The sequence below is a fragment of the Schistocerca serialis genome, chromosome 5 (genome assembly GCF_023864345.2).
Source record: "Schistocerca serialis cubense isolate TAMUIC-IGC-003099 chromosome 5, iqSchSeri2.2, whole genome shotgun sequence".
NCBI classification, from domain to species: Eukaryota; Metazoa; Arthropoda; class Insecta; order Orthoptera; family Acrididae; genus Schistocerca; species Schistocerca serialis.
Genome location: NC_064642.1, coordinates 410,778,575 through 410,909,781, shown reverse-complemented (window position 1 = coordinate 410,909,781; position 131,207 = coordinate 410,778,575). Strand labels below are relative to the sequence as shown.

General features: G+C 40.2%; 1 protein-coding gene across 2 annotated transcripts; it reads left to right on the top strand.

The window, feature by feature from the left end:
* The first annotated feature begins 43,029 nt into the window (after window positions 1–43,029).
* LOC126481034 (syntaxin-12-like) lies at window positions 43,030–102,802 on the top strand. 2 transcript variants are annotated; one of them, XM_050104512.1, is made up of 9 exons: window positions 43,031–43,238; window positions 43,404–43,539; window positions 43,621–43,690; window positions 44,023–44,122; window positions 64,122–64,272; window positions 75,511–75,635; window positions 75,716–75,871; window positions 86,091–86,191; window positions 100,679–102,802. In XM_050104512.1, the coding sequence occupies exons 2-8, from the start codon at window positions 43,425–43,427 to the stop codon at window positions 86,181–86,183; spliced, it is 810 nt and encodes a 269-aa protein (XP_049960469.1). In that variant the 5' UTR covers window positions 43,031–43,238; window positions 43,404–43,424; the 3' UTR covers window positions 86,184–86,191; window positions 100,679–102,802. The 2 variants fall into 2 exon arrangements, with proteins under 2 accessions (XP_049960470.1, XP_049960469.1); XM_050104513.1 differs by lacking the exon at window positions 86,091–86,191 and having other exon boundaries at window positions 43,030–43,238.
* Window positions 102,803–131,207: the final 28,405 nt, after the last annotated feature.

Here is a 131,207-nt window from a genome sequence, read left to right as displayed (position 1 = left end):
TTCAATGTTGATTCACTGAAAGAGTGTAATAGGAAGAATGACCAGGAAGTCTTGCTCGGTTCTTTCAATTTGACATCTGTAATTAATTTTCCTACTCGGGTAGTAAAGGACAGCAGCACATTGATAGATAACACTTTTATAGACCAAGATAGGTTTAAAGACGTAAATTCTTGTCCTGTTGAGAGTGGGCTTTCTGATCATGATGCTCAGCTAGTTACAGTATATGACATAGCTCCATTGAGTAATTCAAAACTACCCTCCAAAGTTGTGTGTTCAATTAATGACTCAACAATTAGAAATTTCGGAGAAAATCTTCAGCTGTTAGACTGGGATGAGGTGTATAAGGAACCCAATGCTATTTTAAAATATAACTTATTTCATGATACACGTGTAAGAGAATTTGAAAACTGTTTACCCAAGAAAGTAGTTAAATCTAATTATAAGAAACCTTACAAAAACCTTGGCTTAGTAAAGGAATAAAATTATCTTGTAACCAAAAAAGGGAACTGTATCGAACAACAAGAAAGAGTAATGACCCAGAAACAGCCAAATATTGTAAAAACTACTGTGCTACATTAAGAAAGGTTATTAAAAAGTCCAGAAGCATGTGTATCATGTCTGAGATTAATACCTCTGATAACAAAATCAAAACAATTTGGAATATTATTACAAGGGAGACAGGGCAACCAAGAGTACAGGATGATGGCATCACCATCAAAGCGAATGGAAACTTGATAAACAACAAGACGGAAGTCGAAAACTTTTTGAATAATCATTTTTTAAATGTTGTAGAGAAAATAGGATCTAAATGTTCATTAGAAGAAGCAATGCAGTTAATGGAAGAGGCCTTACCCACACCATTTGATACAACTGAAATTCCATCCACCTCTCCTGAAATTAGGAAGATAATAAACTCTCTCAAGAATAAAAGCTCAAATGGAATTGATGGCATTTCCAGCAGAATAATAAAAGCTTGTTCTCAAGAATTAAGTGGTATTCTTAGCCACATATGTAATAGCTCTCTGAAGCAGGGTATTTTCCCAGATAGACTGAAGTATGCCATTGTTAAACCACTGCACAAAACAGGGGATACGTCAGATGTCAACAACTACCGCCCAATCTCTCTTCTGACTGTTTTATCCAAAATTCTTGAAAAAGTAATGTATTGTAGAGTAGCTTCACACATTTGTAAAAATAAAGTTTTAACAAAATGTCAGTTTGGTTCCCAGAAGGATTTTTCAACGGAAAATGCCATATATACTTTCACTAATGAAATACTAAATGCTCTGAGTAACCGGAAGTCACCCATGGAGATTTTTTGTGATCTATCAAAGGCTTTTGACTGTGTAAATCATGGAATACTTCTAGATAAGCTCAAGTACTGTGGTATGAATGGGACAGTGCTCAAATGGTTTAAATCATACCAAAGTGGAAGAATGCAGAAAGTTGAAATAAAAAGTTCACATAATATGCAAAAAACTGGTGATTTCTCAAACTGGGGAACAATCGTGAATGGGGTGCCACATGGTTCGGTCTTGGGTCCTCTGCTGTTCATAATCTATATTAATGACTTGCCATTCTATATTCACGAAGATGCAAAGCTGGTACTTTTTGCCGATGATACAAGTATAGCTATCACACCCAACAGACTGGTGAAATTGTAAACAACGTTTTTCAGAAAATCATTAAGTGGTTCTCTGCGAATGGGCTCTCATTAAACTTTCACAAAACACAGTATATACAGTTCCACACAGTAAATGGAATGACACCATTAATAAATATAGACTTCGATAAGAAATCAGTAGCTAAGGTAGAATATTAAAAATGTCTAGGTGTATGAGAGGTTGAACTAGAAAAAACACACTGAGGATCTGCTGAAACGTTTGAGTTCAGCCACTTATGCTAATAGAGTCATTGCAAATTTTGGTGATATACATCTGAGTAAATTAGCTTACCACACCTGTTTTCATTCTCTGCTTTCGTATGGCATCATATTCTGGGGTAACTCATCATTGAGTAAAAGAGTGTTCAGTGCACAAAAGTGTGTAATCAGAATAATTGCTGGAGCTCATCCAAGATCATACTGCAGACACTTATTTAAAGAGCTAGGGATCTTCACTGTAGCCTCACAATATATATATTCACTTATGAAATTTGTTATTAACAATCCAAACGAATTCAAAAGTAATAGCAGTGTACATGGCTACAACACTAGGAGAAAGGATAATCTTCACTACTCAAGGTTAAATCTAACTTTGGCTCAGAAGGGGGTAAATTATGTTGGCACAAAAGTCTTTGGTCACTTACCTAATAGCATCAAAAGTCTGACAGATAGCCATATAGCATTTAAAAGGAAATTAAAAGAATTTCTTAATGGCAACTCCTTCTACTCATTAGCTGAATTTTTGGATATAGTAAGTGGGTAATATCCCCAACCCCCACAAAAAAATTAAAAATATTGAGTGTCATGTAATATTTTGTGTAATGTAATATCTTGTATAGACACGTTTTATTAACCTGACACGTTCCACTTCATTGCGAAGTGTCGTATTCATGATCTATGGAACAAGTACTAATCTAATCTAATGTAATCTACTATCCCAAACAAGAGTAAAAACGTAGGAGTCATACATTAATGACCAAATGGTAGCAGATGTGTGGGGATTTCCGTACAAACTTGCAACGAACAAGTTTCCATCACCCACTGTATTATCAACTCTGAGACGATTGATAGCACAATGATGACAGAACAAGGGACATCAGTGCACTGTCTACTCAGAACTCTATTACCGGATGATATGACGATGGCAGAGACAGAATACCATCAGCATCTTCGCTCTAAATTACTAGAACAGCATACGAATAACAGTGTTGTGATTCCACTGCGCAGTAGGAAGTGAGGATGGAAAGAAGGAAGCTAAAGAAGATGAAAACACCAGGGCCTGAGATAATTATGGAAGAATTGTTGCATCAACTAATCGACCAAATTGTACCATGTACATAGTCTTATCAAACGAACGTCTTTTGCAGGGACAGGTGCCTAAAATCTGGAAAATCTCGAATACAATTATATTAAAAGAGGGAGAAGACAAAGCTCAAGAGAACTGAAATCTTACAGGACCCAGTAAATCACGCAATAGACACTGTGAACACTTCAGACGACTATTATGTTGTAGGCATGGTGACTGATGTAGCTAGGGCGTTTGATAATTTATGGTGTCCTGCCTCATTCAAAAGAACGAAACAGGTGGGCTGTCCAGGTGTGTATATAACAGCTTACGAGATTATTGCACAAACAGTTAGGTGCAATTAGAATGTCCTGGATAGGAAATTGTTGCCCAGAAGGCAATGTTTGTGGTCCACAGTTCTGGGATTTTGATGTAGGACCATTACTAAACCAGCTTCAGAGTATAACAAACACTAGAGGCTGCATCGTCTATGAAGACGATCTGCTAATTGTAGCATCAGTCAATTCACTGCTAAAATAGAGGAAAACAGTAGTATAGTTCTTGAAATACCAAGTAATTGGTATGTAAGATAGCAGCACATAAAAAAGTTTATAGGCTACTAAAAGGAACATTATCAAGAACAAGCAACCCTGCAGTCAGAATAAATTACCAATCTTACCAACCTGTGAAAAAAGGAAGTATACAGGTACGTTGGTAAATAAATTGACGATAAGCAAAACTTTCATGCACTTATAGAAATCGTCTGCCAGAGCACATTAAAATCCTGAATAACATATCAGCAATTGGCCGAAGAAGTTTTCAGCTGCCATTAGGTGCCACAAAAACGTACCACAACAAAATCTTAGTTGCTATTGGGGCCTAGAGGTCCAGCGTTTGGGCTTATAGAGCCAGGAGGAATGGGCAGCACAGGCTCTCCATCGAGCACAGACAAGGGCACTCCTTTGCCTGACAGTTCTCTATGAAACAACACCGACTGAGGTGTTGCTGGTGCAGTAAGAGAGGTGCACAATATTGGCTCCAAAAGGGCGAATATGATAAGGCAAGGATACATGGGATCAATAGCCATATCGAATAAGAAAAAGAAAGGTTTGCATTGATAGAGAATGGCAATAAATCCAGGATGTGGCTGAAACAGGGAAGATAACTTACAAGTTCCTTCCTAATGTGAAAGAAAGATCAAGAATATCATACTTTTTTCCAACCTAGGGAGCTATACACTACCATGGACAATGTCCCAGCTTCTTACTGAAAATACAACGTATCACAGACACTTATGAATGTGGAGCAGTAGGCACCCCAGACTATATTATCTGCGAAAGTGTCTTTAGACAAGAAATCAGAGACCAGGGCAAGAACGTCTTTGGTAATGTGGCAGTCTAACATAATACAGAATGAGGAATTGTGTCATAATCTGACCTCGCTAACAGTATGGGAAAGCCAGCGTCACCTCATCCTGCATTCTTGCCACATTTATTCAAGATGGAGGATCCACAAGGTGGAGGTCATAGATGTGGCAACATCGCACTGAGAGCATAATGGGAAAATCAAATTTAGTACGGCAAAGCTAGCATCGCCTCACTATTCATTGTTGCCAAATTTATTCAGGATGGGGTAAACAAAATGGCGGCCATTGAAGTGGCAATGTCACACTGACTTCATGGTAGGAAATTTAAATTTTGGCGGTAAAACAGGTAAATTGGACTACCTCCACTAATATGGCTTCCCCCTCTTCCACCATTACATAATCCAAGATGGCGCCCAGGGAAAAATTGTGGTTAATTTCAAATTTGTTGGCAGGAATATGAAATTTTATGTGTTCACCTTGAGGTTCAGAGACCAACTGACCTAGTTTGCAACAACACCACCACCACCAGAGGGCACTGTTGACCCATCTTGAAATTGGCAGGAAAAATGACTCAGTCTGTGCTGGGCTGCTGTATAGATCAGATGCAAGTCTTTATTATTTTGTATGCAGTGCGAAATATTGTTTATTTAAACATTTTGAGCTGCCACTGATAGAACATTAGACAGTAGCTACATCACGTTTTGGCAATAACTGCTAGATGTGGAGTGGATATTTTTGCTGTTAGTCTAGTACTGGAGAGTTTCTCCAGCCAGTCTATCCAATAGCCCTATATGAGATGGATGGGTGATGGTGGTAATAGGACAGCAAGCTATCACTGAAGTACAGGGGAGTAGCGTCCTGCTGATCTACTAGTGGATAGCTGCTGCTGGGATGAGCATAAGATGGTTAACAATAATATTAGAACAGCAGCCCACTGTCCCACTGCACCTCTTTTTTGTTTGTTATGAGAAATTTGATGTGTGTTGACAAAACAACGTTACAGTTTCGGAATTTTTAAATTGAATTGTCTATGTCAGGGATGGGGCTGCAGTTAGCCCAAGTCAGGCCACAGTTTACCGCGAATGGTGGGAGGAGTGCTTGTGGTGGTCGGAAATGGAGGAATAACTGGGCTTTTGGCGAGTGGCAGCTCTCCGGCTGGCCGCCTCTTCAGGTGCACAATACAAATTCGGTATATGGCGCTGGAGTACACTGGAGGTGACTAGAGGTGGCTGGTCAGTTTTCTTTTTCGTTTTGAGACACCATGTGCGGGTAAGATAATGACCATTACATTTGTAAAAGGACATTTCCCATGTTTCTGTTGACCAGGATGTGACTTGCACCTCGTAAATAGGTAAGTGTGTGTTTTGTTTTCAAACGATGTTCCTACATGAGTCCTGTATGTTTGGGCAGGATAATAGATGTGCAGTGGGATGACTCCTTTGCATCAACCCTTCGAAGACCTGGGCAAAAATCATAGGTCATACTAACCCCTCCTTCTGGCTTCACGATTTTTACCTTACCATTTATGGTCACCTTATCCAGCTCACTCCTACCCTAAAATACCTTGGACTCACCCTCGACTTTCACCTGACTCCCCATCTCCTTATGATACAACACATACCAAAAGACTCCACCACCTGAATCTCCTGTCCAGCCAGACATGGGGACTGCATCCTCCCACCATCATTCACACCTACAAATCCTTGATCTGTCCCATTCTCTGCTATGCCAGCGTCGCCTGGATTTCCACGCCACCCAGATTCTATAACTCCCTCCAAATCCTTGAACGCCATGCACTTTGCCTCACTTTCTGTGTCTGCCTCCCCTCCCCCTACATGGATCCTATATGATCTCATCCCCTTCCCACGTTTTCTCCTTTTTCTTCAACACATCCAAACTCCATAGATCGTACATAGACTCGATCCCCCTCACCCCCTGGTGTCTTCTATCCTCTCTACCCCTGCTTGTTGCCATGCCTTTACCGTTGTCTCACCCTGTCTCCATCTCCGTACCGTCCATCTCATTTACCATTGCAACTCACAGCGCCTACCCCTCCTGGATGATGAGCTTCACCCTGATATTTACCCCTCCTATCAACCTTAACCCCACCTTCCCCTCTCCTCAGGGCTCCCTTTCCCCTACTTTTCCCTTTCCCTGAGCGGTTTTTCCTTCCTCCTACGCTCCTTACCTTTCCAGCGAACTCCTTTCGCGTCTCTGCACTGCCTCCTAGCCTGCTTTCCCTCTCCAATCCTGTCTGTCTCCTGCCCCTCAGCCCACCATATTGGAACTGGAAGAAGAATGAGGATTTTGCTACTGCAGTGCAGTGTGTTTCCAAACTACATACAGGTACTACAGTCTGAAGGAGATCTGCGCCCTTCAGAATGCGGTCATGTCTGTCACCCAAACATTCTCTCAATCCTCTTTATTTTGTATCATCAAACAGATAAAAACTATGATCTATAAAAGCTTCGCTAACATCATCTGGTGCCGAGCAGAGTGGTCATGTGGTTAGGAGAGCCTTGTTACGAATTGCACGGCCACTGCCACCGGAGGTTCGAGTCCTTCCTCGGGCATGAGTGTGCGTGTTGTCCTTAGTGTAAATTAGTTTAAGTCGTGTGTAAATCTAGGGACTGATGACCTCAGCAGTTTGGTCCCTTAGGAATTCTCACACATTTGAACATCATCCAGTAGAGAACTCAATAACATATTGCCACCTCTGTCCCTTCTGATATATCGAAAACAATTACCATCTTCATGCTGCATCGAGCCTATGTGATGATCCTATTAAATATACAGATATTGGTCCCTTGGAGCAGGAGGGCAATAATCGATGTCGCTTGCACAGACCAGTGTAAAGTTTCGCTGCCCATATTGTACGAGGTCCATATCCCACAGATTATAAATTGCAAGAGAGGCTCCCTGTGTTACTCTTTCATTAGCAGTTTGATACATTGTTTTTTCTGCTGCAACATATGGAAGCATTGTATGACTACAGTTTTGTAAACTGCAATACATTATGTTTTTTTCTACCATGACCTCCAGTCTTGTGCGAACTTCCACATATCACTGTTACCTCAATAGACTGCTGTCTTTGATGCTTTCGTGGAAAAGAGAACCATCTATCTTTAAACTGACTTCCATCTGCGTTAAAGGATGACAGAAAGTGGATGGAGTGATCGGTCGAGATATTGTTGTAACGATGTACGATTTAATGATAGACTGACGACGTAGTCTAGGTCATTTATCGCGCATTTAACCGTATTTCTCCGTTGTTCTTACGGTGTATATCAGTTGTGTGGTATAACCTGCATTCGACTCAAATACAATAGCGTGTTATATAGGTGATTTAGAACACTATCTTCCTGTGATCGTTAACAGCAGACCTCTCTATACCAAAGTCATCAGAGGACTTCCAATTCATGTAGGATGAAACATGTCCACCGATGGAAATCTGTTTCAGTACCACCCTCTAGAAGAACGAAGATTTATGTGACATACTCCATTCCCCTCTGCATCTTGGACATAAATCGAATCTTCAGGCTCATAACTATGGTGATTCTAAGTTAGTGGCAGGTGTTCGTGAGGTACTGCAATCCCTTTGTATATATCTGGTTGACAGATGTCCTATTTACAGAGTTAGTGGCAGCATAGCGTGTAATTTCACGTATCAAACACTACTGCTATGATTTTGTCTGCTTCCTCATAAGAGGCATTCTCCATCGCTGATGATCATTTTATAGGACTGATGTGAGCGTAGTATAATTTCTGAATTGTGATCGGATTTGAAAAGTGGGTGCCATACATCTATGGTAAGTTATATTGTGCATGTATCACAAAGATTCTATGTGTTTTTCTTTGGTATAGAAGGAAGCAGTTTTATCTTCTTAAAATTTGTCATCATAGTGAGTGGGATAGAAAACTTGCATGTTGCATACATGTCAGATGTTGGACATATATCTCCTGCATGCACTCCACATGAATAATATCTTGGAAACCATCTGGCTTTAGCATCATAGCATGTCAAGTGTAGAAACCTGTAGCCTTATGAGTACATGTGTTTATGTTCTATGATCTTTTTTCTCTTACTAATACCTTCTTGGTACTGACCCCAAACATTAGAACAATACTTTATAATTTACAGAGCAGTTGATTGACATAAAATGCTCCAAGCTCCATCCATCCGGAGCTCCATCACGCATAAACCACACTGTGATGTCACAAGTTACTACAGGATAACATTTATTGCAGTAAGATAACTAGACTTGAAGCCTGGTGAATGTAGAGGAGGCTGCAAATTTGTGTCTTAGCCATGACTCATAGCACATCTGTCATTACTAGCCAGCGTGAGAATGGGGTTCTGTGTCACTTAGAATGACCATATACACTCCTGGAAATGGAAAAAAGAACACATTGACACCGGTGTGTCAGACCCACCGTACTTGCTCCGGACACTGCGAGAGGGCTGTACAAGCAATGATCACACGCACGGCACAGCGGACACACCAGGAACCGCGGTGTTGGCCGTCGAATGGCGCTAGCTGCGCAGCATTTGTGCACCGCCGCCGTCAGTGTCAGCCAGTTTGCCGTGGCATACGGAGCTCCATCGCAGTCTTTAACACTGGTAGCATGCCGCGACAGCGTGGACGTGAACCGTATGTGCAGTTGACGGACTTTGAGCGAGGGCATATAGTGGGCATGCGGGAGGCCGGGTGGACGTACCGCCGAATTGCTCAACACGTGGGGCGTGAGGTCTCCACAGTACATCGATGTTGTCGCCAGTGGTCGGCGGAAGGTGCACGTGCCCGTCGACCTGGGACCGGACCGCAGCGACGCAAGGATGCACGCCAAGACCGTAGGATCCTACGCAGTGCCGTAGGGGACCGCACCGCCACTTCCCAGCAAATTAGGGACACTGTTGCTCCTGGGGTATCGGCGAGGACCATTCGCAACCGTCTCCATGAAGCTGGGCTACGGTCCCACACACCGTTAGGCCGTCTTCCGCTCACGCCCCAACATCGTGCAGCCCGCCTCCAGTGGTGTCGCGACAGGCGTGAATGGAGGGACGAATGGAGACGTGTCGTCTTCAGCGATGAGAGTCGCTTCTGCCTTGGTGCCAATGATGGTCGTATGCGTGTTTGGCGCCGTGCAGGTGAGCGCCACAATCAGGACTGCATACGACCGAGGCACACAGGGCCAACACCCGGCATCATGGTGTGGGGAGCGATCTCCTACACTGGCCGTACACCACTGGTGATCGTCGAGGGGACACTGAATAGTGCACGGTACATCCAAACCGTCATCGAACCCATCGTTCTACCATTCCTAGACCGGCAAGGGAACTTGCTGTTCCAACAGGACAATGCACGTCCGCATGTATCCCGTGCCACCCAACGTGCTCTAGAAGGTGTAAGTCAACTACCCTGGCCAGCAAGATCTCCGGATCTGTCCCCCATTGAGCATGTTTGGGACTGGATGAAGCGTCGTCTCATGCGGTCTGCACGTCCAGCACGAACGCTGGTCCAACTGAGGCGCCAGGTGGAAATGGCATGGCAAGCCGTTCCACAGAACTACATCCAGCATCTCTACGATCGTCTCCATGGGAGAATAGCAGCCTGCATTGCTGCGAAAGGTGGATATACACTGTACTAGTGCCGACATTGTGCATGCTCTGTTGCCTGTGTCTATGTGCCTGTGGTTCTGTCAGTGTGATCATGTGATGTATCTGACCCCAGGAATGTCTCAATAAAGTTTCCCCTTCCTGGGACAATGAATTCACGGTATTCTTATTTCAATTTCCAGGAGTGTATTTATACCCCCTACGAATCTAAATAAAACATATTAAATATTAACTGATTAATTTCAAACTTGGTATACTATTTTTTGCTATTCAGAAGAAGAGCTCCTCCAAATTTCAAAGATGTACATATAATAGATTTGGAGATTCATAACATTACCTAAAACCTGCCAAACTGACACTCAGGGTTAAAAATTCAGTTAGGAACGATTACAGTTTGTCTTTTGTTACGATTTGAAATCATTCACAGAGTTCTCAATGTATCAAATCAATTAGTGTGGATTTTTATTTTCAAAACTTTAATTAATCTTCATTTTGTAGTATAAAAATTCAGAAAAAAATAGTATCTGTTTATTATGTTGTTTGAATAAATGAGAATGAGTGAGAGTGTGTATGTGGGACATACAAAAGAATTCAAGATTATATTATGTACAAAATTACATAACTGGAACGTGGGAAAGATGTAATATACCCACGTGGCTGATGATGTATGTCTAGGGGTGACTGCTTTTGTAACAAGGCAGTCAGAATATCAGTTTAAAGTGCAGTGGTTTTCTAAATTATTTTCAAGATTAATTTTATTTCGTTTTGTTTTATGAAACATTGTGGTAGTATTTGCATTTTGGGATGACGTAAATTACTTTCTGAACAGTGATTGGCTTAGGCGAGTTTTGCCATGAGAATGATCTTGAAGGATCATTCGGATTGGTCCATCACACTGATGAGCCAATCAGAATCAAGTAGTTCCCGTGCACAGCTAGTTAGATATGCTGTGAATGAGGCAGTGTCGCTAGAGTCACTCGCCAGCTTCAGACGTGGAAGGACATGTTAAATGTAATGATTTTCATTATGTGTAAAATGAAGGAATATTGAGTGCCTCGCGCTTAATGCATGTAGTAGGACAGCTATTAGGCGGCATTTTCTTCAACACTGCTTTTTCGCCATCTAGTAAGTATCTACGCTTGCAGAGTGAAGGGGCATCGAGCAGAAGCCATACTGAGGTAGGTGGCCATTTATTTTGAAAAGTACGACGAACGATCTTTTTTTTTTAACCTACGCCACTGCAACACGTTTCTTCTTAACCATCTGTTATATCATCACAACACTCTCATACCTACTATACACCGATAAGGGATGCTATCCTTCACGACTTGAGCGCATCAGTGGGGATCTTGTGCACTTGGATGGGTGCTGTGAGTAGGAATGGTGTGAAAGTCTTCGCTGAACAGCAGTTACGGACTCGGCTTGTTCTATTCCTTCACGAGACGTGGAATGCAGTACATATAGTACCCTCCTACTTCTGGTCAGCTCCAAATTACACTGAAGAGCCAAAGAAACTGATACATCTGCCCAATATCGTGTAAGGCCCCCACGAGCACGCAGAAGGGCCGCAACACGACGTGGCATGGGTTCGACTAATGTCTGAAGTAGTGCTGGAGGGAACTGACACCATGAATCCGGCAGGGCTGTCCATAAATCCGTCAGAGTACGAGGGGCAGAGATCAATGTTCATGTCTGGGGAGTTAGGAGGCCAGCGGAAGAGTTTAAAATTAAGAAGAGTGTTCCTGGAGCCACTCTGTAGAAATTCTGGACCTGTGGAGTGTCTCATTCTCCTGCTGGAATTGCCCAAGTATGTCGGAATGCGCAACGGACATGAATGGATGCAGGTGATCAGACAGGATGCTTACGTACATGTCACCCGTGTAAGGGTTCTCTATTTATGTGACCATTACGGCACTCCAACCCCAGTTCTCGATACCAGTAGTACCGTGCTACTTTTCTGTGAAGTAACAGACATATTTTTGTGACAATATTCACATTTGGTTTTATTAATGTATAGGTACTCCAATGTATCGATATATTACAGTGATATGGTTCCTGTGTGTATTCATTTCTGTGAGACTGTCATAATCTTTGACTTACTTGTAACCGTTAAGGCGCGAATGCGCACAGATCAGTCTTTGTTTCACTTTGGGAGAAGTTAAGTTGTTATTTCGCTTTGTAAAAGAACAGTCAAGTCTTGTGTTTGGTTAAAGTGGAAATTAAATACGTGAAGATTGATACAAAACTGTTTTCTTGATGATGTGACAATTAAGAAGAAGTATATGTAAATTTACAAGAAGTTTAATAAAAATGTAGATCGTGAACACCAAGTCAAAAATTATTTCTACCATTGTCCTGATCTGGGATTGTTTGATCATTAAGAATTTCCTGAAAAACGCATTTGTCAGGTCTTCAAATATTGCTAAAATACAGATCTGGAGCTTCTAGCAGTCAAAGTGAAATCACCCTAGAATCAACAAGATGAGCCATAACGACTTCGACGAAATCTACGTGGGAATCCATTCAAGATAAGTGCCAAATTAATGACTTTTTTACAGTGACCTCATTATTTCCATTCTGACGATACCATTCACAGTTAATAACTTTGTTGTTGCCCGATAAAGTGATCATATGCTGCTTGAGCAACATTATTAATCTGATTTCTAACCTACTTTGCACGTGGTGGTATTGTTAGGGGTCTCACATCAATCCAACTGCACACCTACCACATCATTACAGAACCTCCACCAGCTTGAAGAGTCCCCTGCTGACAGGCGGGGCCCATGGATTCATGAGGCTGTCTTTATATCCATTCACGTCCATCCACTCGATATAATTTCAAACAAGACTCGTCTGGCCTGGCAACATGTTTCTAGTCACCAGCCGTCCAATGTCAGTGTTGATGGGCCCAGGAGAGAGGTAAAGCTTTGTGTCATACAGTCATCAAGGGTACATGAGTGGGCCTTCAGCTATGAAAGCCCATATCGATGATGTTCTGTTGAATGGTTCACAGGCTGACACTTGACGGCCTAGCATTGTAATCTGCAGCAACTTGTGGAAGAGTTGCACTTATCTCACATTGAACGATTCTATTCAGTCGTTGTTGGTCCTGTTCTAGTAGCATCTTTTTCCAGCCACAGATTTGATGTTTTACTAGATTCCTGACATTCAAGGTACACTTGAGAAATGGTTATGGGAAAATACCCACTTCATCGCTACCTCGGACATGCTGTGTGCCATCACTCCTGCGCCGACTATAACACCACGTTCAAAGTCATTTAAATCCCAATATCCTGCCATTGTAGCCGCAGTAACCTATCTAACAACTGCACCAGACATTGTTGTCTTATATAGGCGTTGCCGACAACAGTGCCATATTCTGCCTGTTTACGTACCTCTGTACTTGAATACACATGCCTGTGCCAGTTTCTTCGTTTCTTCAGTGTAAATCAGTGACGGTTTTGCAGGGAGGATTGATCAAAGAAAATGTGGGGAGATCTTTCGATGTCTAACTATATCCTAATAATGCGAGAAGGCTCTGTGACTCTCATCAACATATGGAAAGATCAGCAATCATAATCATTTATTACACACTATGAACGAAGCGCCAGAAATATGTAGATAACTTAACTACATCGGTATAAGATGCTGTCTGGTATACTTTGATATATATGTTCGGGAATTTACAGGGGATGGATGTACTGCACAGTGATCTATCTGCATTCGCAATCTAGTACATGGTGCTCACAAAGTAGTGGAGGAGTGGTTTAGCGATGATACAAAAACTAGGAAGCATACTGCCATGTCACTGGTCGGTGCAGAAATTATGTAAAAGTTGGTAAAGTTGCGAAAATTGATCGCAGTATCAACTGTGATGCTTATTATAGTACAATGTCCCATATCGACAATGTCTTATACATCTTATCCATACACTGGTACATTGTTAATAATCAGTTTTTATAGTTCATAGTTTTTCTCTGCTGGATTGTACAAAGTAATGAGGGCAGAGAGACTGTCCGGACGACAACGTGAATGCATCCTGAGGGACGCAGAACTCCTTTGGACTGGAGTAGCTATATGTAGCATGGAAGCGCACCACACTGCAGTAGCAAAATCCTCATTCTTTTTCCAGCTCCAATATGATGTGGAGTCTTCCTAAGTTTCCTGATAAGAAACACCACCGAAACTGCTTGTACTGACTTTTCTACTACCTCATGTTGCAGGAGAAAACTTCGTTTGATGTTGGCCTTACATATTGCACACGTTTGACTGAACTACAACAACATGTTCTCATTTCCATGGAGTGATCAAAACTCGGTCCTGTCGTATTAACTCAGCTAACCCTGTTTCTCCACTGGATGCAGAAGGTGGTAGATACGGTGCTCTCCAACTTTCACTCAGTTCAGACTTAAATTGGACCAATGACATTGACGAAGCTGGAGAGGGCAGGGGCAGAGACTGAGGAACAGTTACAAGATGCAAAGAGACTGTCTAAAACCACGCTGGAGATCTGCTGTACGGGGTTCTTAGCATATAGGATCGCAAAATGTTACTCCTTTTTAGGTATGAGAGTTCCACAAATATGATTCAACAATGACTATAATCATTAAAAGATATCACCCTCCCAGCTAGCACTCAAGCTTATTTCAAGGTGGATATTGAGTTTAGGTTCAGTTGAAAATTCAAGATTGAAAAATCAACCTGTTACACAGCTTATTTCAAGGTGGATATTGAGTTTAGGTTCAGTTGAAAATTCAAGATTGAAAAATCAACCTGTTACTCAGTTTATATCAAGCTGTAAAAATTTAGCTTGAATTAAAATAATTTCCCCAAGCTTGAAATAAACTGTAATTTCCCTGGAAGGCTGTACAGCAGATGCGCGCGCAGCATAGCTTCCATAGATGTCCACGGGAAGCGCCACAAGCGTTTATAAGCCTTGCACTGACTCTGCTAGGTTTACGGCCATTTTACTTTTGTGACGCGCGTGAATGATTGTTGACTGTTGTGAAGTTTGCTTTATACTGGAAAATAGTTCGGAAAGTGTGTGGCGTCCCCTGCCTTACTGCTACACTGGGTCTGAAGAAGATATATAGTGTATTACAGGTACGTTGGTGCATTTTTCTCTAGTGGTACGTTAATATTACAAATGTTAAATATTATTACGTAACGTAAAGAAATATCATATTCCTTTACGTAGAAAAATTGAGCCTGGATGAAAGTGAAATGGATTACCAGCTAAGAATACATATTACAAGTTGTTCAGCACCAATAAATTAAAACTTTTTTATTTTACCTTTTTAAAATCTCGCCTTTTTATATATATCGCCCTATTACATTTGTTTACTTGTAAGTACTCGCGTGTGTCACACTATAAATGAATAATTGTGAAGTGTGAAAAGTGTCTTTGCGAATACAAATAGTAATGACATGGTGAATGGGAAAAAGTGCTCAAGAACCAGTCACTACGTAGGTGTCAGTCTTTTTTATTTATGTAGCTTTGACTGCTCTTCATCTGCTCTTAATTTTGTTGTTCCTTAGGTGAAATAATATTGCAAGGCCTACAGGTACTTATTAATTTTATTGTTATTTGTAATGTGGCTGAAATCTAAAAAAAGGAGGCAATATTAAAATATGACAAGGAGAACATTTTTTGTTCTTTTACGTTTCAGTTCCACTGAACTGGTTATTTCTTAAATTCATTTCGATTTCATCTTTTATTTCATTTTGATTCAGTTTTAATCACCAAAAAATAATTGTGGATAGAATAAAATGTCTACATTTTTCTAAGCCGTAGTTTCCTTATAAGCTTACAGTACGAGGTGTATATGATTTCAAGTAATTGTTTCTTTATAATTCAGTTTAAATGGCCCTGAAACTGTTAGAAATAGTGATGTGTGGCTTCTTCATGAAGTCATCGCAAAATTAGCCAAATATCATCTTTACTTTAAAAATTTCAAACAAAAAGTTATTTCAAATTACTTTAAAAACTCTTTGGAATGAAGTCACCAGAAGCAGCTGCTTACTCAGTGACGTTTATACTAGTTAATGATTTTTACTGCATCAGTGAGTTTGAAGTTATTTTGCTAATCTGGGGCATAAATTATATTTAGGTTGATCAGTTTAAACATTTTACATTTTTTATGTTTAGGTATGGCTAACATTTTCTTTTACCTTTTACAGGATCATCATACCGGCAGAAGTCAGCGATATTTGATCCTGCTCTGGTCTGTGTACTGGCGCCGGAGGGGCTTCAGAATAATTAAATTTTAAAATAAAACAATTTTAAACACTTTGAAAATAAAAAAAATTGAACATACATGTCTTGATAATTTTTTTCACACCATTTCCATTCTGGTATTTATTTAATTAATTAGGTTCAATAAATTCAGATTAATAATTATGTAGCTTAAAACAAGCTGTAAATATCAGGCTGTATTCCACGTGTGTAGATACAGCTGGAGCCAAACTTGATAATTCAAGCTTGAAATATAGCTTGAACTCTGCCAACTTTGATGTTTGTTTCAAGCTTGAATCCAACTAACAGGCCTGAATATTCCAGCTTTGATCAAGCTTATATACTTGAACTTTACATCTGGAAACAAGTTTGAAACCAGCTTACTGTGCTATCCGGGCTAGGATACAATGCAAGTATGTGGTTGAATGGAGAGACTTGATTCCAAATTGCAGGAAACGTCACACTATAAATCTGAAAAGCCAGTGTCTTGGTTGTAGGATTTTGTACATTTGATACTCGATTTGGTCTTTCTCCAGTACATGCAACAAAACATTGCACAGGACTGTGGAAGCGGTTTCGATTACTGGTTGCCTGCTCCTGTGGATCAATGCATATATATTTAATGAGATCACCATATATGGTTGATGCCAACAAGCAGATGGTATTTGTTTCCCATTATATCGGAAGAGAGAGAGAGATGCAGTAAAATCTTATTGAGTTCTGTTCCAGGTGATGTTAGCGAAGCTTTTATAGTCGGTTGTTTTAATCAGTTGTGTGTTACAAAAAAGTAACCAAAGAGACACTGTGCCATCAACGAAGACTTGGGCACAATTAAACTGTCGTATTCCTAGCTTGGTAATTATAGGTATACGATAAAGGAGACTAGGTCATGTACAGGACGGATATAGTGAGTCATTCGATCTCGATGAATTGTGGGTGTTAGGCTTCTGAATTTCTTTGTGCAATCCTTGTGTACTCTGCATGGTTATAAATTTCCTCCTGTACGTTAGTGCGCTACTTTTCTCATTATGATAGCTCTCTACCTAATCAGTGACAAGCAGAGGACTAGACGGTCTTCTAATTAATGGACCAGTACTGTCAAAGCGTGATAAGATTTTGAGTGAGTTAGCGAGGGTATGTAACTTGGACGGGGGAACTCTCTTACTCGTCAAAATCAGGTCAATTTAAATGATGTACATCGAAGACTGAAAGATTCATGAGAATACGTCCGGTAAGCGATACTGTGATGACTGGCGAAGTTTGTTCTAAGTGGTCTGGATAACTATATATGGTGTATATGTGGAAGCGTGTGGGTAATTTGGAAACGTCTAGTATCTGGCCAGCTGCAGAGAGCTGCACTCTAGCGGGACAGCCAGAAATTGTTGCAATAGTTCCTATTCGTCATGGTAGAGGGTTAGCAGTCAGCTGAGCAACAGGCGCCGTGACAGTGATGTAATTTACGTTCGCGCATTTTCTAAACCTTTTTCGAGGTAACTTGTGGTACTATATTTATCTACATATTTTGTAGTTATCTTTCTTTACGTCTGATAGCTTATAAAGGGAGATGCATAGAAGGTTTTACCAGTCCTTTGTCAACCTTAAATGGATAGTTGCTTAATGTAATCTACCGAAATTTAAAATGGCCATTGTGTAGGTAATGTGGAAGCATACATACAATGGCATTGTGGGAACGTTTTCACAGTACCAACGTCAAATACATTACTTCTAATACGTTTTCCGTTTGTTTCAAGGTGCCACGAAAGCTAACTGACCGGAAACCAAGAGCTATTGTGAATAAGTGGGGTGCTAAAAACATGATTAATGCTATAATAGCCTTAAGGGAAAAGCAGATGGGGTTAAGAAGAGCAGTAATAGCTTTCAGTGTACCTCAAACGACACTTCAAAGGTTTTTGCATAGTGATATGTCACCTGAAGAATGTGTTAATAGCTTTCAGTGTACCTCAAACGACACTTCAAAGGTTTTTGCATAGTGATATGTCACCTGAAGAATGTGTTTCTTTGAGACTTGGACGTAAGCCTGTACCACCTGATGCTATTGAGAAACAGCAGGTACAGTATCTCATTTAAATGGATAATCGCTACTATGGCCTTACCAGATTAGATGTCAAGAGAATGGCATGTCAGATAGCGGAAAGAAATAATATTAATCATCCTTTTACTTCAAATGCTGCAGGGAGAGCTTGGTTTGACCTTTTTCTTAGATGACACAGAAATAAACTCACAATCCACAAACCTATGGGGACCCTCATTCTCTAGAGCAAACTGGTTTAACAACGAGGCTGTAGACAAGTTTTTTGACATTTTGGAAGCTGAGTACACTAAACACTCCTATAGTGCTCATTGTGTGTACAATGTGGACGAGACTGGGCTCTCTGTCGTCCAGAGCAGAATACCACATGTAATTGGACTGAAAGGTAAACGTCAAGTAGGTGCCCTCACATCAGCAGAGCGAGGATCCCTGGTGACTGTCATATGCTGTTTGAGTGCTGGCAGTACTCTCATATCACCAATGATGTTCTTCCCCAGGAAGAACTGGACTGATACTCTACTGAAAGGAGCACCACCTAGAACAATTGGTAAATGCCGTCGTTCAGGCTGGATTCAAACTGAGCTCTTCTCCGAGTGGTTTGACCACTTCATTTCTAAGGCACATCCCTCAAAAGAATCTCCTGTGTGGTTAATTCTTGATGGGCATAACAGTCATGCCAGAAACCTTCAAGTTATAGAACATGCAAGGGAGAACCATGTTACAATCGTGAGCATCCCGCCTCACACCTCTCATTAAAGCTCAGCCACTTGATAAGACCTTTATGGGCACGCTAAAAACCTATTACATTGAGTATGTTCGCCAATGGTTGTGGCACAGCAGCCGGCGCTTAGGACCATATGACATATCTGAGTTGTTTGAGGAAGCCTACCTAAGGTGTCAGACTGGCTCTATTGCTGCAAAAGGATTTTTGGAGACTAAAATTTTCCCATGTGACAGGACTATTTTTGCAGAAATCGACTTTATAGATGCCAAGTCGGCTTTAAATGAGGCCAGAAGTCTGAGAGGAACTTATGAGAATCCAGCATCTCCAGGTGGAAGTAATGACCTCAGACAAGAAGATACTCAGAACGCATTCAGCACTGTGACAACTGATAGCCCAAGTGAAGATGGCCGAAGAGAAAGCAGAAGGTCAATGTTGTTGTCAAATACCTCTAAAGAGGACGGTTTCCAACAGAGGTCGTAAGCCAGGTTCAGCAGCTGTTTTGACATCTTCGCCTTATAAAACTCGCCTTGAAGACTCCTTATTGAAGGGTGAACAGAAGCTTCATAAGGCACCTGCCAAAAGCAGGAAAAAACGTGAAGCAGCTCCTAGAAAACCATGCAAAAAACGGCTTAAATTTTCTGAGGAGTCAGATGAAGAGCCCAATGCACCAATGTCTCTTCAGTCAAGTCAGATTTGGGGAAGAAAAACCTACTGAAGAAGACTGAATCTGTATTTTTTGTGGAGGCGCGCTTTCCAAAGACGTTCCGGGAGAATTGTGGATTAAGTGTGTAGTGTGTGAGGAGTGGAGTCACTCTTTATGTGCCGGAAATGAAGGAGATATTTACATATGCGATTTTTACAAGTGAACTTTGCTTATGAAGCATTTTTCTATTACAGTTGCGTTTAAAAATATTTGTGTAATTTAACTTTAATATAAAATAAAATACTTTCTAACATTTTTAATAGTTTTCGTTTGAAGTAGTCAGTTTCCCACAATTTTAAGGCGTTTCCACATTACCTGCACTTCTTGAAAAATTAATGAGTTGTTGTGCAAGCAGAAATTTTTTTTAATTTTTAAAATATTTAGTTTTTGTGTTTCATAATATTACATTTATTGCTAAAACATTATGAATTAGCTTTGGCTAATTTTTGAAGCTGAAAGAGAAGTAAACATTTCCTTTATACAGCAAAAGCAAACTGGGTTTCCACATTTACACCCCTACCTCTACGTCTCACAAAGTGACTGCAATGAGAAAATTCAGGGCTAATATGAAGATTTATACAGAGAGATAATCAGCAACAGCAGAAGTTCCAACTTTTGTTTCCTCGAGAAATAAGAGGCAACACTCCTCTATGAGCTTTGCGTGCCTATAAATGGATTTACTGACATTTAATAGGTAGACTAAACTTATATCTATATGCAAACTATCGTATGGTGTGTCACGGAAGGTATCCTATAGCAATACTTGTCATTCCCTTTCCTATTCCACTCGCAAATACAGCAAATCCCTATGAGCGCTAATTAACCTATCTTATCTTCGTGATCCTTATGCAAAATGTACGCCGGTGGCAGTAGAATCCTTCTGCGGTCAGCTTCAAATGTCAGTTCTCAATAGTGTTCCTCAAAAAGAACATTGTCTTCCCTCCATGGATTCCCATTCTAGTTTTCGAATTATCAGGCCACTAATTTGCCTCTCTAGAACTGTATTCTGAGGGAAACCTAGGTCTGCAGACTTGTACACATTTGGGAAGAGGTGGTCAGTATACTGGTATTTTGTTATTGCTCACTGTGTCAGACTTTCCAGGATATTTCGAAAAAACATCTCAGAACGTTTCGGTTTGCAGGAGGTATGAGATGGAGCATATTGTTCAACACCCCTGTATTTACTCCAGCGACATTTAAGCGCCCAGTCCTTCTGGGAAGGATAGGATAAATTTTGCGAGTCTGGAATCATTAACAGCTGTCCAGGATGACAAACGGTACAGCAATGCACGCGGACTGAGGTTCGCATCCCGGTGACAGCTGTTCACATACAATCTGGGGATGGAGAAGAGAGTGAAGCAGTCTACTGCCCCCATAGATCGACAGGTCTCAGCAGGATTAGTTTGGGTGCAGTATACCAGAATTCAAAGTGACTTACTTCCACCAGCATGTCAACTGAGAGGCAGAACGCAAATTGTGTTACATGTCTCCAGCTATTTCACAGCAGTTACCACCCATTTCAGTATCAGAGGAAGTGTTTGCCTAGCCTGCAGAAAGCCTCCAGAGACGTCACAGAAGCGTGTGTAACGGTTACATGGCTAGAGAAGTCTGACTGCAGGAAAAACGTTACTCACCATGCAAAGGGGCTCTCATCATCAAATTAATTAATTAGCCTATCGATTTGATATCAATGACATGCAACCGCATGGGTTGATGTTAGGTGAGAGTACCATGGATATGGTTCAAGAGTTGGAGCTTTAATCAAATGTTTCTTCGTTGTGGTGAGATCTTTTACTGGCACCTACGCAGGAGAGGGCAGGACGAGGGGGAGTGTGTGAAGGGGTTGAGGTTGGGGAGGGGGAGTGGGGAGACGGGATGGGGAGAAGAGAGGGAGGAGGGGGAGGGAGGATTGGTAAGGGGGAGGGGGAGGACCAACAGTGCCCTCTACTGGTGGTGGTATTGTAAACTAGATCAGTTGGTCTCCAGACCTCAAGGTGAACATAATGGGAGGAGCTACTGAGTGGTCAATCAGTTGCAATTCAAATTGTTTAAATAAGCAGTGTACCGCACTGTGTACAAAATAAAGATGTCCATCCTATCTGGCAGCATAGTACAGACTGAGTCCTTTTCCTGCCAGTTTCCAGGTGGAGGAGAGGCGGGGAGGGAATGGGAGGGATGGGGTAGGAGTGGTGGAGGTTTGTTAGTGGAGGTACCTCAGTTGACCTGTTTTCCCACCAAAATTTCAATTTTTCACCATGACATCAGTGTGAAATTGCCACATCTATGGCCGCCATCTTGAGTCCGTGATCTTGAATAAATTTGGCAATAATATGGAGTGGGGTGATGCCAGCTTTGCCCTACTACCCTCGCTGACAGCTTAAATATCAGCTTATGAACCGCAAGCCTACATGGCTGAGAGACAAGCAAGAAGACACCATGCATCATGACAACGAGACGCACCATGGTAGAACATCCACGTGCATCAATCCTTCAGAAGCTGTGAGATGACACTTGGAGAGGCCCAGGAAGGATTTACTGAGATCCTGACAGCCATTCCCAATCTGTACACCATGGGTGGCATGCAACACAGCCCCTTAGAATCCTAAACTTTACCTCTATGCACCAGAGGCTAACCATCCAAACAAATGAGAAATTTGGATTACTTCTGATACCAAGTATATTAGAGTAGCATAGTGCTGTATAGTGTGTTGTTGTACAGTGGTGTAGTTCTGAATTATAAATTACAAAATGTGTGATCCAATAATGTGGCTACAGCAGCAGACCAGTAGCACGTGGGTTCTGGATTCCAGATGAACATATATCTGTGTGCCAGATGGCCCAATGGAGTATGTAGACTACTCTTTCTTTTTCAAAAAATATTTTTTTTGTAAATAATTTATGTAGATTTTCCCTTGAACACCATAATGCTTAGTTATTATGTTAAAATATTATGTGCTTTATTCATGGCAATTTATGTGCAGCATTTTGTCTGTTCTTGTATCTAGATAACAGACTAAAAGTAAATAGCATATAGTAAACAAATAAATAATTGCAGCACTAGCTAAGGCTAGTAAGTCTGTGTGCAGTCGATTTAGATGCCATAAATACCACATTCATCTCCCCCCCGCCCCCCCAATTGCGCACTGTCGGCACATAATGTTGGTGTGCATGATGCCAAGGGAGATAGGTCTGTGCTGTGGTGCTGTTGATGGGGTTGGTTGTGGCGCGATTGCAAACTGTGCCAACTAAACCACGTCCCCACATCTGTCTTACGAATGATCAGGAAAATCTGCTGAGGAACTGGAGCTAAGACATCCATCTGACAGTACAAGTGGGCGCAACACTGGCACAACCAAAGGCGCTGAAGGCTGTACAGCTGATGCAGGCTCGTTGTTCGTAACTGGCATAGTTGTGAATGGTTACAAGTGTGACGGCTGTGGCTGTGGAGAAGGGCAGGGGTCAGTCACTATGGCAGAGTCGTCAGAAGGCCTATGTGCCCACCCATCAGACACTATTAGGATCTGCTTGGGGTAGCAAGCTGGGTTGCAGCACCATGGCTCAAAAGTGAAAATTTGTGGCAGGATCACTGTAATCAGGGTAACAAAGTTGGTTTTGGAGCCGTTGGTAGGTGCGATATGCACCTTCAATGATATAATGAACAAGCCGAGACGTCTCAGTGACGACACCGCATTTCCAGATGTGAAGCTTGTTGTAGATGTGATAGAAAACTTTGTCCTTTGTGTGGAATTTGGTTGCGAAGTTAGAATCAGAAACAGAATGGTCAGGGTGAAAAAGATGCAGCAGAGTGCAGTGGCAACGACCGTGTAGGAGTTCTGATGACTAGGCATCATGAGTAGGCATAGTAGATAGGTGCTCACCAACAACGACCAAGCATTTTATCTTAAATGCAAGGCACGAAGTTTCGACATCTGAACCTTGAAAGTGCGAACGAACTGTTCGGCTTCACCGTTCACGTGAGGAGAGAACAGTGCCATTCGAATACGTTGAATTCCATTTTGTAGCCAAAATTGTTGAAATTACGACGAAGAAAACTGCGAACCATTCTCCGAAACAGTTGTTTGTGGCAAACCTTCTAACAAAATAAAGAAGCGACTGCTTTGATACTAGCGATAGTAGTCGCATCCATTGGCATGACAAAAGGATATTTGCGGTATGCATCGACAATCATAAGCCATCTTGTGTTTCAGAAAAGACCAACAAAATCATTACGGATATGTTGTCAAGGCTCTGAGCACTATGGGACTTAACATCTATGGTCATCAGTCCCCTAGAACTACTTAAACCTAACTAACCTAAGGACATGACACAACACCCAGTCATCACGAGGCAAAGAAAATCCTTGACCCCCCAGGAATCGAACCTGGGAACCCGGGCGCGGGAAGCGAGAACGCTACCGCACGACCACGAGCTGCAGAGTGTTGTTAAGGGCTGTCAAGTCTAGGCCAATTGTAAACTTCTTGGCGTGGTGCTGCCTTGTTATCCACACATATGGGCTAGATGCTTAATTCGAACGATTCTCCAATGTGCTCTACGTAACAGTTTACACACTTTGTTGTAAAGATGTGGGAATCAGGACTCCTGTTTGTTTTTAGGAGAATGTTATTAAATTATATCATTCTGAAGAGAAAGACTGTTGCGTTTTTCATGGTATTTGCAGAATAGTGTGTATGAGATTGATTTCAGATTGTGAGGCCAACGCAGCTGAATACGGTACTTGAGCAATTGTAGTGACTGATCGCCTGCGTGATCTGCTGTGAATCAGTGGGAAAAGCTTGGAGTGCTTGTGAATCAGAATGATCAATTTGAAGACAAGAAATTTCTCAAGCATTTAAATCCAGATCATTTCCCACGGGTAAGCGAGACAGGGTGTCTGCATTTGCATGCTGCGCCATAGAGCGATAAGGAATTTCACAGTGATAATTGGAAAGAAGAAGTGACCAACGCTGCAGCTCCTGCACTGCATGATGAAGTGTATCTTTCCCTACGTGAAAGAGTACAGTCAGTGGCTTATGATCAGTCACAAGAAGAAATTTTCGACCATGTAGATGTTGTTGAAATTTTGTAACACCGTAAATTATGGCTAAAGCTTCCTTTTCTAGCAGGGCTCTAGTTGACTGGCTATGTGTTCAAATTCTTAAAGGTGAATGCTATAGGGCGTTCAGTGTTGCCACCCTTGTGAGATAAAACTGTCCCTATTCCATGGGATGATGGTTTTTATGGGTGAAAATGCATAAGATATGGACGACTAAGCAATTTATGTTTCACTTTATGAAAAGGTTGTTCACATTCTCCACTTCAGTTAAAAGGAACATTTTGCTCAGAGGCAATGCAAGGGAGCATTTAGTATGGTAGTTTGTCAAGAACAGCTTGGAGCTCCTATACATTTGTAGGTGGAGGTAATGTCTGAGTAGCCTCCCAATGCTTAGCCGAGGGATCAGCACTGTGGGCGACAAGGACATGTCCCTAATATTCGATTTCAGTATTGATGAATATTTCTGTAAATTACACTTGAGCCCTAAGCCAGGTAAAACTTGGCAAAGAGACTCTATATTTTTGATATGGGGTGTTTGTCCATATGCAGTGATGTCAACTAATTAATTTGGAAAGGATGAAGCTTTCGACAACACTTGTCGAGAAAGCGTGAAATAACGCCGGGAACAGCGGCGCTTCCGAAGGGAAGACGCCGATATTGATACAAGCCGATGTGCATGTTAACCACCATACAGTTTTCTATTTTCTCAGTCAGTGGATGTTGAAAATAAGCATCGGCTAAATCAATTTTTGAAAAGAATCATCCACCTTCTAGCGACCCTTAAGCTCATCAATACGCCAGTCGTTGTTTGAGAGTTAACTGTACCAGTAAAGTAGGCACAAAGCCTAATTTTCCCATTCGCTTTCCTTGTGACCACAAGGGGAGATGCCCACTGACTTACAGAAACGTTTTTCAAAGCTCCACTTTGTTCTAGTCTGAGTTAAAAGCAGCTTCATCACTAATGGCGTGGATTATCGGATGAGCACAGTAAAATTTAGGTTTTGTATTGTTCTTCAGAGTAACATTCGGGCGAAAATTCTTCGCATGACCCAGTGTGCCATCGAACAAATATCAATATTTTTCACTCATCTGATGATTACTGGCATGGGAAAGTTGCATATAATTGCCGTGCACATTGTCTTGGGTAACTAAACCAAATAAATCAAATACAAATGCGCCAAAAATATTGAGACTAGAGCGTAATTGAACTACTGTGAATGTCATTGACATAGTCGTATTTCTGAATCGTACTTGCATAGTGCACGTTGCAAGAATAGGGATACTGTTGCCCATGTCTGCTGTGAAGCGCAGGCGTGATTTTTGTAGTTGATGGTGTTCCAATTGCTCATAAGTATTTTGATTAACCAGTGCGACTGAAGATCTAGCATCTAACTGAAATGGTACAGATTTATTGCAAATCTTCAGAGAGATGTACAGTTTGCAGTTCAGTCTTTGAAGGTGCTTACCTGTCCTAATTTGTGGCAGACTATCTATGTCTGAATCACCAAAGCTTTTACCTGTACATGTTTTAGAGAAGAGCTGGTTGCCCACAAAAGACAAAGTCCTGAGTTTGTGACTCGATCTGGCACACAGTTTTAATATGCCAGGAAGTTTTAAACGTTTCTTGCTTAAAATTCTGTTGATGATGATGTTGTTCAAGGTAGAGCTCAAGGCCAGAGTAGACAATGATGAGTTAGGGACCTAGGCATATGCTTTTCAAAGGAACAACATTCTTGTTTGACTTGAATGGCTAAGGAAAAAATAGAAACACTGTTCTTTAATCTTTCCTTCATGGAACTAAGACTGTTAAGGTAAAACGTGTTACTTGAAGAAATGCATGTTGCAGTACACAAGAAAATTGAAAAGTTAACTGAAGGAGTAATGTGTTCACAAAATTTCTGGTGTCATGTTAACATGGCTCAGTGCTATTACATAAATAATTTTATGAAATAAACTATAGTTTGTCAAGTGTATGGGACCTATAAATTAAAATGAATTAGAAAGGAACGAATTATTTCCTACACAAGCCTAGCTTGGGGGGAATATATCAAATATTTATAAATCTGTAGAACGTCTTGTGAGACCACTAAGCATCTATTTCATACAAGCATAAGCTGCTATAAATGTTTTTGCATTGCCTTGTTTGGATGGAACATATGTCTGACAAAGGTTTTTGTTGATGTACTACAACCATGAAATCCATTTTATATACGTCTTAAAATTATTTATTTTTTATGTTCTCTGATTAGCTTTTGTGCAAAATACACACTTCGTGATATATATAACAAGTTATGATATGTTATGAGTTATATATTACAATATGATGAAAAATTTCATATGGATGAAAATTTCTAAAAAAGGCCACAGTTATTTAAAACAATAATTCATAACCAACTTTTGTTCAGGGACATTTACTGAGTATTTTGCTGTAAGGAACTCATAGCCATCTGCACAATTTCACAGAATAATAATACAATTACTATTTATTCACTTTGTTACTTAAAATTAGTTTGTTTCTCTTAAAATACTTTCAAAACAGTGAAAACACCTGTAAAAATGAACTGATAATATAGCTTTGATGGCCTGGAGTCCCCATCCAAGGAAGTTCAGCCAACAATGTGCAAGTCTTGTCAGTCAATGCCACAGTGGGTGACCTGCATGTCGATGATGATGAAGACAACACAACACCCAGTCTCATATTGGGGAAAATCTTTGACTTGGCTGGGAATCGAAGCTGGTCCCACTGCACTGCTTGGCAGACATATGAGCTGACCACTCAATTAAGAGGGCGGACGAAAGCGCCTGTAATATGAAATCACCAAATCATAACCCACAATATAATGTAAGAACCCTAACATATTTCATCACAGTGTGTATAATCTATTCTGTCAGTGCACAGTGCAGTACATAACAAATGCAGAACTGTATTGTTCAAAATGTTGATAACCGTGATAACATAAGAGTGTACAGTATTGCACCATTATTGTCTTCCATTTTCAAGAACCCGAAGAATATGGAATACTGCTTCAGCAGCTGTAATAATCCTAGCAACTAGGTCTCGTGAGTATCGACTGGGATCTCATGAACCAGGCTATCCACAGGCCCCTTGAAGAAATAATCTATCAGTCTAATGTCTGGTGACTGAGACAGCCAGGGAACAGGATCATCGCAACTGATCTATTGTTGTCTGGACGAAATGCAATGACTATGTAACGAGCCACGGAAGATCATAGGTCCGCTGTAATAACAACTCAGGAAAAACTTCGGAACAACTGCAAAAAAATTTGGTGGTGGAGCTCGGCTTCGACTTGTATGTACAAGATGTGTTACGTAGCATGTAACACCCCTTTTAATTCGTGATCGGTTAAGGACATCAAATCATTGTGTTCGGCAATTGATAGTATACAGAACAGCATGTAATTTTGTAATATTTTTAATCCTGTTGTATCAACCACGAAACTGAAGCAAGTATTTTTTAATGGAGCTAAGCATTTTTAGTGGGAATCGAAAGCTCTTGAAAAGATGAGTACAGCAGTGATATCACGCTTGTTAATGTTGGAGTTGATACTTTTGGAGGGAGATGGCAGTTCTCATGGAATTGACTACTGCTTTGTCAAAAACCGATCCACACTTCACAGAACAGAACGAAATAGAAGGTCACATCAAATGTTAGACCATAGATACTGAGGCCTGGTTGTCAAGGGAAAGCAGGATTCGGATACGATTGTGGATGGGGCCGCAATCAGTTACTATTGGTTGCTTTTTACAATTACGCACATTTATTTTTAAAACAGTAATTCCAGATTCAACAATAAATAATAAAAAAGTACCACACATTATTAATGAAGAGAAAAAAACAATGTAAGTAATAGTGTTTTCAATGTGTTACAATTTATCAAATCACCATAAAATACAGATACAGATAATGTTTAAAAAAAAAAAAACAAGCCACTGTGATCACGGTTGAAGGCCTTACACGCTAAGAATGGCAATAAATTAAGAATGTTTAAAAACTCGCTAAAATTACAACTTACAGGTACTGAAATATTAAAAGGTAAGTGGTCACAAACACAGCAGAAGGTATCAGACGCCAGGAATGGCAGTAAATAAGGTTTTAAGGCTTACTGCTAAAATACAAATCTCGAATTATTTTTTAAAGCAAATGACAACAATCACGGCTGAAGGCCTTACACGCCAGGTACGATAGTTGCATAAAAATTTAGAAACCTGCTGTAAAACAGTAAATAAAAGCAAAGTTTAATTAAAAGAAAGAAGCTACTGACCGTCAAACGGCTGAAATAAGATGATGGTAATCTTGTAACACAACTCTTACAATACTAGATTTATTCCAGAAGGCGACCAGAACTATGAACTAGACATACATATCCTTTAATGTGGGCATTACAAGGTATGGTAATAAATAATACAATAATGAAACACAAGGACCAGTCACAGACAGTGCTCCAGGAATCGACCTCTGAGAAGGTCCGGCAACAAACACTTTCGCGAGTGATGAAATAGGCAGCCAAGAGTTGCTTTCACGTTACAAGATAGTAATTCAGACTAGTGGCAATCTAACGAATGACCAATGATAATCTTGCTGAAGCTACCTGACGTCCGATAAACCAAATGCAACGATGGAACAATACGCCAAAGCCGGAAGCAGTGGTATGCACTACATCCCCAGAATATTATGTTGAGAGCGCCAGGAACGAGAAAGGAACCACTACCAGATTTGCATCCGATTCCACAAACCCGAAAATCTGAACCAACACGTCACAGTACAGAACACCAGACAAACTAACAGTAACTAAAACCTCACTCTATTTGCATTCTAGGCAAAACCGACATGAAACCAACCAGAAACAGCAACCACACGTCATTACTGAAACAATCGCAAAGCGAGCCAAAACCAAGTACCAAATCAGTGACATCAAATTCATTAGGCATACAAACGCATACGGAACTCACTGTGGCAACTCTGACGACGGCTGGCAGAGTGAAACAACTCTCTTCACTGTTTTATTAATTCACAGTTGAGTAACCACACTGTCTAATCACTGAGCCAAGTGCTTTTAACACAGTAGGGTCTTCAAGTACTAAGCAGAATGCAGATCCACCAAACTGCAAAGGACGGCGCGACGATAATCCGTCACAACATCACATACATACTATGGGGTCCACATGGGTGACTGACTCTGCTCTACTTGGATTGAAATTCACTCATCCTAAAGCTTGCTGGATCCGGTTTACGACGAGGTCGTGCACCCTCGTGACCACAGCCCTTCCATCCGGCAGTCCATACGTGCCGCCAGCGAACCCGGCGTGTTCTGGCATCACGTGGACCTGGCTCCTCCTGAGCCCCCAACCGAACTGGTCACTCACACGACCCAGAAAACCAACGAAGTCGCCCAAAAGATAGGGCAACAGTTACTGCATATCGATAACCACCGCTGCTGCCACTAGCAGACAGGCAACGCTTGTAAAACCGGGTGGTACCAGTCAACACGAGAAGAAGACAAACAACCACAACCATGACAACTAAACGATTCTGTCTGACCTCCAACAGAGGGCAGAAACATACAAACAGCACCAACGTGAGTCGCAGCATGGCTCAGATTCATCAAAACATTTCACGGTATGTCTCAAATGACCCGCTTTCACACAGATTGTCAATGGTATGACACTTGATGGAATGGAACAGAACAACCCATCAAGATTTCTCCGGGAGAATGTTTTGACGTTGGCTTTCGTGGGTAGAACTGTTTCAGTGTCTGCTAACATTGGAAGTTAACCTATTGTCCGCGTGCTCACTCATGGTATAGCAGTTCATTTTATTCTTTTGTGTGTTCTTCATCTATAGTTGATCATTTTGGTTTATTTTCAGGAGAAATTTCAAATGTTTCTAGACGACTTGGGTATTTTTTCTATGGAGTGTTCTTCCACAAGAGAGTCTACATCTACATCTACATTCATACTCTGCCAACCACCTTGAAGTGCATTGCAGAGGGTATGTCCCATTGTACCAGTCATTACTGTTCCTTTCCATTCCATTCACGAGTGGAACGTGTGAAGAGTGATTTTTCAAATGCCTCTGCAGGTGTTGCGATCATTCTAATCTTTTCTTGATGACCCCTATGTGAGCCAACCTTATTGGCTTGTAGTATGTTCCTATAGTCATCGTTTAAAGCTGATTCTTTAAGCTTCGTTAATAGACTTTCACGGAATAGTTTACATCTATCTGCAAGAGTCTGCCAGTTCAGTTTCTTCAGGATCACTGTAATACTCTCTCATTGGTCAAACAAACCTGTGACCATTCATGCTGTCCTTTTCTTTATACATCCAATACCCACTACTAGTCCAATTTGGTATGGGTCCCACACACTTGAGCAATATTCTGGAAGTGCCTAGATCCAAAGCTTTCAGAAAGTCATGTCAGAAAAGTGTGAGTTGAGTTTCACATGATCGATTTTTCGGAATCCGTGATGGTTGGTATGGAGGAGATAATTCTGTTCAAGATACCTCATGATGTTTGAGCTCAGATTCCGCAACAAAGCGGCGTCAAAGATATTGTATGGTAGTTTTATAGATCACTACTACTACCCTCCTTGTAGACGGGTGTGATCAATGTTTTCTTCCCATTACTGGACATGATTTAATGTCCCAGAGATCTACAAGAGATTATAGTCAAAAGAGGAGCTAATTCAGCGGCAAATTCTTTGTAGATTCTGACAGGGGTTCCATCAGGCCCTGGGGCTTGTTCAGTTTTAACGATTTGAGCTGTTTTTCAACACTATTGGCACTGATACTAATTGCATTAATCTTTTCAGTGGTATGAGGATTAAATTAGGCCAATTCTCCTGGGTTTTACTTTGTAAAGGGACATTTGAAAATAGAGTTAAGTATTTCACCTTTTGCTTTGCTACCCTTAGCTTTAGTTCCTGTCTTATTCACAAGGAATTGGACACTAACTCTGGTGCCACTAACAGCATTTACGTATGACCAGATTTATATGGGTTTCGTGAAAGATCATTTGCCAATGTGCTACAATAGTCACTGAAGGCTTCAAGCACTGCTCTCTTGATAGCCTAATGTGTGTTATTCAGCGTCTCTCCAGTTATAGTCCTATGCTTTCCTTTAAACCTATAATACAGTAGTCTCTGTTTCTTTAGAAGTTTCCTTTTAGTGACTGTAAACAATGGAGGGTCCCTCCCATTGCGAACTGTTCTACTGTGTACATATCTAAAAAGTGCATGGTGAACTATTCTTTTAAACTTGAGCCAAATTTCACTTACATGCTCCTGCCCTTTCTGAAAGTTTCAAGTTACTTATTGAGATGTTACACAACTGAGCTATTTTATCCAGTTTACTGAGCACAAACACACACACACACACACACACACACACACACACACACACACACACACACACATATATATATATATATATATATATATATATATATATATATAGGGTGGTCCATCTGAAGTTTCAGATGAGATTATCTCGAAAACTATATATCAGGTAAAAATAGTGGGTAAGACAAGTTCATAAGCTCAAAGGGGAACATCAAATGATACTACACTTGACCTCCAGCCCCCACCCCCTTTGGTGGGGCTGGGGGCAACTTTTAAATCTTAAATGGAAGCATCCATTTTTATTGCTGATTCGGATTCTCCATAAAAAAAGTAATCAAAGTTTGGCTGAAACATTTTTTAAACCATTGACAGATGGTGCTGAAATCGAGAAAAAAGTAAAATTGGGGAAGAACTCTGATTTATTTCGCATTATCTATGAAAGACACATCACATCGATAAAAGATGTGCACCAATTCTTTCATTACGCCAAATTAAGCTATTTTTGTACAAAATGTACTGTATCCTATTTTTAGCTTTACCCAGGAACAACGATATGGACATAGTAGAGTGATGTTCCCATGGGGTGCTTCGCTAGTGTGAGTCCCCTTGCCTCTCACATGTTGGGGTGCTTCATTAGAGTGAGTCCCCTTGCCTCTCACATGTTGGGGCGCTTCATTAGTGCGAGTCCACTTACTTCTCACATGTTGGGACGCTTCATTAGTGTGAGTCCCCTTGCCTCTCACAATTTGAAGCGCTTATTTAATGAAATTAGCTATGAAGAAATTGTTCAAAATTATCCCCATTTGCTTCAATGCATAATGCATAATGCAATTCCCCTAACGAGATTTTAATACCATTCCGCCTACCTCCATCAAAAACTGTGGCGGGTAGGAGACATTTTGTACAAAAAGAGCTTAATTTGATGTAATGAAAGAATTGGTGCACATTTTGTATCGATTTGATGCGTCCTTCTTGGATCATTCTAAATAAATCGGAGTTCTTCCCCTATTTTAATTTCTCTCGATTTCAGCGCCATCTGTCAATGGTTTAAAAACTGTTTCAGACAAAACTTTATTACTTTGTTATGGAGAATCCGAAACTGCAATAAAAATGGGGGTTTCCATTTAAGATTTAAAATTTGCCCCATGCCCCACCCAAGGGGACATGGGTTGGGGGTCACGTGTAGTATCATTTGATGTCCTCCTTTGAGCTTACGAACTTGTCTTACCCACTGTTTTTACCTGATGTATAGTTTTCGAGATAACCTCATCCGAAACTTCAGATGGACCACCCTGTATATATATATATTCATGCTGTCTTTGTACTTCAGTAATCATTTTTGCCACAATCATGCCATGGTCAGTGATACCAGTTTCGATGTGGGTATCCTCAAATAGGTCAGGTCTATTTGTTGACATTAGATCCACTACATTTCTATCATGAGTAGGGTTCCAAACTATATGTCATTGGTAGTTTTCAGATATCTGGAATCGAAAAAATGATTTCGGGTTACAGTAAATGAGCAAAGCCAACATCTACGTTGTGTATAATAAGAATATAAATTGTTGAAGCAATTCTCAGTAAACATCAATCATTAAGTGAAAAAATCAGCTCTATTGAAGGAGAAAATTACAGTTTTTGCTGTGTGGGAGAAAAACATAATGGAGTAGGCAAACAGGCACTGAGTATTCCATTGCATGTATTTTTTTATTCGATGTTTTGAAATTTTATTTCACTTTTTGGCATTTTAAGCTACCATCCAAAATTGACTAAGAACATCTGTTGTGAAGTTTATATTGGCCATTAACGATCTACATCGTTGTTAATTCCTTAAAGGCATGTCTACATGATGCCTATTGTTCCTCATGGAATCGCAGACGCTCGGGAATAAAAGGGCATGCACCAAAATTTGTGGAAATAACACATGTATCTACGGGCATTCTCACGTCCACACAATGCCTCATTGCACAAGCATTCTGCTACAAATTCCTTTCTTTGCTTGGGAGCTTGTGTTGCGTTTCATGTGACGAAAAGGCGACAGAAAAAGAAAATGCAAAAGCGACTATGATAAAGAAGTATATTAAGAGTAGAGGTAAGAGAAATACAAAGTGATGATAACGTTTTGTCTGCAAATTTCGGGAGTAGTCTGAGAGATTTTAGATTTTCTGTTCAGGAAACAACAATTATAAGGCTGTCAATAAAATTATGTTAGCTAATAAGTATATACTTGCTTGAATTATTTATTTCTCATTTCAAAACAAAGCATTTCAGTCCGTCAGATTTGTAACTTGTTATGTGGAATAATTGTAATTTATTATTTGATTATTTTATATCTATTTTCACTGTAGGAAATGCCTAAGCTTGTAATTATTAGCATGTTTTATTCCTATAAATACTACAATTTGTATCTATTAGCATCTGTAAGTACTGTTCTTGTGCATAATTATGTTTCTTTTCATATCCATGCCCTTTTCTTGCATACTGGATCAATGGAACACGAATAAATAAATAAAAATAAAAGTTATTATTCTTGAAACTGAGGAATAATAAAGGGAAGTTCTTAGTCATTATGTGAAGATTATTTTATTTTCAATGTATCATATGTATTTAATCATGTAATATGGTATGTAGATTAACATCCTCAGACTCGACAAATTTGGGAATTTAGTAGACGCCAAAATCCACTAGGATGGATGTTGAGTTTTTCAGTTTCGTATTTTTTGCTTCAGCAATGCGATTCATTTCCATTTTCAGCATATTGTTGAGGAGCTAGACATACGCCTTTACGTCTTTTGTTTGGATGTCAGGCTTCTCAGTTGTGCTCTTAAGTCACAATTGCATGAATATTCGCTGGTTGGTTGGTTTGGTGAGAAAGGGACCAAAATACAGGGTCGTTAGTCTCCTTTTCCACATTCAAACAGGTTGCAGATTAAAAGCATTCCCCAAAAGAGTCTGGGAAAGTAAAAAGGCGGAAATCTAACTGGGAACCATACTGAAAGAGAAAATGAATGGAGCAAGACAAAAGGGAAAACGTGCAGTAAAAGGAAAAAATTGGTAGGAGGTATTAAAATTATACAGCAGATGGCCTGGGCTGGATGATCACAAGAATAAAACAAAGGATGACCAAGCCATTTTGGTACACATTAAAATCTCCAGCCTAAATGACAAGGCTAGAGAAACACAGATAGGGAAAAGATGAGCACCGAGGCAAACAAAAAGTGGAAGAGTTAAAATGGAGGCAGGATGAGGGACAAGCAGACAAGGCCAGATGCCCACCTTCAGATTGTGTGATAAAACCCCCTCTCAAGAATAAAACGTAAAGCTAGATCAGGCATTGAGACATTGTCTCCTAACACCATAGGCAGTGGGCCAAAAGGTTGAAAGTCCGCCTTAGGGCTGCTAAAATTGGGCAATACAACAAGATGTGGACGGCAGTCAAGTGGGAACCACAGCAATGCTGAGGTGGATCTTTGTGACAGAGGAGGTGACCATGAGTCAGTCAAGTATGGCTGATGCAGAGCTGGCAAAGGACAATGGACTTCCTACAAATGGCTTGCATGGATGACCTCCACACATTCGTTGTCTCCTTGATAACACATGGTTTATTAATTGTACTGAGTGTGCTCCATTCAGTATCCTAGATCCCAAAAACTTCATGGCATGAGACCAATCAGAGATCAGTCTCCAGTGTGCCGATCTACAGAGTTTGTTTACTGGTAGTCTGTTTGGCCAGCCTATCAGTAAGTTCATTTCCTGGGATTCCAATAGGTCTTGGGATCCAAATGAAGGCCACTGAATATCCATGGTTTTTGAGGGCAGAAATGACTATCCAGGAGTCTTCCAGGATAGTCATTATCAAAGGATGGCGAGGGAATCACTGGTTGAGAGCTTGCAGGCTGCTTGAGGAGTCATTAGAGATGAGAAAGTACTCACCTGTGCAGGGGCGAATATGCTCAAGAGCCAGACAGATTGCTACCAACTCTGCAGTGGAAACACTGCAACTATCCAGCAAGGAGCGCCGTTCAGTATGTCCAGCATGAGCATAGGCGAAGCCAACATGTCCATCGACCACCAAACCACTAGTGTAGACTTTCTGAAACCTGGAACTCGACGAGAATAGAGAAAAATTGGCGGTGGATGATCTCAGGGGGAACTGAGTCTTTTGAGGCATGCATTAGGTCCAGACGAAGCTGCAGCTGAGGCATTTACCATGGGGGTGTATGTGAATGGACCCAGAGAAAAGATGGCACAGTGAAAGACTCAAGTTCAGTGAGAAGGGAACAGACACGGACTGCAGTAGGCATTACCGATCTGGGCCGCTATTGCAGGAGATGGATCACCATGTTAGAGAGAAGGAGAAGGGTGTTGAGGCGAGCTGTGAATATGTGCAGTATAACTGGCAAGCAGTTGTCTCCTAACCTGCAATGGGAGAACCCCTGCCTCCATGAGCAGGTTGTTCATTGGGCTCATTTGGAAGGCTCCCGTCGGAAGTCGAACTCCACAGTGTTGTATAGGATCCAGCATCCGCAACTTGGATGACGATGATGAACCATACACCAGGCTCCCATAGTCAAGACGGGACTGTACCAGGCTTTCGTACAGTGGCAACAGTGTAGGGCACTCCAGTCAGTGTGACTCAGGCATCGAAGAATGTTTAGATGCCACCAGCACTTTCCTTTAAGCTGACCAAGATGGGGAAGCCAAGTTAAATGGGCGTCGAAAACAAGTCCTAAAAAGCGGTAAGTCTGCACTGCGTTTATTAGCTGGTCATCGAGGTAAAGTTCCAGATGTGGGTAAACAGTTCAGTGACGTCACAGTGCATGACACAAGTCTTGCAAGCTGGAAAATGAAAGCTGTGACTGAGGGTCCATGACAGCACATTTCGTATGGCACACTGAAGACGACATTCAGCCACACCAATAGAAGAGGAGCAGAAGGATATACAAAAATTGTCAGCATATAAGAAGGGGGATACTGAGGATCCCATCGCAGCTGTGAGGCCATCAATGGCCACTAAAAAGAGTAGGATGCTCAGTACAGAGCCCTGTGGGATCCCATTCTCTTGGATATGGGGTGAACTGTGTGAAGCAATGACTCAAACTCTGAAGGTGCGTAGCTACAAAAAGCTCCATATAAAAATCGAGAACAGGCTCTGAAGGCCGGATGGAAATTCTCCATCGCTCCAGATGCGATTGAAGATGGTAAGGAGGTGACACTGGTAATCTGCTGACACATGTTTAATCATTGGCAAGGGCACTGAGAAATTTCCAATCACTCAATGGATCATTATATGGCTCAGGATGGTGTGGAGCAAAAGGTGGGTGTTGTCTTTCCACCCACTGTTTGAGGAGGTGAAAGGTGGGTGGTAATCCTCAGATGCAGAGGTATGAGCATAAGCTCAGCTAGATGTTCTGTGATTACGTCCAGGTCGGTATATACAGCTCCATTTGTGGAAATTTTAGATATGCCTGTAGGGTTCTAATATCTGTAAAGACATCTATGCTTGGTCCAGACCTGAGATGGAGAGGTTTGTGTTCCAATGGTGGAGGCGAATCGTTCCCAACACTCCTGCTGTCATCGGTTGATGAGTTGACGGACCGGGGCACAGAATCGTTTCAAGGCAATGAGGTACTCCAGGGACAGGAGCCACTGATGACATTGGAGGCGTCGCCTATGGTCTCTAATGGTGCAGCAATTTCTGGGGACCACCAAGGCACTGTCTTGTGTGGGGGGCAACCTGATGAAAAGGGACTGCCGATTCAGTTGCGGCAAAAATGGTATTAGCGATGGTCTGAATCATTTCATCGATGTTGCCATGCAATGGAGATCCAACGGTGGTAGCGGAGGTGAAAGCATCCCAGGCAGCCTTGCTAAGAGCCGATCTGGGCAAGTGTCCATGGGAGTGACATTGGGGTAGGGACGGGAAGACAGAAAGTGGTCACTAACACACAAGTCGTCATGAGCTCTCCAGTGGATCGAGGGTAAAAGACCAGGACTGCAAATGGAGAGATCAGTGCCATGTGCCACACAGAGACGTCCACACTTTTCACATATGTACCCTTTCTTCACAGTTTTCCTACTTTGAAACTTACTGTATCTTATTGTTTACAGAAATATGATAGGAAACTTTTATCTAACATGTGACGCTCAGGACCGCACATAGCGAAGTTTTATTCAAATAATCTTCAGAAGCAGCATTCCGCATGACTTTTTTCTTTGTCTGTGCCGTCTATAAACTTAGGTGTTCATCCCTTAGAGTCAGCAGATATTATTGCACATAAATCGCTTTACGGCATAACCTGAACACACTACACAAGCAAGCACACATGGGCTTCAGCTGCCTGCCGTCTGCTAAAAAGAGCAAAGATTCCACAGACGGTAGGTAGCAATACGTTTCTCACATGGTCTCCGTTTCCAGTAAATTTATGCATGCACAAATGCACATGTGTAGTTGCGCTGTTGGAAATTGATTTACATGCCCATAGTTGGAAACAAAAAGGGCATCTTACTGACACTCCTAAATTCTGATACTATACTCGTATTTTGTATCACAGATAGTATCTCGTAACTTCACTGTTCTGTGCCAGGCTAAACGAACTGACGTTCTGCATACGTTCTGTTTAGGGTGAACACATCGCCATTTGACGGTGATGTTGTTTGACGGTCCTTGCCGTTGCGTTAACGTCTATTGTGGATCGGTCTTAACATTGCCATGTGAAGCTCTCATGCCAAGCACCTTCGATGTAGTCAGCAGGAAGGCCTACACTAGTAAGATAAAACTTATTTCTCCTTGGCCAACTTTATTCGACATACATACAGATTAGCTACGAATTTTGTAGTAGTAGTAGTAGCTTTATTCATCTGTAGATCTCTTTTTACAAGGATATAGGACATGTCAAAGTCTTTACAAGTTTAGACCAATTTAAAATAAACTAATTAGTATACACATATCTTTACAGACTTCTAGTTAGACATAATCAATAGATTTACTCCTGGGATACAATACTTTTTTTTACAAATAACGTATTAAATAATGTAATGCGACACCGTTCAGTCATATCTCACTATCAGTCACTGCACACACTGTACACATGGTGTATCATAACACTTCACTCACTACAAACAAACACACACACACACACACACACACACACACACATACACACACACTGGTGATATCTGGGACATTTTCTGTACCGCAACTTTCCATTTGCTATCCTGAAAAACTAAGTCAGCATCCCTCGATAATGAGTGAGATGTTGAGCTCAGAAAGAGAAAGGGGTGTTAGTATTGTGCTATGCATAGATTGGGGGTAAGTATTTTTAGAAATGAAAAAAGAAGGAAAAAACATGAAGTGAATGCGTTATGTGGAATGTTGGGTGCTTTATAATCTTTATTGTTATTATTATTATTATTATTATTATTATTATTTATTTGTACAACATTTTTTACCAAACCTCTACTCTGTTGTATCTAAGTAATCCTTCAATGTATAAAATGTATTGCATTACAGGTACTTCTTAGCTGCCTTTTTAAATAAGTGTATTTTTGCAATTTCTTTAATTTCTTTTGGTAATTTAGTGTACAGTTTTATTCCTTGGTAGAAAATGCTGTTTTGAGTTTTATGTTTATTTTTCTTGGTAAATGTAATTTGAGTCTCTCTCTTGTTACATGGTCATGGACAGAGCTGTTTGTGCAGTAATTACCAATGTTATTTTTGAAGTGTATAACTGACTGGTAAATGTATTCACATGGAGCAGTTAAAATCCCCAGTGTTTTGAACAGATCTTTACAGTGAGCTCGACTAGTATTTTTGGTTATTATTCTTATGGCTCTTTTCTGGAGTTTGATTTTCCTGTGAGGGGGGACACGACTTTTGGATTGTTTGGGGGAAGAGACCAAACAGCGAGGTCATCGGTCTCATCGGATTAGGGAAGGACGGGGAAGGAAGTCGGCCGTGCCCTTTCAAAGGAACCATCCCGGCATTTGCCTGGAGCGATTTAGGGAAATCACGGAAAACCTAAATCAGGACGGTCGGACGCGGGTTTGAACCGTCGTCCTCCCGAATGTGAGTCCAGTGTGCTAACCACTGCGCCACCTCCCTCGGTCTCTGGAGTTTGAAAACTGTGTTCATATTCTGTGCATTTGTTCCCCCAAAGAATGCCATAGCTAAGAATTGAGTGTACATATGAATAATATGTAACTAAAAGACACTACATGTTACACTCTGATGATAGGATTCTAAGAACATAACACGCTGATGACATTCTGTTTGAAAGTATCTTTGTATGTTCACACCACTTCAACTGAGAATCGATATTCATTCTTACAAATTTTGCATTTGTTACACAGTCTATAGAGGTGCCATCTACATTTAATTTAACACTGTAATTTTTCCTCTTCGAACTGAAGTTCATTCCATTAGTTTTCCTTATGTTCAATGTCATTTTATTGCTTATTGACCAGTCATAAACTTCCTTGAGAATTTTATTTGCTTTCTCGGCAAGGATTTCTCTTGTTTTCTCAGTGACTATAGTATTGCTGTCATCAGCGAAGAGAATTTTTTCACCATGAGTAACACTAGTGGGAAAGTCATTGATGTATATCAGGAATAGTATTGGTCCTAATATGCTATCTTGTGGAACCCCTATATTAACGCAGTTTGGTCCTTATAAGTGTTTTACCAAATGTTTAGATCTATTTGAAGTATGTGTTACCTCTACTCTTTGTACCCTATCTGCTAGGTATGATCAAAACCAGTCATCAGCAACCGCTCTTATTCCTAATGCTTCTAATTTATTTAATAGAATCTTGTGGTCGACCGTATCAAAGGCCTTAGAAAGATCCAAAAATATGCCTGTGACACACTCATCTTTATGAAGAGCGTCAAGTACAACTTCTGTGAATTCTGCTATGGCTGACTCCGTATTTTTGCCACTTTGGAAACCAAACTGTGATTCACTTAAAAGATTCTATTTATTCAGGTAATTCATTGATCTGTCTTTCATAATGCTTCTATTATTTGTGACAATGCTAACAGCAGGGAAATGGGCTGGTAATTTTCTTTGTCTTCTGCATTACGTTTTTTAAGCAAAGGTACAACTCTTGCCTGTTTTAACTGGTCTGGAAATGTCCCTGATGTGAAGGATTCATTTATTATATTTGTTAAGAGACCTTGTATAATCAGTACAAATTGTTTCAGTACACACATTGGTACTTCATCTAAGCCTACTGACTTTTTATTTTTTAGTTTTTGAAGAGTTTTATTGACTTCATTCTCTGTGGTTGGAAGTAACATCATAGTATTTAGTGCAATACTATTTACAGGTGTTATATTTGTTTTGGGGAATTTTTGCTGTAACTTCTCTGCAATACTTGAAAAATGCTCGTTTACATATTTTACTAAGTGTTGTGGATCATCCTCCTCCCTTAGCAGTATGTTATTCTGCGATTGTTTGCCTCTCCCTGTTTTTCCTTTTTTATAACATCCCAGACAGCTTTGCTTTTATTTTCTGCGTTATATTCTCTGCATAAATGGAACTATATGCTAACTTCTAGCGTTCCAGTAGGCGTTTAAGAAAATATACTGCTGTGCAAGTGGACAGCTTTTGTGGGAACAAACAAACAATCTAAAGCCTGATTCCGGTCCCCTTGCCCTTCAGTGTTAGCACATTTCTTAGATAATGTTGCGGCAACATTAATAAGCATTTGTATTGCTGTACTCGTCTTTTCAGGAAATTCCGAATATCGTTAAAAAAAGTATATCATTCCATTAAAAAAAACGCGCTTTATTCAATATCTCAGCTTATACAGGAGTTAGGACCATTAAACATTTTCCGAAATCCTCGTTCCCACATTTTGAAACATTCACGAAACAAATAGGGTGTTACATCCTACGCGACTCACACTGTACATCTCGCATACGTTGAAAAAAAAAAAAAAAGACATATGTAGTGCATAAACCACAAACTTATTTTATTTATTTAAATTGTATGGCTAGGGCCCCCCAATCCAGGAAACCGTTCGCCAGGTGCCAGTCTTTCAATCTGACGCCACTTCGGTGACCTGGAGTCCATGAAGATGATGAGTACAGCACAGCGCCCAGTCCCTGGGCGGAGAAAGTTCCCCAGCCCAGCCGGGAATCGAACTCAGGCCCAGAGGATTGACAATCCGTCACGCTGACCATCCAGCTAATGGGGGCGGACATAAAGAAAGACAGATTCCTGACTTCTATAAACGAAGGTAGAAACTTAGTGCTCTTTTTCTGTATCTGCTGGCAAACGGCTCTACATCTGAATAGATTGATTAGTATTCAGTTGCACAGAGATGTGTCCATGGACTTTCATTTGTTATAAGAAAAGAACCATATTCGATCACAAGTGGCTTACTTCTGAATAGACTGATGAATATTTAGTTATGTAGATATGAGGCCATGGAGTTTAATTTGCCGCAAAAAAAAAAAAAAAAAAAAAATTCATTTTGTATTAAAATCATCCGTTTTATACACTTCCCTCTGTATTTCTGCTGTTAGGAAAAGAGTGAAAATTTTGTATTCTCAGTGCTGTTATTTTTTATTTTAAAAGTTTCATCTGTTTCCATATTCTGAGGGGACAACATTAGGAAGGGAGATGACTTGGTCACAGCGGTCACTATAAGCAGTATTCACATGGGCTATTGACTGAAAGAGCTAATTTTCGCTATGTAGTTTACATTTATTTTGGAACTGTATTTATGTCTTGTAGGAAATTTTAATGCATCTTTGAGATTAAATGAGAGCTTGGGATCCACTGTGGTTTCAGTCATCCTGCACACGAAAATCAGCACTAAAAAAAAAAAAAAAAAAAAAAAATCTGAAATGATTTTAGGATTTCATTACTATTAGGTAATTCGTAGCGTTTCCTTCGCAGTAGTATGGAAGATAAAAACTTGTCTCGGTTTGTTGCAGATTGCAGAGATGAGTACGTCGAAATTGTGGTCACGAGCGTCAAAACATGAAGTCATATGACATCTTTGCTTGTGATCAATATTCTGGTGCAGGTAAATTAGATCGAGACGAAAATGTGTTTTGCGGAAGTCATTGTGGATTCTGCGTAGAGGGAGCCAAGTCTTGTATTTTATTAGAGTAGGCGGGCGTATATTTTAATTAATTTTGGCGCTGTGAAACTTCTTGGCCATTTGTGACAGGTAACATTCTTCCTCATGACAGTTGAAGCAATGATACTATTGCAGTTGTTAGTTTATGTTTGTCAGGCGTTTTATTAGTGTTGTTTATGTTTTTGAGTGAGTAATATGACGTACAGCTTACATAAGAATGTTGCTGACTATTTGTAACCACTTTAAATTTTGTAGGCGTGGGCCTGTTCTCTTAAGATGGAAAGCAATTACGGGTTTTCATCCTATCATAATGGAGGGCCAACAAGAGAGAAAGATTTCCAAAAGCTGGCACAGACAATTGGCACCAACATACAAAAGATATCAAAAAATGGTTTGTACTAGCTAGACTACTTGACAATTGATTTAGGTAATATATAACGTAATGTTAATGTATATAATGTTTGTTATGTAGTGTCATCCATGCAGAAGATGGTTAACCAACTGGGGACGCCTCAGGATTCTCAGGATTTACGCAACCAGTTGTGAGTATTATCTTGTAGTATCAGGTACATAATGGTAATGTGTAACTCGTTGGCAGAAGCCATAAAATAGTCATCATGCATGTAACTCTCTGTGTGGAGCAGTAATTGCTTGTGCTAAATATAGTATTACTTAGCCCAAAAACTTTTCATATTTTTTTGCTCTATTTGATATCAAACTTCATGAATGAATGATTGAATCATGTATGTGTCCGTAAGCTTTTTTTAAAATGCTTATTCACTGGGTCCAGAAGCATATGCTGTGCTTTGGCTTATAATTTACTGATAGTGTTGACAAGTTCTAAATACAATTGATACTTATTCTCATTTTTCAGACATCAGATACAACATTACACGAGGCACCTTGCTAAAGACACTAGTTCAAATTTAAAGGAACTTGCAGGTTTACCAGCTCCAGCTCTATCATCTGAACAGGTAGATGTTTCTTTTACTAACAGCAAGCAATCTTATTACACATACCCAAATTAATTTGAAGTTGATCTGACGAAGTGATTTAGACTGTAGATAAAAACCATATTTTTCATAGGCTACCTTAAGAGCTGTGTTTTATACAGTTAACAACTATATATATATTTAATAACTCAATTTTGGCAGTAAATGGAGAACAGAAATTAGAAAATTGCTGAATATGGAAGTGTGGCAAATTTCTACATATGGGCTGTTTGAGAATAACATACAATAATCATAAAACATTCAGTGGAGAATAAAAAAAAGAACTTCAGTTTCATCTTCACATAGCAAAATCTCACCAAACATTTCTAAAAAATTAAGTCATGAATCATTCCTATGATAAGCCCTTGACCATTGTGGCGATCTCAGCTGTCCTGTGTGATGATCCTGAGTAAGTGATAGCTACTGTTACCATCCCACCTTACAATTTTTTGATTTTATGTACAGTATATATTCGTAATATGCACCAGTGTACTAAAATATACACTGGAGATTCTGTTGTATAGTACAGTTGTCTCAGTTAACAGCTTTAGTTTTTATGAAGAAAAGTACGTTAAATATGGTGCAAATGTAGACATCCAGCTACACTACAGATCAATGTTTTGCCACAACCTTTGTTTTACATTTATATACATTGACTTCAACTCTCATAAATTTTCTCTTCAAACCTAACCTAGATCTTGGACTATGCTACAGATCAGTTTGTCACAATAGACAAGATTTCAGTGGGCTAATATCACACCCTAGCACATTGAGTGCCATCTACATTACACTTTGTGTAGTGTAACAACCCAGATGACATTGGCGGTTAGTGATACTGCAGTGAAATAAGTAAGTCTGAATATTAATTTGTATAAATGAGGAAAATTATATTTTAGCATTCAAGAATACATAGAACTTGTGGGAAAGACATAAGTTACCAAGACTGCATCACAGAGTTAAGAGAACATTGTCTGAGAGAATGAGATTTCACTCTGCAGTGGGGTGTGTGCTGATATGAAACTTCCTGGCAGATTAAAACTGTGTACCTGACCAAGACTCCAGCTCGGGACCTTTGCCTTTTGCGGGCAAGTGCTCTACCATCTGAGCTACCCAAGCACAACTTGCACCCCGTCCTCACAGTTCTAATTCCACCAGTACCTCGTCTCCTACCTTCCAAACTTCTGGCGAGTTACTGGCGGAATTAAAGCTGTGAGGACAGGGTGTGAGTCATGCTTGGTAGTTCAGATGAAAGAGCACTTGCCCGCGAAAGGCAAAGGTCCTGAGTTTGTCTCGGTCTGGTACACAGTTTTAAACTGCCAGGAAGTTTCATTGTCAGAGAGGTCTATTACACTCTGTGCAGTAAACTTTCTCACTGATACATACATATGAGAAATGTTGTTTGTATATCCCAGACATCACCTTTGGGAAAGTATATTTTGGATGTCACTTTCACAATCAAACCATATTGTTTGACAATATTCTGAAATTTGTCCCTGTTCGAGGGTTGTGATAGATCAGCCAACATATCTTCTGTGCACAAATAATCTACCTTAGTATTCCTTTGCTCTGTGTTCACTTATAAAATTGTGCTTTATATTGATTGTTTGGTTCTGGTACCAGTGACATTTTTGGGTAAGTCTATAGCTTCCTTGACATCACAGAAAATTCTGGCATGCTAAGAGTCTGTATCTCACTTATTAGTTACGATCTGCAACCTTCCTTGCATTACGTGTGATGGAACCACGTACTCTTCTTCTACAGTGTTCAGTGTTACTGTTTTCTGTCTTTAGAATATGTCCTCTCATTAATCTAAAACCATATCCAATTGTGGACTGTGTATTCTTAACTCACTTCCCCAGTCTGTATTACTATGGCTCCTGCGTTTTATATTTCCTCTCTACAGTATCTTTATAGTCAGTGGGACCTTTCAGATATCTAAATATTTTAATTGCTTTCAGTGTTTCTCATTTGGGCTGCAGCATTTGTGCACTTCACATCAGCTTCATTGGCCATCTGATTCATCGCTATGGAAATTAAATGGGATTACAGTTACTCATACTAGTTATCTTCATCATCATCATCTTCTCCTCATCCTCCTCCTCCTCCTCCCCCTTTTTTTCCCCAAATACTTTCTGTGTGTATGATGATTGGTCTGTAAATAACTCTTCTGCCTTGTATTTTTAACGCCCTCCATACCCTCCCAGGTAATGCATGTTAAACTTGGTTTGGAGATGCCTCTTAAAATTGTACATCATTTCATCTTTATTTGTAAATGATCCTCTTAGCCATTGTTTTGATTGCTTCCTCTATCATAGATACTGTGATCTGTCTTGGATTGTTTAATATCATCTTTGTCCAAGATTTTATGGCAACATCTGTTCCAGTAATATCCATGTGAAGAGACATGTATGCATTTAAACAACCACCAAATTTTGCCTTTTTATAGATGAGATTTTCTGACTGTTTCTGGGGGATCACATGTATTTCTTCCTCTTATTTCCCATTTAAGCAAGCTCTCTTCATGTCCATTAAGTGGATTTGTAAATATTCTTTCATTGCTAGGGCTAGAAGCATCTACATGATGCACTTGTCTATTCAGCCATTTTATTGAATATCCCTTGAATGCTAGTCATGCTTTATATTTTGGTGGTGCGCTTTGAGGACTTCTTGTGTTAAATACCTGTTGTGCCTTTAACAGTTTCTTCCATTCTGGCATTTCAGCCCATTCAAAAGTTTCATTTTGAAGAAATAACTCCAGTTCTTTTTCCATAGCTTTTCTCAGTTGTTGAGAATTTAGACCACTACTATCCTCTTAACTGTTGTGGGTTCATCTTGAAAATACTGGACTATGTACATCTTATAACTATAATATATAATAGGTTTAGGTGCTCGAGAAGAATGTCTTTAAATGTTTTCTTCCTCTTTTTCTCTTCTAGAACTTCTTCATAGAATGTATCTGTGTTTTTGGCCATCTTATTCTTCCTCTTCTTCAGTTTGTTTCTTCTCCAGAATTAATATTTCTTAAACTTGGTGAAGTTAATAAAGTGATTATAATCTCTTGGTGGCTCTCTTCTATTTTATTTTTATAATTCTCAGATAATACATCTCTGCTGGTTATTGTCTCCTTATTTGTAGGTTTCATGGGCTGGTAAGCCTTTGAGCCTTTATGATAGCCTACCAAAATATATTTTTTAGACTTCGAGTCTCATTGTTCCTGATGTTGTTTCAGGATTTGTGCCATAGCCTCGCATCTAGAAATTTTAAAGTTCCTTAGATTTTGCTTCTCCCTGTGCACACTTTATATGTACTTCAGCTTTTTGATTGTTTGCTCAAATACATAACAGTTGATACCACCTCTGCCCAAAAACATTTACGTAACCCAGCATCAGATAATATACTTCTTGCTTTTTCAGCAGTAGTCCTACATATTGTGTATAATTTGTAGTTTCTTATAATGTTTCTTTTGTTCTTTTTGATTCAGGTACTGTGTTCTGTAATCAGATCTGACAGTTGTGATCTTCTTTCGTGATTTTCCCTCTTCTATGTTGCAAAACTTCTCAGATATGTCCCTCACTTGATCTTTAGAACTTTTTTTAAAAAATGTTGTATGTTGAGGAATTAATTATAAATGTAAGAAAGTAATGAATTCCTCCTGTAGACTGACACTCCATCCATCCATGCACAAACATCCCATATGTACTATCTGCAAGATGTATGTGATACTGCTTTTATTAGGGTTAAAGGGTAATCCATTCTGTTTCCATTGTATACACATTTCACTGGATTCCTTGCATTTACCACAGTGTTCCATTCCTGTTATCATATCCTTTATTAATGACATACCTTTTCTGTTAGGTGTCCAAGCCTTCCCTGCCATAAGAAACCTTTTCTGCAACACACAGGATGATTTACATCTTCATCTAGGCCTAAATCTTCAGCAGTATGTAATTTGAAAAAACCCTTTCATTTGTCACTGTAGCTACAATTTTTCCATACTGTTTAGCTGTTTGTGCTCTGGTTATATCAAAGGTTACTCTCTTGTCCTTGATTATTTAACTTTTGCATAACAAATTCATTGCAGCATCTTTCACATAGTAAACATTATGCAGTTAGTATTTATTTGTGATTCTCTGTTTACAGTTATACTAAGCTCAATTTTTCCAGCAAAGGTACATAGTGGATGACACACCGAAGCCCCCTCAGCAAAATTATGCAAATTAGCATAGGAAGACAAGATCAAAGTTGACATTATTGGCTGACCCAGTGAAGTGTGTGTACAGAGAGAAAGCTGTGATGTCAAAATAAATTTGCAGTAACTTAAGGAACACATTTGAAGGTGGGGGTCTTACAAGAAAAGTATGATTACTCCTTGAGCTTATAATCTCTGATGGCCGAGCGGTTCTAGGCACTACAGTCTGGAACTGCGCGACCACTACGGTCACAGGTTTGAATCCTGCCTCGGGCATGGATGTGTGTGATGTCCTTAGGTTAGTTAGGTTTAAGTAGTTCTAAGTTCTAGGGGACTGATGACCACAGCAGTTAAGTTCCATAGTACTCAGAGCCATTTGAACCTTTTGCCATTATAATCTCTGAACTAGATAAGTGTAAGAATGTGGAATGTTACGTGGAACAATCCACTGTAGGTATACGCATATGTGTTTTATTAGTAACTGTCAAGCCTTGTGGTCTAGCAATAAGGGAAGTGCCTGGAAGTGAAGAGATCATGGTATTGAATCCCAGTTGAACCATAGATGTTTTAGTTTGCATTTTCACGTAGTCCTCACCTCTCAAGACGTTAGGAGCTGCAAGAAATGACACATGGTACGGATTCCATGTTAAGCTGTAGGTCTGCTTTCTCCAGTTGATAACTGGGTTAGGTTAGGGACACACACATCACCGAAATGGCACCCAACTGAAAGACTTGAACCAGGCCATCTATCCACATAAAATTGTTATAATTATTGGTGGTGGTGGTGGTGGTGGTGGTAGTAGTAGTAGTAGTAGTAGTAGTAGTAGTAGTAGTAGTAGTATCATCATCATCAGCATCAAGACGTAGTTGCCTACAAAGGGTAGAGACTCGTGGCTGTAAGTAATCCCATGACAAATACGGAGGTTGGGGGCGGGGGGGGGGGGGGGGGTCCATCTCCTGGAAAATTTTAATAGTCAGATGCTTTATTTGGGCCTTGAAAGTCTGTTTCAGACAACTATTGACTCTAAATGAAGATGATTTTCCAGGAATGAAAACAATTGTAAACATCAGGTTAAGCAGAAAAGGCTAAAAATTAGTTTAGTAAACATCAAAGGTGCATTACATACATTTCTGTAATTGTCACATACTGCAAAATCAGTATACATATACACCACGAATTATTAATGAAATTAAAAGTGGACCACTTGCATTATTAAATGAGGGGCATGTCTTCAGTGTTAATATTCACAGCCCTTCCTCATCCATTGTTTCTCCTTCTTCATGGATCTGGCTGTTATTGTATAATACAAATTGTATAATAAAATAAAAAAATAATAAAAATTGTATAATGAAAATGGATTTCGTAACATGCTCTTCCTGAAGACAAATAGTTCATTTTACTGGTCATCAAAGCACTTAAAATTGCTGTATTCATACTACACCGACATTCAGTATTGTTTTTCATAATGATACTAAACTATCTCACAGGCAGCACTACTGTGAAGATCAAGCAGTGATGCGAGCATACGTTTGCTCAGTGACTGATATTTTTTAATGCCTGATATATAGCAAAAATTTGCACCAAGCAATATCAACTCTCTTCTTTTACTGTTGGAAAGTCCTCAAACTAGTACCTTGAAAATTCCAATTGTAATTTTTGTTCCACTCTGAACATCGAGAAATAGCTCATTCAAATTGACAGCAGATGAAAAAGATTTACTACTTCTAGATCCAATATCTTAAAACTTTCTTATGAAGTCATCATCTAGTGGAAATCTTTGATATACGAGGTCTCTTAAAAAATTCCAGAACATTTGTAATTTTACGCCGATGGTGTGTTGGAACGAAAGGCAGCTGGCATCTCTGCACACAACTCTATTTAATGTGTAACTTCTGGAAGTTTCAATGTTGTATGTCTGTTTAGTTATTGTTCATTGTTGTATTGAGCAGAACATTGTGCCACACAGTTTGCAAATTTCGAGATGGCAGAGTTAGAGGAGCGGTATATTCATGAAATTTAGTAATACAAGCTTTTCAAACTTAATATGACAAATACAGCTTATAGTGCCTACACCAATGGCAATATCTTCATACACTTTGTAAAATTTATTTATTTATTTATTTAATTATTTTTGAAATTTCAATTACAGCTGACAGCCATAAGTAAGTACTGCAGAAAGTTTGATAAACCTCTCTATCACATCTGTAAATAAGGTATTTAGGGTGCTCTGAAGTTTGAGTTACTGGCTGTTTGTTCTAGAGGAGTCCACTTGATTTGGTAAATAGTGAGAAGAAAAATAAAAATAATATATAGCTTAATAACTGAATCGTTTAGAAGAGGGTGTACTCTAGTCAAGTGAGAGTTATTCATATTTGTTTGAAGCTTCCTCACTGAAAAATTTTCCAGGGGTTTCCACTGTTCAGTTATTCTTTCTATTGATTGGAGCAAAGAAAGCCAAGTCGTACATACATACTTCAGTATATAATGGAGTTTAGTTCTATATATATTTTGGCGAAGTTTAAAAGTAGATTACCTTTTGAACTTTTTGGAAATAGTAGTAAATGCCCATTGCAAATTCTTCAGCATAAAAATATTTGAGGCTTTTTGCACCTGTTTGTGAAGCTAAATGAAGCAACTAGCAGGAACAAGCTTTTATTTTTGTGTGTTGTTGAACTCTCCAAAAAAAAAAGGCAGCAACTCCCTTTATATTTCTTGACATTGTATTTGCATATTTGCATTACCTCATGCAAATGAAATGCAATTTTTTCATGGAATTTCTTTCATAACAACTTGTCACTTAAAGAGAGTAAAACTTCCTTTGCCAGAATTGTGTTGAACATTTTTGCTTGTTTAACATTTTTAATGTCTGTTCTACCATTTATTACAAGAGAAGAAGGGTTGACTTTTAAATGTTCTGCTGCTATATTCTGACAAGCAGATAGATTGCAAAGATGCGCTCTACTTAAGCTGTTTTATTTCTACCATGACTATTTTTTACCAGTCTGAGAATTGGGAAACACTTTTTGAACAGCTGTGAAGTATGATCTGCACAAGAAATTGGCAGGGAATAAATGAACCAAAAAGCGTTTCAGGATCTTCCTCATTAGGTTTTATTTCAAATACTGACAATGATGTATTTGAAGGCTTAAGGGTTTATTGATCCACATGGCCTTAAGACAAAAAATGATGATGGCAGTCATCACAACCAACATGCTTTATAGAAATGTCTCATAACACACTGTACAGAATACATGTTGGACATTTTATCAAACATCGGCATTCTGTACTATCCTGTTCCTAAATTCCTGTTTACTTGCACTTTTTAATTACACTGACAATCACTGTATTAACACCTTGGTATTTTGCAACATTACTATCTGAATTTGCTAAAATTCTTAGGTCTTCTTTTACAGAACTTTTATTTATTGTGATCGTTTTTCACTTTAAATTTTTCATGTTCCTTCTTACTACAATCCATGACTAGTGGTACAGAAGTTTCCACCCTATTACTTTTTTCACTTTGTCTATTTATCATTTGCACTGTTTAATCTCGCAGTATCATTTGTGCCAGGCTTGTTAGAGAAACTATTAACAACTTCCAAAGGAGCAAGAAAACATAGAATTCCTTGCATTTTTGGCAAAATAGCTAAAAAAATCCTTTGTAGCTAACATTGTTTTGAATTCTAAAAAGACAAATAAAGCCACCAATTACAGATTATCACAAAATTACTCCCAGCACAATTTAAAAAATTAGAGAAGATGGCCATTACTAAGGTAGTGTCAGTGTGGTGTGTATTAATAAGTATGGATAAATGGGTGAAATGTGCATCTTGTGATGTCGCCCGGTTATAAAAAACGCAACAGGTTTCAGACAAATGTCGTAAACCTTGGGACATCACTTGGTTCAAAAGCAGGTTTATTACTATCTGAAATCATTCATAGACAGATTTACTGTGTACTCAGGAAGGAAATCAGTAAAATCTATAAAACATTTTAGTAGCATATGATTAGTGAAATGTAAACATTACCTTTTTCATTTTTTTAAACATCAAATTATGAAATGTCTATTTCTGCAATTTTTTAGTAACTTTCCATAACTCTGTGATTAAGGTGATTAATCCATAACAGTTATGATCAATCTGTAACAGTTGGCAGCCATGTCAAGAGCTTTCATACCTGTAATAATATGCGCTGATGCTCTCGAATCTAAAATCCATTCTGGTTCTTTATTACCCATTTTCTCAAAGACATTGATAGATGTAGAATGCCTTCCCTCAGTTAGTAGTACTTTTCTCTTGGGCTATTTGCAACATATATTTTTCCTTTGTACTCAGCCTTTTGCTGTGTAAGGATGCAAAGTGACGCATCCTCTGACACTTGTGGCACTTCACTGGTTTCTTCTTTTTATACTTAAAGTGCTGAAGCTGTCTCCTTTTGCAGAGTATGGCTATCTGATGCACTCTTGACATCGTGCAGAATCATTACTTTTGCGCTGTCTCCTGTAATCGAGCTTTCTAACCCTATACTCGTGAGTGCATATTTTTTGGACAGTCCTGCTAGCAGAAATGTGTCAATTCATTCATCAGGACTGTCTGAGTGTTCCTTAGTCAATTTGATGTAGATATTATTTTTTGATGTACTTGTCCACATTCGAGCACTTATTCAGTTGAGAGGTTATAAGCTCATGGAGTAGTCATACTTTCCTTGTAGGACCTCCATCTTCAAATGTGCTCCTTATTGCATACTTATTTTGCCATCACAGCTTTCTCTGTGTGTTCGTAGATCACTGGGTCAGCCAATAATATCAACTTTGATCTTGTCTTTCCATCCGTATTTGTGTAATTTTGTCTAGTGGGCTTCATTGTATCATTCACTATGTCCCTTAAATCATCCTAGTGTAACTATGCTTGCACATCACTCTCATGTAGCATAGTTCTCCTGACTACCTACAAGTTACTGTATTTGTAGGATTTGTTCCACACTAATTTTTCACAATTATCTTTATTGCTAGTAAGGACAATATTAAATAACACGAACTCCTGTGCAATCCGCTCGTTTCAATAGCCTCCAGTACACATTGCAGTAATTCTTTTCTTATTTATATCAGAATGGTTATTCAGAATGTGTTGTGAGCCTGTAACCTGAACTGTATTGTTCATATACCCAACATGTGGGTACATCTGCCTCAAAAAATCTGAAATGACATACTTGGAATTGTGAGCCAATATAATGTAGTATTGTAATAGCTTCGAAAGGACATTGTGTGAATGAGAGGTATTAGAGCAAACTGTAACTTTGTATATGACGTGTATGAAGAAAAGATATTGAAGTTCTTGGTAACATTATTGCAATATTCCATACTTTAAAACTCTGAGTAGCCTTAAATGGTTTTGGTTTCATGGGCAGGCACATTATTTCATATGAAAGACACTTTCAAAAACCAATGCTTTGTAATGTAAGAGTTAACATTTATATGCCTACAGTTGTTCATTTGTAAACAATGAAACAGGAGTAAAATTCTATAAAATTGCAATTATACTGATAATGTTAAAATTACAAAGAGAAGGAACGATAGCCAGTATTTACCTACATATGGTGCAGTTCCTCATACTGCCAATAGTATCAAAGCAGAAAATTGATAGCCTGGCTTTCAGTTCTTCATCTTTGTTCATTGGGGGAAAAAAGAGGCATTGATTGGTGAAACTTGGAAGAAGGAAGGAAAAGGGGGGGGGGGCAGGGCAGGTCACTCAGATGTGGAGCTGAAAGGGACCAGTGAGGATGAGGAATCAGAGATAAAAGAAATCAAATTAGTACATTAGCAAACACTAATAGAGTTTCAGTTCAGAGATGGTATGATAAAATGGAAAGAGTTGGAAATCCCATGTGGTGTAACAGGCATTCATTTTTCTTGAGTCATGCTTAGTGATTGAGCAATGGATGTCCCCAAGGCAGACAGTTACCCTGTATCCATTCGTGCATTAAGTTCATTTGAGGTTTGTCATTTCTGTGTGTGATATATAAAAGCTGTGCTGTGAACATGTCAGTTGATAAACATGAATGTATTCATGTGTTGTTGTGTCTTTAATATTTACCAATGGTGGGGATGGGGTAAGTGGTAGTGGATGGATGCTTGGGACAGATTTGACAGCATGAATGATTGCAGGGATAGGAACCTGGGAATTTCATGTAGTTTAAGGTGTTTCAGAGTTCTAGAGTAGGACAATGTGACAGGGGATGGCATGTGGGAAATATTGGGGAGAGATGGTCTCATTTTATGGCTTAATTTGAGAAAAATCAGTATGCTAATTAACTGTTAGAGACCGTGGATAGTAAAAGGTGGTGAGGGGTCCAGCTCTTGTTTTAAAGGGCAGCTGTGGTGGTCAAATGTCAGTATTAAGGAATTTGATGCTGGAGCAGATAAAATTACCATGAATGCCTAGTGAGTAGGAGGGGCAGTGTTTGACACATAAGGAATGACAGCTGTTGAATTGGAGAGATTGTTTCTTGTTGCTTGATTTGACAGAGGCTGAGATTGGTACAGGAGACTCTGAGATGGCGGTCAAAATCTCGGAAGTTTGCTTTGGATGTGGAGAAGAAGCAAGTGAATTTAAGTTGAATAGGAGTTAAGCTGTTGTGGGAAATAGACCATTGTACTTCTGCAGGAGCCCAGATCACAAAAATACAATCAGTTAATCTGTACTAAGGCAGTGGACACGACCTATGTTAGTTGAGGGATGTCAGTCATGCAATCCATGGATAACCTGGTGTAAGATGGAGTGGACATTCCTCATTCCCTTTGGAGTCACCCAGATTTGTTTGTCACTCAGATCTCAAAGGTGAAGTTCTTAAGGACAACGAAGTAGTTCGATAGTGACAGTGAGTGAGGTTTCTGGGAGAGTTTCTGATGGGTGTTGGGAGAGGTCATGTTAAAGGGCTAACAGGCTGTGTGCATGTGGGTTGTTAATATAAAGCTAGGAGTGCATGGATAGGGACAAAGAGGAATTGGAGAGGAAGAGGGCTGTTAAGGGATTTGGGTTGTTATGAGAAGTGGTTGGTGTCTTTTATGTGGTGGGGTGTTGGGGGCTATGTGTTATGTGTTTGAGATTGTAGTGTATGAGGACTGAGGTGTGTTTGTTTGGAACTTTGAGGCTTGGTCCAATGAGATAGCCAGGTTTGTATTTTAGTTTCTAAGTAGAAAGTAGGGATGTGTGGGTGAGCAGGTATGAGATGTGCAGTGGAGGCATGCAAGACCTTATTAGATGTGTAGGGCTTATAGAATTTTCTAAATTTCAGTTCGGGTGGAAGGATTAATCATGAGGAACAATTTTGTGTGTCAGTGTGTCCAAAAGGTGATAAAGCCCCTCAGCCACAACTCCCCCCACCCCCCCCCTCCCAACCCCCCTCCCAACCCCCACCCTAATACCACATTAGAGGAGCCTCTTTATTCAGCGATGATGGTGGTGGTGGAGTGTCAGCGAACAGATCCTATACAATTCATGTCTCAGCAGGAGCAAAATTTGTCAGTATTCTAAACACGTTGTGGGTGAAGGTTTGAATTGTAATCAGTTTGAGCACTTCTTGGTTTAATATAAGTTTTACAACATAACAAAGTTACACATACCACAGTTAGCTTTTAGAAATGTACTACTATGCAGTGGTATCAAGAATGGAATTTTTCCTTTTTCATGGAAACTGAGAAGGGTATTATACTTAGGGTTTTCAAGATATAGCAGTTGGTGTGGGCACTGTGAGATGCCTCTTTCCACATAGTCATTAAGTAATTTAAATTCTTTATCATTCCATGATTTGTAACACATATGATTCATGTAGTATATTCCCACGTTAGGTTTATAAGAATTTACTAGATGGTTTCCTTTCCTAATAAAATTGTGAAATTGTGCACTCTTATCTGCCACTTGTGTGTTGTGTTCTTATATGTGAAATATTACATAATTATGGTTTGTCTTACTACATTCTGGAATCATCTAATGTGACTTCTAGGATAGTTCACTATACAAGATCAAGACTGATTAGCTTCCATCCCCATGAGTGATAAAATTAAAGATTTTATCATGAAGATTATTAGAGTATTTTTGTTCCTTTTGAGGACTTTAAATTTCAGTTCCTACATTACTGAGTTCAGTAGTGGTAACTTTTGTGATGAAAACAATGGTGGTGATTATTCTGGAGTACTTATATTGCATTTCATTTGAAATATTAGGCTTCATTGGAACTCAGAAAAGAGTGGGCTCTGATAGTTCATGCAAATAAAATATCGTTTCAGCTAGTCACTATTGTCAGATAGTTTTTACACTGCAGCCTCTTAATTTTTCACTGTGGTTTAATTAGCAGATGTACTGGAAAATGATCATGCTGTGTATTGAGAGATAATTCATCATCAAGATAGGTAATCATTCTCTACTGACCATTGCCCTGAAAAGATTACAATTTTATTATAAAACTGTGGATAACATGAAGAGAATGTGATATAGTCTTCATATGCATGCTAAAAAATGTTCAGCAGACCTTTTACTGAATGGCATCCACTCTACATATCTGCTATATTTTCTTAGAAACAGTGGTAGTTCTGAAACTTATGTATACAACTGTTGTAAATGGGGGCGAAGTGACCATGTTAAGTGTAAGAGATGTGTTATAAAACCAAAGGGAAACATGCTGAATATCAGCTGGGTCGAGTGGGAGATGCATTTTGAAGGCTTGCTGACATAAGACAGGACAGAGTAAAAGGAAATAAAGTGGGAGATACGGGAGAATGTGGAGGATGAAGAGATAAGAAAATAACTAGGAAAGCAGTACAGAAGGTGGCTACAATCTGAAGATTGGGAAATCACCAGCACCTAGAAATGTACTGTTAGAGTTCATGAGGTATATCCCAAGCATTCTGTATGAATATTTAAGCAAGTTAAGCTGAAGAGCCAAAGAAACTGGTGCACCTGCCTAATATCATGTAGTGCACCTGCGAGCATGCAGAAGAACTGCAACATGATGTGGCATGGACTTGACTGTCTGAAGTAGTGCTGGAGGGAATTGACAACAGGAATCTTGTAGGGCTGTCCATAAATACGGCGGTGATCTTTTCTGAACAGTTTGTTGCAAGACATTCCAGATATGCTCAATAATGTTCAGGTCTGGGGAGTTTGGCGTCCAGCAGAAGTATTTAAACCCAGAAGAGTGTTCCTGGAGCCACTCTGTAGCAATTCTGGACATGTGGGGTGTCGCATTGCCCTGTTGGATTGCCCCAAGTCAGTTGGAATGCCCAATGGGCATGAATGGATGCTGGTGATCAGACAGGGTGCTTATGTATGTGTCACGTGGAAGAGTCCTATCTAGATGTATTGGGGGTCCCATATCACTCCAACTCCATATGCCCCACACGATTACAGAGCCTCCTCCAGCTTGAACAGTCCCCTGCTGACATGCAGGGTCTGTGGATTCATGTAGTTGTCTCCAAATCCATACACGTCCATCCATGCAATACAATTTGAAACAAGACTCGTCTGACCAGGCAACATGTTTTCCTGTAATCAATAGCCCAAATTTGGTGTTGATGGGCCCAGGCGAGGTGTAAAGCATTGTTTTGTGCAGTCATCAAGGGTACACGAGTGGACCTTTGGCTCCAAAAGCCCATTTCAATGATGTTTTGTTGAATGGTTTGCATGCTAACACTTGTTGATGGCCCAGCAATCTGCAGCAATTTGCAGAAGGATTGCACTTCTGTCCCCTGGAATGATTCTCTTGGTCCTGTTCTTGCAGTATCTTTTTTCAACCACAGCAATGTCGAAGATCTGATGTTTTACTGGACTCCTGGTTTCATGGTACACTCGTGAAATGGTCATTCAGGAAAATCCGCTCCTCATCGCTACCTCCAAGATGTGGTGTCCCATCGCTTGTGTGGAGACCGTAACACCATGTTCAAACTCGCTTAAATCTTGATAACCTGCCATTATAGCAGCAGTAACCAATCTAACAACTGCGCGAGACACTTGGTGTCTTATATAGGCATTGCTGACCGCAGCACCGTATTATGCCTGTTTACATCTCTCTCTCTTTGAAAATGCGTACCTATACCAGTTTTTTTGGCCCTTCAGTGTATTTTATAAATGTATGTGGTATTGAGGGGGAGGGAATTCAAGCAGAGTGGAACTTACCATATCGAAGCCCCTTATATAAAAGAAAAGTAACAACAAAGTTTGTTGCACCAAATCATGAGTAAATGGAGAAGTTTGTAAATGAAGTGGAAGAACAAAATGGTTTCAGAACAGGCTGGTGGTTTGTAGATAACATCATTACCCGAATACAGATCATGGATAAGTGACTGGAAAGGAATTTAAGCAGTCATTTGCTTCTCACCCATCTTGAGAAAGCACATGACACAATGTCACTAAAGCTGTTGTTCAAAGTTCTGTGGTCAGGGGAACTGCCAAAAATTTATGTAAAAAGCATCATAAACCTCTACAAGTCAGCACAATGTATCAATAAAGTGGGGAAAGAAATTTCTAGAGAGGCCCTCAGAATAACCAAAGGAGTGAAGCAAGGCTGCTGTCTGTCTTCCACTCTCTTATTAAAGATGTGCAGAAGGCACTGGATCTGTGGTGTAGAAAGTGCAAGATTGAATTAGAGAACTACACTTTCTTATACTGATGATCAGGTCATTATAGAGGATGATGATAAAAATACCAGACGTATCTTATTTGCTTAGGAAGTTGTTGGAAGAATATAAAAGTGGGGTTTGAAAATTAGTTTTGGGAAGACAGATGTTTATATTGCGGAGAAAGGGAACTAACTTGGATGATGACGTCTTATTAAATCGTGTAAAGAGTTAAAGTACCTGGGTAACATCATATCACACGGTGGAAGATGTGACAGAGATACCTAACATTGGATGGGTCAGGAAAGAGTGGCTATCCAAAAATTAAATCCAGTAGTTGGGTCCTCAAAAATGAGTTTAAATGTTAAAATGCATTTATACAAACTGTCCAAGGAATCAATACCAAGCTATGGTAGTGAGTCCTGGGAACTCAAAGAAAGAAATAGAGAGACTTAGAGCTTTAGAAGTGGACCACTTCAAAAAAGCATGTAGAATTTCTCAACATGATTATGTAAGAAATGAGGACATAAGAAAAAGGAGACATTCATAGTGTTGTGGCTAGAGTGGAAGACAGACAGCTATGATGGTCTGGACATTTCACAAGAATGGATGAAGACAGATGTCCAAGAGAGTATTTTCATGGCAACCTCCTGAAAGGAGAAGAAGAGGAAGACCATGGAAAGTGTGGCTAAGTGGTATCTGAGGAGCGGTAGAGAGAAGAGGAATAGAAGAGGATGAGGAAGAAAGACGAAATTTTGGTGTTTGAAGAGAGAGAGATATGGGATGTGGTGACAGCTGTAGGACTCCCACAACAAGAATAATTTGCACTATGTTAGGTATCTTGATATCATTGTGAAGGGCTGGAGATCCATTATAGTAGATCTATGTGACTGTGAAGGGTGGATGCCATGAGTGTTAATATGCCCTAACTACTGTATTTGCATCGGGAAAAGGAACACCTATCTCTGTTACACTCCAGGCTGGTGTCTTTAAGTTCTTGGAAAAGACACTAAAGATTTGCTAAATGTTCAGTGGGAGTACATCCTGAAAACGACAATGTCATCCAGATAATTGATGCAGGACGGTACAGTTGCAGTAAGCTGTTCCAAGAAACTTCGGAATATTTTTTTTTTTTTTTTTTTCAGCCCCTGCTATACAGGCAGCCCAGCATGACAGGTGTGTTGGAGAGCAGCCTGCATATTAGGGGCAGGAGACAGTTTTCCAGCCTCCAATGTGTAGGCTACCCAGTACAACAGGCTTATTGTGTTGGAATAGTATCGGGCCTGCTTGGCACGGCAGCCAGCATGCCACGGCAGGAAAGATTTCCAAGCCTTTGACATATAGGCTGTGCTGCCCAAGAGGTAGGTTGTGGGAGTAGTGCCAGCCTGCTTTGCCAAGGTGTTTCCCAGGGGGTACACATGTGCATACGTCCGTCTGTTGAGGAATGTGACGTAAGTGGTGGTATCCAACTGCAGTCAACCACCGTCATTAGCAATCTGCATATTTACAAAAAATTTGACTGTCTTGCTTCCCACAGAAAGAATATTTTGATTCCTGGCAAGGGCACTCATTACATTCATATGTAATGACGCACTGTGGACAAGACTTAACAGTGCATCCTGTTGCAGTAGCACGCTGACTGCATGGCTAACAATGATAACTGCTCCTGGCTTGCCACACTGTATTGGGGTGCTGCAGAAATAGATGGGTACCATTACACTTAATGGCAGAAATAGCCAGATTGTTCAAATCTACCTCTTCACTGTCAAAAGTATCATGCAGCTCTAGGATTTTAAGCACTTTTCTTGGCTAGGATCTGGCAAGTTTAGAAAGTCTGCTCAAATTCTAGCATCCAACACATTTTGCACGATGGAATCTTGTGACATAGCATCACCTGAAGACTGTCAAAAAGTACTGCATCAGGCCACTAAGCTGTGCTGTCCTCTATCAGTGTGACTGGTGCAGTTGCTTCCGCATATGGAAAAACTTGTATCTAACAATACCATAAGAATTTGTGCCTCAAAATAGGCATTAATCTTATCCACTAACCATTCATAGTCAGTCTCCAAATGAGACTCTGAGAAATGCTTGGAATGCAAGTGATACACATTGATATCTGCAGTTTAGAGAAAATTTACTATACAATCTGTACCTGTAACATTGTGCACAACAAAGTGTGCCTTCAGTTGTGCACGGTACTCAGACCATCTTCCTGTTGACTGTCTAATTCTCTGAATTTGTATGCTGACATTGACATTGCTTGTTGAGATACTGTTACTGTACATTGGAGTTGAACCAGTTGAGATACCTGGAGTAACTGTTACCTCTGCTGCCCCTGTAATATCTGAGTTAGTTCTGGTGTCTGGTTAACCATGAGGACCAGTGGCCACAACCACATGTTAAAAGAACCAGACAGTGACCCAATTGCCCTCCACAGTCCCTTCAAAAGTAAGAAGCTCACACACACCATCATATAAGTCCTTGGAAACTGTTCATTGTCAGACAGTATGGCAGGACTGAAACTCTGTGTGGATGAAGAGTACCTCATTGTCAGCTTTTGTATCCTAGGATTTGTCTGCAGTGGGGAAGGAACTGTGAAGCAAACAGGATAACACACATGGAACACATACTGATATTTATTACTCTAGCTAAAACGCTTTCCTCAGTGTTGTGGCAGCAACAAGATGCATTAACTACTTTAGTCATAATGATGCGGCTCATACCACACTAAAGTACAATCTATAATTCTCATTAGCAGTCAAAGTCCAGGAAATCATAACTAGAAACACAGGAAATGGGTAGTACATGAATTGACAAAGCTGGCTCAAGATCTAAAACAAGACTGAGACCAGGCACTTGGTGAATATATATATATATATATATATATATATATATATATATATATATATATATATATATATAGAGAGAGAGAGAGAGAGAGAGAGAGAGAGAGAGAGCTGTGCAGAGATGCCGCTGCACTTGTTTCATGGAGGAATTTCCCTGGCCTCAGCTTTCTGTTGGATGCAGGTGTGCTATTCAGCTGGTGTCTGGTGATACATATGGCACTTGCTAGTGCCAGCTGTTGAATCTCAGTGTGGGTTGCTAGATGTTGTGTGTGTAACAGAGGACAACACCACAGTTAGCAATCATTTCTTTTATTTTTTGTAAGCCTTTTATTCCAAGCAGTCTCATGAAAAGCAGTATTTAACATTTATAAAACTTGGAAGCACTTTATTCTGTTGTTATAGCAAAATTTAATGAAAATTCTCTGATCAATTTTTATAAAAAGCAAATGTAACCATTTGGCGACTGACAACAGACTAAATATCCAGTATGGGTAGCACTGTACAAACACTTATCAAACAATGGAAAATCTAGGATGGAACATAACAATATTATGAAAAGGAAAGTTGCTACTCACCATATAGTGGAGATGCTGAATCGCAGATAGGCACAATAAAAAGATTGTCGCAAATTAGCTTTCAGACAGTATGGCCTTTGTCAAGGCAACTGAAGCCAGCCACAGGTTTGTGTGTGTGTGTGTGTGTGTGTGTGTGTGTGTGTGGCCGAAAGCTAATTTGTGACAATCTTTTTTCTGCGATTCAGCATCTATGCTGTATGGTGAGTAGCACGTTTCCTTTTCATGATATTGTTACTGTACAAATACTTTTCAGCCATGTTTCATAATATCAGAAATTTCCTTTTACTTTTTGTACTCTCCCTGTATTTGTCATGTAGAAAGATTGCAAAATCTATCGAAAAGCTGACAGGTTTACTTGAAATAGTGTTGACCATTTCATTATAATGAGTGAATAAGAACTGTATGAAACTTAAAGAACATGTATTACAACAGTGTCTGATCCTTAATTTTATGAATGTTTGTCTACAGTTTCAAGCATGTTCTTGTTTAGTTTTAATATTTTAACAATTTTATTTCCATACACAATCACTTTCATGTTTTCACAACTGACCAGTTACGATCATCAGTGGTCTCCTTCAGAACTGTGTACATCAAGCAGCATGCTATGCCATCTTATGTATGCATTGTCATATATAGAGGATATAATAATAATAATAATAATAATAATAAAGTGTTCAGACGACAAAGAAAAGAAACATAAAAAATAATCCAGAAAACAACTTCTAGAAATAAAAGAAACTTTCACCAAAAACAGTACTAGAAATTTTGTACCAAACTTTTGAACATGCAATGGCACCAAGCCTTTCTTACAAAGATGAAAATGGTGAAAAATAGGATTAAAGAAGAGGTTCCACAAATACCAGAAAATATTGAGACCACTAAAGAGCAAAAAAATCATGAAGCCCCTCAAAACACTTAAAAGCAACAATCAAGTTGTGGAGACTTCATTACAGCAGATGTATTGAAATGGTCAGAAACAAAGATTAGAGTGACCTACACTTACTTTTTACCAACATTTGGAAAACAGAGTTCCAGAAGAATGGAAATAGCATTAATCCACATGCTACATAAAAAAAGGAGACAGATGAAATGTCAGGAATTACAGGGCAGTGTAACTTCTGCCAGTGGCAGAATAATATTCTCAAAAATTCTCTTTAATAGGATGGAAGAAACTTCAAACACTGGGAGAATATCAGGGCAGTTTTTGAAAGGGAAGATCCTGCACACAACAGATTTTCAACTTAAAAGCAATAATTCAATGCAAAAATGCAAAACTTAAACCAGCAAATCTATAGAAGTATCATTTATTTATTTAAAAAAAATTTAATTTGATGTGCAGAAAAACAGTAAATAAATCATTAGAGAATTTGAATTTAAAGCCAACTTAGCAAACATAATTCATGAAACCCTAACAAATACAATATCTAAAGTTAAGGTTGTGGGAGAAGTATCTCAACCATTTGAAATAAATGAAAACAATGGCATTAGACTAGGGGGTGGTTTATCACCTTCATTGTTTAACTGCACCGCAGAAAAAAAAGATGGGAACTGGAATTTGGAGCCAAAATAAAATAAATAAATAATCACAAAACTGAATCAATAATTCTGTTTCCTCTCCCCCACCCTCTGTTTCCTCTCTTTTTTATCTCTGTTTCCAATTACCTCAATTGACATCTTTATGCCATTATTATTTCAGTAAAAGAATTTCTTCTGTAAGTGCTCTCTAACATTTTGTTGCTGATTTTTCATTTTACACTACAGAGGCAATGGAAGATGCAAAAGGAACGCCTGTCAGATGAATTCACTACAGCTCTTAACAAGTTTCAAGAAACACAGAGAACTGCTGCTCAAAAGGAAAAGGAGCAGGTGCAGAGGGTTCGTGCGAATTCTGGTCTTGCAGATCCATTTGGAGGTAAGCTGTTCAGATGAATGCAATTTAGATTTTGTGGCAGATTTTGTAACAGTTGAAAAATGCATTCTGAAAGAAGTATGTTCCTAACTAAAATAATTTAGTTAAAGGTATCGTGATGACTATATCATCTCAGTGGCAGCTATTAGGCTGGAGTTGAGTCAAACATTGTACTAGTGTTTTTTCTACAGAGGGGGAAGGGGGGGGGGGGGGTGGCCTACAGCATTGTGGGAGAATGTGACAATTCATTGGTGTTGATCAGCACTGGCCTTGGCGTGCCAAAAGTCACGTGTGCAGGCCAAGGGTCGGCCTGTCACTTGGCTGTGCTTGGTCCTTCTTGGAAGTACCTGAAACAGCATGAAATTTCATTTACCATTGCAGTGCAGCATTTTTCGCTCAGCACAACACTCTAAGTTCAGCAGAATAATGCTGTCAGCACTGTTTAACCTTCGCTATTTGTTTGCGATATGAAGGATATTCGCTGGTCCAGTGGCTGTTTGCCCAAAAAGAGGCAGTCTAGCGATCTATGATCACAATCTTTGTAATGAATGGTATTGACAGAAGAGAAGAATGAGCATTCTCAATTTGCATAAGCAGCAGGTATTGCTTATTTTCTGTAAAACAACATTCCACTATTATGCAGAAAAAATTTAAAGTAGTAGTTGACAGTGTACATCGAAAAGCCCTTTCTACCAAACTTGCAGGCCTGAAGCATGTGAAGAAATTGGTGGTACATGTAGTAAAATTTCTGAAGTCGCATGCTTTATTCTATTGTCAGTTGCAACAGTTTTTGACAAACTGAACGAAGAGTATTGCGACTTCATATTTTACTGCAAAGTGTGTTGGTTAAGTCAAGGGGCATGCCTGGAACAAGGTTTTGATTTGCAGCTCACCATTTTGGACTTAAGGAAAAAGGAGTGTAGGAACAAAAATTAGAACATCCAAAGTAAATTGCGGAATCACATTTTAAGTGGACTTGACTGCAGACTGCCCATGGTAAGATGGGGAAGAGTTTAAAAAGAAAATCACATTGTAGAAGGGTCACATCCTGTCAAAGATAGTCCAGTTCCATATGCTCACTGGTGTTAAAGAAAATGTGAGGGTTTAAGAATACCTGGTGGCCTTGAAAGAATCACAAGGATAGTTTTTCAATGATTTTGAGGATATTGTCAATCTTACATCTGTTTCTGAGCCTGTTTGCCATGTCAGTTGAAACTGCCACTGTGCATGCACAGATGTAACTGACTGATCTGCAAGATAATTCCAATTTTAATGACAAATATTTTTACTTTAGAACTGTCCAGGTCGCCTACATTGTTTTCCTCAGGTAGAGTTTCTAAGTCTCTGCAATGAGGCTGAAAAAGTGCTACAATATGTTGATTGTGTGAAAGACCGTTTTTTGCTTATGAAACAAAATCAGTCATGATTACATGGCAACTTGAATGTGAAAGTCTGTAAAATTGTCTGTCTCTACCTGTATGCCAACATTTTGTACCAGATAAAAATTAAATCTTCAGCAAGCCAAAAATAATTAAATAATACTGAACATTTGTTTTGTTTGTGACCTATGTTGTTGAGAAATGTAAAATATAAAACAAAGTACTATGCAGTCCATCTCCACTGTTGTTTAAATGCTACAACTTTGCAGTTTTCCCCTCTTTCCCCTGCTTTTGCTCAGAAATGGTGGGGGAAAATGTGAAATTAGGCTGATCGCCTTAGTACTCATGACCAGCCAAGGCCTACAAATTCTCAAGATAACTTGAGGACCTGAGTGTACAAAATGATGCTGCACAGCAGGTTATGAATTTTTCAGCCCTTGACTGGAATTGCTGTAGGCATCAATAGCTCTGGCTGTTAAGAATACACTGCAAGTGAACGAGGGCCTGAATGAACACAGAAACACTAGGAAGTTGCAGACCAACAACAGCAAGTGAGAGAATACATGGTGAAACAGCACATGAATGAACCTCCTGAAGTACACAGAAGAGAGAACATTGCCGAGAACTTGCATCTGCTGAGAAACATGAACACTAATTGATGAGGAATGGCTACCAAAATCGAGGCATATATGCAATTGAACACAGATACTGAATCCAGGAATTGATAGTCTATATTTGATATATGGGGACACGCTTGCACTTTAGTAAGGCATGAACAGTCCAGGTCAAGTACACAGTTGGGCACACTTACACTGTAGTAGTATTTGAATACAGTACAATAACGCGAATAGGCTGTCCTATTAAGGAAATTCAGTTGGGTAGAAAAATATGTGAACAGTTGAGGAAGAAGGAAACCCTGCTCCAGAAAAACAAGAACAGTGAAACACATGTGAAGAGGGCCCTCATTATCCTTGTGCTTTCTAGGCACCACCACCCTCGGGATAGGGGCTGGCCATAACTGCATCATTTGGGTGGAATGTGACATAACACGGTATCATCAGGGTCAGTGTGGCAGAGGGAAGATGGCCAGGTGACAGACGAGACCAGGTGCTTGCACTGCAGCCAACAAAACATGAGTAGGCATTGAAGTGGGGGGGAATCTTGAGCAGGCACTATACTGAGAGCCCTTGTGACTATTCTTGTCATGCATATTGTGAAACCATTATCCTTGTCAGCCATTGTACACTCCTGGAAATGGAAAAAAGAACACATTGACACCAGTGTGTCAGACCCACCATACTTGCTCCGGACACTGCGAGAGGGCTGTACAAGCAATGATCACACGCACGGCACAGCGGACACACCAGGAACCGCGGTGTTGGCCGTCGAATGGCGCTAGCTGCGCAGCATTTGTGCACCGCCGCCGTCAGTGTCAGCCAGTTTGCCGTGGCATACGGAGCTCCATCGCAGTCTTTAACACTGGTAGCATGCCGCGACAGCGTGGACGTGAACCGTATGTGCAGTTGACGGACTTTGAGCGAGGGCGTATAGTGGGCATGCGGGAGGCCAGGCGGACGTACCGCCGAATTGCTCAACACGTGGGGCGTGAGGTCTCCACAGTACATCGATGTTGTCGCCAGTGGTTGGCGGAAGGTGCACGTGCCCGTCGACCTGGGACCAGACCGCAGCGACGCACGGATGCACGCCAAGACCGTAGGATCCTACGCAGTGCCGTAGGGGACCGCACCGCCACTTCCCAGCAAATTAGGGACACTGTTGCTCCTGGGGTATCGGCGAGGAACATTCGCAACCGTCTCCATGAAGCTGGGCTACGGTCCCGCACACCGTTAGGCCGTCTTCCGCTCACGCCCCAACATCGTGCAGCCCGCCTCCAGTGGCGTCGCGACAGGCGTGAATGGAGGGACGAATGGAGACGTGTCGTCTTCAGCGATGAGAGTTGCTTCTGCCTTGGTGCCAATGATGGTCGTATGCGTGTTTGGCGCCGTGCAGGTGAGCGCCACAATCAGGACTGCATACGACCGAGGCACACAGGGCCAACACCCGGCATCATGGTGTGGGGAGCGATCTCCTACACTGGCCGTACACCATTGGTGATCGTCGAGGGGACACTGAATAGTGCACGGTACATCCAAACCGTCATCGAACCCATCGTTCTACCATTCCCAGACCGGCAAGGGAACTTGCTGTTCCAACAGGACAATGCACGTCCGCATGTATCCTGTGCCACCCAACGTGCTCTAGAAGGTGTAAGTCAACTACCCTGGCCAGCAAGATCTCCGGATCTGTCCCCCATTGAGCATGTTTGGGACTGGATGAAGCGTCGTCTCACGCGGTCTGCACGTCCAGCACGAACGCTGGTCCAACTGAGGCGCCAGGTGGAAATGGCATGGCAAGCCGTTCCACAGGACTACATCCAGCATCTCTACGATCGTCTCCATGGGAGAATAGCAGCCTGCATTGCTGCGAAAGGTGGATATACACTGTACTAGTGCCGACATTGTGCATGCTCTGTTGCCTGTGTCTATGTGCCTGTGGTTCTGTCAGTGTGATCATGTGATGTATCTGACCCCAGGAATGTGTCAATAAAGTTTCCCCTTCCTGGGATAATGAATTCATGGTGTTCTTATTTCAATTTCCAGGAGTGTAGTATGACAGACAAGGGAAGAGCACTATTTCACAAAACCATTATCATCATCGCCATTTGAAATATTCTTGGCCAAGTGCTGTACTGAGATAGTGATTGAGATGCATGCATTGGAATAACAACTGTTTATTTACCATAAACTAACTCAGTACGGCTTTAGAGGATGGAGATCCACACATGAGAAAAACTGAAATATCCTTCTGTGACGATCATGGAGAGTGCCCACTCTGATGAAATCCACAAATGTCAGTAGTGGGGATGTGTTGGGAAGTGCTGTGGATGTGTATTGACGTGGACACACAAGGCTGTGAGCACTTCGGCAATCGAGGAGCAGGTCTAGTAAAGCAGCGCCTTTCGGAGTGGCAGACAAGTGTACAGTGGCCGTGATCCAGGCAAAGTGGGACCTTTTGGAGAGACTGATTGGCATCCAGTGGCTTTAATCCCAGTGAAGGAGCAAGTCAGTTCTGGGTAGCAGCAGCAGGCATTGCGGTCCGGTGCTTAGGCTCGAAGGTGTATGGCAGTTGGCCTGGAGCCTGCTGTTGAACTGCCCGCCAGGGGGTGGAGTGGTGACCCAAATAACAGTCAGCAGAGGAAAACACGTGGACAGTGGTAGCATGGACGCAAATAGGGGCTTGCACTTTTTACTGCAATCTACATGTCGTGTATCGGCAGGGCTAATGCTTCCAGATGCTGTGATTGCTGCAGAAGGCTTGGTGGTAAACACTCAGTGACCTTTCTGTTGAGAAACAACCTCCTGAGGTAAGGCAGGGGCCGTACCTGGCCCATGAAGCATATCTGCAATTGTGGTGGTCGAGTTTGCAGGGGCCAGGCCTTGCATGTACCACATTTTGTTGTCCAAAGATAGTTGTAAGTAGATGTCACATATCAGAGACACCCTTAAAACAGGTAAACTTGAACACAGTTTACAATTCCCACATTATTTGTGAATTCGTAACATTCAACACTTGAGCTTTGTCTGGTGTCTACCAACTACCAGTCCATAGCAAAACCAAAGAAACTTTGTTTCCTCCAGAGTCAGCTCATTTTAGTTCAGTAATTGTTAGTGACAATTACAATAAAAAATTACTTGAGATGTAAAACAACACTCAGATCCAAGCAAATGGTGTTCATCTTTGGTATTTTAAATTGACTAAGAGCTGCAGTAATCATAGACCATAGTGAAACACTGTTAAAAAAGTCTAATGCAACATCTTAAGAGCATGCCATTTCATTTCTAAGGCTGTGATCAAACTGGAACCATGTATTTTGTTTAGTAACACTGTCAGAAATCTCCTTTTTATTTTATGTTGATCTTCAACAGGATTTATAGTATTCTTGAGTTTTTTTAAATCATTTTTTAGACTGCAGAGGAAGAAATTTGGAGACTTTGTTGCAGAGGCAAAAAATATTTATTTCATTTTGGTCAATTTTTTCCTCCTCAATTTAAAAGAAAACACTTATAACAGTATGTAACTACCTGGCAGCCATTTAATTATATATGCTCTGGTTATTGTGTGTTCCTGTTCAAAGAATCTTATTAAACTTACGACTGGCAAAGTTATGTGTAGCTATGAATTCATGTGGACACAGTCTAACCACCCTGCAATTTGAATGAAATTTTAATCTGTTGTTTCCTATACTCGTGAAATGTAATTAGAAATGTTGAATGTATTTGAGATTTGTATTGTTACATTAAAAATTTTAAAGCTAAACTTTATACAACAACGATCATCCCCAAAAGATTTGTGTGATTGAAAATAGGCAGATGTCTAGGTGGGGGACTTTAAAAAAGGTGCTGAATAATATTACAGTTTATCTTTCTGCTATATTTCATGAAGTATCAACAGGCATTTTAATCTGTGAAGCTTCTAGTATCATATCCTCATTCTAGATGGATCAGAGTTCATAAAAGCCCAAAATTTTAATGTAGAAAAACATTTTTTAGGTATATCCACTGAATGTGGTAAGTGTTTTAAGATTTGATGTCCTGTCTAATTCTGTACCTAAGCTGTTATGTAGGGAATGTTAATATGTAACATGTTCTCTGGGTGGCTGCCTAATTTCTCCTCCCCCCCCCCTTTCTTTTCCACCGAGCGAGGTGGCGCAGTGATTAGACACTGGACTCGCATTCGGAAAGACAACAGTTCAATCCCGCGTCCGGCCATCCTGATTTAGGTTTTCCGTGATTTCCCTAAATCACTCCAGGCAAATGCCGGGATGGTTCCTCTGAAAGGGCACGGCCGACTTCCTTCCCCATCCTTCCCTAATCCGATGAGACCGATGACCACGCTGCCTGGTCTCCTTCCCCAAACCAACCAACCTTCTTTTCCATTGAGCAGCCAGTCACAACACCCATGTTGTTCAATAACCATTTATTTATTATTACTTTTTGTATTATTGCAATAATGGAAATTTCTTCATGAATTAATGACATAAAATAAGGGAAATGCAACCACTTAGCTATAGAGGACTGGTACATGGCACACAGAAACATGTAATAGAAAACAGCTAACACTAGCTTTTGAACTCTTGCTCTTTTTCTAGTAAATGTGTGCTTTTGAGTCTCAAGTGTGATTGTATATGTATGTGTGTAAGAGCAGGCGCCCGAAAGCTAGTGTTAGCTGTTGTCAGCTGTTGTCTATTACGTGTTTCTGTGCACCACGCACCAGTCCTCTATAGGTAAGTGGTTGTCTTTCCGTTATTTTATGCATTTATCTTATCAGAATATTGTAATTTTATTTGTAGGTAACAGTGCTTCTTTATGTGTTTGTGTTGATTTGTAAATGAAAGTGAAAGAGAATAGTGAAAGAGAATAGATGAGAGTTAATTTAGTAGGTTTATCCTGTTTAATGCAATTATTTTAAAAAAATGTTTGCCTCATAATTTTTTAGCAAGGGTAGTTGTGACCTAGACATGGAGAACCCTCCTTTACTTGCTGCAATAGCAATATCAAAAATATTTCAATTTATGGCTTCATCGGTTCACAAATAGTCTCCTGTGCTGCATTCTCCTATATTCATGATGCTTTTTCTGTCTGCACTCACTAACTAGTTAGAGGAGTACTTTTCCTTACAACTCCTTATTGCTCCAGTATAGAGCAGCTAAAGACACAGATGCAAGGTGAGTCCTCTGCACATACTCGCCACATTCTGTTCTACACCTGTCACAGATACTTCCTATCTCGTAAAGTGGCAGGACTGTCTGTGAAAGCACCTTTGTCATGTACAATTCATCCTATAAATATGACACCGCCTTTTATGTGGCCATCCTTCTTGCTAAATGATAAAAATCACCTGGTCTCAGTTGCAGGTCACCAATTTAAAATGCACCGTGGAGATCAGTAAGACTGTGGTGGTAACCAGAGGAGACAGAGAAGGGAAAGGACAAATCAATGTGGGAGCACAGCAAATTGAAATTGTGCCAACTTTAAACATTTAAGAAGTGAGATAAAGCAGAATGCAAGGATACAGGTAGAAATTAGCAAAAGGGAACAAGAATGGATTGCATTTTACCAGCATGTTGAGGTGCTTAGTCTTGGGAAGAGAGGTGCTAATGAAGTGTTAGAAAGTGCTTTACAAGACATATTTTACACCCATGTTGAAATAAGCAGTGTAGACCTGGACACAACAAGAAAAGAGAAGAGTAAAATCCAAGTCACTGAAATGAAATTCCTAAGAATTATGTTTGGGAAAACGAGGAGAGACAGAGTGAGAAACTAAGGTGTTGGGAAGGAAACCGGAGTTAAAAACTGAATGGTCCAATTTTTAAGAGTACATTAAAATGGTTTAGATATGTTAAGAGAATGTAAGACAGAGGAATACCAAAACAAATGATGGAAGCCAAGTTTGAGGACAAGAGGGTAATTCAGAACAAGATGGACTGACTCGATCAAGACCAGTTTAAGTAGAATGAATCAGGTGTGGAATTCAACAGTTTTAGAAGAAGAATAGTGGTAAGAGATGTGCACATTGTATCCAAATTTACCGCTGAATGTACCTGAAAAATTATATCATTGTATGAGACATAGTTCAGGAGTTATCTACATCTACATACATACTCTGCAAGCCACTGTGCATTTGATTGTGCATGGTGGAGGGTACAATGTTCTACTACTAATCATTTCTTTTCCTGTTCCAGTCGCAACTAGAGCGAGGGAAAAAAGACTGTTTTTATGTCTCAGTATGAGCTCTGATTTTTTGTATCTTATCTTCATGGTCGTTATGTGCAATTTATGTTGGTGGCATTAGAATTGTTTGACAGTCAGCTTCAAATGCCAGTTCTCTAAATTTTCTCAGTACTGTTTCTTGAAAAGAGTGTCATTTTCCCTCCAGGGATTCTCATTTGAGTTCCTGAAGCATCTTTGTAATACTTACATGTTGTTCAAAGCTACCGGTAACAAATCTAGCAACCTGCCTCTTAATTGCTTCGACTTCTTCTGTCAATCTGATGTGGTGTGCATCCCAAACACTTGAACAGTACTCAAGAACAGGTCGCACCAGAGTCCTGTATGCATTCTCCTTTACAGGTGAACTGCTCTTTCCTAAAGTTCTCCCAATACACCAAAGTCAACCATTCACGTTCCCAACCATTTCTCGCATGCTCATTCCATTTCATATCACTTGGCAATGTTACGTCCAGATATTTAAACAATTTGACTGTGTCAAGATCGACACTAGTAATATTGTATCCGAACATTACAGGTTTGTTCTTGCTACTCATCCACATTAATTTACATTGTTCCATGCTTAGAGCTAGCTACCATTCATCACACAAACTAGAAATTTTGTGTAAGTCATTTTGTCTCTTCCGACAGTCACTCAACTTCAATACTTTACTGTACACCACAGCATCATCGGCAAACAACCAGTGATTGCTGCACACCCTGTCTGCCAAATTATTAACGTATACAGAGAACAATAGTGCTCCTATCACACTTCCCTGGGCTCTCCTGATGATACGTTTGTCTCTGATGAGCTCTCAGCACTGAGGACAACACACAAGAGCTCTATTGCTTAAGAAGACACTCGCATATCTCTGAACTTATTCAATATGCTTGTATCTTTAATGGCCTGCAGTTGAGCACTGTGTCAAATACTTTCCAGAAATCTAGAAATATGGAATCTGCCTGTTGCCCTTCATCCATGGTTCTCAGTACATCATATGAGAAAAGGGTAAGCAGAGTTTCACACAAGTGATACTTTCTAAATCCATGCTGATTCGTGGACGTAAGCTTTTTGCTCTCAAGAAAGTTTAATGTAATTGAACTGAGAATATGTTCAAGGATTCTGCAGCAAACAGAAGTTAGGGATATTGGTCTGTAATTCCTCAGATCCTTTCTTTTACCATTTTGTACTCTGGAGTCACCTATGTTTTTTCCAGTTGCTTGGGACTTGGTGCGGGGTGAGAGACTCATGATAAATGCAAGCTAGGTAAGAGGCCAGTGGCAAGCCTTCACACTCATCTCCCTTTCACTGCCACTGCCTGTAACTCTCTCTTTCCCACTGTCTCCTTTTTCTCCCATTTATTTACAGTATGTTGCACAGTCACTGTCTCCTCTCCCGTACCCACTCTTGTTTTCTCAGAAACTGCTTATGAACAAATGCTGCTTTTATAAACCACCAAAGATTCAACCCAGACCACACCTAATGCAAAACAACCAACCAACCAATTTGCTTAATTTTTCTGGGCTGGAGGAAGTATGTAATGTACTGTAGAATAGCTACAGCATGCCCATTCTTTCAGTAGATATACCAGGTGTACCGGTATGAAATGAGCGTTAAGATACAGATGTGTCGATAGGGAACATTTGTTGTGGATGAGCCTTAATTTTTGTTTGTTTGGTTGGTATGACATCTGTCAAAGATATTTAGTACACATAAAGTCATGGAACAAACATCATCATATGCTTTCATCATGTTAACAATGTCGAATTATGTACCAGAAAGTGATGATTTGTGGAAAGCATTAATTTTTTGTTTTCATTTGGGAAAAAAAAATGCTGCAGAGTCACATTGCATGGTTGTCAAGGCATATGGTGATCATGCTCTATCAGAAGCAACATGCAAAAGATGGTTTCAACAGTTCAGAAATAATGATTTTGACGTAAGAAATGAAGAACATGGAAGACCACCAAAAAAGTTCGAAGACGCCGAATTGCAAGCAATATTGGATGAATATGATACTTTGAGTCGGAAGCAAATGGTAGCAACGCTAAATGTTGCACAACAAACAATTTCTGACCGTTTGAAAGCTATGGGAAAGATCCAAAAGTGTGGAAAATGGGTGCCACATGAATTGAATGAAAGACAGATGGAAAACCGAAAAACCATTTGTCAAATTTTACTTCAAAGACATTAGAGAAAACCAATTTTGCATGGATTGAAAAATGGATGTATTTTAAGAATCCTAAACGGGAAAAATCATGGGTTAATCTGGGACAACCATAAACATAGACTGCAAAACCAGATCGATTCAGCAAGAAGACAAAGCTCTGTGTTTGGTGGGATCAGAAAGGTGTGGTGAATCATGAGCTTCTAAAACCTGGTGCAACTGTGAGAACTAATCACTACAGACCTATGATCAATTTGAACTATTCATTGATCGAAAAAAGACCGGAATGGGCCAGAAGGCATGGAAAAGTAATTTTTTTACACGACAATGCACCTGCACACAAAGCAAAACTGGTTCAGGATGCAGTCAAAACACTTGGCTGGGAGCTGCTGCCCCACCCGCCATATTCACCATACTTTACATTATTATCATCATCATCAAGATCCTTACGTCCCATCACCATATTTCCTAAATCGTATGAATGAAAATTGTCCTTTTAACATATCTTTTGGTTTTGCACTCACCCTGGCCTGAAAGTCTGCTTGTCTGTCCTCTATCCCCCGTCACCGCTCCCTTTTACTCATCACTCCCCTTTTCACTCTGTGCAGTCAGTATGCAGTGAACTGTTGTCTTTACTCAGTCCATTGTTTATATTTCACATGGAATTTGCCAGTTTCACTTAATGGCATGACACTCACTGTTTCCTATTTGTAATTCCAGTTGAAGATGCTGTTGTGGGTGAAGGATTAATTTTTGTTGTTGTTGTTCCAGAATGGGGAACCAAGTGCTTGTGTAAATGATTGGATATGCAGGTAGAGTAATTCAGTGATTAATTATTATTTCTTTTTTTTTTTTTTTTTTCTTCAGAAGGTCGCTTTTCTGGTCAGTTGATAGAATTACAAGATAGTTCGGAAAGGCAACAAGCCCAACTCCAAGAAGAAAGAAATCTGCAGCTTATAGAAGAACAGGAACAGGCCATTCGTCAGCTGGAGGTAAACTGTCTTACTACAACTGTTTGGAATACAAATTTTTCTCTTTGTGACATTGTTTTACAAGTGATTTAATTTTGCAGAGTGATATACTGGATGTAAACCAGATTTTTAAGGATCTTGGAGCTCTTGTACATGATCAAGGGGAAGTTATAGACAGCATTGAAGCAAGTGTTGAAAAGACTGAAATTTCGGTTGGGTCAGGAACAGAACAGCTTCGTCAGGCTGCCACGTATCAGGTAACTGTTGTTAACAGTTGTCTAAATGCTTACCGTAAAATTTTTGATAAGTTACCACTTCTTTGCATGTTGTTTAATGATATTTTATGAATAGAAATGAAATTAATAGATGGTAGTGTGAATACCAGTGTTGTAGATTGTTGCTGTATGCTAAGTAAGCAGTAGCTGTACTGTTCAGTGGTTTCAGTGCAATTTACTTAGTGGATGTTATTTATTAGGTGATGGAGATATGGCTCCACTGTCATGATAAGGCAGTTTCTCGAAATGAAGCGATATATTTTTAAAATAAAAAGTATTTGAGTCGTCTTCATACAAAATAGGCATTTTTAAGCTGTAAAGTGCCTATTTTGAATTTTCTTATATTATTTCAGTTACAGTGCTTGAATGCATAGAAATTATGGCTTGTTATTTCATTTTAACATTATGATTAGTTGTATGGTGACAGAATTATTCTTCTTCAAACAATAATGAAATTTGTTTTAAGAGACAGAAATTTAAATGCCTATTACAGAAACACGTAATCCGAAGTGTATCAAATATGCAACTATTGAGTATATAAAAGAGAATTAAAATGTGACAGACTAAAAGGTTTGAGTGTTCAGGGGAAAATATGAGACAAAAATTGCGGAGTGTATTTTATGGGATTGGACTGTGAAACTGAAGGACATGTATAAATGAACAGCAAGTAATAGTCGGAATGCTATGTAAGAGGTTGCTTGATTGCCAGATACTCTTTTTCATAAATGAAGAAATTGCAATCTGTCTGGGGAGAAAACAGTATTAAACTGGATTGCATCATTGTTATCCAGTTAATCACTCAAATTGCTTCATATTGATGGGCATCTTGTGAATCACCATGTGAATAGTCAATGTATGTGCCACAGGACTAAAAATCACAGTAAACACCTGTTTCCTGTGAAAAATGTGTAGCCATAAATTCATCAACTGAACCATGCCATCCCCGTTTATGTAATAAATTGATTTACAGGGAACAGCTCGTTTCTCCTGGGAAATACCTTCCAAAAACAATGTGTGATTGTCTTGCAGCACTTTCTTGTTCCATTTCACCCTTTCACTTACATTTTTAATCTATTATCAAGGCTTCTTCAAATGTTTGTTGGTCCTTACAGTCTGTGAAAGTAGAAGCTTCGCAATTTTCATGTATTATTGGATGCTTGGTCATCCCTCAACTATGTTACTGTATTTCAGCAATTTCTGTTCTTATAATATCTTAATCAGTAATTTTGTAATCTTCATTTTCAATATTAGCTTCCGACCTACATTCAGTCTGAGTTGTTGAGTCTTGAAATGCCGTGAGGCGTATCCATTCTTTTCTTAATGGAATAGGCATAAATTTATGTCCTAGGTTTATTGCCATATTACAGTTCATATTGAGATACTCCAGCTATTTTGTAAGGCCCTGTTCATTTTAAAGCATGTGTGGCTGAATTTGTCATTTGGCCCAGAGACTCCATGGAATATTAGTGTGAGCATGCATCATTGCTCTAGTTGTTTTCATATGGAGAAGGATTCTCTCTTTCATCTAAGACATTTTGCCATGGATTGTGGGGCATTGCTGGATGTTGAACTATCTCTTGTCTATGAAGATAACCTTTTTGTTGTCAAACTTTTGTTATCACACAAAAGAACATTAACACAGTGTCTAACAGTTTTGCTTCAGCTATAAATGGCCTCAATTTAGAAACAGCCTTGTGATTGCCTCTGATGAAATAAACATGTTGAAATTTGCCGTACAGTCATATTTAAAAAACGAAAAATAATGGTATCCAGACACAAAAAACTTCAAAATCGATCACAAATCTCTGATGAGTGAGCTGTACTGGCTTTGTGGCATTTTCTCTTCTGCTGAAAGGAGGTCTGTTAGTTTTTCCATAAACGTAACCTTCACATAAGTAAAAAATCAGACCAAAATTGTTCAACTACTTTTAGGTAATTTTCTTCTTATGATGATCATTGTAATGTCCAAATCTTTCATGATAAAACTGAAATGACCTGTCTGAATGCATTACTGTGACAAAACAAATGAGAGTTAACGCTTCTTCTTATGGTTAATTTGATGAAGCCTTCAAAGTTATTTTGTGCTCCCCCTAGTACCATGTTTGACCCAGTTTTCAGAATATGGTTTTCTACTGATGTGAATTCAGTATATGATTTTTTTTTTTTATCATGTGCAGCAAGAACAGAATTAAGTCCATTTGAGTTTTTGGAACTTATCATATATTTCCGTGTGTCATTTTCTGCCAACTTTTGTTTATTGCTGCTTTGCTGCTTCATTATCTATAGTTCCTTCACATATTGCTGCAACAGTTGGCCCATCTGCTGTCATAATACTATATACTGGCAAAAATAGTTCATTAGTAACATGGCATGATGCTCCGTTATTTGCAGACAAGTTTTTTCTTTCTTTCTTTCTTTCTTTCTTTCTTCCTTTCTTTCTTTCTTCTTTTCTTTCTTTTTTATCTGTAACATGGTCGACTTGAGAATTATAAATGGTGTATGATTTTTTTGTGGCCTTCCATCTGCAATCCACTTCAGACATCGATCACATGACTTGGCTTGTTGCAGTAATGGCAGACTATTTTCTTCTTCTGCTTGATTTCTGTTGAATATATCTTCCGTTGTTTGGAACCAAAGTGCTTTCTGAGAATTGTATTCTTTTATTTTATTTTATAAAGCCCTTTCATAAGCACACAGCGTTGTTGTCCTATTATAAACTGTTCTGTCACTTTTGGACATTGGCTAAGTGGATCTGAACAAAAAGTGTTCTCCTGGTAAGTTACCCAAAATCCTGCAGATTAAAAATAAATAAAGTGTTTCAAACAATGGAAAGTCCAGGTTGGAGTGTCAACAGTTATGAAGAGGATCGATAGCTACTCACCATTAAGATAGTGAGTTGAGTTGCAGACAGGTCCAGTAAAAAGGCATACCCGCTGAGCTTTCAGCCAAGGCTTTCTTCAGAAAAGCGCGCACACACACACACACACACACACACACACACACACACACACACACAAGTAGCCATACCTCATGCACACATGGCTACTATTTCTGGCTGTTCTGACCAAGTTACTCATAGTATCTTTGTTCATTTCTTATTTCAAATTATTCCACAAAATTTTAGGCTGTGCACTTTCTCTTTAGAAATGCCTTCAAATAATCTCAGCTTTGGGAAATGCTTCCAAAGCAACCTTATATACAAATTTTCCAGGCTGACTTCAGTTTTCTGCAACTGGATCTGCTGTCACTAATTTACCACTGAAATGCCCCTTAACAAAGACTTCCTTTATTACCTCCATTAGATTTTCCTTGAAGGCAGCCAGACTGGTAAGTCTTGTTGTATGCATTTCTGCACTGTCACTGAAAATCTGTTTCATTACAAAAAAAAAGAAGTTGTATTGATTTTGCAAATCATAGACACTAAATACTTTAAACAATAAGTGATTGTACCCAAAACCTGTTGAGACATTGGTGCAGACAACACAAGGCTCATTTGTGAATTGTCTCTTTATTGATACACTCTTTCAGCAAGGCACAAAAAGGAAAAAAAAAGTAGTTGCTGTGCAGTAAAGAGGGGAAAATGCGTAGAGTTTAGAAATATGCTAAAGCTATTAAAGTAAATAAATGTCTTTAGACATCATTAACAGTGATTTGTGTCATACTAAAACACATGTGAAGAATGGAGTAAAATTTGAGGTACCAAATGTCATAATCACTCGAAACTTGACCCAAAAAGAAAAAGTAAGAAGACAGTTACCTGGCTTTGGAGTATGCACTTACTGAAGTAACTGTTAGTGTAAGGAGGGAATAAAAGGGACAAAAAGTGGTACAGTGATGAATATGCAGACAAATATAAAAAAATCTGGTTGTAAAAATAATTGATGCAATAGTTAAGTGTGTTAATAGATTTGGCAGATACGAGTAAATGTGTTGTTGCTCGACATACTGACAGACGTATCCTGGTAGATACAAATGTGTATAATGTGAATACATTAAAATGATACTAAATAGGGTCATGTTAGGAAAATCTGTGGTTGGATGAAGCAAGTACAGGGTGGTTTTAAACTGACAGTGTTCAGAGTGCTGCAGTGGAGGACACTGAAACATTGTAGGTATGTTCAGTAATTGGTGCACTCATGGAGTATGCTGAAAAAATAATAGTTTCACTGTCTGCCACCAGGTGAAAATATGGTGCTTAAGCGGTCAGAATGTGGTGTGGGTGCAGGAGAAGGGAAGGAATGATCACACACGTGATGACAGTGGTTCTGGCACGTTTATTAGAAATGGTCACAAGTTAAATCTTGTGTTTGATATGATCTTCTGACTCAGCAGCATGATGCATCTGTAACATGGCATGGTCAACACTTGCTCGTAACATATTTGGTGTAAGCAGTGACATATTGTTGTACGCTATCCTTCAGAACAGAAAGAGTCCAGATACATCGTTGATAGATATGATCTTTCAGATAGACCTACAATGGGAAGTTGCATAGATCTATCAGGGAATCTGGGAGGTTACACATCTTGAAATTGCCTAGAGCTGATGTGGTCATTGCCAAAGGCTTCTCGAAGCAGGTCCTTCACCAGGCAAGCAACATGTGGCATTGTACTATCTTACCTGAAAATAATGGTGTGGACACAGTTGTATTCTTGTAAAGTTGGAATCGCGTGTTACATAAGGAGATCCATATAATGTTCAAATGTTACTGTACACCTAACAGTACTGTTAGGTGTCGTCTCCTCAAAGAAAAACAACCTAAGACTGAAGGAGCTTGTGGAACCATACCACACAGTCACATGAGCTGAGTCCAATGGATGTTTGTACATACCATGTGGCAGAGTAGAACCCCATATGCAACACTTCTGTGCATTCACAGCACTGTGCAGAGTAAAATATGCCTCATCCACCTAGAGAATATTCCCCAGCCACATGTCATCCATTTCCATAATGTTTTCAGCAATTGATTTCGCAGTTTGCAGCCCAAATATCTTACCCCTGATTCAGTGGTGTGTCCACGGCAATCTTTGTGACAGTGGCCATTTTCGTATTGTTCTCTCCCTCTCCGCTCACAGACATCTAGAACTTGCTCCACGTTGATCACTGTGGAAAGCTGTTTGGCAGGCTTTCTCCTCTGCAGCCACTTTTGCAACCAGTCATGTGACTGATGTTGACCAATTGGTACAAGATACCACTGATAATATTACTCGTGCTGCAGCAGCATTGATACCCTACTCCTCCAGCTCATCTCAATGACCGCCGGTGGTCTGAAGATATAGGCACAGCTATCAGGGAATGCCGCAGGCCACTTCAACGGTACAAGCACCATCCATCTATGCATAATTTAATAGCATTCAAGAGACTCCAGGCAAAAGCACGATTTTTAATAAAGAAAGGGAAGCAGGAGTGTTGGGAGAAATATGTCTCAACTACGCGATCCCACACCCTACCACCCTAAGTGCGGACTAAACTCAGCTGCATTAGCAGCCATCCACCACCATGGCTGTTCCTAGAATCCTTGTCAGTGGTAACATCTGCACTGATCCCGTAATTCCTGCCAAATGTTCTGCAGCGCACTTCACTGAAGTGTCCACTTGCTGTAATTACCATTCTCATTTCCTGACCGGGAAACACCTCATTGAGTGCCACCTGCTACCTTTCCATTCATACGGCTCTCTATAATACAATGTCACTTTTAGTGAATGGGAGCTGCACAGCACTTTCAGTGTGTCGTGCTACAGCTCAAACATCATCTTTCCGACAGCATGAAACATGTCCTTGGGCTTTTTAGTTAGACTTGGTGGGAGAGAGTATTTCCCTCTAAATGGCAGAAAGGTATTATTATTATTCCTGTTCTGAAACTGGAAAAGAACCCACATATTTTAACTAACTACCGGACAGTTTCTCTGATTAATGGGCTGTGTAAACTATTCGAATGAATGGTCAATTACCATCTTTGTTGGTGCCTTGAAGCCAGAGGGCACATATTGTGATTCTAAAGTGGCTTTTGAGCTTTCCGGTCAACCACAGGTCAGCTGATTCATTTGGAATCCACAGTGCACAATGCTTTTGCGCATTGCCATGTGATTGCTGTGTTCTTCGACGTGCAGATTGCCTGTGATACCACCTGGTGATGTCACATCCTATCAACACTGCATGAGTGGTGTTTCTGGGGTAGTTTACCCATTTTTATCCAGTATTTCCTATTTCTCCAGTTTTTTCGGGTCAGGATGGGTTCGACACTCTGCAACCAGTATGTAAAGGAAACTGGAGTCCCTCAGGGATCGGTTCTGAGTGTAACACTATTATTTACTATTGCCATCAATGGCATGGTAAATGCAGGAGGCCCCGCAGTCTCTTCATCACTGTACATGGATGACCTTTGTCCTTGAAACTTCCTGGCTGATTAAAACTGTGTGCCAGGCCGAGACTCGAACTCAGGACCTTTGCCTTTCGAAAGGCAAAGGTCCCGAGTTCGAGTCCTGGCCCAGCACACAGTTTTAATCTGTCAGGAAGTTTCATATCAGCGCACACTCCACTGCAGAGTGAAAATCTCATTATGGAAACATACCCGAGGCTGTGGCTGAGCCATGTCTCCGCAATATCCTTTCTTTCAGGAGTGCTAGTTCTGCAAGGTTCGCAGGAGATCTTCTGTAAAGTTTGGAGGGTAGGAGACGAGGTACTGGCAGAAGCAAAGCTGTGAGGACGGGGTGTGGGTCGTGCTTAGGTAGCTCAGTTTGTAAGAGCACTTGCCCGTGAAAGGCAAAGGTCCCGAGTTCGAGACTCGGCCTGGCACACAGTTTTAATTTGCCAGTAAGTTTCATATCAGCACACACTCCGCTGCGGAGTGAAAATCTCATTCTGGACCTTGTCCTTATTACACCTCTGCATCACTGTGCACTGCTGAGTGCCAACTTCAGGGGGCTGTCTGGAAAGTCAATGACTGGGACCTGAATCACAGCTATCAATTTTCTCCTGCAAAATCACAAGTTATGCATTTTTGTCAACTTCTGACTGTGCACCTGCACCCAGAAATTTATCTTGATGACCAGTTACTTGAAGTCATTCGAACTTTCCAATTCTTAGGTGTTTTATTTGACCTCATTCTAACTTGGCTGCCACGTCTACTGGCTCAAGGCAACTTGCATGAAGAAGCTGAACACACTCCGTTTTCTTAGGCACTCCTTGTGGGCTGTGAGAGGCACAGTTCTTGTGAGATTTTACAAAGCAGTGATTTTATCCTGCTTGGACTATGGGTGTATTGCCTATGGGTCGGCAGTACGGCCCATACTGATCCTGCTGGACACTGTTCACACACTGGTATGTGGTTGGAAATGGGGGCCTTCCGTACAAGCCCTGTTGACAGCTTCCTGGCGGAAGCTGTTGTCCCACTACTGCGGTTCAGATGACAACAGCTTGTGGCAAGTTACTCAGTCACAGTCTCTTAGATGCCTAGCCATCCATGTCACTCAACTTTGTTCCATAACCAGCCATTTTGACTGATTGTGCATTGCCCAAAACTGGGAGATCAGTTGGGTGGCCCCAAGAAGGATGCTGATCCTACCCTTCTCCTCTATGATTATTGTAATTCAGTATGCATCTGCACAGATGAATCGAAAGTCAAGGACATGGTCAGTTATGCTTTTGCACATGCAAGGGGACACGAGAAGCACTCTCTGCAGAGTACCTGCAGTGTATACACTGGAGAACTGGTTGCCATCTGTCAGGCATTGAGATACGTCAAATCCCACGTCACGACGAACTTTCTGTTCTGTAGAGATTCCACGAGTTGCTTAGAAGGCATAACCCTATGCTGCCTTAAAATTGTTTTGATCACCAACATCCAGGACGTACTGGCTGACCACCTCTGCTCTGGAAAGACAGTGACCTTCATCTGGACACTGAGCCATATAGGTATTCCAGGAAATGAGTTCAGTGATCATTCGGCTAAAGACAAAACTACAGGAGATCAACTTGATTTAGGGATAATGGGCACAGAGTTAAGATTACAACTCTGATGCAATAATTTGAGACTCTGGTAATTGGATTGGCAGGCTACTGCAACCAAAAACAAGTTGGGAGCAATTAAAGGGTCCACTAAGGTGTGGCAAACATATTTCCAGGTCCCTCAGAAAGATTCCATTGTGTGTGCCGACTATACATTGGCCACATGACTCACCTACAAGTCCCTTCTGTGTCAGTAGGATCCTCCTCACTGCAGCTACGGTAGTCCGCTGACGATAGTGCGTAATCTTAGTGAGTGAGCCCTGCTGGCTGATCTGTGGCACACTCCCAGCTTGCCTACCTCACTGCTTCAGATGGTTGCAGATGATGAGACAGCCACTACCAAAGTGTTGCATTTCCTGAGGGAGAGCATAGTTTACATTAATCTATAATAGTTCTTCACTTTCAATGTTAGGGGTGGTTGGGGGGAGGGGGGGGGGGGGCTAGATCGTCCCTCTGGTGGGTATCCACCAAAGCAACTGGAGGTTACTTTCTTCACCTCTCACCTTGTTGTGCCTTTCGACACTCTTGTGCAAGATGCTGCCTGGGTTATCTCTGTTTTCATTTACCTATTGTGTTACAACTACTGTCGTGCACTTTCGAACTCTTTGATTTGCTTGTATAGTTTGAGTAGCCAAATCCCCATTTTTACCTTTTTACATGTTTCTCTCATGATAGGACGGACTGATGACCCAGTGGTTTAGTCCCTTCACACACACAATCATAATAATCTGCGAGTGCCAAAAAACGAAGATCAAAGCCATTGTGTTGTAGCCTATCTTGAGGGATTTGTTTGGTGCACATTGAGTCTTGTAGTAATACCAATGTAAAATGCACCATAAAATCTTTTGAACTGTTAACCAGGGGAAAGGCAATTCTTGTGACACAGCTCGAGAACTGACCGCAGAATTTGAGGCATGCACTCTGATTGGCTGTAGCTACAGCAACTTCATCAACAGCTGTTATGGGAATGGCCTGCTGTCCTCTCTGCTGCACAACCTAGTTCAACTGTCTCTTCATATTTCTTTATCACATTCTTTAGCCCTTTTATTGATGTGGGGCCTCTTTGCAACTATTTCTGTCAGTGACCTTGCTGCCTTCCTGATAAAATAACTTTACCAGCAGTGCATGGTCTTCTTCTCAATAACCATTGTGTCCCATACGGGGAATATTTCACACTCTCACTACATACAGCACCATATTTTCACCTAGTGGCAGAAATTGGACCTATTTTTTTTCTTTTTTTCTGCATATTCCATGAGCACACTAATTAATGGTGTGTACAGCCTGCACTGCAGCACCAGCACACTGTCATTTTAGTTATAACCACTCGGTAGACACATGGAAAAAAGCTGGCATAAGTGTGTCACAGATAGTGCTGGCATTAATATAAGAGTTTTTGTAGCTGTGTTTGGAAAATAGCATAATACAGAGGTGAAATGAAGCTACATACTATTTAATTCAGATGCCCACTTAATCATAAAATTTCAAATGTTTGTCATGTGATAGATTTTATTCTATATTAATTGGCTTGTGAAGCTTACATTCTAGAGGGATCTCTCATCTCTTAGAACATTTTAGCTTGTTAGTACCTTATTATTTACACAGAGGTAGCATTTTAAGAGTTTTCATTTACTGATGTATCAAAATAGTAGAATATTTACTTAATTTATTAATTGCAGATGGTTTAATTTAGTATGCGGTCAATAAAAGTTTATATTTATACTTTAAGAGATAATTTTCGTACCTTAATTTCGATTGAAACATGCTTTAAAAGAAAAGGAAAATTACTTGAGGAAATGATTGATATAGAGAATCGACAGATTTGCATAATTAAGAGTTTCTTTGCTAGAATGAAATTTTCACTCTACAGCGGAGTGTGCGCTGATATGAAACTTCCTGGCAGATTAAAACTGTGTGCCAGACCGAGACTCTAACTCGGGACCCGAGTTTGAGTCTCGGTCCGGCACACAGTTTTAATCTGGCAGGAAGTTAGTTTCTTTGCTGTTTAGAATGACATTATGAATGTATATCGCTATTCAGAGTAGCAAAATCACAGTTATTGCTAACTTGTAGATAATTAAAATTAGTTTTCATGTTGTTTGCAAATTACTGTTATTACAAGTAGTGTGTGTTAGAAGTAAAGACCTTTTTTATTTGTTGGTTTTCATTTTTTTACCTCTTTCTGAAATTTTACAGAATAAAGTTCGAACGAAGAAATGCATCCTTTGTATATGTTTAATTGTAGTTTTGGCTGTCATTATTGGAATAATTGCATGGCAGACATCATGATAATGAGTGTAAGTATGCTTTAGGATGCACTGTTTTATGCTTGCATGTTATTTATTGATTGTGCTGCCTTCCTGCTATTACACAGACAGGCATAACTAGAAAAATCTTGCATGAAAAATCAAAAAATTAAGAAATGTAAATGTCTCCTCAGGACGCATATTGTGTTAGTGGTGAAGAACAATAAAAGAAAAATGAAAGCTGAATCTTCAGACTTCACAGTTTATTGATTCAGTACCCAGGCAATAATATAATTTAATTTGTCTTTGAATAGCATACATCTTGGGCAAACAGTTTTTCTCTTTTCTCGAGGCATATCCAATCCAGAAACAAATTTATTTGAGGGAAAACACTGACACAAGCTTCAACCTCAAGCTGAATGTAACGCAATTCCACATAAGAACATAGGTAATCGCTCATCAAACAGAAGTGGAACTTAGCAATGAGTGTACTCATAGAATTGATAAACTGTTGGGCTTTTGGATATAATCATCTTTCAGAAGCAAATGGGCACACATGGATGCACATCCAGATTCACAGTTACCCCCCCCCCACCCCCCCCCCCCCACACACACACACACACACACACACACACACACACACACACACACACACAAAATTGTATATAGCTCTACAATATAGATCCAGAGTAAGAAACAGATGTAAGAAAAGAAAGACACGACTTAATTAGGGTGGCAGTAAAATCGTGTAAGGTCAGTGTGAGGAATACATAGAGCAGATGGGTGGAATCAATAGGGATAAGATTTGACATCAAGACAAGTGGGAGGCAGGACTGGTGGAGGATGAGGCCAGGTGGATTCTGGAACAGGGAGTTACCAGCTGTGCAATGAGTGTCTGGTGTGTAGTGGGGTAGAGGAGGAAATGTGAATCAGCCACTGAAGTTGACTACTTTATGGTGAGCAGCATGCTTGCAAATGGGTAATCTGATTGGCCCCTGACCACAGTTTGGTTGTTACCATTCATCTGGGTGTATAGTTTTTTTCTGACTACCTAGAACTGTGTGTAGTAGTAATGTTTGTAATCAATGTGCATTCTTTCGCAGGTTGCCTTATGTGATAAGTTAAGAAATGCCGGGGATAGGGATGGAACAGAGGTGCTAGGCAGTGTGTGTGGGATGATAATTTTACATGGACTGTCCTCGCAGATATAATCCATAAGGCAAGACATTAGCAGTAGAAGATGCCTAGTGCATGTTGGACTGGTAGTGGAAAACCCGTTGTGGGGGAACAGAGGGGAGAACATTTATCATTGCAGGAAACAATGAGTCATAGTAAAAGACTTGACGTGGAAGGAGAATAAATTTTTGGAATTCCATTTCTCCTAGCACTCTCACCCCACTTCTTTCTTTCTTGTGTATGTGCCAGCCACCTTCCTGTTAACTACTGCATGGCCAATACAGGTACAATACCCCTCCCTCCCTCCCTCCCTCCCTCCCTCCCTCCCTCCCTCCCTCCCTCCCTCCCTGCTCCACTCCACTGTGTGTGTGTGTGTGTGTGTGTGTGTGTGTGTGTGTGTGTGTGTGTGTGTGCAGGGGAGGGGGGGAGGTGGTAGCATGCGTACTAATGCTGTGGGATAAACTGTTTTATTCTTTTTGAATGCCAGTCTCTTCCATTTGAGTAGTAGTCATCTGCCCTTTATACATAATCAGAATTTTTAATGAAGGTACTAGCATTAAGGTAGCAACATGGAATGTCAGAGGTTTAGCAAACAAAGAAGAAGAGTTGGCAGAAATTTTAAAGAAGACCAAGGTAGACATAGCTTTCATAATAGGAACTAAGAAAAAGCTACAGAGTAACGGTTGTGTAGGTAATATTTGATGTTATTTAATGGAACGTGAAAACAGGAGAGAGCAGGCAAAGGAAGTGCCATATATATATATATATATATATACATACATACATACATACATACATACATACATAGGAGATGGGAAAAGAAAATTATAGGCTATAGTTATATAAATAAAACAATTATAGTTTCAACTGTCAAATAAGAGGAACAAAACACGAGTGTGATTGCAGTTTACACTCCTGACAGGGGAAAAAAAAGAGGAATCTATAGATTTATGTGACAAACTGAAATAATTTTTGGATAAATATAATAATAAGCAGCAAATAATATTGACAGGAGATTTAAACACACGGGTAGTGAATAAAGCTATCCCAAAGATTGTGGGAATGTTGGGAGAAAAGTCATAAATGACAGTGGACGATTACTTAGAGATTTTGTTTCTTTTAACAAACTAAAAGTCACCAATACATTCTTCCACAAAAGACATGTCTGTAAATGTATATGTTAACTCAAGGATTTAAGTCCATTATTGACTACATTATCATTAATGGAAAATAAGGGGCACTAGAGTGTACATGGAATATGACAACGGTTCTGACCTTTTCTTGGTGATATCTCAAATAGATATGTACATGTATTGTAGAAAACAAAAAGTTGAAAGAAGAGATGAAGGAAGAAGTCTACAAAAAATAGTTTTTATTTTCGTTTCTTCAATTTTGTTGCTAATGTATATGGAGAATCTGTAAAGAAAATACACTATCTTTTTTTCTTTTTATCTAATTTGAATTACGGTTTTCCATTAGATGAGGAGCTGTAACAGTCAACAAATGCTACAGCAACAAATGCAAAAGTAGGTCTTACTCAACACAATGCTGACGTCTAGCAGGAGCATGGTGCACAGCCTCAGCTTCCAGTATTTCAGTTGGCATGTGGAGCCACTTGTTTGTAAATAGGAACTGATGTTTACGACTGTTTTTTTTAATTTTTTTAGTGACTGTGTTATCCGAAACATAAAGACGGAGACACATATATGTGCAGGTACAAAAATTGCTGCAATGAAATGGCAAAATGAAATAAAAAAGAACTCTATATGGCACAAATCGGATCCAGTAAAACTACATGAAATATATTGTTCTTTTTGCAGCAGTTCTGCATGTGTGTGTTGTGCAGTTACCAAAGCGTGGGGACTATTGGTCAACTGATCCATTTTTACAAACAGGCTTTGCAAATTGATTGTTGAGCCATGATATGTTTTCCAGTATTATGTTCATGCTGCATGCCAATGACAACTCAATGTATATAAAAAAGAGGAAACCCACAATCCTCTTCATAAAATTAGACCTGTGTTAGACTTCTTTGTTGACATATGTAGATCCAGTTTCATGCCATACAAAAAATCTGACTATATATGAAGCTATTTGTCCATTTCGTTGGCGTGTTGGCATTAGGGTTTACATGAAAAATAAACCCAATAAGTGTGGCATGAAGCTTTATGCACTTTGTGATGTTGCAACTGGCTATGTCCTGAACTGTGATTTTTTCACACACAGGATCAGGAGAGGGGGAATGACAACCATATTCTAGCGTTAGTAGGCAGACACTGTTCTCCATATTACGGTAAAGGCCACTGCATTTACATGGACAGATATTACACCAGTATTCCTTGACTGAAGATGATGATAGAGAAAAGTACATTAGCTGTTACAGCTTTAATGAATATAGAAAAGGCTTACCAACAAGCTTCACAACAAAGAAACTGAAGCAAAATGAAATGATATTTTTGAGGAATGGGCCATTCTAGCACTGAACTGGAAAAATGAGCGTGATGTATGCTGTCTGCCCACAAAACATCAGGCTACTACCAAATCGCTCCAGTACATTCAAAAGATGGTATTACAACATTAATGAAACCAGACCTTGTAATTGACAACAATATGAACGAGACTGGTGTAGATCATGTGGATCAGCTGTACAGTTGCTACCCATTCGCACGAAAAACAATTAAGTAGTGGAAAAAAAACTTTTCTTTCATAATTTTGTGATGACTGTAGTGAACAAATTTATTTTGTACAGATGTCAGTAAACAGGAAACCTCTTGTGGACTTCATAAAAATGTTGTCGTTAAATATGTCTGCTTGTGTCTGTATATGTGTGGATGGATATGTGTGTGTGTGCGCGAGTGTATACCCGTCCTTTTTTCCCCCTAAGGTAAGTCTTTCCGCTCCCGGGATTGGAATGACTCCTTACCCTCTCCCTTAAAACCCACATCCTTTCGTCTTTCCCTCTCCTTCCTTCTTTCCTGATGAGGCAACAGTTTGTTGCGAAAGCTTGAATTTTGTGTGTATGTTTGTGTTTGTTTGTGTGTCTGTCGACCTGCCAGCACTTTCATTTGGTAAGTCACATCATCTTTGTTTTCAGATATATCATAAAAAAGTTATAATACAGAGAAACATTCCACGTAGGAAACATATATCTAAAAACAAAGATGATGTGACTTAACAAATGAAAGTGCTGGCAGGTCGACAGACACACAAACACAAACATACATACAAAATTCAAGCTTTTGCAACAAACTGTTGCCTCATCAGGAAAGAGGGAAGGAGAGGGAAAGACGAAAGGATGTGGGTTTTAAGGGAGAGGGTAAGGAGTCATTCCAATCCCGGGAGCGAAAAGACTTACCTTAGGGGGGAAAAAAGGACGGGTATACACTCGCGCGCGCACACACACATATCCATCCACACATATACAGACACAAGCAGACATATTTAAAGACAAAGAGGTTGGGCAGAGATGTCAGTCGAGGCGGAAGTACAGAGGCAAAGATGTTGTTGAATGACAGGTGAGGTATGAGTGGCGGCAACTTGAAATTAGCGGAGATTGAGGCCTGGTGGATAATGGGAAGAGAGGATATATTGAAGAGCAAGTTCCCATCTCCGGAGTTCGGATAGGTTGGTGTTAGTGGGAAGTATCCAGATAACCCGGACGGTGTAACACTGTGCCAAGATGTGCTGGCCGTGCACCAAGGCATGTTTAGCCACAGGGTGATCCTCATTACCAACAAACACTGTCTGCCTGTGTCCATTCATGCGAATGGACAGTTTGTTGCTGGTCATTCCCACATAGAATGCGTCACAGTGTAGGCAGGTCAGTTGGTAGATCACGTGGGTGCTTTCACACGTGGCTCTGTCTTTGATCGTGTACACCCTCCGGGTTACAGGACTGGAGTAGGTGGTGGTGGGAGGGTGCATGGGACAGGTTTTACACCGGGGGCGGTTACAAGGGTAGGAGCCAGAGGGTAGGGAAGGTGGTTTGGGGATTTCATAGGGATGAACTAAGAGGTTACGAAGGTTAGGTGGACGGCGGAAAGACACTCTTGGTGGAGTGGGGAGGATTTCATGAAGGATGGATCTCATTTCTGGGCAGGATTTGAGGAAGTCGTATCCCTGCTGGAGAGCCACATTCAGAATCTGATCCAGTCCCGGAAAGTATCCTGTCACAAGTGGGGCACTTTTGTGGTTCTTCTGTGGGAGGTTCTGGGTTTGAGAGGATGAGGAAGTGGCTCTGGTTATCTGCTTCTGTACCCGGTCGGGAGGGTAGTTACGGGATGCGAAAGCTGTTGTCAGGTTGTTGGTGTAATGCTTCAGGGATTCCGGACTGGAGCAGATTCGTTTGCCACGAAGACCTAGGCTGTAGGGAAGGGACCGTTTGATGTGGAATGGGTGGCAGCTGTCGTAATGGAGGTACTGTTGCTTGTTGGTGGGTTTGATGTGGACGGACGTGTGAAGCTGGCCATTGGACAGGTGGAGGTCAACATCAAGGAAAGTGGCATGGGATTTGGAGTAGGACCAGGTGAATCTGATGGAACCAAGGGAGTTGAGGTTCGAGAGGAAATTCTGGAGTTCTTCTTCACTGTGAGTCCAGATCATGAAGATGTCATCAATAAATCTGTACCAAACTTTGGGTTGGCAGGCCTGGGTAACCAAGAAGGCTTCCTCTAAGCGACCCATGAATAGGTTGGCGTACGAAGGGGCCATCCTGGTACCCATGGCTGTTCCCATTAATTGTTGGTATGTCTGGCCTTCAAAAGTGAAGAAGTTGTGGGTCAGGATGAAGCTGGCTAAGGTAATGAGGAAAGAGGTTTTAGGTAGGGTGGCAGGTGATCGGCGTGAAAGGAAGTGCTCCATCGCAGCGAGGCCCTGGACGTGCGGGATATTTGTGTATAAGGAAGTGGCATCAATGGTTACAAGGATGGTTTCTGGGGGTAACGACTTGAGTAAGGATTCCAGGCGTTCGAGAAAGTGGTTGGTGTCTTTGATGAAGGATGGGAGACTGCACGTAATGGGTTGAAGGTGTTGATCTACGTAGGCAGAGATACGTTCTGTGGGGGCTTGGTAACCAGCTACAATGGGACGGCCAGGATGATTGGGTTTGTGAATTTTAGGAAGAAGGTAGAAAGGTAGGGGTGCGGGGTGTCGGTGGGGTCAGGAGGTTGATGGAGTCAGGTGAAAGGTTTTGTAGGGGGCCTAAGGTTCTGAGGATTCCCTGAAGCTCCGCCCGGACATCAGGAATGGGATTACCTTGGCAAACTTTGTATGTGGTGTTGTCTGAAAGCTGACGCAGTTCCTCAGCCACATACTCCCGACGATCAAGTACCACGGTCGTGGAACCCTTGTCCGCCGGAAGAATGATGATGGACCGGTAAGCCTTCAGATCACGGATAGCCTGGGCTTCAGCAGTGGTGATGTTGGGAGTAGGATTAAGGTTTTTTAAGAAGGATTGAGAGGCAAGGCTGGAGGTCAGAAATTCCTGGAAGGTTTGGAGAGGGTGATTTTGAGGAAGAGGAGGTGGGTCCCGCTGTGACGGAGGACGGAACTGTTCCAGGCAGGGTTCAATTTGGATAGTGTCTTGGGGAGTTGGATCATTAGGGGTAGGATTAGGATCATTTTTCTTCGTGGCAAAGTGATACTTCCAGCAGAGAGTACGAGTGTAGGACAGTAAATCTTTGACGAGGGCTGTTTGGTTGAATCTGGGAGTGGGGCTGAGGGTGAGGCCTTTGGGTAGGACAGAGGTTTCAGATTGGGAGAGAGGTTTGGAGGAAAGGTTAACTACTGAATTAGGGTGTTGTGGTGCCAGATTGTGTTGCTTGGAATTTTGAGGTTTTGGAGGGAGTGGAGCTGGAAGTGGGAGACTGAGTATATGGGAGAGACTGGGTTTGTGTGCAATGAGAGGTGGTTGAGGTTTGCTGGAAAGGTTGTGAAGGGTGAGTGAGTTGCCTTTCCGGAGGTGGGAAACCAGGAGACTGGATAGTTTTTTGAGGTGAAGGGTGGCATGCTGCTCTAATTTGCGGTTGGCCTGGATCAACACCTTCAACCCATTACGTGCAGTCTCCCATCCTTCATCAAAGACACCAACCACTTTCTCGAACGCCTGGAATCCTTACTCAATCCGTTACCCCCAGAAACCATCCTTGTAACCATTGATGCCACTTCCTTATACACAAATATCCCGCACGTCCAGGGCCTCGCTGCGATGGAGCACTTCCTTTCACGCCGATCACCTGCCACCCTACCTAAAACCTCTTTCCTTATTACCTTAGCCAGCTTCATCCTGACCCACAACTTCATCACTTTTGAAGGCCAGACATACCAACAATTAATGGGAACAGCCATGGGTACCAGGATGGCCCCTTCGTACGCCAACCTATTCATGGGTCGCTTAGAGGAAGCCTTCTTGGTTACCCAGGCCTGCCAACCCAAAGTTTGGTACAGATTTATTGATGACATCTTCATGATCTGGACTCACAGTGGAGAAGAACTCCAGAATTTCCTCTCGAACCTCAACTCCCTTGGTTCCATCAGATTCACCTGGTCCTACTCCAAATCCCATGCCACTTTCCTTGATGTTGACCTCCACCTGTCCAATGGCCAGCTTCACACGTCCGTCCACATCAAACCCACCAACAAGCAACAGTACCTCCATTACGACAGCTGCCACCCATTCCACATCAAACGGTCCCTTCCCTACAGCCTAGGTCTTCGTGGCAAACAAATCTGCTCCAGTCCGGAATCCCTGAAGCATTACACCAACAACCTGACAACAGCTTTCGCATCCCGCAACTACCCTCCCGACCGGGTACAGAAGCAGATAACCAGAGCCACTTCCTCATCCTCTCAAACCCAGAACCTCCCACAGAAGAACCACAAAAGTGCCCCACTTGTGACAGGATACTTTCCGGGACTGGATCAGATTCTGAATGTGGCTCTCCAGCAGGGATACGACTTCCTCAAATCCTGCCCAGAAATGAGATCCATCCTTCATGAAATCCTCCCCACTCCACCAAGAGTGTCTTTCCGCCGTCCACCTAACCTTCGTAACCTCTTAGTTCATCCCTATGAAATCCCCAAACCACCTTCCCTACCCTCTGGCTCCTACCCTTGTAACCGCCCCCGGTGTAAAACCTGTCCCATGCACCCTCCCACCACCACCTACTCCAGTCCTGTAACCCGGAGGGTGTACACGATCAAAGGCAGAGCCACGTGTGAAAGCACCCACGTGATCTACCAACTGACCTGCCTACACTGTGACGCATTCTATGTGGGAATGACCAGCAACAAACTGTCCATTCGCATGAATGGACACAGGCAGACAGTGTTTGTTGGTAATGAGGATCACCCTGTGGCTAAACATGCCTTGGTGCACGGCCAGCACATCTTGGCACAGTGTTACACCGTCCGGGTTATCTGGATACTTCCCGCTAACACCAACCTATCCGAACTCCGGAGATGGGAACTTGCTCTTCAATATATCCTCTCTTCCCGTTATCCACCAGGCCTCAATCTCTGCTAATTTCAAGTTGCCGCCACTCATACCTCACCTGTCATTCAACAACATCTTTGCCTCTGTACTTCCGCCTCGACTGACATCTCTGCCCAAACTCTTTGTCTTTAAATATGTCTGCTTGTGTCTGTATATGTGTGTGTGTGTGTGTGTGTGTGTGTGTGTGTGTGTGTGTGTGTGTGTGCACACACACACATATACAGACACAAGCAGACATATTTAAAGACAAAGAGTTTGGGCAGAGATGTCAGTCGAGGCGGAAGTACAGAGGCAAAGATGTTGTTGAATGACAGGTGAGGTATGAGTGGCGCGCATGCCCGTCCTTTTTTCCCCCTAAGGTAAGTCTTTTCGCTCCCGGTATTGGAATGACTCCTTACCCTCTCCCTTAAAACCCACATCCTTTCGTCTTTCCCTCTCCTTCCCTCTTTCCCGATGAGGCAACAGTTTGTTGCGAAAGCTTGTATTTTGTGTGTATGTTTGTGTTTGTCTGTGTGTGTGTCGACCTGCCAGCACTTTCATTTGGTAAGTCACATCATCTTTGTTTTTAGATATTCATAAAAAAGTTAGTTTGAAATTGGTAGCAACAGGAGGAGAATTTAGATATTTAGAACCAACACTAAGCACTAGCCTGGACATAAATTTTGGTTGTTATTTTCCAGAAAAAGTACCTTCCACTGCCAACAAAATAAATAATATGTGTTATTGCAAAGTTTGCTCCGACAAAGGTAAGAAAGAGAACGGCAAACAGATGAGAAAAGAAAACAGATGGGGGTGTAAAGACTGCAATGTAGACACTGTGTACCTCAGTGCTTTCAAGATTACCATTTGAAAGTGAATTATGTATAAAATATGTGTAATCATTTTATATCATAAAATATTAAATAAAAAACCTCCTGTGAACCAAATTCTTTCTATTATAAGCACCAGAAATCATGTTAGCAAATGTAAAAAAATTTTCCCAGATGAAGGTTTCTCATGTTTGTTGGAAGGCTGGTCCACCTTTACCGATGCAAGCATATACATAAGCTCAAGCAATAAAAAGAAGTGAGTATAATAGGGGAACCCATTTAGTGTTCATGATTTTATTGAAGCATTTGATGCTGACTATGATAGATAAAAACTGTGGAGAAATATGAGTAAAAGAGGATATACACAATACCTAATAAATGTTTTAAAACGTGTGTACAAACATGTGACTGTAATTTTAAATATAGATGGCACACTAATATAGCCTGTTAGCTGCAAACAAAGGAGTAAGACAAGGGTGCAGCATTCCACCTACACTTTTTAACATTTATTTAGATGATATAATTCAGAAATGGAAGGAAATTTTTAATGGGAGAATTAAAATCACAGTAAAATTGTCTTGTATATGCAGATGACTCCATGCTGTGATGGAGAATGAAGATGACCTATAAAGGGGTAAGGTTTGTGAAAAATACCATTTGATGAGTTGAAAAAAGAAGACATTGTCAGTGGCTTTTAAAGCAAAATAGCCTGCATGGATAAAAATTGTGATCAACAAAAGAACAGGTAAAGCATTGTAACTAGTCAGGTTGTGATGTCACAAGTGAGTGTGATGAAGACATAGAGTATAAATTAGCAAAGTTTGGGAGAATATGTGGAATGATAAACAGATGTCAAAAAAATAAGGAAATAAAGAAGATTGAAATTTTATAAGTTAATGGCAGTTTCAATGGTTGTTTAGGGAAGTGAATCGTGGGTTATAAACAAGCACCAAGAAAGTCACATAAAGGCAACAGAGATGAGGTTTCTATGAGCATTAGGGATACCCATGAGCTGACAGACTGAAATTTTGGAATTAAGGGAGAACTAAATATACTTAACACCCTCAATAAAAGACAAGAAAACAGGAGAAATTGGAATGAACATTTCAAAAGAATGAGTGGAGTAAGATTGTTTCTCCAGATAAGATTTAAAGTCAGTTAAGGGAAGTCCAAGGTCGATCTGGGTGGCCAGATCATTCACTTGAATTGTCCAGAATGTTCTTCAAACCAAAGGCAAACAATTGTAACTGGGTGATGTGACACACGGTCAGCCATAAAAATTCCAACATTGTTTGGAAACAAGTAGCCAAACATGACCATTCCCAGTCTAGGATCTGTGCAGTTGGACCACAGTCCCAGTCCATTCCATGTAAACACAGCCTACACGATTAAGGAGCCACCACCAGCTTGCACAATGCCTTGTTGACAATTTGAATCCATGGTGTCTGTGCCACACTGAAACCCTAACATCAGCTCTTACCATCTACAATCTGGACTCACCTGATCAGGCCACAGTTGTCCTGTCACCTAGTGTCCAACTGATATGGTCACGAGCCCAGTTGAGGCACTGCAGGTGATGCTGTGCTGTTAGCAAAGGCATTCTCATTGGCCGTCAGCCGTAACTCATTAACACCAGATTTTGCCGCACTGCCCTAACAGATACCTTCATTGTGTGTTTCTCATGGATTTCTGTGGTTATGTCATGCAGTGTTGCTTGTCTGTTAGCATTGACAGGTATACGCAAACTTCACTGCTCTTGATCATTAAGTGAAGGCTGTTGGCCACTGCATTGTCCATGGTGAACAGTAATGCCTGAAATTTGATATTGTCAGCACACACTGTGAATGTGAGAATATTGAAGTCCCCAATGATTTCCAAAATGGGAAGTCCTGTTTCTATAGCTCCAATTACCATTCCGTCTTCAAAGTCTGTTAGTTCCCGTCATGCAGCCATAATCACATTGGACATATTTTGATATGAATTATGTGAGTGCAAATGACAGCTCCACCAAACTCCTCAAAGTGATTGTTCCATATATTGAGTGTTTCTTGGACTTCATTTGTGTGTCTCCATATCATAACATCAGTGAACACGATTACTTTAAATTCAGATCCATATTGCTCTTTTGTCCTTTTCATGATATTGTCTATCAAAGTGAAGAAGAGCATAGGAGACAATGCACTCCCCGACTGCACTCCGGATTTGGTCTCAAACCATTCACTCTCTCCGTTTACTACTCAAACACAGCTGACACATCTTCTGTAGAGCATGTACACTTTCTCGGTTTGCATTGAATTCACTTCTATTCTTTAAGCATTCCCAGATTTTGCTTCTAGGTACACTGTCATAGGCTTTTTCTATCTGTAGGAAGACTGATCTGATCCTTTTATCGTTTCCCAGATATTTTTTGAGTAATGTTCTTGTTTCGAAGATCAGGTAAGTTGTACTTCTGTTTTCCTAAATCCACACAGTTCTTCTTCCTGTGGGGTCCAATAATCCTTCAAAATTTCTCTGAAATTCGATTATCCTTCTCCCAAAATTTTTAATCTATGCAAAAATAATCTTACACGTCTGTAATTTTAAGTTCTCTTTACCTTTTTGAATAATGATTGTCATCAGGGATCTTATTCTCTCTCCAGACTGCATTCATTGTTGACATATTTTGCTATTGTTGTGGCAGGAGGGAGGAGACAAAAATATTATGTGGAGAGTGCTTTAGGTACCAGGATCGGTAGTAACATAAATTTTTGCTGGAGCTATGCGTGTTGGCTGTAAGCTGAAGTTTCACAGTATGAACTAAAAAAAAAATGATGCATCAGTTCTTGTTCTGTTAGTAGCATATGCTATGTTGCCTTGCTGTAATTTGTTAAGTTCCTGCACAAAGGATGGAGACGTGCTCTCTTTGCAATATCTTTGACATTCTCAAGGTTTTTAGCTTCACCTTGCTGTAATTGTTTAATAAGTGCTCTTAGATCATGTAGAGGAACTGATGTGCCGTAGATAGCCCTAGAAACTTGGGATAGGATTGTGATATGAGAGTAAGCCCTTGAATGTGTAGATACTTTATATTTCCCTTCTTATAATTTCTATAGGTAACCAATTGCAGGGTGATTATAACTAAAATTAAACTTTCACACTGCTGTAGGAATAACAACACTGCTCAGAATGATGTCAAACTTCAGCGTAATATTATCGAAGAAGGGGGAAAACGTATGCAGAAGAAAAATAAATAGTTACAAAATGTAGCAACAGATGGTGCTGTAAGCAACATAATTTAATAGTGGTTAGCTACAAATGACAAATGAATTGTATAACAATGCCTAAGGTGTTGATGTTAAATGAACTTTACTACTCAGTGTGCATGGGTGTAAAGGTGTGATACTGTTAGTTATGTAAGCCCATCCACCAAGGCAAGGTCGCATCACATTGGATGGGAAAAACTGGTTTTTAATTGTCCTGAGGCCAAAAACCACTTAAAAATCATCAGTCAGAATAAAATCGTATTAATTTTCGTGTGACTGGTGCAAAACATGTTCAATATGCTGTCCACCGTTTTCTGCAACAAGTTGAAATCGAGAAACATGTTCCACAACTGATCGAAGTGTTTGCGGGGTCACATTCAGATTGTGTTGTGCCGTGCATGCCTTCACTGCAGTTAAGTTTGCAATCGGAATACTGAACACATCTTTCAGTTAGCCCCACAGCCAGAAGTCACTTGGATTAAGATCAGGTGATCAGGACAGCCAGGCTGTAGGGAAATGGTGGCTGATAATTTTAGCATTTCCGAAATGGCACTTCAGCTGCTGCTTAACTGGATTTATAATGTGTGGAGGCGCGCCACCTTTCTTAAAAATGATGTCATACACACATCCATGCTGTTGGAGAGCTGGAATGATGTGGTTACACAAGAGACTCATAGTGCTTACCAGTGACGGTGTAGGTAACAGGGCCAGAATCACCTGTCGCATCAAAAAAATATGGCCCTATGATAAATGATGCCGTAAACCTGGATCGCACAGTGACCTTTTCGGGACAAAGTGGTAGTGGTTGATTTGCATGTGGAGTTTCCGTTGCCCATATTCGACAATTCTGTGTATTGACATATCCTGTCGGATGGAATTGGGCTTCGTCTGTCCACAAAATCTTCCATGGCCAATCATTGTCCACTTCCACGCGAGCAAGAAATTCTAAAGCAGAAGTCTCTCTTGCTGGCAGGTCAACAAGAAGCAACTCGTGCACATTAGTAATTTTGAGTGGATAGCAAGGAAGGATGTTTTGTAGGATTTTATGCACCACACTCATGGTTATGTGAATGTTTGGACAATTCTCCGTGTACTACGCCTTTGCACACCGCCACCTGTCTCCTCCTGCATTGCTATGGCCATTGCTTCCACTGACGTTGAATCAATTTGTTTCCTCCCTCTACCAGGTAGCACACCAAAAGAACCCGTCTTTTCAAAGTTCTGAATCATTTTCTCCAGACCCATGGCAGTCATCGGACCAATGCCTTCTTTTTTTTTTTTTCAAACCCTTCCATGTCCAGAACTCCTGCAGAGCAACGTGTGCACAGTCATCATTCTTGCAATACAGCTTTACAAGCAGAGCTCGATCCTGCATTGAGACAGTCGTGGCGAATGTCGCAGACGCGAGAGGAGGAAAAGTCGTGTACCCTGCATGTTCATACCAACTTCAGTGGGTTGTACGCATGACAGGTGTTTTCATTTACATATTCTGACATGCACAGCGCCATCTATTGATCAGTTTTCAGACTATTTTTTCTTCTTCTGCCATACGTTTTCCCCCTTCTCTGGTCATATTCCATTGCAATTTGACATCATTCTGACCAGTGGTGTTATTTCTACAGCATTTTGAAAGTTTAATTATAATCACCCTGTATATTAGTAGACAGAAGTGATCTTTCTTGAACTGTACTAACAGTAAATGGTGCACAAAGAGTAACATTTTGTATTTAAATGTGTTGATTTGAATATGCTGATTCATTAGCTGTAAAGTGAATTTCAAAACTTGGAGAGTCTAATTATTATTTTTTCCTCTTTTCAGAGCAAACGTCGAAGGAAGAAAGCTTTCATAGCTTTTGTTATTGGTCTGGTAATTTTGCTTATTGCTCTCATTATCTGGCTGAAAAGTTAAGAGTGCACTGTTGAGCTTGAAAATAATTCCAGTAATTTGATTTATGCTCTGTCCTTGGTATTTTAAGTGAATTATCGCTTCTTGTTTCATCCTTTATTTATAACTTCCTTGGTTTTATAAGTATTGTACTCATAATCTTTTCTTTACATGAGGAGCAGCTGAGTTTCAATATCTTCATCTTTACCTTCCAAGCCAACTAAAGTATAATTGACAATTCCTGTTGATGTTATGATTTAGAGAGTTTAAAATCACACATGTTGGCAAAAATTGAGGTATAATATTTGTATATTGTGAAGATCTATTTAAATATTATGAAGATGTTTTTACTCATGATTTTATACCAGTGATGTAATATATATATATATATATATATTAAAAGAAATCAGTCATATTATGTACCTGTGATTGATGGTATGCTTAATGCATAACGGTGGTATAACTTTGGGATAGTTCATTCTTTAAGTAAAATACAGATGTACAGCATCTAATGTAAAGTTTATTTTCTCTGTATAGTTTGTACACAATGTCTGTTATCTTTAGTTGTACACAATGTCTGTCATCTTCAGTCACTACTTTATATCTATATATCTTTCTTGCTTAGAGCAAAGCCCAGTTCTGTAAATGAGTGAAACTGTTGGAATAATTTTTCCCTGGAAGAACAGGGCACTTTGCACCTAACTATTGAGAGCACAGAAATATTCCATAGCTGAAACAGTCGTGAAGCATCTACCAAATTTATATAAAGCTCCACTCATATTTCACTTCAGTCATTTGGCATGACTGGCTTTGACAAGTGCTTACTTTCTCGTTAAGTATACTGAAAATGTTTTTTTCTGTCTTTTTAAATGCCATTGTTTTCAAGTTAGCTCACAAAGAACAGTAGCACTTAGAAAAAAGTGTTACAAAGAATGCTGTAAAGATGACACTGTGCTGTCAAAATATGTTTACAAATAAAATACTTGTTTGCAATTTATCTGGTCGTTCACTGAACTTGTGTGTGATCTCTCTGCTGTGTTTATTTAAGTTGATAGGTAAGACACAGTTACTCATTTTTATTTGTGGGAACTAAGAGGCAATTGGAAAGCCACTGAATTACAATGCAATCTAATTACTACATGCAGTAAAAACAGTAAGGATACCATACATGATACAACATTGTTATGAGGCGATTTACATAACAAGTACAGATTGTACTAGACCTGTAGCACCAGAGATCTGTAACTAAAAGTATCCCACAGCAAAAAACTTAATTTACAGTGCAAGAAAAGCAACAAAGTGTAGCACATTTTGTACTGGGTCTCTGAAATAAAACCCACATAGCTCTGTTTCATGGATTTAAATATTTAATTTGCAAACATCAACTTTAATTTATGTTATGAAGTAAATATTAATAGTTTCCTTCAGGTGGACTGACTCTTCGCTCGATTGTAATTTTTTATTTAAGGTTAAAATTTGTGACTCAAAGCTAAAAAGAAACTTTGTTGGTCACTTTATAGTCACATATGTTGTGACTTTGTGCAGTTGATAACTCTCTTCTTCATTGTAGCATTTTTTATTTGTAAATATGTTCTTATATCAGGTTAATTTGTATACCCTGTTGTAAGTAATAATCCATTCATGTGAAAACTTTTCCTTGATGTGACTTTACATTTGAGAATTGTGGTCCAGGCTGACAAGTTTCATGTATGCCAGTTGGGCCAATAGATTGTCTGTTTCAAGAGTTTAATGTTGTAAATTAATTTTTTTGAAGTTACATGTGTGCAGAGAGTGTTAGTATCACAAAATTTGCAAAATGGTTATTACAGCAAATTTTCCACTTAATTGTGATAGCAAATTATAAATGTACTACAGGATTTGCACACACATATAAGACTTTAAAGTATTATTTTTGGATATGTGCTGTCAACTAGACCTAGCGTCCAAATGAATATTGACAAAATGTATGGAAAATCTTTTGTCTTTCATTTAGTGTTCAGTTCATTCTAAAGTACGTTATATTGTAAATGTCTATATCAGTAAACTTATTTTGTTAAATGTGGGTGTTTTTATTCCTCCCACCCCCACCCCCCATTCATACCCACATTTATGTTGTACTTTATTAAAAATAATCATTTAAAAATGAAAGAATTCATGTTCTTGAGCATTAATCTCCAATTGAAATGCTGAACTCTCCAATTCAAGATAATACTGAAACGCTTTATTTAGGGCACAGTGACTGCTGCTCCGTCTGATCAAGAAAGGTGAATAAGGCTTATAAGGTGCTTGTTCGCCCGATTCTTTGGTATTGTTCATCTATCCGGGATCCCTATCAGGTAGGACAGATAGAGGAGATAGAGAAGATCCAACGAAGAGCGGTGTGTTACATCACGGGATCGTTTAAATAAACTCCACTGGCAGATGTTACAAGAGAGACATTGCGCATCAAGGAGAGATTTACTATTGAAATTTCGAGTCCGCACTTTTCAGGAGGAGTTGGACAACATATTACTTCCCCCCCCACATACATCTCATGTATTGACCACAATTAGAGGGGGGAGTGGGAGTTAAAGGGAGAGGCACTGTCATGAGTGATAAAGTACCAGTGGTTATAGGGTTCAGAAAAGACCCTTTTTTAGGGTAGGGATGACAGAAAGAAACCAAATTTTAAGAGAGGTTAGGACTGAGCCAAACCTTCAGTTTGAGAAAGAAACCGAAAAACATAATTCTAGCATATTACATCAGCATAAACTGCTATTGTTTAAGAATTTTCAACAGTCAGCAGATATTTCAACTCTACTCAATTTTAGCTCAGTCAATGTGAAATGTCAGCTATCTTTATTGCATCAAAATATTCGAGGACTGAGAAATAAAATTAATGATTAAATTATCTGCATAGATGAATTAGTCTTCAAACCAAGCTGACATAATATGCCTCTCTGAACATCATGTGACCACTGGTACTTTTAAATATTACAGGTTTTAGGTTAGCATCTCACTTTTGTAGAGTAGAAATGGAGGAATGAGTTGCTACGTTCATCAGGAACTGTCATAAATTTAAGAACATAGACATTCATAAATTTTGCCTAGAACAGCATATGGAAGAATGTGCAACAGAAGTAGAATTTCACAAAAATTCCTTCATAATATTAAGTGTATATCGAGCACCTGCAGGTAACTTTAACCTGTTCTTAAACCACCTTGAAGCTGTACTGGCCCATTTAACAACCAAAAACAAAGAAATAGTGGTTGCTGGTGAGTTCAATGTAGGTTTCCTTAAAGACTCTCCCAATAAGAACTTATTTGAATTAGTAACACTATCATTCAACTTAATTCCCCCTGTAAAATTCTGCCAGCCGGAGTGGCTGAGCAGTTCTAGGAGCTACAGTCCGGAACCGCATGACCGCTATGGTCGCAGGTTCGAATCCTGCCTTGGGCATGGATGTATATGATGTCCGTAGGTTCGTTAGGTTTAAGTAGTTCCAAGTTCTCGGGGACTGATGACCTCAGCAGTTAAGTCCCAGAGCCATTTGAACCATTTTTTGTAAAGTTCCCTGCTAGGGTAGCCAATTGCTCACAAACAGCCATTGATAATATCTTTATAGAAAAGTCCAATGAACAAAATTATATTACAAAATCAATAGTCAATGGCCTCTCAGACCATGACATACAGTTCCTTCTGTTAAATGTTAATATTGAACAGGATATAAAATCCGTTAAATCTGAGCTCAAGAGAGTAATCAGTACGCCAAAAACTGATTATTTTATGACACTCCTCAGAGACATTCACTGCACTGATGTTTACAGTGCTCATGGCACGAATGAAAAATAAAACACTTTTGCTAATAAAGTGCTTACCTTATTTGAACACTGTTTTCCCCCTAAACTAACTAAGGTTAGAGCAAAGTCTACAAAGAAGCCATGGATTACTCAAGGAATAAGGGTATCTTGCAATCTGTCAATCCGAAACAGTTCTGATCTTGATGCTACAGAACATTACAAGAAGTACTGCAAAATATTAAAGACTGTAATACGGATATCAAAGCAAATATGTTAGAAGGAAAAGATAGTCATATCAGATAACAAAATGGACAATATGGGATATAGTGGAGGAGGAGACCGGTAGAACCAGACATAATAATAATAATGGCGTGTGACGAGGGCCTCCCGTCAGGTAGACCGCTCACCTGGTGCAAGTCTTTCGATTTGACGCCACTTTGGCGACTTTCGGATCAATGGGGATGAAATGATGATGATTAGAACAACACAACACCCAGTCCCTGAGCGGAGAAAATCTCCGACCCAGCCGGGAATCGAACCCGGGCCCTTAGGATTGACAGTCTGTCGCGCTGACCACTCAGCTACCGAGGGCAGACAGAACCAGACATGAAGAGGGACAAATAGCATCAAGAGTAAATGATACATTGGTGATAGATGTGTATAGTGTTGCGGAGATTTTTAACAAATATTTTATAACTGTTACTGAAAAGATGAGGTTGTCAGGTTCTGTAGGTGGTTCTATGGAATACCTCAGACCAGACATTTCAAGTAACTTCTATAATATGAATTTGACCCTCATTACCCCAGCAGAAATAATGTCCATAATAAAATCTTTGAAATCAAAAACATCTAATGGGTATGATGAAATATCAACAAAGTTAATTAAAGAATGTGATTCTGTTTAAGTAACATATTAAGCTATCTGTGTAACCAGTCGTTTATCAGTGGAATATTTCCTGAATGGTTGAAATATGCTGAAGTTAAGCCACTGTTTAAGAAGAGAGATAAAGAAATAGCATCAAATTTCCATTCAGTTTCACTTTTGTCATCATTCTCAAAAATTTTAGAAAAAGTAATGTACAATCGTCTTTATAACCATCTTATCTCAAATAACATACCGTCAAACGGGGTGATTTCGGGCGGTTTTGTCGTTATTTTGATTGTAACTTTAGTATATATTGTTAGATTAAATTGATTGTTATGGAAGTGGTAGGGTATATGTGTAACGAATAAAATATCCCAGAACCACAAAGTGTATGTGTAGGTATATTTATCTGAGGCAGTTAAATAAAGTGTCTGAAGTCACCCCATGGATTGGGGTGATTTCGGACACGTTGTTTAAATCTCTGTCTGAAGTTACAGCATATAGAGGGCGAATTTGGACATTTACTGCTTTTTTTTAAAAATTCTGCATGCTTTTTATTTGATTTTGGTGACATTTTACACAGTGATCATGTTGCTAGGTGGGAAATTTTCCAGCTTTGCCTTGATATTGGAGAAAAACATCTTATCAGTCTCTTTGTTCACTTTTGCACAAGCTCGTTTAGTATTTTCGCTTAAGCGAACTGAAAGAGGAATAAATGCACCCATTCTTCTCCTGGCAAATAATTACGAAATTTCTTCTCTTTTTGACCAGATTTATCAAGGTAGCCTTTAACTAAATATGTAATATCCAATTTAGTGAAGGGAAATCCCTAATGCGTAGCCCTCAAGATACCTTGCTTCAACATTTCTTCTTCTTCTTTATTTAGCACTGGCTGTCCTCCCATTTTTTTCGGATGTGCTTCCTGCACTTTATTTTGTAGGGTTGATTCAGGTATACCATACATATCACGCACTTTTCTGTACAATAATTTACCACTCTGAATATCACGAACAGCTTTATCTAAAGGTTCTGGATCATAATTACACCGTACTGTAGCACCTCTCCTGCTCTTAAACGTTCTTGGCATTGTCCGAAATCACCCCACACAGTACACAGTTTTACAAAAACCGTCATTATTTTATAACCTTGAACAAGAAACTAGACAAACTTGCACAGAAATTGTCCCAATGCGGTTAGCTACTGAGCGTCGACAATTACAGTTACAATAACCTCCCGCTCAGTGCAACAATAGAAAGTTTCCACTTTACGATAATGCATGGATTTTTAACACTGAGACTGTTCATCAATTATCCACCTAGGGAAACAATTGATGCAAAATAAAAGTTGTGGAAAGCAATAAATGCAATCTTGCACTTAAAATAACTGGCACACGGATGTTAAAATAAGTCACTCTTTGTTTCTATGCAGTGGCAAAGAGCAAATAAGCCATATTGTCGGAATTCGCCCCGGTGTCCAAAATCACCCCGTTTGTCGGTACTGTCAAAGTCGCAGTTCGGATTTCTAAAGGGTTCTGATATTGAGAAAGCTGTCTACACTTACAGTGAAAATGTGCTTAATTCATTAGACAAAAAATTGCAGGCAATTGGTATATTTTGTGATCTGTCAAAGGCATTTGACTGCATTTAACTGTGTAAATCACAATATCCTTTTAGGTAAATTAGAATATTATGGTGTAACAGGAAATGATGCGAAATGGTTCAAATCTTATATCTCTGGCAAGAAACAAAGGGTATTATTAGGAAAGAGACATGTATTAAGCTATCAGGCATCATCCAAATGGGAACTAACTACATGTGGGGTCCCACAAGGTCCCATTTTAGGGCCCTTACTTTTTCTTGTGTGTATCAAAGACCTTTCATCAGTAACATTACCAGATGCCAAGTTCGTTTTGTTTGCCGATGATACAGACATTGCAATAAATAGCAAATCAAGTGTTGTCTTAGAAAGATCGGCTAATAAAATATTTGTGGAAATTAACCACTGGTACCTAGCCAATTCTTTGTCACTAAACACACTACGTGCAGTTCAGAACTTGTAAGGGGTGTCCCACAAGTATATGCCTAACATATGATGATAAGCATATAGAAGAAGTGGACAGTGTTAAATTCTAGGGATTACAGCTTGATAATAAATTCAACTGGAAGGAGCACACCACAGAACTGCTGAAGCGTCTAAACAAATCTCTATTTGCAATGCAAATTGTGTCAGACATAGGGGATATAAAAATGAAAAAGCTGGCATACTATGCTTATTTTCATTCCATAATGTCATATGGGATTCTTTTGTGGGGTAATTCATCAAGCCAAGCTAAAGTTTTCCGGGCACAAAAACGTGCAGTAAGAGTTATAAGTGGTGTGAACTCAAGAACATCCTGCAGAAGCCTGTTTAGGGAACTAGGGATACTAATTACTGCTTCCCAATATATTTATTCCTTAATGAAATTTGTCATTAAAAACATATCACGTTTTCAAACCAACAGCTCAATTCATGGAGTCAATACTAGAAATAAGAATAATCTTCACAAGGATTTAAAGTCGCTTACTCTTGTGCAAAAAGGTGTGCATTATTTAGGAACACACATTTTCAATAACTTGCCAGCAGCCATAAAAAGCTTAATGACCAGTGAAATTCAGTTTAAGAGAAGCCTAAAGGATTTATTGGTGGCCAACTCCTTTTACTCCATTGATGAATTTCTCAGTAGAACTAACTAATTATATATATGTAACTTCTGCACAATTTCAGTGCAGTAATCTGTTCATTTTAAATAAGTAGGATAGTAGTTCTATTACATGTTTACTACCTTATATATATATATATATATATATATAAAAAAAAAATAAAAAAAAAAAAAAAAACTTTCTAATTTTAAATTCAGTGCATTAGTGTTTGTAAAAGATTCTTTCAGATAGTATTCATTAAAAAAAATTATGATCATTCCACTTGGGACCTGTGGAATGGTACATTAGCTTATTTGTTTGAGTTGTAAATATTTGTCATGTATTATTGTTTTTCTGACATGTTCTACATCCTGGAGGACCTCCTCACTATGTATCAATTGGAATGAAAGTAAATCTAATCTAATCTAATCTAATACTGTTACCTTTTGCTCGTTGGATTAGATACGCTAATAAGAAGCAGCATTGTTTGAATAAATCTCTTAAGTGAATACATGACTACATTGAGGTAAATAATATTTCTCTTACTACAATACTCTCTACAGTTTTGCCTGTTAAAATTTATAAAATCAGTGACTTGAGAAACCTCAAACCTTTTAATGTGCATATTCATTAGAATTGGAATCATTTAACTACATCATCACATGAAACTTTTTGTAAATTTTATGCTTCAGTTAAGATCAAATAACAATATTGTTAATTACAATTCTGGAAGAAAAAGACTTAAGCTTAGAAAAGGAAAAAAGATACTGGCAGAAAAGTCTTTGATAACTTACCTGATGATATCTCTGGCATAGCAAAATTAAATTTAAAAGGAAGATGAAGTTTTTTTTAAGGACAATTACTGTTGCCTAAAAGAATTTTTATCTAGAAACATGTAACTCAAGAGGAGGAGGTTGCATACATGGAAGATTTTGTATAATGTAATAATGGGAAGACTGTGATTTTAAAACCAAATTTTAAACTGCTAAAATTTTTTAAGGGTCCAGATGTAGATTCTGACAATGATTTAATGATTATGAACTGTTAATTAAAAGTGAGTAAATATCAGAACCATGGACATTGGCATTGGTGGGGAGGCTTGCGTGCCTCAACGGTACAGATAGCCGTACTGTAGGTGCAACCACAACGGAAGGGTATCTGTTGAGAGGCCACACAAATGTGTGGTTCCTGAAGAGGGGCAGCAGCGTTTTCAGTAGTTGCAGGGGCAACAGCCTGACCTTTGCTGTTCTGGTACTGCGAACGGCTGAAAGCAAGGGGAAACTACAGCCATAATTTTTCCCGAGGGCATGCAGCTTTACTGTATGATTAAACGATGATGGCATCCTCTTGGGTAAAATATTCCGGAGATAAAATAGTCCCCCATTCGGATCTCCGGGTGGGGACTACTCAAGAGGAAGTCATTATCGGGAGAAAGAAAACTGGCGTTTTACGGATCAGAGCGTGGAATGTCAGATCCCTTAATCGGGCAGGTAGGTTAGAAAATTTAAAAAGGGAAATGGATAGGTTAAAGTTAGATGTTGTGGGAATAAGTGAAGTTTGGTGGCAGGAGGAACAAGACTTTTGGTCAGGTGAATACGGTGTTATAAATAAAAAAAATAGGAATGTGAGTAAGCTACTACAAACAGAATAGTGAACGCCTTATTGTGGCCAAGATAGACATGAAGCCAACGCCTACTACAGTAGTACAAGTTTATATGCCAACTAGTTCTGCAGATGACAAAGAAATTGATGAAATGTATGATGAGATAAAAGAAATTATTCGGGTAGTGAAGGGAGACGAAAATTTAATAGTCATAGGTGACTGGAATTCGACAGTAGGAAAAGAAAGAGAAGGAAATGTAGTAGGTGAATATGGATTGGGGCTAAGAAATGAAAGAGGAAGCCGCCTGGTAGAATTTTGCACGGAGCATAACTTAAGCATAGCTAACACTTGGTTCAGGAATCATGAAAGAAGGTTGTATACATGGAAGAACCCTGGAGATACTAGAAGGTTTCAGATAGATTATATAATGGTAAGACAGAGATTTAGGATTCAGGTTTTAAATTGTAAGACATTTCCAGGGGCAGATGTGGACTCTGACCACAATCTATTGGTTATGAACTGTAGATTAAAACTGAAGAAACTGCAAAAAGGTGGGAATTTAAGGAGATGGGACCTGGATAAACCTAAAGAACCAGAGGTTGTACAGAGCTTCAGGGAGAGCATAAGGGAACAATTGACAGGAATGGGGGAAAGAAATACAGTTGAAGAAGAATGGGTAGCTTTGAGGGATGAAATAGTAAAGGCAGCAGAGGATCAAGTAGGTAAAAAGACAAGGGCTAGTAGAAATCCTTGGGTAACAGAAGAGATAATGAATTTAATTGATGAAAGGAGAAAATATAAAAATGCAATAAAAGAAGCAGGCAAAAAGAAATACAAACGTCTCAAAAATGGGATCGACAGGAAGTGCAATATGGCTAAACAGGGATGGCTAGAGGACAAATGTAAGGATGTAGAGGCTTATCCCCCCAAAAACATAGGTTTTTCATATTAGGTGCATTGTGCTGCCACCTACTGTCAGGTATTCCATATCAATGACCTCAGTAGTCATTAGACATCATGAGAGAGCAGAATGGGGAACTCCACGGAACTCGTGGACTTCAAACATGGTCAGGTGATTGGGTGTCACTTGTGTCACACACCTGTATGCGAGATTTCCACACTCCTAAACATCCCCACATCCACTGTTTCTGATGTGATAGTGAAGTGGAAGCATGAAGGGAACCACAGAGCACAAAAGTTTACAGACTGACCTTGTCTGTTGACTGACAGAGACCACCAACAGTTGAAGAAGGTCGTAATGTGTAATAGGCAGATATCTATCCAGACCATCTCACAGGAATTCCAAACTGCATCAGGATCCACTGAAAGTACTATGACAGTTAGGCCGGAGGTGAGAAAACTTGGATTTTGTGGTCGAGCGGCTGCTCATCAGCCATGCATCATGCCGGTAAATGCCAGATGACATCGTGCTTGGTGTAGGGAGTGTAAACATTGGATGATTGAACAGTGGAAAAAAGTTGTGTGGAGTGACGTATCACAATACACAATGTGGCGATCCGATGGCAGGGTGTGGGTATGGCAAATGCCCAGTGAACGTCATCTGCCAGCATGTGTAGTGTCAACAGTAAAATTCAGAAGCGGTTGTGCTATGGTGTGGTTGTGTTTTACATGGAGGGGGCTTCCATCCCTTGTTGTTTTGCGTGGCACTATCACAGCACAGGCCTACATTGATGTTTTAAGCACCTTCTTGCTTCCCACTGTTGAAGATCAACTCGGGGATGGCGATTGCATCTTTCAACACGATCGAGTACCTTTTCATAATACTCGGTCTTTGTTGGAGTGGTTACATGACAATAATATCCCTGTAATGGACTGGCCTGCACAAAGTCCTGACCTTAATCCTATAGAAAACCTTTGGGATGGTTTGGAATATCGACTTCATGCCAGGCCTCACCGACCAACATTGATACCTCTCCTCAGTGCAGCACTCTGTGAAGAATGGGTTGCCATTCCCCAAGAAACCTTCCAGCAGCTGACTGAATATATGTGTGCGAGAGTTGAAGCTGTCATCAAGGCTAAGGGTGGGCCAACACCATATTGAATTCCACCATTACCGATGGAGGACGCCATGAACTTGTAAGACATTTTCAGCCAGGTGTCTGGATACTTTTGATGACATAGTGTATGTAAAAAATGAGATTGGCATGAAGTGCAGAATGATAAAGCAGGAGTGGTTATAGTACAAAAGCAACACTGTAGAAGAATGGATGAATGGAGGAAAGCAGATACTGCAAAATTGGAAGCAGCTGTTTAAATATCACTCTCTTATATGGAATGCCTCTATTAAACAAGGAAAATAAAGCTAAAATGTGGATGGAATATGCAGAAGATCTATACAAGGGAATGAACTTCCAGACAGTTTCTATAGGAAAGGAAGTAGGTAGATGTAAATGAGGTGAGAAATTTTATACATAAGAAAAATTTGACAGAGCACTGAAAGACCCAAGCTGAACAAGGCGCGTGGGGTGGATGATATTCCCTCATAATTATTGTGATCTTTTGAGGGCCAAACAGCAAAATTATTCCACATAGTCTGCTCAGACTTCAAGCAGGATGTAATAATTCCAAAGGAAGCTGACAGCTATCAATATTACTGAAGTACCAGTCTAATAAGTCATTTTTGCAAAATACTGATACAAATTATTTACAGATGAGTGGAAAAACTAGTGTAACCCAACAATGGTGAAGGTAATTGTAGATTGTGGAGAAACATAACATTGTGCAAGGCAATGGACACCCAATCTTAGAAGACTGTTTTATTAAAACTATCTTACATTTATAGCATTTGGAGATTTAGAGAGAGCTTTTGAGATTGTTGACTGAAATATGCTCTGTGTTGTTTCCATTGGTGAATTAGATGGCACAGACAATTCAACATTTATTAAATGGTTAAAAGCTGATCATATTTAACTGCTCCACACTCTGGTAGTTCGAAAGTACTGTGAATCACTGGCTGTCAGTACAATGTTCAGTCTCTTTCTAATTATTACCAGAGTAGTGGCATTGTGCTAGGTCCATCTATTCTCACTGAAAGTTGTCAGAGATCTGGGGTGGCACCCAGTGTGCGGCAACTTAAAAAAAATGTGCAGAGAGGTACATTTGCTTTCAAAGTGTCTCACACTCAAATTAGAGGTGATGTGGGATTTGAGGTCATCCGTCTCTGGGACACAAGTGTCTATTTGCCGGGGGAGAGATGGTGACGGGGGTCAAGCTGAGATTTTTTGTTCTTTGTGATTGGAGAGAGTACAAAATGACTCAGATGTCTGGTTAAGTATGGTTGTTCATACAATTAATTATGAAAAGGAGCCAGTTTCCATTTCTGTAATTGAAGCCTTAAGTTCAATTGCACGTCACAATGGAAGTGACAAACAGATACGGTCCGGAGGTGCATACAGGCAAGTTTCACAAGTCCTTTTTAGTGAACAAGCTTAGCTGAGTATAATTCTCAAATCTCATAGTTTTTGCTGCTGGCTGTTGGTCGCCCAAGGTGCTGGCTGGGTCGAATTTTGTTGCTGGCTGGAACTCTTGTCTTGCTTGACATTTGATGGCCTCTATATACTACATTTGGGGCTGTTTACTTACAGGTGCATAATGGCGTCACTTTTTAGCACCCAATTCGCAATCAGCAAGTATGAAATCAACAGTTTCATAGTGTGTGTGACCTCTTACTGAACTGACTAAAGTGACTAGCATGGTGTCTCGATCTAAGTTACCAGGCTTTACTGTTAATATTCGTACTTAGGTGATTTTCTTTTTGGCGACCCTTCACGTTATGCTCATTACAACTATGTATTAATTATCAGTGTCCATTAACCTGCTACACTGCATTCTTGTCAAGGAAGCATATAAATGGTATATGATTATACAACAAGGTTGTTACTTTGAGGGGAAATCAGCTGTTTACTTATACTAAGCAGCAGATGTTTCATCCCTCACTGCTCCTTTAATATTTACTCGACTAAGAGAATATTAAGGAAGATCTCTTCAAAGTTAGCCCGCATCTCGTGGTCGTGCGGTAGCGTTCTCGCTTCCCACGCCCGGGTTCCCGGGTTCGATTCCCGGCGGGGTCAGGGATTTTCTCTGCCTCGTGATGGCTGGGTGTTGTGTGATGTCCTTAGGTTAGTTAGGTTTAAGTAGTTCTAAGTTCTAGGGGACTGATGACCATAGATGTTAAGTCCCATAGTGCTCAGAGCCATTTGAACCATTTTTTTTTCTCTTTAAAGTTGGTACCGCCATTAGACTGTTTTTCGTTTGCAGTGTTACATTTACATGATCATAATTTCAGCTTTAAAGTGCCATTACCAAGTGTTTTAATGTTATAAGTGCCTAAGATGGCAGACTGTCATATTTAAAATACACTATTAGACACATTGTCTAAGGGTCAATATTTCTGGTAAAAGCCTACTGCTTTGTTTTATCACTGAGTATACCATCTTGAAGTTGGTTGTCTGATTTCCTTTTTAATTTATAGCTTTACCTAAATTTATTTCTTATATCCACTAGCAGTTTTTAAAGACCCATGCATCAGAATATGTGTTCCACTTGTAACATAAGACAAAGAGCCAAAGTTTACAAGGAACTGATTTGTATGACTTTTATTGTCATTTTGTAAATCACAGTTAATCTAAAAGTAAGTTTTATAATTAGTGATCAACTTCATCAAGTAGCCAAATATAGCCTACATCACTAGACATATGAGATGGAAGCAATATGTATCCCCCATTTTCTTCTTTCTCAGGGCCAGAGAACAAGTAGGCAATTGGTGTAGTCGTGCTCAGAAAAAAGAGTCAGACACTGCTGGGTGGCTGGACGTGGTTTAATTGAATGTAGAAACAAAAGATAAATTCCATAGTGGGTCGAGCATGTAATACTATCTATAGACTGAAGTGGTGTTGACTGGGTGCAGAAGATTTGCTGACCTGCTGCTTCAGAGATTTGGCCAGAACTATTGTATAAAATTTTGTCTTCTGCCTGTTCTGTGATGTCCAACAGATGGTGCTGATTTGTAATCACCAGACAGTCTCTAATTGGTGGTTCATGCTGCATAGTTAGTGCAGCATGGTGAATGTTGCTAATGTGGGAAACCCACACCAATCTTTTTTTTACCTCCTGAATTCTCCTCTAAAATACCTCTTGAATAGGACAGTTGCTTTTTAAAGTATTTATAATCATTCCATGATATTTCATGAAAACTGCAGAATGTCAATAATTTGCTGTCAAGATGTTTCAGTGCAGAATCACCTGGTCATTTTCAGTGTGTGGTGGTGAAAGTACAAAGAGTTGGCTTTTATAAAACTGCACTGGCACATGTTTGGTACAGAGGACCAAGTGAAGACACCTCTGCATGAAGTTACGATAGCTGCTGGGAGCCTGTAAAGCATCTTTGACGTTAGTAACACATTATTAGAGTTTAATCTTTTATTCTCACTGTTTACAAATTGTTGTTCTTCCACACCAAGTGAAGACACCTCTGCATGAAGTTACAATAGCTGCTGGGAGCCTGTAAAGCATCTTTGACGTTAGTAACACATTATTAGAGTTTAATCTTTTATTCTCACTGTTTACAAATTGTTGTTCTTCCACACCAACCTTGACTGTTGCTCATTTAGCTGCTTGTTGAATCTAGCTGATGCCCGTCAAGTCATCTCTGTGGTTGCATGCCCAGGAGAAGGTGTCAGTGACCCTGGCGCCGCAGAATACTGCTAGCGAGCAGGTTCACCCACTGCCCAGTGCAAAGTGGTTCTTGCACTGGCTGCTTGAGTGTACTTGGCCCCACTCTGAATTCTACGATGACCCAACCATGATGTGCATGGTGCAGTTGTCTTGGGGTCAGCTGATCTCCTCCCTACTTCTGGTAGGTGTCAACACACAGAGACGCCTGAGTGTTGAACAGGAGTGTGGACCCCAAGAGACTCCGTTGCTGACTTCTGCATCAAAGTCCAGTGTTGGCAGCACTCTGCAATGTAGTGTTGTTGGAAAATAGCCAGTTCCTCCATCAGCAGATGGTAGGTGGCAAGTAGCTTGAAGTTCACCAAGTGAAGGCCATCATTTCGAGTATATCTTTAGCTAGTTCATGGACTATGCTGGAGCACCTAGGACATAGATTGACTGCAGTATTATAATCATGGAATCAGCTGCTGTTAATGTGAATGCCTCCAATCTCAATGATCAACTCATGATATAGAGCTGGAGTATTTAAAGGGAGCTAGTGCGAGGCTATGACACAAGGCTTGGTTCGCAATGACCGCATGTGTCCTCCTCATTCTGCTATATTCACTTAACAGGCTGTTAACTTCTGTGTCAGTTCCTCATTCCATGCTCTAAGAGAGTGAGTTTCTTGCAACATGTCTTACGAGCTGATGAATATGCTTGTCTTGCTTCTTTAGTCTTCTCTCACAGTCCCCTTTCAGTTGAACCTGTATCTTCACACGAAAGACAGTGTTGTAATCTGTTAATGACCTGACCCACTTGTGACATACTGGCTTGCTTCCTGTTTCCACATTTGTCTCTGTTATGACTTGAGTTTGCCTGTGTTGATGTGGCAGAGCTTTGATAAAAAATTTCAGATTTATACCCCTTACTATTCTGTACTGTAACAGTGGTCTACCCAGTTGTCACTAAGCGTGTGTTGCTAGAGTGCATGTTTTTTGCGACAAGTCCATGTGCTGTTGTGAGCAGCCTCAGTCTTCACATGGTAAAATCACAAAATTGCACTGGCTATCTGGCTATGCATGCAGAGCACAAAGTTTTTCTACAACAGGATTCCATGCATTATTTAACTGGAAACTACTGCCCACATTGATAAGGGCCTCAGACAGTTGTATTTCCACTGATTCTTTGATAAAAGAATTCCAAAAGTTTTAGGTGTGGGCCACAATTACTGTTTGAGTGTATTTCATCAGATGTACAGTACAAATACAGTATTTTGCGATAGTGGATTTGCTGGCTTCATGGAGGTGAATATGCCACTGGTGTTCCACGATGCACTCCTGGAAAGTGTTCATTGTTTGTCTTACATACAATCTGACCGCCCCCCCCCTCCCCCCCACAACACAAATGCACACACAAACAGAGAGAGAGAGAGAGAGAGAGAGAGAGAGAGAGAGAGAGAGAGAGAGAGAGAGTGTCCTTATAAGTGCTTTTCTAGTGCAGCTCTAAGTCATCTTTGATTGATCCCAGAAGTGCTGAGTTTTTTTTTATGGGAAACGAAACAACACTTTAACCTTGTGGTTTCTTAGTGCTCTGTCTATTTTCATGAAAACTTTTCCAATATAAAGGAGGTAGGCAGTCGTCTTAAAGATCTTGTCTTCTTCCTTGTTATGCCATTTGTATGTTTGGAGCACTCTCTGTATGTACTGATGTGAGAATCCATTTTACAGGAACATGCTTTGGACATGTTCCAATTTCACTTTCAGATTATCTGAGAGGGTACAAGCTTAGTGAATCTAGGTTCTTTGGAACATCCACTGTTTGGCAAGTAGTTTCTGTAAACACAGCTCAGTATGACTGGCTTTCAAAATATGAAATGCAAAAGTGTACATGTGCTCTTACATTGCACTAAGATGTCTAAATTGGCAAACAACCTTCTTTCACCATCTCCATAATAAATTTTACATTTTCCTGTATGGAACTTAGATATTGAAAAAACACTTGAAGACTGTCTAAACCATGTGGCCAAAGTATAAACATCATCGATGTATCACAAAAATACTGTTGATTTTAAAACAGTAGAGCCGAATGCCTGCTCTTCAACACCTTCTATAAAAATTTCTAGGCTTGATAATTGTTTTAATGGTAGTGTGATGTTGCCTTTTGCCATGCTGCCTACGAGTCCTTACTGCTATCTGCAATTACAGTATCGAAATTGTATGACAGCTGTTAAAATCACATACATAGCTGGGTGAGAAAGTGGTGTTAGAGCTTTGGGTGCCCACTGGATTTGTGGTGGCTTATATAAAGGGTGGTCCATTGATAGTGACCAGACCAAATATCTCACAAAACAAGCATCAAACGAAAAAACTACAAAGAACAAAACTTGTCTAGCTTGAAGGGGGAAACCAGAAGGTGCTATGGTTGGCTCACTAGATGGCACTGCCATAGGTCAAACGGATATCAACTGTGTTTTTTAAAATAGGAACCTCCATTTTTTTTACATATTCATGTAGTACATAAAGAAATATGAATGTTTTAGTTGGACCACTTTGTGATAGATGGCACTGTAATAGTCACAAACGTATAAGTACGTGGTATCACGTAACATTCCGCCAGTGCGGACGATATTTGCTTCATGATACATAACTCATGTTAAAATGAATTGTTTACCAATTGCGGAAAAGGTCAATACCGTGTTGATGTATGGCTATTGTGATCAAAATGCCCAACGGGCGTGTGCTATGTATGCTGCTCGGTATTCTGGATGACATCATCCAAGTGTCCGAACTGTTCGCTGGATAGTTATGTTATTTAAGGAATCAGGAAGTGTTCAGCCACATGTGAAACATCAACCACAACCTGCAACAAATGATGATGCCCAAGTAGGTATTTTAGCTGGTGTCGTGGCTAATCCGCACATCAGTAGCAGACAAATTGCATGAGAATCGGGAATCTCAAAAACATCAATATCGATTGCACCCATACCATATTTCTATGCATCAGGAATTGCATGGCGACAACTATGAATGTCATGTACAGTTCTGCCACTGGACACAAGAGAAATTATGGGATGATGACAGATTTTTTGCATGCGTTCTATTTAGCGACAAAGCATCATTCACCTAAAGCGGTAACATAAACCCGTATAATATGCACTATTGGGCAACGGAAAACCCCTGATGGCTGTGGCAAGTGGAACATCAGTGACCTTGGCAGGATAATGTATGGTGCTGCATTATGGGAGGAAGGACAATTGGCCCCCATTTTATCTATGGCAATTTCAATGATGCAATGTATGCTGATTTCCTATGTAATGTTCTACTGATGTTACTACAAGATGTTTCACTGCATGACAGAATGGCGATGTACTTCCAACATGATGGATGGTTCAAATGGTTCCAATGGCTCTGAGCACTTTGGGACTTAACATCTGTGGTAATCAGTCCCCTAGAACTTAGAACTACTTAAACCTAACTAACCTAAGGACATCACACACATCCATGCCCGAGGCAGGATTAGAACCTGCGACCATAGCGGTCACGCGGTTCCAGACTGAAGTGCCTAGAACCACGTGGCCACACCGGCCAGCCTTGATGGATGTCCGGCACATAGCTCATGTGCGTTTGAAGTGGTATTGAATAGCATATCTCATGACAGGTGGATTGGTTGTTGAAACACTATACCATGGCCCACACGTTCACTGGATATGATGTCCCCGGATTTCTTGCTGTGGGGAAAGTTGAAGGATATTTGCTATTGTGATCCACTGACAATGCCTGACAACATGTGTCAGCGCATTGTCAATGCATGTGCGAGCATTACGGAAGGCGAACTACTCACTGTTGAGAGGAATGTCGTTACACGCATTGCCAAATGCATTGAGGCTGACGGATATCATTTTGAGCATTTATTGCATTAATGTGGTATTTACAGGTAATCACGCTGTAACAGCATGTGTTCTCAGAAATGATAAGTTCACAAAAGTACATGTATCACATTGGAACAACTGAAATAAAATGTTCAAACGTACCTACATTCTGTATTTTAATTTAAAAAACCTACCTGTTACCAACTGTTCATCTAAAATTGTGAGCCATATGTTTGTGACTATTACAGCGCCATCTATCATAAAGTGAAAAAAGTGGTCCAATTAAAACATTCATATTTCTTTACGTACTATATGAATATGTAATAAAAAATGTGGGTTCCTATTTTAAAAAATGCAATTGATATCCGTTTGACCTATGGCAGTGCCATCTAGCAGGCCAAACATAGTGCCATCTGGTTTTGCCCTTCAAGCTAGACAAGTTTTGTTCTTTGTAGTTTTTTCGTTTCGGAGATAATCTTAACCTTTTATTCTGCTGGATCCTTCTTTATTGAGTTTGCATATTCAGAGACTAGATCCAATATTCCTTGTCTTGTGGCTCTGAGAAGAGCCATTTAGATATAAATTTGATTCCGTGTTTATTATATCGAGGAGACCATACTGGGAAGGAGCCCATGAAGATATTTCCAGGTTGAGAACAAACTGACTTCCTTCCAGAAACCCACCCCCGCGACTGGCCCAGCTGTTTACTGGTAGCAACTTCACTGCTGACAGAAAATGGCATGGAATCTGGACTACAAATGTTCCACCTGAAAGGAAATACCTTATTGATCCTCTACAGAGACCCAACGTCTTTGAACTCCCACATAATCAATGGAAGAATATAAATCACATCCGAACAGGACACAGAGTGTGTGCATACAACATGTGCAAATGAGGTAAGCAGCCCACCCAAATGCTGTGACTGTGGAGAACTGGACCAGATCATTTGGTGCATTGGCAAAAAGTGTACACTGAGAGCTTACCTGGCTGACCCAAACAACATTTTCATGGCCACAGCATCAAGCCTTGACTGGATAAGGAGATTAGAATATCACACCAGTTTTTAATGTATTGCCTGTATTTATTTATCTTTATGTATTTTTGACTGTATTTCATGTGTAAAGCTACTGTTTACACTAAATGAATAAACAATATTGAAATAACTGACTTAATTGTTCTGATTTGCGTGTAACTTCTGTGTGTCTGGTACACTTTTTAAAGAACGTGTTAAGCAAGAAAGTGTTCTGAGAAGTGATTGTAAGTATTCCAAGACCTGTTAGACTCTCTGCAAGATCTACTTTACACAACAGTATTGTTTGCTTTCACTGATTATTGAAGAAGTTGGAATGAATGACATCTATGGGAGGTGGTAGAGCTAGACTGCTAGTGGTCAGGAAGACCTGTAGTTCACCATCCTGTCTGTGGCTGCAGTGGTGTTTGGTTTGGTTTTGTTTTTGCTTTAGGGCACAAAAAACAACTGGGGTCATACAAGCCCAAGTCAAAACTATAGAACACGAAGACAGAGAGGAGTCAAACGACTATACATCAGCCCCGATTGACATAAGAAAAGACAGTTAAAAAGAGGGACGTGGAGAAAGGGCTAAAAAGACACCATACCAGAAATGAAGGTCCAAAACTAAAAATTAAATGGCCATCACCATACTGCTTTGATGGATAAAAAGTAAAACACAGTCAACAGCCCATGTGACAGTTGCTAAAACAGCTGATATCTCAGGTGGCAAACCCAAGCGGGAACATTAATAGTAAAAAAAAATGGGGATTCTGTCTGGAAGTGATGGACAATTAAAACGTGGGTGCAATGTGTACAAAGTGGTGGGGTAGTGCCACTTATCAAATGATGATGGCTAAAAAGGCTGTACCCAATATGCAGCCTAGTTAAAATGACCTCCTCCCAGCGGGAGGGCCAAGAGGAGGTGGTCCAAGCCACTGGGAGAGGCTTAATAAGCCAAAGTTCGTTCCCACGAATGGAGAACCATTGGCAATGGCAAAGAGACGCTGACTCCTGACAGACGTCAACACAGAGACCATTGAAGAGCTTGTAGGAACTAGTGGGCTGAAGTAGAAGGACTGCAGCCTTGGCAGCAGCATCAGCAGCCTCATTTCCTGGGAGACCGACATGGCCAGGAACCCACAAACATCACACTGGCTTCACCAAGAGTGAGCAAGTGACAGTTTTTTTGGACCTGCTGCAATAAGGGATGGACGATGTACAGCACTCATAGACTTTGAAGGGTGCTGAGTGAGTCTGAACAGAGGACACAATTGAAAAGGCTGTGTCACCAGATGTGCTCTGTGGCCTGATACGGGGTGAAGAGCTCAGCTGTAAATACTGAGCAGTTTGCCGGAAGCCAATATTGAAAGACACAGGTGCCAGTGACAAAGGCACACCTGACCCCAAGGTTAGTCCAAGAGCCATCAGTGTATACAAAGGTACTATCGCGGAGTTCCATGCAAAGGTCGTGAAACTGAAGGCAATAGAACGAGGCTGGAGTAGTGTCCTTAGGAAGCAAATGAAGGCCAAGGTTAACATGGGCCACTTCATGAAGCCAAGGTGGTGAATGGTTCACACCCACTGGGAAAATTGCAGGTAGTGTGAAGTTAAGCTGCTGTAGTAAGTGTCGAAAGTGGACTCCAGGAGGTAACACAGAAGAGGGACGCGCCCCATACTGGCAATCAAAGGAATCATGGAAGAAAGAGGCATAGGATGGGTGGCCATGCATGGCAGAGAAACGACATGCATACCTGCTGAGAAGAAAGTCATGGTGGTAAGACAGTGGTAGTTCAGCAGCTTCAGCATAGAGACTCTCAACCAGGCTTGTGTAAAAGGCGTCAGTGGCCATACGGATACCATGATGGGTAGTGTTGAGACAGCGTAAGAGAGATAGTCATGCAGATGCATAAACAAAGCACCCACAGTCGAGTTTCAAACAGAAAAGGGACCGGTACAAACGGAGGAGGGTGGTTCGATCAGCACCCCAGGAAGTACTATTGAAGACATGTAGGATATTAAGGAACTGTGGACAGTGGGCTGCCAGGTAAGACACATGGGAGAACCAAGAGAGTTTCCTGTCGAGGATGTGACCCAGGTATTTCATGGTTTCAATGAACAGGAGGGCAACAGGCCCAAGATGTAAAGGTGGTGGGAGAAACAAACTCCCAGAAATTCATACAGATGGTTTTGTCAGTGGAAAAGTGAAAGCCATTGTTGATGCTCCAGGAAAAAAGACAATCAAGACAGCGCTTAAGATGCCACTCAGTGAGACAGGTCTGTAGGGAACTGCAATAGATGGCAAAATTGTCACCTAAAAGGGAGCCAGAGATGCCCAGCAGGAGACAGGCCATTATAGGGTTAATGGTGATAGCAAACGGGACAACACTCGGGTTGGAACCCTGAGGCATATCGTTTTCCTGGATAAAGATGTCTGATGAGCCAGAACCCACACGCACCTTGAAAACCCGGTTTTAAAAATTCCTGAAGGAAACAGGGCAGTCCGCCACGGAAGCCCCACGTGTAAAGAGTATGGAGGATACCAGTTCACCACCATGTGTTGTAGGCATTCTCCAAATCAAAAAACATGGCCACAGTCTACAATTTCCACAGAAAACCATTCATGACATGGGTGGACAAAGTAATGAGATTGTCAACTGCAGAATGCCATGCTCGAAATCCACACTGTGCGTTCATCAGTAAATTGCAAGACTCAAGCCACCATACTAGCTGGCCATGAATCATACGTTCGATCACCTAGCAAACACAGCTGGTAAGAGAGATGGGGTGGTAGCTAGAATTAAGGTTTTTGTCCTTACCAGACTTAGGTGTGCATATGACAGTGGCTTCACACCAACGTCCGGGAAATATGCCCTTTGCCCAGATGCGGTTGTATGTGTTAAGCAGAAAGTGCTTGCCTGCAAGAGAGAGGTGCTGCAACAACTGAATGTGGACAGTGTCTGGCCCTGGGGTGGAGGAACGGGATGAACTGAGAGCATGATTAGCTCCCTCATACTAAAGGCAGCATTGTAGAACTCATGATTTGGAGAAGAGAAGGGTATCGCCCAAGCCTCCTCTGCTTGTTTCCAATGGAGGAAGGCAGGATGACAGTGGGAAGAGCTCAAAATGTCCACAAAATGGCGGCCCAAGGTGGTGGAGACTGGAGACAGCAATAGGGTCCATGACGACATCGTCTGCCACTGTCAGGCTGGAAATTGGGGAATGGATCTTGGTCCCAGAGAGCCATCGGAGGTTGGCCCATGTGACAGAGGATGGGGTGGAATTGTTAAAAGAACTAGTGAATGAAATCCAGCTAGCTCTTTTGCTATCCCCAAGAACATGACATCACTTTGCACGCCTCTGTTTATAATGAATCCTGTTTGCCATCTTAGGATGACTGTTAAAAACTTGGAGAGCACGTCCCGGTGCATGAATTGTGTCGCGGCATGCCTCAGTCCACCAAGGGACTGGGACATGATGTAGTAAAGAGGAAGTACAAGGAATGGAATGTTCTGTAGCAGTAAGGATAATGTTCGTGGGATGTTCCATCTGGTCAACACAACTGGGGAAATCTTGTTCTTCGAAGATCGCCAGGGAGGAGTAAAGCTGCTAGTCAGCCTTAGTAAGCTGCCATTTGGGTGTGCACACAGATGGGGTAGGAGTCACAAATGGATAGCACATGGGAAATGGTCACTCGAGTAGATGTCATAAAGAATGGACCACTCAAGACGATGGGCAAGCTGGGCACTGCAGAAGCACAGGTCCAAATGGGAATAGGTGTGTGAGGAGTTGGAAAGGAAAGTGGGTGTTCCAGTGATAAGGCAGAAGAGGTTAAGTTGGTTAAGAATGTCAGCCAAGAGGGCACCTCTCTGACAGGTCCTGGGAGAACCCCAAAGGGGATGGCATGCATTAAAGTCACCGAGTAGCAAAAATGGGGGAGGTAGCTGCCAAATAAGCTGAAGGAAATCTGCCCTGGTGACATCAAATGATAGACATGAATGGTACAGAGGGAAAAAGTCAGGTGGGGAAGTAAAAGGTGAACTGCAACAGCTTGAAGATGCATAGTCAGGGAGATGAGTTGACTCTGAATGTCATCTCGATTGAGCAGCATGACACCCCTATGAGATGGAATGTTGACCTCAGGGGGAAAGTCAAAATGAACCGGTAAGAAATGTGAAAGCTTAAAGCCATCGTGAGGATGCAATTTTATTTCCTGAAGGCAGAGTACAAGGGGACGTTGCAATGCTAAAAGCAGCTGTAAATCCTCTTTGTGGGACTGAAGGCTGCAAACGTTCCATTTGAGAAGAGTCAAGATGGGGAAGAGATGTAGGAGTATCACCTCCTTCTTCGAGGTTTTTTTTTTCCTCTCTCTCTCTCTCTCTCTCTCTCTCTCTCTCTCTCTCAGCCTGTGAAGAGTCGCTACTACAGGGCACAGAAGCAGAAGGATCTTGCTCCACGGGGTCCACAGAAGCACCGGCTTGCTTGTGTGGTCGGTCTCTGGAGTCTAACACTGAAAAATGGTTGGTGGTGTGCACCCTCAACACAGAGGCTGGCCAGGCTAAGGTATCACGTGGCATCACTGTCGAAGAGGATCTTCAAGTCGAAGACCGTTTGCCTTCGGTGGACTTCTTCGAGCCTTTCCAGTTAGAGGATGACTCGGGGTGTTGTTTGGCTGGAGGGATGGAGGAAGTCTTCATGGGAGTACTCCTGCCTTTCCGGCCTGCCAGTTGTGTACCTGGTGGCTTCGCCCCATGAGGTGAGAGTTTGATGGCAAATTGCGCAGCTGGTTGGGGGGATGGCGATGCTATGTTGACACTGGGAAATTTCATAACCTTAGAGCTGAAATGGTGGTTGCGTGTCTGCATGGCCATGTCCTTCATGGAGTGAGAGGTAACAAGAATGGAACTATAGGTGCCAGATGGGAGAACGCAGGGTTTGCGACTGGCCAATAACTTGTGAGCGACTGGGTAAGGCACTTTTTCCTTTACCTGGATCTCTTGGACAGGGGTAGGTACTGAGTGAATGCCTGACATTGTGCAAATATTTATGTTTATATATATATATAAAAATTAAACAAATTAATTACAATAGAATCAAATTTGATTTTTATAGATTTTGAAATGAATGAATTGAATTGAATGGGTTACCTTTCAGTCTTAATTCACAACTCTTGTACACTGTAAGTCAGTAGCAGTGTGAACTTATGTCGATTTTTGCATTCTCTATGACACTGAGATTTTCGTAAATTAGTTAAATATGTATTTATTCTTCCACCATTTCAGATGCAGGCAGCTACAGTGACATGATGTTAGCATAATGCACAGAAGAAGAAAAAAAGAAGGTGGTTTTGCACTAAAAGAACTCTCATACTTCATACTTTCATAAAAATTATTATTCAGATAACACAATGGCTACTACCCACTTCTCACAAGAATACGTCTTTGCCCCATGAGAACTAAAGACAAAGTCTTCTAAAAAATTGAACAAAATTTACATAATTCGTCATTTGCCTTCCGGCATAGCAAAATTCATCTTTGCTGATGCTTACAGTGGCCGTGCTAGTGTGTATTGTCATTGGTTTTTAACTTTTATCTTAGTGTGTTGGGGCTTTTCTTTATGTACCTATACAATTGCCTCCACACTGTGTGGAGACATGCGATGGAGACTCACAGTGTTTTGTGCACTCGTACAGCTTAAATTTAAATTTTTCCGAAAAGGGGTACAATGATCTTTATTTATCGGCGTATTTTTCTTTGTATATTGGGTTGGAGATGTCAGCTTGTCTTGTTCACACATTATCCTACAGGAAATAAATAACTTACATATGGAATGATAATTCATTAAGTATTTACATGAGAGCGCTACAAGAGTGGCTGCTTGTCTTTTGGGCAACATTGCCAGTCTCTGCGCATGTGCACAAAATATATTTGTTGGCTGGCCAAGAGCCATTAGTGTTCCACTTATTATTGTGTATGGTTGTTTGCATTTCCATTCGCGCTTTTAGTGTCATTTTCACACTGAGTGTCATACTATCTGTCAAATAATTTGCTGTGGCATTGTTTTCCATTGTGAGTGTGGTGCACGTGCATTTGTTCTTCAAGAACCACTGTGGCAGATAATTTACCTTTGATATGGTCTGGGAAGAAATCTTCTCCATCATATCCACATTTTCAGTGGAGTGGATACTGCACATCAACACCCGACATCAAGGTAAGTGATGCTTGTACAATTGTAGATTGCTGATCAGATGTTGCATAGCATAATATTACCAAAATTATTTCGTTGCACTATTGCACATACATTTGGATACCACTATAAATTTCATTGTTCACTTTGTCATGAGAATCATGTTAGTCTTCGAGGTTTTTTTTTTTCCTCTCTCTCTCTCTCTTTTCTTTCTTTCTTTTTTTTTTTTACAATTTGTTAGTTTTTCAAGTTCATCTTTTACATATGGCTTGATATTCAATTAAAATTGACATAGACATTTTGACATAACAATACATATTACAATGGCTTACACCTAAGGTTGACATTCCACCCGTTATTTGTACTAAATGTAGAAAATTCTTAAATACTAAAACATTACAAAATTCCTTCTTCAGTTACAGTTACTGGTTAATAAATTTGTTTGTTAAATTCAAAATTCCTTCATACACAAATACATGTAACTTTATTTACATCTTATTACATTGTGTTACTGTATATGCATTTAATGCATCTACATTTTGTTTTGCAGTCATGCATACATCAGTTATGTGAGTTTAATATTTTCATAGGGAGAAATAGAGAAAAACATTTACATCAGGATTCTACATTATGCATTGCTGAGTTAACTATGCTCTGGCACTGTCTCCTGCATTAGGGAGGGAATTAGGAATTACTATTATATAAGTTATGGATCACCAAGGAAATGCTGTTCATATTTTCTTAAATCACTTATCAAGGAACTCCTTTTTCATAGAAATGAAACATATTAACGATTCACTCCAGTACTATCATTTTTCTATATATTTTTTTAATACCACAGCCTTGCTTATATTTGTTTATGTGTAGCTTTGTGTTCGTAATGCAGAAGTTTTTGCATTACCTCAAGCTTATCTCTTTACAATTACATGGAAATTCTGTCATTTATATTCACATGTGATGTGATAGGAATTGATTAGTTTTATTTGAAGTCACATGCCTCTGTGTTTATGTCCACTTTGTAGTCAGTAGGTACAGGAAAATGTTTTGTAGTTGCACTGCGATAATGTATATTCTTATTCTTCATTTTCTTGAGGACCAAAATATACACATAGACATACTAATAACTAAATCATTTCTTTGAGGTTTGGTTTTGCTGCTGGTAGTGTCTTGTACTTTGCAATTTTGTACTGGTCAAACAAGAAATTTATTCCATCTTTTTAATTCAGTTCATCAGACATTAAATTAGTCATGGAACCAGTGTCAAGTCTGGCTGGTCTGAATACACAGCTCAGAGTGAGTCACACTGAAGTGCACAGAAACTTACTGTGAACACCAGCACAGACATTGGCAGCTCACAGTGGTGACATATGCTTGCACAGAATGTCAGTCAGCAACAGAAATTGCTCACACAACGTGACTCACAGCAAGAAAGTTTGCCCACACTGATAATGGTGTTTTGGTGACTAGGCGGCCCATGCGCGAACCATGATATCCCGAGGTAAACAGCAAGTAGCAGATTGAAGTTATACAGCAGATGGCCTGCTGGGTAGTAGGCACCCAGTCAGCAGCGTTCAGACTTAATGCAGACAGCAGTAGCTTGATGACCCAATATCTGGCATAGTCTTCCCCTTTTAGACAGTTCATGGTTAGGATGGAACACTGACTGTCTTGAAAGAGTAGTATTTATATGAAATTAGTCCACTGTTGATTCTGAAATGGCTGCGCTTCTGCCTCCTAAGCCATAACAGAACCAAGGTGGCAGGCATGGCTATATGGCTATTGGACAACCCTTACCTCACCGCTGCCCCCCCCCCCCTTTTTTTTGTCAGCAATTTCCAAAACCCTGGCTGTGTTGTAATCATGTGGTAATTTCTCATTTCAGAAGTCCTGAGTAGCACTACTACAATGTCAGCACAACCTGGATATTGCTTCTTTCATAAAAACATCTTTTCGCTCTTTGATGCTGAGGTTTCTTGCACTAGCCTTGCAATGACATCTCCTGTTAAGTTGATTACAAGACTCTGCTTCTAAGCCAAATGAGGCTATGGCACAACATTACATACCTACATTACTCTCCTCCACGTGTCAACAATGTGAGACATAGTTTTCATTGGAAAACATCGCCAACGGAATGTTTTCACTATTTTATTTATCGTCTGACTCAGTTTTAGTGTTTTTATACAGTTGATTCCAACAGAACTTTACATGCTATATTTCATGTAGTGTATGTGAATGAATGACCATCTCTAGTGCCAGTAGATCATATTTATTCATTTCAGTTGCTTAACATGTGTCTTTGCTTACTTTGTAAATCTTTTCGCAGTGTTCCCCCAGTTAATTATCTCTAAGCACCAATGACTGAGTTATTCAGAGATCTGTGGTTTATGGGTGCTGCATCTTAAATTTATTTGCTGTTTGAATGATTATAATGTTTATTTGTATGGAGAAAATGTGAAATAAACATGGTTAACTATGATTTACTTGCACCTTTTTTCATTGTCAGTATGTTTTGCATTTTTTAATTTTTTTTTCACTGTCAGCACCCTTTGTAGCATTTTCTTCTTCTACTGGAACCTTTAACTATTACATGAAAGATTTTGTTTATTCTTTGATGATGATGATTTGGTTTGTGGGGCACTCAGCTGCGTGGTTATCAGCACCCGTACAAATTCCCAACCTTTGCTCAGTCCAAACTTGCCACTTTCATGAATGATGATGAAATGACGAGTCCAACACAAACACCCAGTCATCTTGAGGCAGGTGAAAATCCCAGACCCCGCTGGGAATTGAACCCAGGACCCCATGCTCAGGAAGCAAGAATGTGACCACGAGACCACGAGCTGTAGACTATTCTGTTTTTGAGATCCACTGTAAATGTTTGGGTTTTTTCTGAAAGAATTTCTCTTGGAAGGCATGTAAAGTTTATCCTGCATTTTAGTTTTTGATAAATGGTAAGAGAGACACCTAAATATGTCCCACAAGGCCTCAAGTGGGCTGCTATGTATAAGGGTTATTCTGAAAATTTGCAGGATCTGATAGAAAATCAACATTTTTAATTATAAGTAATGAACTGCAACTCTCTGTGACTTTTCACTGAGAGATGTGTAGAGAACCAGTTTACTTCCTCACACAGCACAGATATAGGCTATTTGGTTGACTGTGACAGAGCTGGAGTGGGTGCTTATTCCCTGAGTTGCTTACCATTTTAGTACCTCTCTTCTCCATTATATGCTGAAAGTAAGTGACACCATTCTTTGAGATAGTTTGAATGACTTCTCATGTCAATGAGGTTTGCAAAAGTCAACAAGACCAAAAAAGGTGGAATGGGGGGAGGGGGGGGAGGGGGGAATCTTCTAGTCACAACTTTTTGTTCTGTTGTAGGAGGGACTGTGGAGTGTGAATGTGAGGGTGGCAGATGTTTAAAGAAAACTTTTTTATACCACCTTGGTTCCGAATATCTAAAAAAAAATGTCTTATAGCAAGAATATTTACCTGAAAAAAATTAAATTACAATACTGGCCATTAAAATTGCTACACCACGAACATGACATGCTACAGATGCGAAATTTAACTGACAGGAAGAACATGGTGTGATATGCAAATGATTAGCTTTTCAGAGCATTCACACAAGGTTGGCGCCAGTGGCGACACCTACAATGTGCTGACATGAGGTAAGTTTCCAACCAATTTCTCATACACAAACAGCAGTTGACTGGCGTTGTCTGGTGAAATGTTGTTGTGATGCCTCGTGTAAGGAGGAGAAATGCGTACTATCACGTTTCTGACTTTGATAAAGGTCAGATTCTAGCCTATCATGATTGTGGTTTATCGTATCGTGACATTGCTGCTCGCGTTGGTTGAGATCCAATGACTGTTAGCAGAATATGCAATCAGTGGGTTCAGGAGGGTAATACGGAATGCCATGCAGGATCCCAACGACCTCGTATCACTAGCAGTCGAGATGACAGGCACCTCATGTGCATGGCTGTAACGGATTGTGCAGCCACGTCTCGATCCCCTAGTCAACATATGGAGATGTTTCCAAGACAACAACCATCTGCATGAACAGTTCGACGACATTTGCAGCAGCATGGACTATCAGCTCGGAACCATGGCTATTGTTATCCTTGACGTTGCATCACAGACAGGAGCGTCTGCAATGGTGTGCTCAATGATGAAACTGGGTGCACGAATGGCAAAACGTCATTTTTTCGGATGAATCCAGGTTCTGTTTACAGCATCATGATGGTCGCATATGTGTTTGGTGACATCGCGGTGAATGCACATTGGAAGCGTGTATTTGTCATCACCATATTGGCGTATCACCCGGTGTGATGGTATGGGGTGACATTGGTTATGCGTCTTGGTCACCTCTTGTTCACATTGATGGCACTTTGAACAGTGGACGTTACATTTCAGATGTGTTATGACCCGCGGTTCTACCCTTCATTCGATCCCTGTGAAACCCTACATTTCAGAAGAATAATGCACGACTGCATGTTGCAGGTCCTGTATGGGTCTTTCTGGATACAGAAAATGTTCAGCTGCTGCCCTGGCCAGCACATTCTCCAGATCTTTCACCAATTGAAAATGTCTAGTCAATGGTGGCTGAGCAACTGGCTTGTCACAATACGCCAGTCACTACTCTTGATGAATTGTGGTATCGTGTTGAAGCTGCATGGGCAGCTGTACCTGTACACGCCATCCAAGCTCTGTTTGACTCAATTCCCAGGCGTATCAAGGCCGTTATCACGGCCAGAGGTGGTTGTTCTGGGTACTGATTTCTCAGGATCTATGCACC

Bases quoted from the DNA above. Each gene is read 5' to 3' on its own strand.
- LOC126481034 (XM_050104512.1), top strand. From the start codon at position 43,425: ATGGAAAGCAATTACGGGTTTTCATCCTATCATAATGGAGGGCCAACA. The intron at 43,540-43,620 runs GTTTGTACTAGC...TTTGTTATGTAG, and splicing joins ACAAAAGATATCAAAAAATG to TGTCATCCATGCAGAAGATG. The intron at 64,273-75,510 runs GTAAGCTGTTCA...TTTTTTCTTCAG, and splicing joins TCTTGCAGATCCATTTGGAG to AAGGTCGCTTTTCTGGTCAG.